General features: G+C 44.5%; 4 protein-coding genes across 4 annotated transcripts in view; 1 reads left to right on the forward strand and 3 right to left on the reverse strand.

The window, feature by feature from the left end:
- Positions 1 to 14,834: 14,834 nt before the first annotated feature.
- On the reverse strand, positions 14,835 to 82,033 carry LOC130130089 (protein-glutamine gamma-glutamyltransferase 5-like). Its single transcript, XM_056299821.1, has 20 exons — positions 81,920 to 82,033; positions 79,311 to 79,497; positions 79,001 to 79,156; positions 78,551 to 78,615; positions 68,220 to 68,453; positions 37,178 to 37,193; positions 36,312 to 36,506; positions 34,680 to 34,916; positions 32,338 to 32,456; positions 32,076 to 32,204; positions 25,979 to 26,156; positions 24,838 to 24,982; positions 24,039 to 24,142; positions 23,326 to 23,565; positions 22,595 to 22,654; positions 22,199 to 22,255; positions 20,711 to 20,917; positions 18,282 to 18,442; positions 17,829 to 17,968; positions 14,835 to 15,184 (listed from the first exon to the last, which is right to left on the reverse strand). Exons 1-20 carry the CDS (start codon positions 82,031 to 82,033, stop codon positions 15,028 to 15,030), a joined length of 2,901 nt encoding a protein of 966 aa, XP_056155796.1. The 3' UTR covers positions 14,835 to 15,027.
- Positions 82,034 to 87,213: 5,180 nt separating this feature from the next.
- Positions 87,214 to 96,111, reverse strand: e2f1 (E2F transcription factor 1). Its single transcript, XM_056275011.1, has 7 exons — positions 95,614 to 96,111; positions 95,219 to 95,321; positions 92,744 to 92,966; positions 92,119 to 92,271; positions 89,228 to 89,342; positions 88,760 to 89,042; positions 87,214 to 88,344 (listed from the first exon to the last, which is right to left on the reverse strand). Exons 1-7 carry the CDS (start codon positions 95,863 to 95,865, stop codon positions 88,103 to 88,105), a joined length of 1,371 nt encoding a protein of 456 aa, XP_056130986.1. The 5' UTR covers positions 95,866 to 96,111; the 3' UTR covers positions 87,214 to 88,102.
- Positions 96,112 to 98,585: 2,474 nt separating this feature from the next.
- znf341 (zinc finger protein 341) lies at positions 98,586 to 112,462 on the forward strand. Its single transcript, XM_056274688.1, has 15 exons — positions 98,586 to 98,694; positions 99,412 to 99,602; positions 100,126 to 100,287; positions 100,409 to 100,684; positions 101,275 to 101,458; positions 101,735 to 101,828; positions 101,947 to 102,037; positions 102,339 to 102,519; positions 104,447 to 104,691; positions 107,139 to 107,347; positions 107,887 to 107,983; positions 109,294 to 109,426; positions 110,050 to 110,161; positions 110,384 to 110,454; positions 110,990 to 112,462. Exons 1-15 carry the CDS (start codon positions 98,586 to 98,588, stop codon positions 111,586 to 111,588), a joined length of 2,754 nt encoding a protein of 917 aa, XP_056130663.1. The 3' UTR covers positions 111,589 to 112,462.
- Positions 112,463 to 113,542: 1,080 nt separating this feature from the next.
- Positions 113,543 to 144,179, reverse strand: part of itchb (itchy E3 ubiquitin protein ligase b) — a 43,808-nt gene continuing 13,171 nt past the window's right edge. The window contains exons 5-24 of the mRNA XM_056275425.1: positions 137,767 to 137,901; positions 135,917 to 135,962; positions 135,449 to 135,630; positions 133,767 to 134,010; positions 132,999 to 133,094; positions 132,351 to 132,525; positions 131,093 to 131,162; positions 130,319 to 130,403; positions 129,610 to 129,738; positions 123,676 to 123,748; positions 122,724 to 122,795; positions 121,560 to 121,648; positions 121,039 to 121,198; positions 120,583 to 120,716; positions 120,212 to 120,352; positions 119,181 to 119,301; positions 118,089 to 118,193; positions 117,313 to 117,409; positions 116,519 to 116,591; positions 113,543 to 116,384 (exon numbers count right to left, since the gene is read on the reverse strand). Of these exons, the coding sequence (XP_056131400.1) occupies positions 116,285 to 116,384; positions 116,519 to 116,591; positions 117,313 to 117,409; positions 118,089 to 118,193; positions 119,181 to 119,301; positions 120,212 to 120,352; positions 120,583 to 120,716; positions 121,039 to 121,198; positions 121,560 to 121,648; positions 122,724 to 122,795; positions 123,676 to 123,748; positions 129,610 to 129,738; positions 130,319 to 130,403; positions 131,093 to 131,162; positions 132,351 to 132,525; positions 132,999 to 133,094; positions 133,767 to 134,010; positions 135,449 to 135,630; positions 135,917 to 135,962; positions 137,767 to 137,901 (2,327 nt within the window). The 3' untranslated portion in view covers positions 113,543 to 116,284. The remainder of the gene's footprint in view (positions 116,385 to 116,518; positions 116,592 to 117,312; positions 117,410 to 118,088; positions 118,194 to 119,180; positions 119,302 to 120,211; positions 120,353 to 120,582; positions 120,717 to 121,038; positions 121,199 to 121,559; positions 121,649 to 122,723; positions 122,796 to 123,675; positions 123,749 to 129,609; positions 129,739 to 130,318; positions 130,404 to 131,092; positions 131,163 to 132,350; positions 132,526 to 132,998; positions 133,095 to 133,766; positions 134,011 to 135,448; positions 135,631 to 135,916; positions 135,963 to 137,766; positions 137,902 to 144,179) is intronic.

The following is a 144,179-nucleotide window of genomic DNA, read 5'->3' on the forward strand; positions in this document are numbered from 1 at the left end:
TAGGTGAACTGATGTGGGTCGAATGTGGGGGATAATGTTTTTGATGTGAGCCAGAACCAGTCTCTCAAAGCACTTCATGGCAATGGGGGTGAGTGCTATGGGTCGGTAGTCATTCAGACATGTGGATGGTGGTTTCTTGGGGACAGGAATGATAGAGGTGGTCTTAAAGCATGCCGGGACTATGGATTGGGACAGTGAGAGGTTAAATATAGTTGTGAAGACCTCCTCCAGCTGGTCGGTACATTCTCAGAGGACCCGACTCGGTATGCCGTCCAGTCCGGCAGCCTTCCATGTGTTCACTCTGCGCAGTGATTCTCTGACCTCTGCGACTGATAGAGTGAGCACCTGGTTTTCTGGGTGGCTGGGGATTTTTGTGACTGGGTCAGTATTAGTTTTTATTTTTATTTAGTCTCTCATGTTAGCTTTAGAGTACAGTTTAGTTTTAGTTGGTTTTGTGAGTGCATGAGAAGTTTTATTTTTAGTTTTTAGTTTTAGTGTTGGTTTTTCAGGTATTATGGGGTCATAATACCTGAAATACCAATCCATAATACCTGAAACACCATAATACCTAATACCAATCAAGGCTTTGTGATTTTCAGAAGCTGAGAAAAGTAGAAAGAAAGAATGCATAACATCAAATATGATTTACAAAACCATTGTTTATTAAAGACCCCATATTGTGCAAAGCCATTTTATTCTTGTACACCATGAACCATTAACATGCTCGACCCACAGCAGAGCTCAGTAATTAGCACCTGGAGTGAACTCAAAGACGAAACTTTAAATAGCCCACGATAAGAGACAGAATGAAGTTGCACCACACCAAAACAGTTTTAAAAGATGTGAAGCTCTGGGAACAAGGTAAAGCCTTTTTAAGTCACGTTTTCTTAGGATGAGCTTCATGGCAAAGATCCCACAAACGTGGGCGTCCGGGAAGCGTGGCGGTCTATTCCGTTGCCTACCAACACGGGGATTGCCAGTTCGAATCCCTGTTACCTCCAGCTTGGTCGGGCGTCCCTACAGACACAATTGGCTGGATGTGGGTATGTGTCCTGGTCACTGCACTAGCGCCTCCTCTGGTCAGTCGGGGCGCCTGTGGGGGTAACTGGGGAGAATAGCGTGATCCTCCCACGCTCTGCGTCCCCTGGTGAAACACCTCACTGTCAGGTGAAAAGAAGCGGCTGGCGACTGCACATGTATCGGAGGAGGCATGTGGTAGTCTGCAGCCCTCCCCAGATCGGCAGAGGGGGTGGAGCAGCGACCGGGACGGCATGGAAGAGTGGGGTTATTGACCGAGTACAACTGGGGAGGAAAAAAGAGGGGAAATCCACAAAAAAAAAATCCCACAAATGTTACCGTTGCTCTTGTGAGAGCAATTCCTATTTCAATATTTGCTTACTTTTAATTTTTGGCCGTATATAACCTCTCCCATATTTAACTTCTGAACAGAATAACAGTTCATATCAATCCTATTCTAAGACGCAACCAAAACAGCTTTCGCAAAAGCAGATCGATTACTACACCTCAGATCCTGGCTCTGAGAAGAATTATCGAAGAGTTTTAGAATATCCATGAGAAAAGCAACCATTATTTTTGTCGATTTTTTTCAACGCAGTGTAAACCGGAAAGTAATGCTGTACATTCTTCTAAACTATGGAATTCCATTCAGAAATCATTCATGCAATTGCCATTATGTATGAAAATGCTTCCAGCTACGTGCAAACTGCAGATGGTCCAACAAAAGAATTCCAGACTACTGTTGGAATATTGCAAGGGGACACTCTTGCATCTTACCTCTTTGTTGTAGTCATCAATTACATCCTGTGACAAACAGCTGATACAAAGAAGAGCAGCGGCCTGGATGTTCAGCCAAGTAAGACGGTCAGAAACCGAAGCAAATTTCTCACAGACCTCGACTATGCTGATGACATAGCTCTAACAGCATCACTTCTTCAAGGAGCCCAAGAGCTATTAACCTGTCTTGAAAAAGCTTCAGTTGGGGTTGGTCTCAGTATTAATTCCAAAAAGACTCAGTACATGTCAATAAATGAGGACACAATGCACCAACCAATCATGTCCAATAATGGAACACCGCTCAGCGAGGTCACTGACCCCAAATATCTTGGATCTTTTGTTGCCGACAAAGATTTTATGTCAAGGCAAGGACAAGCCTGGAATGCCTGTAATAAATTATATCATATATGGAAGTCTGACATCTCTGGCAAGACAAAACTAGCATTCTTCAGAGCACGTGTTGAAAGTATCCAACTTTATGGGTCGGAGACATGGACCATGAAAAAAGATCTTCAGGCAAGACTTGACGGAACATACACACGCCTCCTTATGAGAGTTAAGAACATCTCCTGGCGGGAGCACAAAACCAAAGCTGAAATCTACGGTGATACACCACCTATCTCAACCACGGTTGCACATAGGAGAGCACGTTCTGCAGGACATTGCTATAGAGCAAAAGATCAGATTATATCCGACGTTATCCGTATGCGTCTCCCATGTCCTAACAGAGGAAGGTGACCTTTCAGTTACATAGACTGTATTTCAAGGGACACTCAAATAAATGTTCAAGACCTATCAAATCAAATGGGAAACAGAGAATACTGGCATGATATTGTGACGGCATATTCGGCTGCGGTCGAAGGATGATGATGATGATGACGATGTTTAACTTTAGTCTATATTGTTTAGATAGATGCTTAAATGGGTGGCACAGTGGCCCAGTGGTTAGCGCTGTCTCACAGCAAGAAGGTTCTGGGTTCGAACCCCAGGGTTGTCCAACCTTGGGGGCCATCCCAGGTCATCCTCTGTGTGGCGTTTGCATGTTCTTCCCGTGTCTGCAGTGGGTTTTCTCTGGGTACTCCGGTTTCTCCCACCATCAAAAGAAAAATGCATGTTAGGGTTAAAACTCCTGTCTGTGCTCCTGACCAAGGCATGGCAAGAAGAAGTGGAGTTGGTCCCCGGGTGCAGCATGAAGGCGGCAGCCCACTGCTCCTAGCTACACAGATCACAGCCAAGATGGGTTAATTTGCAGTAACTGAATTTCCCCAAGGGGATTAATCTTAAAATCCATGTGTAACAGAACAAAGGTAGTGTTATAAAGTGTCTTCTCCATGTGAACAAATTAAGGCCTGTTGTTAACTGTTGTTTGACAGCAGAGGAATGTATGAGAAACTCACTGAATGTAGCAAGTCTGTACACAGTAATTGGAGAAATGGCCCTGGTGGGATGTGAGCTGGAAGACATGCGATAAGGAGGAGAAGAACAGAACTGCCCGATAAGAGAGACTGTACTGTACTGATCGGGGCACACTTGTGTCTCGACTTGTGCGTCTGTTCATGAACACATTGTAGCGACCGGGGGAGGCGGTCACTCCGACTGTTGGTTCTGGCCATTTAGTCCATGGGCCAGAGCCCAAAATGTCCTATTTCGGTAAACTCAAGGTGGCAAAACTTACTTATAATTTTTGAAAGGATCCATGTCTGTAGATGATATTTTGGTATGATAACCATTCCTGAGTGGCAGCTGTATCACAGTTATCAGCTCATGAAGTTAACCACCCCCTAAAGTAAATTGCATTTTAGACGCTGGTGCATATCCTGGTTTAGCCTCATGGTCAGGACATTTTTCAATGTTCTATAATATTGTCTTTGGTATCATTTTAAAGGGGACCTTCTTAGCTTTCATTCAAGCCCTGTTGTGGATATTTCTCACAAATATAGAGGTCACTTGAGCTCTTCAACCCGTCAATAACACACATCTTTCTGCAATGTTCGCCTAAACTATATACTTTCTTTTAGCCCTGTGGCATCTAGGAATATCATGGACACAAAACACAAAAACTGGAATACTCACAGGACTGTAAAGATTCAGGAAATGTATAATATACCCATACTATTTCATTGTGTGAGGTGATTGTGAACCTTAAATTAGAAGGGCATTATTACTAAGAAACTAACTAGACCAAAGCCAGTTAGTCCATGGGTCAGACCAGATATCGATATCACCCAAGGTGACACAACTTCACTGGTGCCATTTTATTTGGTACACTAACAGAAGTAAAATACTACATGATAACCTTTCCAAATGAGCAGCTATTTCATTTTTCTTTCAGGAAACCTGTTTCTGTGCCTCTCACGATTGTGTATTTGCCCAGATTTTTACAAATATAGCATTTCAACACCCCTGGTACTGATTAGCCTAGCTTAAACTCTGGGACAGTTCTTAGTTGGCCAACAACCAAGAATAACCAGTACTGTGTACTTCCATTCATTGTGCTAAGCTAGGCTAACGTGCAGCCAGATAGCTTTCTACTAAACACATATAGAGGAAACTGGTATCTATCTTCTTGTCTCACTCTGGAGAAGATTGTAAGCTAATTTCCCATAATGTTAGCATGTTCTTTTAATGTATATGTTAATATGATTAGCTAAAGTGGCTACGAGGAACTTTCATCTTGTGTTGATTTTAGCGGCCTCGTGTGGACAAAATACAGCTGTTGCATAGCAACTAGGTAATGTATCCATTTGTGGCTATGTAAGATAAATAATGGTAATGTGACGCTGGTGAAGCAAAGTAAACTTTGTTTTAGTAGTGTTCATACACCTAAGTTACATGTATTTGTTTGTATGTGGCAGGTGAAAACTGACTGAATATGGCCACTGGTGAACAAGCAAGTTTTTACCCAATACCAAAGCGCCCACGGGTGGAGTGCATTATCCACTGTTCTGATGATACAGATAAGCTGGTTTCACTACAAAGTGTCGACTCATGGAGAACTCTGCTCAGGGCAGCTCAGATACGAAATCATGCACCAGTTTTGAAACTGGCAAAAGACATTCCTGAGGGACAGATTCCAGCAATCTACTACCACAGAAAGTGTCGCAGTATCTTCACTATGAAGCAAATTCTTGATGGCCTCCTTGCAAAAGAAAAGAAAAGTTGTGTCTCTGCTGAAGAGAAACAATCTAAGAGAGTAGCTCGACATGCTCCAAGTACATCTAGGACTTATGATGCAGAGTGCGTATTTTGTCAGAAAAACAGCAAATATTCCAAGAGACAGAATACGAGAGAAGTACTGGTGCAGTGTCGAGAACTGCGAGCTGATGCAAAGATCAGGAGTGCAGCCACAAAGAAAAGGGACAGCAGAATCCTTGCCATTGTGAGTAGAGACCTTGTAGCAGCTGAAGGGCACTACCACAGGTCATGCTATAGACTTTACACCAAAGAAGAGGTTTCCAAAGGAGAGGTTGCCAGCAATGAAGATGATGATGCTGCAGCCCAGTATGAAGCTGCTGTGAATAAGGCATACAATGAGCTGTTCCTCTTCATCAGGATGGAGCTTTTTGGCAATCCTCAAGTGATGACAATGACTGATCTCTCTTCTAGACTGCTAGCTTCAATGAACTCCCAAGGCACTGCCCAAGTCAAGGAATCAACCAAGAAGCACATAAGGCGAAACCTGGAGATTGAGTTTGCTGGAGCCTTGCAGATATTCCCTGATGAGAAAGGAAAATTCCTCCTCTATCCCGATAACTTGTCCATGAGGGAACTTGCCAAAGAAAATCACTCTCTCAAAAGGGAGCTGCAGACCCTGAAAAGTGTCAGTGCACAAGATGTTATAGCCAAAGCAGCCATCAAATTGAGAGCAGACATTAAAAATCAAGATGTTCCTCAAACCTGGCCGCCTGAAGTCAAACCAGAAGCAGAATGTCCTACCATTCCAGAGTCGCTCATTATCTTCCTGTACTCTCTACTCACAGGCTCAAATGATCCTGATCATGCATCCCAGAGAGTGCAGTGCCTTCTGCAGTCATTTGGCCATGACATAGTATATGCAGTGACATGTGGAAATACCAAGCCTTCCAAGCACATTGTTCTGCCATTCAGTGTCAAATCGTTGACAGGAAATGTAGAGTTGATAAACATCCTCAACCGACTTGGTCACAGTGTGTCCTATTCACAGATGGAAGAGATCAACACTGCCCTGTGTCTCCAGAAACTCTCATCATCAGGGAGTGGCATTGCCCTTCCAGCTAACATCCATCCTGGCATATTCACAACTTTAGCCTGGGACAATATCGACCGTCTTGAAGAAACTGTCAGTGGTGAGGGAACATCTCACAGAGTCAATGGGATTGCTGTGCAAGCAAAGCCAGTCAACCCACTTCCTGTCCAACCCATGCCCACTGTTCCCAAAACAAAGAAGAGAAGCATTGATGGACCCCCACCAATGTTACCAACTTACAATGCTGGACAACGGGTAGGGCCACCACAAAGCAAAAAGTCAGATGCCGATACTGCAGCCAATACTAAGCTTGCCAGAGAGAAAAACCTTCTTTGGGTCCTAGCACGCATGTCACAACAAGAAGAACAGTCAGTCAGCAGCTGGACAGGCTTCAACATCCTGACTCGAGGAGAGATGACGGTCATCCCCGACAATATAGGCTATCTGCCTACCATCAATGCTCCAGCGACACAAATGTCTACTGTCAACGAGGTGCTTAACCAGTCACTGAGCATCATGCAGTGCTTAGGCCTGAGGAAGATTGTCTGTGTCTTTGACCAAGCCCTGTATGCGAAGGCTGTCGAGATCACATGGAAACACCATGACAAGTTCCATGATATCATCGTTAGGCTTGGGGTATTCCACACCATCTGCACACTGCTGGCAATAATAGGAAAGCGTTTCCAAGATGCTGGACTCAAAGACCTCTGCATTGAGTCTGGCATGATTGCAGAAGGCTCAATTGCTGGTGTTATGGATGGCCGCAAGTACAACAGGGCAGTGCGACTACACAAGCTCCTGTATGAGGCTCTCATGCGACTGACCTTGAATGGTTTCCTGTCCTGGTTGGAAGAAACTCACAGGAATGACATGGTTCACCTGAATGAGACACTGAAGACCATTGACAGCCTTGGGAAAGAAGTCTCACAACATGCTTTGAAGGAGGTCCTCGAGAACAGCTCTTGTACACGCATCATGGATCTATTTGAAGTCTACCGTGAGTTCCTTAGAGGTGGAAACGGCAGCCTCTCGAACTTCTGGATGTCCTATTTGGACATGGTTGAAATCTTGTTGGGGCTCATCCGAGCATCCAGAGAGGGAGACTGGATGCTACACTTGGCTAGCATTCGAGCAATGATCCCATGGTGCTTTGCTTATGACAGGATGAATTATGCACGCTACCTCCCCTACTACTACGCCCAGATGTCTGAGCTGCCCATCACACACCCAGATGTGTACACAGAATTCATGGAAGAAGGCTTCTCAGTCCAACTGGGCTCCACCAATCCCTTTGGCCGAATCCCTGTTGACCAAGCTATAGAAGAAACGGTGAACAAAGACACCCAAACAGCTGGAGGGACAAAGGGATTCAGCTTGAAGCCAGGAGCCAGAAGCCAGGAGCTGTGACCAAATATTATCTCACAGCTGAGTATAGAAGCATGTACCTCAGACATCTGAGAGACCTGACAGGTCAAGGCAGGTGCAAATGGTCTCATCCAGATCTACAGAGTCCAAGGATCAAGAGAGATGAAGCAGATGTCCAGTCTCTCATGGACCTTATGGAGAATAACTGGCTCAATCCTATGTCCCCTGATGAGATTGATTTGGTTAGCCTCTCCACTGGCAACATGGCTCCACCTGATGTGACCATAGATCTCTTGAGAGCTCTTGAGAAAGGAGAAGAGGCCTACCAAGCATTCCAGCAAACAAGGTTAGATGCAGACCCACCACCTGTGAAATTCCACGACAAGATGACCAAGCAAAGTCTGAAAACATTCTCCAATGTCAGCACAAAACAAGCTCATGGAAAGAAAGCACAGGATGTGGTTCTGAAGGCAGATAGAAACCTTTTCAGTCACGTGATCCTGGTGGCTGAAAGCAGGAAGGTGAATCTGAAGGATGTCCTTGCCTACCCATTGGGCCCACTACCATGGGCACTGGCAAATGCTGATGGGTCCTTACGAAAAACAAACAAGGCCGCACTTGCCAGAGAGCTTGAAAAGAATGTATCTCCTGCAGAAGACATCCCAATCCCATCTACTTCCATCATTGATGGGATGAGCCTGGTCCAAAAAATGAATGGCAACAACAAAACCTTTGCACAGGTGGCAGAGTCAACCTTGACCCAGGTCCTCCATGAGGGAGCACAGAGTGGGAGGATTGATGTTGTTTTTGATGTCTATCACCAGACTTCGATCAAAGATGCTGAACGACTGAACCGCGGTGGAGACATCACTCTCCAGTACAAGAATCTTGCAGGGGGACACCACGTCCGGCAGTGGAGAAAATTTCTGTGCAGTTCCTCCAACAAGACCAGTCTCATCAAGTTTCTGGTGGAAGAGTGGAAACTCCCACGATACAGAGCTATGCTGCATGGCAAGGTGTTGTACATGACCTGTGAGGAAACCTGCTACAAGTTGACAGAAGATGGGTGTGAGGAAGCAGCAGAACTGCACTCCACACATGAAGAAGCTGACACCCGTCTGCTCCTGCATGCATTGCATGCAGCAAATGCGGGCTCAAAGTCAGTTATCATCACAGCTGAGGACACTGATGTCATGGTGCTTTGTCTTGGCTTCCAGAAGGACATCACCTCTCCCATCTACCAGAAGTGTGGGACTCAGAACCGCACACGGTTTGTCGACATCACCAAACTGGCAAGTTCACTTGGAGACAGCATCTGTGACAGCCTAATTGGCTTACATGCCTTCACAGGCTGCGACACTGTCAGTGCATTCGCTGGTCGAGGGAAGCTGAATGCCCTGAAGATAGTGAGAAAGCACACTTCCTGCCAAGAGACTTTTAGTCAACTGGGACAGACATGGAATGTGAGTGATGAGCTGTTCCAGAAAATTGAGCAGTTCACCTGTCGGATGTATGTTGCTAATAGCAGCACTGCTGAGGTGAACAAACTGCGTTACCAGTTCTTCTGCACCAAAAGGGGAGAGGTTGAGTCCAGCCAGCTGCCACCATGTAGAGACTGTCTCTTTATGCATGTTCAACGAGCCAACTATCAGGCAGCAATATGGAAGTGCTGTCTGCAGGCTAACCCTGTGGTGCCAAGCCCTACTGAGTATGGATGGACAGACGATGAAGGCAAGCTGGCCATTTACTGGATGCGCTCCCCACCTGCACCAGATGTGGTCTTGGAAATGCTAACATGCAAGTGTGTGCATTCATGCAAAATGCCAAGCTGCATGTGCCTGTCAAATGGACTTCCATGCACAGACATGTGCAGGTTACAGACCTGCAGTAACCAAAAACAGCAGGATGGTCCAGAACTGGACTTTGAACTTGGGGAGTCAGATGATGAGAGAAACGAGCAGTTTGATGAATGACAGTGTGATGATTCTGATGGTATTACTGTGGTAGTAGTCTATTGATGCACAGGATGTTGATTCTGGACTTGGTTACCCAGAGCTTGATAACAATAATGTAACCATATTCACATATACCCATTACCCTACCCATTACCATTACATATACCCACTAATGATATGGGATTACATGTATCATTGACTAAGTATATGTAAATGTCAATGTTGATTAAAATATTAAAATAGTTCATTACCTCACTATGGTATTCCTTTTTATCATGTATTTTGATTGTGTATTTAAACAAATGTATAGAGACCAGTTTGTGACCTAACTGGCTTTGGTCTAGTTCTCATTTAAGGCTCACAATCACCTCACACAATGAAATAGTATGGGTATATTATACATTTTCTGAATCTTTACAGTCCTGTGAGTATTCCAGTTTTTGTGTTTTGTGTCCCTGATATTCCTAGATGCCACAGGGCTAAAAGAAAGTATATAGTTTAGGCGAAAATTGCAGAAAGATGTGTGTTATTGACGGGTTGAAGAGCTCAAGTGACCTCTATATTTGTGAGAAATATCCACAACAGGGCTTGAATGAAAGCTAAGAAGGTCCCCTTTAAAATGATACCAAAGACAATATTATAGAACATTGAAAAATGTCCTGACCATGAGGCTAAACCGGGATATGCACCAGCGTCTAAAATGCAATTTAGTTTAGCGGGTGGTTAACTTCATGAGCTGATAACTGTGATACAGCTGCCACTCAGGAATGGTTATCATACCAAAATATCATCTACAGACATGGATCCTTTCAAAAATTATAAGTAAGTTTTGCCACCTTGAGTGTACCGAAATATCGTCTGGCCCATGGACTAATTGTGTAAAATAAGAGTACTCCCGGGGTCATGTGATGTATGGGGCACGGGAGTTGTGATTAAAAAGATCTCTGCCTCTCGACTCATTCTTCCATGCCAGCTCACCACATTGTTGTCAGGAATGGGATTGAGCTGAAGAACGGAGAGGGTGATCCAGAGACTGGAGCGGGAGATCGAGAAGACCCATTGGCACTTGGAAAACCTGGCGTGGCAAAAGGCGGAGCCCACCAGAGATGGAGGTTTTCCAGCCCACCCTGATGGCTCCAGTGCACCGCAAGTCCATCGCCCCTTAGAGGCCAGAAGAACTAGCACCGGGGAATGCCTGCTACCCACCACCACTGAGTGCCCCCTAGAGTCCAGGAGGAGTACTGCACATAGAACATCAGCCAAGCTGCCCAAGTACAATGGGATGACACAGCTAGAGCGATACCTCTCGCAAGTCCAATTAGTGGCATGGCACAGCAGATGGAGCAATGAGGAAGCTGCCATTCACCTGGTTCTGGCGTTGGAGGAAAAGGCTTTGCAGGTGCTCCTCAAACTAGCCCCAGTGGAGCAGTGGGACCTCTAAGCCCTGACCATGGTGCTGGAGAGGTGATTCGAGCAGTGACCCTTCACTGACCAGAGCAGGGAGCAGCTAGCCAGCCGCTGCTGCCAAGAGGGAGAAAGCCTGGGCACCTTCACCGCAAATGTACAGCTGCAAGCCCGACATACACTACCGTTCAAAAGTTTGGGATCACATTGAAATGTCCATATTTTTGAAGGAAAAGCACTGTACTTTTCAATGAAGATAACTTTAAACTAGTCTTAACTTTAAAGAAATACACTCTATACATTGCTAATGTGGTAAATGACTATTCTAGCTGCAAATGTCTGGTTTTTGGTGCAATATCTACATAGGTGTATAGAGGCCCATTTCAAGCAACTATCACTCCAGTGTTCTAATGGTACAATGTGTTTGCTCATTGGCTCAGAAGGCTAATTGATGATTAGAAAACCCTTGTGCAATCATGTTCACACATCTGAAAACAGTTTAGCTCGTTACAGAAGCTACAAAACTGACCTTCCTTTGAGCAGATTGAGTTTCTGGAGCATCACATTTGTGGGGTCAATTAAACGCTCAAAATGGCCAGAAAAAGAGAACTTTCATCTGAAACTCGACAGTCTATTCTTGTTCTTAGAAATGAAGGCTATTCCATGCGAGAAATTGCTAAGAAATTGAAGATTTCCTACACCGGTGTGTACTACTCCCTTCAGAGGACAGCACAAACAGGCTCTAACCAGAGTAGAAAAAGAAGTGGGAGGCCGCGTTGCACAACTGAGCAAGAAGATAAGTACATTAGAGTCTCTAGTTTGAGAAACAGACGCCTCACAGGTCCCCAACTGGCATCTTCATTAAATAGTACCCGCAAAACACCAGTGTCAACATCTACAGTGAAGAGGCGGCTGCGGGATTCTGGGCTTCAGGGCAGAGTGGCAAAGAAAAAGCCATATCTGAGACTGACCAATAAAAGAAAAAGATTAAGATGGGCAAAAGAACACAGACATTGGACAGAGGAAGACTGGAAAAAAGTGTTGTGGACGGATGAATCCAAGTTTGAGGTGTTTGGATCACAAAGAAGAACGTTTGTGAGACGCAGAACAAATGAAAAGATGCTGGAAGAATGCCTGACGCCATCTGTTAAGCATGGTGGAGGTAATGTGATGGTCTGGGGTTGCTTTGGTGCTGGTAAGGTGGGAGATTTGTACAGGGTAAAAGGGATTCTGAATAAGGAAGGCTATCACTCCATTTTGCAACGCCATGCCATACCCAGTGGACAGCGCTTGATTGGAGCCAATTTCATCCTACAACAGGACAATGACCCTAAACACACCTCCAAATTGTGCAAGAACTATTTAGAGCAGAAGCAGGCAGCTGGTATTCTATCGGTAATGGAGTGGCCAGCGCAGTCACCAGATCTGAACCCCATTGAGCTGTTGTGGGAGCAGCTTGACCGTATGGTACGCAAGAAGTGCCCATCCAACCAATCCAACTTGTGGGAGCTGCTTCTGGAAGCGTGGGGTGCAATTTCTCCAGATTACCTCAACAAATTAACAGCTAGAATGCCAAAGGTCTGCAATGCTGTAATTGCTGCAAATGGAGGATTCTTTGACGAAAGCAAAGTTTGATGTAAAAAAAATCTTATTTCAAATACAAATCATTATTTCTAACCTTGTCAATGTCTTGACTCTATTTTCTATTCATTTCACAACATATGGTGGTGAATAAGTGTGACTTTTCATGGAAAACACAAAATTGTTTGGGTGATCCCAAACTTTTGAACGGTAGTGTAGTTACCCACAGTTCAACACACCTGCCCAAGAGGAACTGGCCCTCCAGGCTTTCTTGTGGGGCTCACGCTGGAGCGGTTGCAGCAGCATGTTTGCCTCGCCATGCCCCAGTCCCTCACCAAGAATCTCTGTGAAGCTGAATGGGCCAAGGTGGTACTCTTCACACAGCTTACCGAGCAGAAGACCCCCACTCTCTGACCGCACGTCAGGTTGGCCGACAACAATGAAGAGGTAGAGGTCTACAAGTTTGGCTTCCACCACAGCAGTCTTGGCGATGGCCTCCAACCTCCAGGCGACATCCGCCCCAGCCGACTGACAGCTGTTACTGGTGTAATAAGCCTGGTCACATAGCCCGCGACTGCCCAGCACTGGCACTGAAAGCGAGAGTCACCTGGCCGACAGGGAAACGATGGCAGAGTGGCCTAGTGAGGGGCCCACCACTCCAGTCTTCAGTCTCCCTTCAAGACCAATGCATGCTGGTTGGCCGCCTAGGTCACACAAAGGACTGTATTTGGACAGCCAACTTGGCGGTTGATCCTGCAGGGCCCTGGTAGACACGGGGTCTACCATTTCCCTGGTGTGACCTGGCATCCTTCCAGGCACCACCAGCCCCCCTCTCAGTGGGGTGGTCATCAACCAACACCTAGCTGCTGGCGGTGACAGGGGAGAAGGCTGGTATGAGATGGAAGAGGTCACTGCGAGTCCAGGCTGGAGACCAGGAGCTGACACATGAGTTCTAGCTCGCCAACATCCAGGACCCAAGCATCATCGGCCTAGACCTGCTGACCCACTGGGGAGCCTGTGTTAATGTGTCGGAGGCAACCATCACCCTCAGCATGAAGACCGTGGTGGTCTGGTCCAGCCAGGAAAGGAGGGGGTTCAGGGACCAGTGAGCCAGTCATGGAGCAGCCACCATTCAGCAGGCACAGAGCCCCGGTGTGGCATTGGAGGCGCTGCTACTGACAGCGGCAAGAGGAACGTGGCCAGATGACGCTGACAGTGGCAGCTGTCCAGACCGCCAGCAACAAGGAGAGGGGGTTCCCATTGACCACACAGCAACTGAGGCAGCAGCGGGAGGCAGATGTAGCCCTTGCACTGGCGATGGGCTGGCTGGAGACAGGGTGGCGCCCTGAGTGAACAGAAATGTCAGTGCTGGGGCCTGAGGTAAAGACCTACCATTCTCAATGGGGCAACTTCGAACTCCATGATGGGTTGGCGTACTGGAGGTGGCAAGCTCTTGGACGAGGCCTCCTGCAGCTATTGGTGCCCCATGTGCTGCATCCCCAGGTTCTCCAAATGGTCCATGGCTCAGTGGGGGTGGGGCACTACAGGAACACCAAGACCCTCCACCGCCTCAGGGGGCGGTTCTACTGGTCTGGCTGTCGACGAGACATGGAGCTGCATGTGCACTACTGCGACTCCTGCACTTACCGGGCCCGGGCTGGCTCCGAAGTGGGGCAGAAGAGGGCCTATGACACACAGTGCTTTGGGTGGTCTGTTCACCCGCGGCGACACCCTGGACTTTTGGGAGACTATGTATTGGGTGATGGGGTCATCGGGGACGATGGATCCCTCAGGTGGGGGCTATGGGAGGACCGGGGGAGGCGGTCACTCCGACTGTCGGTTCTGGCCATTGTGTTGTGCAGTGTATGGGGCACAGGAGTTGTGATTAAAAAGAGATTTCGGCTTTTCCACTCATTCTTCCACGCTGGCTCGCCACAATATTTAAGTTTGACGATACTGTAAGAGCTTTTTGTCTCGCTCCTGATTTAATGTCAGAGTGGAATTAAATAATCACAACGACACTCTTCATCATGACACATATACTTTTGTGTACTTCGGGGTCGTAGTAACCAAAATATTCCCATATAGGGCTGTGGCACTTCCTGGACTATTCCCATACAGGCGCTTCCTGGACTATTCCCATATAGGACTGTGGCACTTCCTGTTTGCAAGTTTAGCCATTTTAAGAAAACCTCATCTGCAGTGGTTTGGTGCTAGACTGGAACAGCCAGAGGGATGCTCTGCTGTGATTGGTTGTAGGGGCGTTTGCAGGAATAAATAGTAAGGTGGTTCGCACAACACCCACAGTGCAAATCATGGGGGGAAACAAAACGAAGCTGATTTTACCTGCATTTATATTTTGTTTTAGTTCACGCTGCATTGTTCATTGCAGTTTTTATTTAGTTTTGGTGTTTTTGAAAATTGTCATTTTTATTCTTATATCAGTTAACGAAATATTTTTTTCACTGCTAGTTTTATTTTTAGTCTTAACCTTGACACACACACACACACAAACGCGGTACTTTGCGATGGATGTTGCATTGAAAGTGTTGGATAGGTAAAATTTCAAAGTAAAAACTGAGACTTCTGTCAGAGTTTATCAATGTCTGACCTGAACAACAGCATTAAAAAAAAAAATAAAGAGTTCAGTTCATGTGTTGATGCTGGTGTGGCTGCCTGTTTGGGCTCTGTTTGTGTAAGTCTTCATGTGGCCATGGCAGAGACTCTGTGAAAGCTCCTCGTGATGGCGGCAGGGCAGCTGTTACGGAAGAGACTGGCTATGAGTAATTTAGTACCCGGGGACGGAGCTGTGATGGAGACGTCCTTCTTTATAGTCTGGCCTGGTTGCAACAGCAGAACCCTGGCAGAGAGAGAAGAGGGGAGGAATCCTCATTATGCACATATACATGGGCACTGATGATGGACACTGCAGATGTAAGAGAAGAGATTGAAACAAAAAAACAGAACATAATGCCACATGGGACCTGCTCACTATTGGGGGATGAGGTCAAGGGGTCTTGAAAGAAGAATGAAAGAAATATCCAAAACACCAAAATGAAAACAAGTGGGAGAAAAACATTTAGAGTTCATAAACAAATAGAGGCTGCACAAGTTAAGTTTCTTCTGTGACCTGTTTCTGTCTGTCTACCTATTACATTACATTACATATCCTCCAATATTACTATACTATACTATACTATACTATACTGCACTGTACTATGCTACACTATACTACGCTGTGCTATACTATACTATTCATACTTGCTTCGTGTGACCACCGATGATGATGATGAGTATAGTATATACACTATACTAAACTATATTATACTCATCATCATCATCGGCAGTCACTCGAAGCGAGTATGACTGTCCTCTCCATATACTATACTGTGCTGTGCTATACTATACGATACTACGCTGTACTATACTATACATACTTGATTTGTGTGACCACTGCTGATGATGATTAGTATATATACTATACTATACTGTGCTATACTATACTGTACAAATGACCCAGTCTGTACAAAGCTTATCATTTTGTCAACAAAGGGCTACAGTTCCCTAGGTTGCCTTGAACAATACTTGAATTTGTTTATTGTTTATTTTTCATTTTCATTTTGAGGTATCGGTGAAAAGTTTTCAAACGATGCATGTCACCATTTTGAATGTGTCTTTTCAATCTTATGAAAGTATAAACACAGTGACAGCAAACAGTGTTGGTGCTCTCGGTCTTGTATAGATCTGACTGTTTGTCCACCAGCTTTAAGTCTCAGTGGACTTTAAATGTTCCTAAACATTCTCTTAATGCTCCTTAACTTTCTTGGTCCTTTGATATATAAAGTATTGAAACAAAATATAACATTTGGCAGAATAAGTTCAATCGGGGAGCTCTCACTGACTGCTGACCTAGTATAACTATTCACCAATCACAACCTCCTCTGCTTAAGGGCCGGCTATTTAACAGTGGTGTTTCTGATGTACGCTGTGCTGCAGGTGTGGTAATGCTTGGTTTGCGCTACTTAACCACCTCCACCCTCCCTCCACCTGTTTTCATCTGCTCTATGTATATTTATATGTATGTAAGGGGGGGGGGGTGCTGCTGCAGGTTACTATTCGTTTTAATGCTCTCTACGGGCGGTCTGCGTACAGCAGATCCATTCATGGCCAAAGCTTAAATCCATATTGTCATTTTAATACATCCGTCCGTCCGTCCATCCATCCATCCATTAACCAAACCACTTATCCTGTTCTCAGGGTTGCAGGGATGCTGGAGCCTATCCCAGTAGTCACTGGGCAGCAGGTGGAGACACACCCTGGACAGGCTGCCAGTCCATCACAGGGCCGACACACACACACATTCACCCCTAGGGACAATTTAGTACGGCCGATTCACCTGACCTACATGTCTTTGGACTGTGGGAGGAAACCGGAGCACCCGGAAGAAACCCATGCAGACACGGGGAGAACATGCAAACTCCATACAAAGGACGACCCGGGATGACCCCAAAGGTTGGATTACCCCAGGGCTCAAACCCAGGGCCTTCTTGCTGTGAGGCAACCGTGCTAACCACTGCGCCACCACGCCGCCCCATTTTAATACAATAAAATAGATACTTCGAGTATGTGAGTTGTCCTAATTGTACATTGATTTTTGTTTATTGTGTTCTATGTCCCCTGTCAGCGAAAAACAAACCCTTCATGCAAGTGTAGTATCTTCAGACAACTGTATGTCTAAGCTGTTGTAAGCAAATTGTGAAAGGCAAGGCATTAATGTGGAAGAGAGAGAGAGAGAGAGAGACACACACACACACACACACACACACACACACACACACACACACACACACAGATATATAGAGAGAGAGAGACACAGAGAGAGAGTGAAAGAGAAAAACTAAAGGAAAGATAGAGGGATCCATTAACGTGTGTTTTGGGAAGAAGGGGGGGGTTCAGAAATAATAATAATGATAACTTTATCTATATAGCACTTTTCCAAATAGAGTCACAGAGTGCTGTACATTCATAAAATAATCAAAGAAAGTTGAATCAGACCATCTGGATACAATGTTTACTGACAGATACATTCCTTCACTCATCTAAGTGACCTCCTCAGTCTAAACTGATAAACTTGTGAAATAGAGTAAGATAATAAAAGACATGGGGAAAAGGACAAAGTGTGCGTTAGCAAGGCATGAATTACAGGGCCATTACAAATAAGAATATAAAAAAAGCAATGAATAAAACGGCCAAACTAGACAATGAATAATGGTGGGGGAGCAACATTCCAGCAGTAGTAAAGCCGAACACACCTGATGTCATTCCCAGGCCACATTCCCTAAATACTTAGAACAAAAGCATTCCAGTCTCGGTCATGAAGAGAACAAAAGAGTCTGACGCTGTTGGAATGTGGCCAGAGGACGCTCAGAACTGTCTCAGCGTCGCCAGAGAACAATAAGTACATAGTAGGTCTATAATTTATGTGGTTTATAGATATACAGTACCTGGTCTGGTCTCTGGCCTTTAACAAGCCATATCCCTCCAGAGTCAGCACGACGCCCTGCAGAGCCCCAGGAAACATGTTGGTGAAGGACACATGGACTGTGTGCTCCTTCCCCACCTGGATGCTGTCCCCTCCTTGGACCTGAGGGTTGGACATTTTAACATTTAACCCTGTAGTTAATCTGAAATGAGATAAGGATGAATCTCACTCCTGGCTAGAAGACGCATGTGTGGAGCTAGCGTGTATGAGTTAGCATCATATGATGAGGATATGATGATGAGTATACAGTGGATATAAAAAGTCTACACACCGCTGTTAAAATGCCAGGTTTTTGTGATGTGGAAAAATGAAACCATGATAAATCAGGTTAGAACTTCCTCCACCTTTAATGTGACATGGCAACCTATAAAATCCAAGTGAAAAACAAATTACGGCCCCATCGTACGGTATGTACCTCCATGCTGATTTGGGGTGGGCTGATGTTGAACTCCTCAGTAGCCAGAACTCTCTCCTGCGTCCTCACATCCTTTAGGACCACTGCCACGTTCACTATTTCCCCATCTGCCAGGACAGGCTGATAGTCCGAGGGAGAGATGGTGTGGTGCAGCGTCAAAACTGGAGGAGAGAAGAGAAAGGATTAGGGAGAGTTGGACGTGAGAATAGATGGGGTAAATTCTGCTGCAAACAATTTTTTACTGTTTGGTTTAACCCCCTTAGAATTCCAAATGAGGGGCGTCCAGGTGGCATGGCAGTCTATTCCTACCAACCCGGGGAACGCCGGTTTGAATCCCCGTGTTACCTCCGCCTTGGTCGGGCGTCCCTACAGACACAATTGGCCGTGTCTGCGGGTGGGAAGCCGGATGTGGGTATATGTGCTGGTCACTGAACTAGCACCTCCTCTGGTCAGTCGGGGTGCCTGTTTGGGAGGTTTGGGAAAGGAATAATGTGATCCTCCCATGCACTACGTCCCCCTGGCGAAACTCCTCACTGTCAGGTAAAAAGAAGCAATTGGCGACTCCACATGTATCGGAGGAGGCATGTGGTAGTCTGCAGCCCTCCCCGGATGGGCAGAGGGGGTGGAGCAGAGACCGGGACGGCTCGAAGAGTGGGATAATTGGCCGGATACAATTGGGGGGGGGGGGGGAATGCCAAACAGGTGGAGTCTGCCCCCACTGTTCACATAATGTGGCTGTTGTGTGATCTGTTGGCGAAAGGGAATATGCATAATTAACTTTGGCATAAATGGCATGAAATGTGTAAGATATACAAATATTTAGCTTAAGATGTTAAGACAGATGAAATGAAAATATTTCACCTATACATTAAAGAGCAACTAAATATCATACTACTAAATATCATACCACTGTGTAATGCTTAAAAAAACCCTATAGGCCCTGAGCTGATCTTGGGACCAGCAGGGTAAACACAGCGGCAGATAATATCCTTAATGATGGGTCTCTTTTATTTAGTTGTGGCAATGAGCCAGTATTGATAACAGTCAATGGCTGTTCCCGAATACCCATACTATGGCCGTAATGCAGATTATATCGTACCCATTTTTACTATACTAATAAAAATCTAATATACCTAAAATGCCAGGATGCTTACTGTCTTACAAAAAATTTAAAAAAAAACCTGATATCAATTGACTGGATGCTATTCCAGAGGAAAAGTGTGAGGTTGGTGTGGTTACTACTGAGATACAGGTTGCACGGGCTGTATCCAACTGCCATCACGTCTACTGATTGACTGAGGATAGTGTGATGCAACATACTAATGTATTTTGATGGAATAGAGCGTACTAAACAGTATGTATTATTGTCAGTATGCAGTATCTACTATGAGTATGTTGTACATAGCAGGGTATCCAGATACAGCCAGCATGACTCATTGCCACACCTAAATCAAACAGAGCCATCATTAATGTTATTATCTGCAGCTATGCTCATGCTGCTATGCTTACATCACAGAGTACCAAGATCAACCCAGGACTTATAATTTTTCAGCTGTAGATGGTGGCAAACTCACAAAACCAGTATATGGATTTAGTTCCATATTAAAGGTACAATCTGTAATGGCATGCATCACCACAGTTATGCAGAGTACCGTGACAACAACAATTGACAACAAGAAACCTGGGGGCGTGCGGGTAGTGTAGCGGTCTATTCCGTTGCCTACCAACACGGGGATTGCCGGTTTGAATCCCATGTTGCCTCCGGCTTGGTCAGGCGTCCCTACAGACACAATTAGCCGTGTCTGCGGGTGGGAAGCCGGATGTGGGTATGTGTCCTGGTCGCTGCACTAGTCCTTCCTCTGGTCAGTCGGGGCACCTTGTTGGGGGGGAGGGGGAACTGGGGGGAATAGCGTGATCCTCCCACGCGGTACGTCCCTCTGGTGAAACTCCTCACTGTCAGCTGAAAAGAAGCGGCTGGCTGGTGGCTCCACATGCATCGGAGGAGGCATGTGGTAGTCTGCAGCCCTCCCCGGATCGGCAGAGGGGATGGAGCAGCGACCAGGATGGCTCGGAGTGGGGTAATTGACCTGATACAATTGGGGGAAAAAAGGGGGGGAAAATCCAAAAGGGAAAAAAAAAGAAACATGACATATCTCACCATCGGGTCAACAATATTTGTCTGAGAAATGGAGACAACTGAAAGTCTCAAAAGGCAGTGAAAGTGATGCAGCATCGGCCGGTTTTCTCACAAGTAACCGAGCGAAAAACCTTTATGAAGTCTGACCAAACAACAGCAGAAGTGGCATCAATGGCCGCTGTGCGCAACGAATGCAGATGGGTATCTTAAAGGACATTTTGCTGCCTCTCCTACACATATACCGACTTCGAGGGTGACCTCGGTGTTACCTTGCAGCCGCGGCCCCCCTCACCTTCACCCGGTCGCATGTGCAGCTCTTGGTGCGTCTTCCAGAACGGCTCCCTGGCGCTGCTGTTGTACTCTTTGCGCTGAGCGTTGAGGTGCTCCATCAGGACCCTGTGGCAGCTGGCCTGGTTGGTGACAGTCACCCACAGACAGATGTTCTCCCCTGCCGACGGAGGCCTCTCTATCTTCAGAGACACCCCCAGGTTGGGGAGCACTCGTAGAGAAGGAGGGACAAAAATAAAAAGGATGTCGCCAGACAGAGATAACTAGATATACAACAGAGGAGCACTGTTTGATCAAAATTCCATTTGAAAGCAAAGTCGTTTCTCTTCCAATCTGTTTTACTTCATTACGTTGGTCATGCCAGTGATGTTAGTAATGTTCCACGTCCTCAGCGGCAAATGTTTTGAAATGGTGAAGGCCGATCTACAACTCAGGTAAAAAAAAAACATCACCAGCACTGGTATTGTGTCATCTTCTCTTTCTCTCTCTCAGTTATGTCTCTGTCTGCATCTTTTTATGTTTGCCTACCCGTAACGCCACATGGCCAAGCGTTGGGAAAGAGAGGAGAGGCATATGGAAACAAAAAGAAAGACATAAAGAGAGAAAGGGGGATAAAAACGACAGGTGGAGAGAAGGGAGTTAGACACAAAGAGAGAGAGAAACAGAAAGGGGGCGGGTGTACTAGAGACAAGGGAGACGAGAAGCCATTTTTTTCCTCATAATTTCCACTGAAATAAGAAAAAAGACACTTTGTATGTGCCTTGATTCATCCCAGAAAGTTGAATCAGTTCATCTGGACACATTTATTGACAGATATGTTTCATCACTCAACTAGTCTAAATTGACTGCAGGTATCCCCACCATTATAAACAATACAGTGGCATAACGACCGAAAACAAAGTTCGGTTTCATATGCAAATTATCATGACCATTAACTAGAGTTTCAATGGCCATGTGTACAATTCACTAACACTATACATTTTCCCCCAATTGTATCCGGCCAATTACCCCACTCTTCCGAGCCATCCCAGTCACTGCTCCACCCCCTCGGCCGATCCGGGGAGGGCTGCAGACTACCACATGCCTCCTCCGATACACGTGGAGTCACCAGCTGCTTCTTTTCAGCTGACAGTGAGGAGTTTCACCAGGGGGACATAGTGCATGGGAGGATCACACTATTACCCCCAGTTCCCTCTCGAACAGGCGCCCTGACCGAACAGAGGAGATGCTAGTGCAGCAACCACGACACATACCCACAACCAGCTTCCCACCTGCAGACACGGCCAATTGTGAGTTACAGAGCCCCATAGAGATAAACTGTTACTTTGCTCTGGCAGCAGCAAAGTGAAACACGTCCGACACCATTTGGAAAGTACCACCAAAAGCAAACCGGTGAAATGTGTTCGAGTCATACCGCTGCTAAGATGCTGCACCGAATCATGTGCTTTTACAACTTTGGATGTATTTGTATTAATGTATAATGTGGGCTTACTTGTTTCACCTGGCGAGGAGATGGAGGAAATGTTATGACGTGAGTTAGCTCCCATTGCTGTAATGAAAAAGTGGTTTTGTTGATCAAAAAATGGACATCGCATTAAGATGAGATAATAAAGACAGTCGTCAGCAAAGAGGCTGAGTTCTAGTGATGTTTAGATAGAGACAGCAAAAATTATAGCAAGCAAAATGACAGCAAACCAACCAGCCGTCAAAACGCCACCATGGTTTCTTATCATTCTTCCTCATGTCTTCTTTCCTTTCTTTTTTTTTTTTTTTTTACTATAGCTGCCACTCTTTCTCTGGCAACTGACTTGCAAAAATAACTCCAATCTAAACAGTTTGTGCCACATTTTTGTGAGTGGGTGCAAACTTGGGTGAAATGCTCTCTCACAAGAATACTGAGCTCTGCACGTCGCATGCTGCGGCACAACTGCGGTTGTGGCGGGAGCCTCTGGAAAGAAGGAAAAACAAAACATCACAGAACATGTCTGACATTTGCAGAATGTGTCATGGGTCATCATTTAGACTCCAACTCTCCATCTCTGACTCCATCTCTCTCTATGCCTGTCTCTTGTTCTCTCATTTAGACTCCAACTCTCTGTCTCTGACTCCGTCTCTCTCTATGCCTGTCTCTTGTTCTCTCCACACAGGTTTTACATTTTAGGCAGGAAGCTGAGCTGATGCTTCTGTTCAGAGGAACTTACAATGTGTGCAACAAGGTGACTAAGCCCACACAAATGCATAAAATATGTTTCTTCCTCCCTCTCTCTCTTTCTCTGTCTCTCTCACTCACTCACTCTCTGTCTCTCTCTGTCTCTCACTCACTCACTCTCTCTTTGTCTCACTCACTCACTCTGTCTCTCACTCACTCACTCACTTACTCACTGTCTCACTCACTCACTCTCTCTTTCTTTGTCTCTCTCACTCACTCACTCACTCTCTGTCTCACTCCCTCTCTCTCTCTCTTTGTCTCACTCACTCTCTCAAACTCACACACACACACACACACACACACACACACACACACACACACACACACACACACACAAACAAAACCTCTCTCTATTGCTCTGTGCTTCTATTTTGCGTCTAACTACATACAGACAGAGGAAGCCATCTTACGCTGAGTGCCCTTGTAAGCCTGTGTCAGGTTCTCGGGTTTATCCGACCCAACACTTTTCGTGTAAATCAGCTTCCCCACACACTCGGTGTCCACAGTCCTTCCTACCACCAGCCCATCACGGACAATCAGCCGGACGACGTCGGCGTCGATGGAAGCATAGATGAACCAGGTGTCGTATGGGAGGCTGAGGAAGTTTCTCTGGAGGGCTACCACCGGGCAAGGGCCGCAGCAAAATACCCCTGCAGACAGGGCAGGGGTGTAAGGGGGTCAGATACAGATGGTCCATTTGCCTTTAGAGAGCAATAAATAAGAAAGTAAATCGGTCATTTAATCTACACTCAATTTTTAATTATGTTAAGGGCCCCACTGGAGCAGATAGGTAGAGCAATGTTGACCCGGGTCACTGTTTTCATCTTTCAAATGTTCTGTGAGAAGCTGATGAGTTCTAATGACTGGACATGTAAAAATCAATCATATATAATCTGTTTATCATATGATTACATTGATCCTCCCACACTTGATTTGAATTATTTTCATACTGTAGGGTCAGGCTTGGTAGTTGAGAACCCATATGTCTGGTAATAGTCTACTGGAATATTTAGTACCAACAGGTGGATATGCAGCAAAAACTCACAACCTTACGAGTCTGTGATGACAATGATGCACAATGATAATGTTGCGCCGTCTATTTTGAGTGATCAGTGTTATCCACCTGCACTCTTTTCCTGAGGAGTGGGGTCCACTACCTGCCAGCCGTCGAACCCGGGACCAAGATCTGCTCTCCTCATCCAGCACTCCACCCACACATGGAAGTTCCTATGAGACCACACACAGACAGCTATTATATGGACACACACACACCACACGGCACACTGTACCCACACGCACACACCTGGCACATAGAAAAATGCACAGAAATGAGGATGTGTATTTTTGCCGACTGTTGTTTCAAAATGTTAAGGGATCCTATTCCGTTGCCTACCAACACAGGGATCGCCAGTTTGAATCCCTGTCTTACCTCCAGCTTGGGCGGGCGTCCCTACAGACACAATTGGCCGTGTCTGCGGGTGGGAAGCCGGATGTGGGTATGTGTGCTAGTCGCTGCACTAGCGCCTCCTCTGGTTGGTCGAGGCGCCTGTTCAGGGGCGAGGGGGAACTGGGGGGAATAGCGTGATCCTCCCAAGCGCTACGTCCCCCTGGTGAAACTACTCACTGTCAGGTGTAAAGAAGCAGCCGGTGACTCAACGTCTATCGGAGGAGGCACATGGTAGTCTGCAGCCCTCCCCGGCTTGGCAGAGGGGGTGGAGCAGCAACCGGGACGGCTCGGAAAATAGGGTAATCGGCCAATTACAATTGGGGGGAAAAAGGGGGGAAAACTCCAAAAAAAAAAAAAAAAGTTAAGGGATCAGGAATAATCTTACAAACTGTCCAAAGCGAGAGGGAAACCTCCCCACTGCCACCTTTGTGGTTTGAGGGGCAAACAGTGAAAGGTGCAAAGTGAAATCACCAACCAAATGCTGTCCTTTGACAGGTCCGGTTTCTCGAGTTTTTCTCCTCTGGTGGAGTAAATCTCTTCGATTTTCAGGTTCCCGTTGGTGTCATGGGCTGCGTTGAAAACTGTCACCACCCTTGACGGGATCCCCAGCGCTCTCATTACTGGGAGGAAAAAGAGGGTTTGAAATGGTGGGTTGCTGAAATCTGCGCTCACAGCCTGGGTCGACTTGAATGCATAACATCAGTACTTTTATCCCGAAGAATCCAAGAGAATCTTCTTAATGAAGGAAAATAAATGAACCGATAATTCAAGGGGATGCTGGTATATCTGGCATGTAAAAAAATTTTTTAAAAAACCTCTACGCAACTTGTTAATGAGCCAAAACACAGTAACTATTAGAACGTAATTATTATCAAATATATCAAACAAATATTTTTAACAGTTTCAGTTTTATGTGATGAATTACTGACTTCAGGCAAAATCGTGTGTGACATCTGAAATATTTGTCTCTTGGTCTTCTGAAACTTATTTATGGTTATTTACTTTCTTAATACTCAGTAAGATGATTTCACATCAACATTTCAAGTAATTTGTCTGTCATCATAGTCCATTGCTAGATAGATACTAGGTAGATAGATAGATGGGTGGATGATGGATGGATAGATAGATAGATAGATAGATAGATAGATAGATAGATAGATAGATAGATAGATAGATAGATAGATAGATAGATAGATAGATAGATAGATAGATAGATAGATAGATAGATAGATAGATAGATAGATAGATAGATAGATAGATTATTGTCCTCAGAGAAAGTCGTCTTCACAGTTGGTGCATGTACCACAATAACACATAGTACATATATATTGACAGACACATAACCCAACAAGTCAGACATGTCAATGTAATACAGTAACACATACAAACTAACAGAGACATAACACAGACAGCAAGGCATTACACAGTACATATATGACAAAGACATATTTACAGAGACACGAGGCTGTGTTGGGCTGGTATTGCTGGGGATCCTTGTTGAGCACATTAATAGGTGGGTCCTCCTGCACATGAGTACTCTGGATTATGTGTAATTATACGAGTGAATTGTGAGTTATTTTATGTATTATTATAAGTGGTCAGACTTTAGGGAGTACCTGTGCATAAAACTGAGGCGAATACCCAGCATTGCCCGTAGCGGACGGGGCTGAAGTTAGACGAGGCCCACTGGTTGAGGATTGCTGCGCTGCTGCTCCACTCAGTGGGTCTGGTGCCATCTCTGTAGCTCCCGCTCCACTTCCCCGCCACAACCCCAAGATCATCATTACAGTTCACCTTGGGAAAAGAGGAGACATGTTGCTGTACGATGCATTCATTATTCATTTTCTTTCTCTCTGTTGTGTGTGAGATAGAGGGGAAATTGAAAAAGAGACCAAGAAAGGGAACACAAATGACAGAAAGATTGCAAATGTGCACTGCCGTATGAAGCGCGCGCGCGCGCGTGCGTGTGTGTGTGTGTGTGTGTGTGTGTGTGTGAAGTCAAGTTAATTTTATTTGTATAGCTCAATATTACAAATTTGCATCAGGGGGCTTTAAGGTTAAGAAGAGAGGTGACGATTAGTGAGCAGCAGTATGGTTGCATGCCATGAAAGAGCACCACAGATGTGATGTTTGCTTTGAGAATATTGATGGAGAAGTATAGAGAAGACCAGAAAGAGTTGCATTGTGTCTTTGCGGATTTAGAGAAAGCATATGACAGGGTATTGTATGAGGAAGTCGGGAGTTGAAGAGAAGTATGTAGGAGTGGTGCAGGATATGTATGAGGGAAGTGTGACAATGATGAGGTGTGCAGTTGGAATGACAGATGGGTTCAAGGTGGAGGTGGAATAACATCAAGGATTGGCTCTGAGCCCTTTCTTTTTTGCTATGGTGATGGACTGGTTGGCGGACGAGATCAGGCAGGAGTCTCCGTGGACTATGATGTTTGTTTGCAGATGACATTGTGATCTGTAGCGAGAGTAGGGTGTAGGTTGAGGAGAGCCTGGAGAGAAGAGGAAGGATAGTCAGTAAGAGCAAGATGGAATACCTATGCGTGAATGAGAGGGAGGACAGTGGAATGGTGAGGATGCAAGGAGTAGAGGTGACGAAGGCATATGAGTTTAAATACTTGGGGTCAACTGTCCAAAGTAATGGGGAGTGCAGAAGAGAGGTGAAGAAGAGAGTGCAGGCAGGGTGGAGTGGGTGGAGAAGAGTGTCAGGAGTGATTTGTGACAGAAAGGTACCAGCAAGAGTTAAAGGGAAGGTTTACAAGATGGTAGTGAGACCAGCTATGTTGTATGATTTGTAGACAGTGGCACTGACAAAAAGACAGGAGGTGGACTCGGAGGTGGCAGAGTTGAAGATGGTAAGATTGTCATTGGGAGTGACAAAGAAGGACAGGATTAGGAACAATTATATTAGCGGGACAGCTAAGGTTAGACGGTCTGGAGACAAAGCAAGAGAGGCAAGATTGAGATGGCTTGGACATGTGTGGAGGAGAGATGCTGGGTATATTGGGAGAAGGATGCTGAATATGGAGCTGCCAGGGAAGAAGAAAAGAGGAAGGCCAAACAGGAGGTTTATGGATGTGGTTAGGGAAGACATGCAGGTGGCTGGTGTGACAGAGCAAGATGCAGAGGACAGGAAGAAATGGAAATGGATGATCCGCTGTGACGACCCCTAACGGGAGCAGCCAAAATAGTAGTAGTAGTAGCATCAGGGGGCTTTACAGAAATACAACATCCTGTCCTTTCCTTAGACCCTTGCATTGGATAAGGAACAACTCCCCCCCCCAAAAAAAAAAATTTTTTAATGGGGTGAAAAAATAGGAAGAAACCTCAGGGAGAGCAACAAAGGAGGGATCTCTCCCAAGACTTGCATCCTCAGTGGCTGGGTTGTGTGTACAGAATAAAACACACAATTTACAGGATACAACATTGAAAGAGGATAACAGAATTATAATGAAATTATAAGATATAATAATAATAACAATAATAACTTTAATTTATATAGCACTTTTCTAAAATGATGTAACAAAGTTCTTTACAAAGAAATAAAACCAGACAAGGCAAAAGAAGAATAAAAAATATAAGAATAAAAAAAATAAAAAAGACAAAATAAGTAGGAGTTAAATTAAAAACAGTATACATAAATAAAAACAAATATCAAACATTTGCAAAAGCTTTCACAAACAGAAAAGTTTTAAGAAGAGATTTAGTAAAAGACATTAGAGACTTAGTGTGGCTCAGTTCAATAGGAAGAGAGTCTTAGTGTGGGGGCTCTAACAGCAAAAGCCAATTATATTTGTGATGAACCTTGACTTGAGAATAACCAACAGGGCTCCACCTAGGGATCTTAATGGTCAAGGGGGCGTATACCAGGTCAATAAATCAGAAATGTATGTAGGAGCAAGACTGTTTAAGGCCTTAAAAGTGAGCAATAAAATTTTTAAATCAATACAAAATATAACAGGGAGCCAGTGTAGGGAGGCAAGCACAGGAGTGATATGGTCATGTCTCTTTGTCCCAGTATTGAGCCAAGCAGCGGCATTTTGTACCAACTGCAGATAGTGAAGGGAGCCCTTGCTGAGTAAAGTGCATTGCAATAATCAAGCCAAGAATCAATAAAAGCATGTACAACTTTTTGCAGTTTGGCAATTGATAAAAATGACCTAATTTTGGAGATTACCTAGAACTGGAGAAAGCATGTCTGAACAACATGTTTGATTTGATTATTAAAACCAAGGTTAGCATCGAATATTACCCCAAGATTCCTAGCAGCCTGCTTAAGACTACCTGACAGACCACCAAGACAAGTAACAAAAGGTTGATGGAATTTGGGGGACTGAACAGAATGACCTCAGATTTATCATCAGTTAATTTAAGAAAATTTTTGGACATCCAGGAATTAATGTCAGAGAGGCAAATTGTGAGATTTGCTAGGGTGCAAGGACCTGTGGGTTTTAGTTGCATGTACAACTGAGTGTCGTCAGCATAAAAATGGTAAAACACATTGTGATTTTGAATGACCTGGCCAAGGGGCAGCATGTATAAAGAAAATAGAAGGGGGCCAAGAACTGAGCCTTGAGAGACACCACAACTCAACTAAGTCATTAAGGAAGTAGTTACTCAGAACAACAGAAAAAGTTCTGTTGGTGTAAGAGCGTAATAAACTAAGAGCCAAGCCTTTGATGCCAACACAAGTCTCTAAGTGATGTAAGAGGATGCTGTGATCGACTGTGTCAGAGACAGCACTTAAGTCTAAAAGAACTAAAATCGAGCAGTCACCTCTGTCTGCAGTCGGCAATAGGTCATTAGTGACCTTAACTATAGCTGTCTCGGTACTATGAAGTAATCTAAAACCAGAATGAAAATTGTTAAAAAAAACTATTAGTGTTCATAAAAAAATCAATTAAGATGAAATTACTCTCTCCAGAACCTTAGATAAAAAAATACAATTTGGAGATTGGTCTGTAGTTAGTTAAGAACAGGGGCAGTAAATTAGGTTTCTTCAGCAATGGGTGAACAATGGCATGCTTAAAACTGTCTGGAAAAGAACCAGAGGCCAAAGTATTAAGAATTTGCAGAATAATGAGGCTAATGGTTGAAAATACCTCCTTGAGCAGCTTAGTGGGAATGATGTTCAAGATGCAGGAGGAGGAGTTCATATCGGAGACTGTACTCCCTAACACTGAAATTGTAATTGGTTGGAACTGAGTAAAAGAGACAGAATTGACATGGGGAATGGAACAAATGCAAGGGCCAGGCTGGACTTGGGACCTGATATTATCCACCTTATTTACAAAATGAGTGAGAAATTTTTCATACAACTCAACATCAGGTTAAAAAAAAAAAGTAGAAGGACCATTAACAATTGCCTTCAGGTAAAATAATATTTGATTTTTAAGGGTGTTATGTGCTAATTAAAATTTGTTGACCTTCCATTGTCATTCTGGTTTTCTATTGAGTCTTCTAAGGGCATGAGTGTGATCGTTAAGCCAGGGGAGGTTATTTGATTTTTGTTTCCTAGTTTTAAACGGTCCAATTTGGCCAAGGACGAATACGCACTAATCACTGAATTAATTTAACAGTGCATCTGGATTGAGGGGGGATATAGAGGGATTAAAGGATGATGAATCAAATGCATCACAGAATATAACTGCAGAGCCAGCATTGAGAATGCGAGAGCATGTTTCAGGATGGTGACTAGGAATAGCGAGCTGTAATGAAACTTTAAAAACAAAAGCTTTATGGTCAGTTACAAGCATATCCACCAGATTAAGATGCTCGAAAGAGAAACCAGACAAGAGTACAGGGTCTAAAATGTGACCTTCAGAATGTGTGGCCCCTTTAACAGATTGAATAAAGTCAAAAGAGTCTATGAGATCCAAAAAAGTAAAGTCAGGGAATGGGAAGGACAACACCTGGCCCGTATTAATGCAAGGGCTTACCGGGGCTCAAGCCCTGGGGCCCGACGACATGATGGGGCCCACGAGGCTTGGGGTCTTCTGTGTCTGTACGCCCGACTGATGTGGTGTGTGTGTGTGTATATGTGTGTGTTTGTGGTGGCCGCTGGCTGCCCTCGGGGACAGGGGGGGGGGTGTTTAATATCTGACAAATCACAATGTCAGACCCGTTGATTGACGGGTCTGACAGTGACAATAGGCTACCGCTTGTTGTGTTCTGAATGCTATTCCATTCCAAGCCTACAGGTTGCACTAGGTAACTGTTGTGATACAGTTTGATCCTATGGGGATATAGAGATGAAGGAGAAGAAGTAGTGTGTAATGAACTTGAGCTGATGCAGTAAAGTTACGTGAAAGTATTCTCTGTTCCGTGCTTCTTTCTGAATACCAATACACAACACCGATCACACGTATGATGTGCCTGTCAAGGCTGTCATTGTTGTCCAATGAAGGACTTGCTGTTTTTCAACTGTATACAACAATAACATTACCATTCAACTTGCTTGCTGCTTGAAACTTGCTGTCTGGGAAAAAAAAACATGTCTGGAAACAAGAAATTTGAAAGTGGAGCTCAAAAAAGGAAAAACCAAAGAGAGAAAGAGCAGCGGGAGTCACAGTTATTAAGAAAAATCCCCAAACTGACTGGATATGGAAAGGCTAGAAATAGCTTTGCTATGCAGTCTACGGAACATTGTGCTGGGATGTGTCCAGAAAACAAGCATCAAAACTCCAAGAAGTTGAGCTCGACCTCTCCAATGCAGTGGAATTGGTACACTCATTGAGGGATTTTATCGCAGATCTACGGGATCAATTTGACAGGTTTGAGTCTACAGCAAAGGAGCTGCCACCGAGTGTCGCAGAGACTTACAAGGCCGACACAGTCAGAGGGAGACGGTGTAAAAAACCACCAGATGAATCATCTGAGCCAGATGTTGGAATGACAATGACCGGCCGCCAAAAATTTGCAGTGGACGTTTTCACTGTGCTCGTTGATAAACTTGTGGCAGAACTAGACCGGAGGTATGAATCCTATAATGCACTGAATAGCAGCTTTGGATTTCTAAATACAATTCACATCATCTCATCTCAAGAACTTCGTTCAGCAGCTACACTGCTTCAGATGAAATACCATGCAGATTTACAGGAGGACTTTGTTGATGAAATAGAGCAGTTCAGAGAATTCATCAGAAACGAAGAAAATACAAGTGCACAGGCCTTGCTTCAATTAATAAGGAAGAGGAACCTGTCATCAGTTTTTCCAAACATGGATATAGCCTTCAGGATTTATTTAACTCTCCCTGTAACCAATGCCTCTGGAGAGCACTCCTTTTCAAAAACCTGGACTTGTCGAGAACAAACTGCGCTCTACAATGAGACAAGAAAGACTCAGCCACTTAACATTGTTGTCATTGGAAAGTGACATTGTTAGAGCCCTGGACTTCAGTGCTCCAATCAAAGCCTTTGCCACGCGTAAAACCAGGAGAAAGTCGTTTTGAGGGTAAGAACAGATTTAATACCTGCGGTTGTTATTGACTGAGTCGTGCAATATTCTTATGCTTGCACTACTTTTGAGTGGAGGTACACTGGACAGAAGGATGCATGCAGGCTTCACTTGCCAGTGTTGTATGAGTTTGTTTTTGGACATTGGACATTTTATTGTGGCCATTTAGATTGTATGGCACTTGAACTTACTAGGCAAAGCAAATGGCTTGCTTTCATCTGTGCGTGTGTGTGTGCGCGCGTTTACTCACCATTGCGCAGAGCACCCTACTGAGGTAGACAGGGTCTGCTCGTCGAATGTAGTCTCTGTCCTGGTCTCTGAGGTGCTGTGGGCTGACCTGTAGGAGGTTTAGGCATGCCTCCAGCACCCCCGGTTCATACTGTTCACACACACAATCACACATATACACAAATACACTCAGGGATACTGTAGTGAAGTATCATCCTCTGTTAGAGGTGCTTTGGTTGCACATCATCTTTGAGCAGCAGTTCCATCCATTCAGCCTGACCTACCTGTCCGAACGACCAAGGCTGCTGACTGACGTTCAGATATGTGCCCATGTACACCAACCCAATGTCGCTCTTGACGTATTCCTCTAGTTGAACATCTAGAGGCATGTATACCGGGTCATCTGAAATACATTGGCGTGGATGGAGAGGGACGTTGTACAAAAACGTTACTACCATCCAATAATTCATCACCGTTTAAAGGCAGAACGAGTAGGACTTCGAAGCGGTCTATTCGGTTGCCTACCAACACGGGGATCACCGGTTCGAATCCCCGCGTTACCTCCGGCTTGGACGTCACGGCATCGCTGTCGCTATGGACGCGTCACAGGAAGTCAGACTTGCGGAGCACGCTAGTCGGTACAGCACGGCTGTGTCTACAACACCAACTCCCGTGTGTGCTGCCGCATATCCGATATTAAATTACGCAAAAGAAAATAAAAATGGAGAAAATTACAACAAACTGCGTACTTCTAATGTAGTCTAGTGCGTCCGACTTCCGTTTGCTGCGAAGCTTCCGCTTCCGCTCGGGAAGGGCTAAAAATAGCTCATGGACGCTGCCCCATTGGCCGTGTCTGCAGGTGGGAAGCCAGATGTGGATGTGTGTCCTGGTCGTTGCACTAGCTCCTCCTCTGGTCGGTCAGAGCGCCTGTTCGGGGGGGGGGGGGGGACGCCACGTGGTAGTCTGCAGCCCTCCCTGGCTCGGCAGAGGGAGTGGAGCAGCGACCGGGACAGCTCGGAAGAGTGGGGTAATTAGCCAAGTACAATTAGGGAGAAAAAGTGAGGAACCCGGGAACCACCCCCCCCCAAAAAAACGTAGCGACCAGGTGCCAGATCGAGATCGTAAAGCACGCATCCAAGAGGAAGCTACGACAATGGCGGACACAGCGCCGAAAAGACGCAAATATCGCAAGGCGAAACGCCGGGTGGGCAAATCTCGTTCCAAAACGAGAGTGAATCTGGGGTTGGCTTTCACCCGCTGGCGAGCGCTGAGGGAGAGGATGGGGATGACGAGCGACGCGGGGTTAGCTCGTACGCCGGGATGTGTTCCGCCGAATGCGGCCAGGGGGCGTGTCCTTCTGGTGACGTTGAACCGGGGAGGAGGGGCCAACTTTGTTTCGTTTTGTTTGCAAACCGCAACCGACAAATCCCACTCGTTCTACCTTTTAAGTTTATCAAAATTCAAATTACTGGAAAAAGAAAACACAGGTGACTTGTTGGATGCTTAGAAATGTTAGTGTACTGTGAAATATTTTTATAATGAGATACTTAATTTTTACAAATCATTTTACATAGATGCAGTGGTGGATCTAGAGATTTTTTCCTGGGGTGGCAAAGGGGTGGCAAGACTGTGTCCCAGAGGTGGCAGCTGCCACCCCTTGCCACCCTGTAGATCCGCGCCTGTGATGGGGAGGGGGGATTCTAAATCGGCGACTTCTGTTTGAGATGAGTTTGGTGCGGGTCTCATTGACCTTCACCATGCATGTACATAAAATATACTTTAAAAACATATTATCTGATTTATAAATGGGGTGGCAACAGGGGTGGCAAGACTGTGTCCCAGAGGTGGCAGCTGCCACCCCTTGCCACCCTGTAGATCCGCCCCTGCATAGATGGAAAAAGTAAATGGCAGTAGATAGACACGATATACTGTAATGGAAATGTTTTCTTTAACTTCATGTTATATACATTTTGAGAGAAAATAATCTCAAAGTAACTCAAAAGTAATCAGGCAATATTATGGGTTTACAAAGATCCGGTGGTTTGCATTTCTTATTACGATAATAAAAGTAGATTTTTAAGGGTACAAAGACTCAGTTTGGAAATTCTCTTTCAGTAGACCCATATGTTAAGATTTACTTTTTCAAGTGAATCTGTTCTTTTCTGTGAGGGATACATATGTTTATAATTCCCATTTTTAAATATCAAATGTTAACACGACTGTCAAAGTGTCAAAGGAAAACCAAAGGTTTCTGTCACGATGTCTCCCAGTTCAGTTCAGTTCAGTCAGCTCATGGCTTTAGTCACTGTTTCCCATAGTCTCAGCCATTCCCCTAGTTCAGTCGATGTCTTTCCTGTTTTATTCTGAAGTAATCACCTGTCTTGTCGTTTCAGTTCCTGTCCCTGTTTTTGCTATTAGCTAACCCCTGAACTAGCACTATGCTCAATTTGCCTATTCACATTGTCTGAAAACACATTAGCAAACCTGCGTTGGTGATGGCAGTAGGCTTTCAGTTCCAAAGAGTCATCAGCTATTCTCATTCATTGATGATCACTGTACCTGCAGCCACAAGTGATTTAGTTTTAAACATGCCATCCCGGGTTAGCGTGCCACCACGTGGACCCACCCTTCAGCCAAGGGTTGCAGAGCAGCACAAAGCGGCCCACCGTGTAGCTCCGTTTGCTCTGTGGACCCTCTATGTGGACCAGCAGGTAATAGAGACCCACGGAGGAGAGCACAGGGGAACAGAGGTGGACGGTGACAGACTGTGAATGCATGTCTCCTGGGAAGATCTGGGCTGTCCACCTTGAGGAGTCCAACATTGACTTGGAGAAATGGACCGGGATCCTCTCTGACATACCCCCTGTATGTTGAGTAGAGGTAGGACCAGGTCATTGTTTGCCAAGTCACAAGTGAGGCTCATGTCTTGGCACATAGTAGTAATAATAATCATCATCACCATCATTATATTTATATAGCACTTTTCTAGACACCCAAAGCACTTCACATTGAAGGGGGTAACTCACTTCAACCACCACCAATGTGTAGCACCCACCTGGGTGATGCTAAGCAGCCATTTTATGCCAGAACGCTCACCACACATCAGCTTGAGGTGGAGAGAGGAATCATTGAGCCAATTACATAGGGGATGATTAGATGGCGAGAGCCAGGTTGGGAATTTTGTCAGGACACTGGGGAATCCCCCTACGTTTCGTGATAAGTGCCATGGGATCTTTAATGACCACAGTGAGTCAGGACCTTGGTTTAATGTCTCATCCGAAGGACGGCATCTCCTACAGCACAGTGTACCCGTCACTGCGCTGGGGCATTGGGATTTGATATTTGTTGTTTTTATCAGGACCAGAGGGAAGACTGTCCCCTACTGGCCCACCAACACCACTTCTGGCAGCAATTCACTTTTCTCAGAGGTCTTCCATCCAAGTACCAGCCAAGCCCATACCTGCTTAGCTTCCATCATTTGACAGAGTCAGGATATACGTATGTTGGTATGACTGCCAGCACTCATGCCAGGATATGAATAAGTCCCATAAGTCCCAAGTCAAAACAGGCAAGTCTCAAGTCTGGGTTTTACTTGGGACGCATCAGTCTTGACTTGAGACTTGCCTGTTTTGACTTGTCCCAAGTCCTAAACATTGAATTTTGAGTCCTAAACAAGTCAGCATGCGCTCTTCTTCAAATTAAATGCCATTTCAACATTTTAACAACAAAGCAATAGTTAATATGCTGATTTTATTCAAATCACAAATGCTTTTTAAACAATTTTATGTAAAACGGATGAATTCAGAGTGAATCTGTAATTATGGAAATGACCCATTAAGAAATCAAAAGGCTCAAGTGTAAGTGAAGTCGTGAGTTACTGGTGTTAAACTCAAAGTCGAATTGTGAGTCTTTTTCAGTTTTGCCAGGTCAAGTCTAAAGTTATCAAATTTGTGACTTGAGTCTGACTTGAGTCCAAGTCAAGTGACCCGAGTCCACACCTCTGATGTCGAAACAGTACATTGTCTATATCAAACCATGAAACCAGGCAAGGTCACAGAAAGTTTTTTTTTTTCTTCAATGCATGATTATTTGGGAAGGAGACTTGAATTCACATGAGCTGCAGCTCTGGTGAAGCAGTGTTAAGTAGGCTTAAATGTGTTTCGACTAGTACATCAACTTACATGGTCTTATCATGTATGTCAAGTGCAGATGTCCTCATCCTAAGCATTAAAACTCTGTCTCTGTGAAGTTTTCCTACCTAGCCAAACCTCGAAGTCCAAGTTCTCATGATATGGATTCCAAACTCGGCTGCGAAACAACAGAGTGAGTTTGAATGGTTTCCCGCGTCGTACCACCAGGTGTGGGCTGCTGAGCCCCAGTGTCTCATGGGAAGTGTGGTTTTCCTTGACTTCCAGGTTGACATACCTCAGCCGGCAGTCGTAATCACCTGAGCCTGGATAAAATGGGAGGCTTAAAAATCTGTGCACAAAAAAATCCAGCCTATTCAAACACAGGATCTGCCAAATGCCATCCATCTATCGGGCAGGAGGTGGCTGAAGAGAGGAGGAGGTGGGGAGTAGAAGAAATGACAAGTATAAATGAAAGAAAAGAGTTATGGAAGAGAACAGAGAACATTGGAAACTAACTGAAAGAGAAAGGAAATCCAGAGGTGTTGAAAGTATTTCAGAGGACAAGACATAGACAACTCTGATGAGGAACATAAAGAATAGAATCGACTAGAATCGACTAGAATAGAACAGAATATAGTGCTGTTGCCCACAAAAGATAAAAATCTGGATTTGGCATTACTCAAGATACAAATTATAGACCTAACAAAAATCAATACAGACAGCTTTCATAAACAGTGTGTATATAGTTGCCTATATATACTTGATATAAACGAACAGAAGTAGGCATCTTGAGCCTACGTTTAGTCCTTTACAAGAAATTAGGCATAGAATTCAAGTTCTCACTCCCACTTAAGGCAGATAAGGCCTGGTCCTCTCTGTAACATACTGTTCCATCACCACATTCTTTTTTCTTTTTTTTTTTAACAAGGCTACATACTGTGCAAACGTGTTATTCCTGGACCTGCGGGACCTGTCAATATAGATTTATTACTACCTTGCAGCACTGCTTTCTGTAGTAAAACAAGCAGGAATGCAGTGGGAAAAGAACCACGGTAAAGTTGCTTTTACATTAGACATTCGGATATTAGACTGAGAGCTCTCCTTAATGCAACCAAGACGACCCAAATGAATGATATATTTACGATCCACTGGCGACTGAGTGTGCGTATTCCCCCGAATATGGTCGGCAATTTACTGATCGCCATTAAAACCTAACTTCCCAGCATGGGAAGACTCGCAAGAGCAAGCCACTGGTCATGTGGCCTGGTCTGCAGTCACCTCTCCTGACTGCAAATCAGATTTCACCCATCACCAGCCCTGTTGGTAGTCATACTGGCCAGCGTGCCTCTCCCGCTCCTGTCGACAGAGTAAAGCAGCGCATGCTAGTGATAGGAGACTCCATTACCCGCAATATTAGAGTAGCTTTGCCAGCCTTGGTTCACTGTTTACCCGGGGTCAGAGTCTCCGACATAGAGGATAATCTTAGGGTGCTGGCATCACGGAGGGAGAATCAGGGAACCCAGGCACACAGCACCACTACTTTCAGCAACACTGTTATTCATGTTGGCAGCTAGCCTAGTCAGGACACTTGAGTTGGTGAGAAAGATGTCCATCCATCCATTATTCAAGCCGCTTATCCCAATCAGGGTCACAGGATGCTGGAGCCTATCCCAGCAGTCATTGGGCGGCAGGCAGGGAGACATCCTGGACAGGCCGCCAGGCCATCACAGGGCCGACACACACATTCACACATAGGGACAATCTAGTATGGCTGATTCACCTGACCTACATGTCTTTGGACTATGGGAGGAAACTGGTGCACCTGGAGGAAACCCACGCAGACACGGGGAGAACATGCAAACTCCACACAGAGGATGACCTGGGACAACCCCCAAGGTTGGATAAACCCAGGGTTCGAACCTAGGACCTTTTGCTGTGAGGCAACCGCGCAAACCACTGCGCCGCCATGCGAGAAAGATGCGTCAGCATCAATTAATTGTCTCTGGTCCATTACCCATGAGGGGTAATGATGAGATGTAAAATAACCTGTACAATGACAAAATAGAGTGGCTTTCTTCTTTCTTCTAGTTATTATGTCTAGTCAGGGAATTTCTAACAGTATAAATCCTACCACTGGTGGTAGGGCAATGAGCAACAAAGTACCTAATAACCTACAGAACCAAACAGCTAATGTTATCAAAAGTGGGACCACACATCGTTCAATGCGTAGGTCTTTAAAATTAGCGCGATCGCCTCACAGCAAGAAGGTCCAGGGTTTGAGCCCCGGGGTAGTCCTTGGTTGGTCATCCCGGGTCGTCCTCTGTGTGAAGTTTGCATGTTATCCCCGTGTCTGCGTGGATTTCCTCCAGGGGCTCCGGTTTTCTCCCACAGTCCAAAGACATGTAGGTCAGGTGAATTGGCTAAACTAAATTGTCCGAAGGAATGAATGTGTGTGTGTGTGTGTGTGTGTGTGTGTGTGTGTGAGAGCCCTGTGATAGTCTGGTGACCTGTCCAGGGTATCTCGCTGCCTGCCGCCCAATGACTGCTGGGATAGGCTGCAGCATCCCTGAGAGCAGGATAAGCGGTTAAGATAATGGGTGGATGGATGGATGGTTAATACAAGCTGTCTAATGCCAATTAGTATTTAATCTATTGGTAGCTCTAAAGTTCTGCCTACTAGTGATCATGTCAACAAGACGTTTGAATTTGGTTTCATAAATATCAGACATATCAGAAATATCACCAAAGCCTTATTAATAAATGATCTGATTCTTGAACATAGTGTTGATATGATTGGATAATGTGAAACATGGCTGAAAGCAAATGTTTTTCTTCCCTTAAATGAAGCTTCCAACAAGCGTGCTTCATGTGACGCGAAAGCAGCGTACTTCTCACTTAATGAATATTAATAAACATAATCCCAGATTATTGCCACTGTATCTAAACTTACTAAAAAGCAGCTGTGTAATTAGCCGCTTACCATTCATGGCCCATGAGTTTCTAGACTTTTTCTGCAATCAGGTTGATGAGATCATAAAATTAGTTCATCAACTCCAGCTGCTCCTGCAGATCCAGTCTTACCAAATTCATATCTGTAGTCACTGAAAGTCCATTATTACAGCTTTTGAGACTATCTCTCTTGATACTTTGACTAAGCTCAAGTCAGCTTCTAAACCAGCTACTTGCCTAATTGACCCTTCACCAGCCAAACTTTTGAAAGACCTCTGGCCTTTCCTGAGACCTACAATTCTAGACCAAAGAAAGGTGGATCAGTTCATCTGGACACAACGTTTATTGACAGAAACGTCTCATCACTCATCCAAGTGACCTAAGTGAGCATGCATAAAGACTACAAGGCTAGCCATTGTTAATTTATCACTGGCTCTGTTCCCAGCAGTTTTAAGACAGCTGTGGTTAAACCTCTACTTTAAAAACAACACCTCGATCCCAGGGTCTCTTAATAACTATCGACCAGACTCTAGTCTTCCATTCTCTTCTAAAGTACTAGAGAGAGTTGTATATTAACAACTTTCGACCCATATTGAAGAAAATCATCTATATGAACCTTTTCAATCGACTTCCAGGGCCTGTCACTCCACTGAAACTACTCTGACCAGAGTGGCGAACGATCTTCTACTAGCTAAGGACTCTGATCCACTTCTGTGCTTCTACTACTGGACCTCAGTGCAGCCTTTGACACCACTGATCGCTGTATACTATTAGACAGAATAAATTGCAAATTTGGTATTTCTGGCGTGGCTCTCTCTTGGCTCAAGTCCTGTTTATCTGGAACAACATCATGTATTCACAGTGTGTATATTGATCTTGCTAGACACGGACAACAATTTGATCAAGTAACAACAATTGACAACACTGTGATTTCGCAAAGTGTGGCAGCCAAAAATCTCGGTGTTAAAGAAATCACCAAGGCTCCCTTTATTTACTTATATAGCATAGCTAAAAGCCAGTCTTTTCTCTCCGTGGCGGACGCAGAGACTCTAACACATGCATTTGTTTCAGCCAGACTTGATTACTGTAATGTTCTGTTCTCAGGTGTGCCACATGCTAGTACTGCAAGTCTTCAGATGGTTCAGAATGCTGCTGCTAGAATCTTAACTAAATCTAGAAAATTTTACCATATTGCACCAATTCTTGCCTCCCTTCATTGGCTTCCTATCCATGTTAGATCCGACTTCAAGGTGCTTCTGCTGACTTATAAAATCCTAAATGGGCTTGCCCCATCTTACCTGTCTGATCTCCTTAAACCGTACAGTCCATCTCGAGCTCTCTGCTCTCAAAATACAGGGCTCCTGTGTGTACCCAAAGTTAAAGATAAGTCAGCTGGTGGCAGCAGGGCCTTTTCCTATCGGGCCCCGTTCTTGTGGAATAACCTGCCTGCTGCCGTCAGACAATCAGAGTCTGTTGAGTCCTTTAAATCCAAACTTAAAACTCATCTTTTTGCCTTAACCTACAATTAGTTGCCTTTAAGTTGAGAACTTCATTACCTGTACTCCATGGCGGGTTGGTTTCCGTCTCAATGAATTTACCAACCACTGTTCTGCCGGCGAGATTATAGTGTATAGATTATTGACTATTGAAAACTGTTCTGTTTTCTCTCACATCTTTTCCCTCTGAATGTTGTCTTCTCCCATCCTTTCTCCTTTGTATAGAATGGTGTGATATGAATCTCTCCCGTCTCCATGGTGATGGTGGTTGCCACCTGAATGCAGCTTGGCATCCTCCTCATCACACTCTTTATCTATCCATCCATCCATCCATTATCTGAACTGCTTATCGTGCTCTCAGGGTCGCGGGGATGCTGGAGCCTATCCAAGCAGTCATTGGGCGGCAGGCAGGGAGACACCCTGGACAGGCTGCCAGGCCATCACACAGGGCTGACACACACACACACATTCACACCTAGGGACAACTTAGTATGGCCGATTCACCTGACCTACATGTCTTTGGACTGTGGGAGGAAACCGAAGCCCCCGGAGGAAACCCACACAGACACGGGGAGAACATGCAAACGCCACACAGAGGACAACTCTGGGACGACCCCCAAGGTTGGACTACCACGGGGCTCGAACCCAGGACCTTCTTGCTGTGAGGCGACTTTGCTAACCACTGTTAACCAACCGTGCCATGTGCCACATCACACTCTTCATATATCTTATGAATCCATATAATATTGTTATCCTGTTTTGAAGTTATATCCTTCTCTCTCTCCGATGTGTGACTAACGTCTTTTCTTGTCTCTTCTCCCGTATATGTGAACGATGTGATGTGAGTCTCTCCTGTGTGCATGTGTAACCTGTCCTCCTGTCAGGTCTACATGGTGATGGTGGTCGCATGGTGATGGTGCTGGGCTGTTCTGGTGGTGTCTGGACACTGCTTGGCATCCTCCTCATCATATTCTTCATATATTTTATAATTCTATTATAATTCTGTTATCCCCTTTCTATGTTGTATTCTGTAAATTGTGTTTTATTCTGTACAGATAACATCCGTTTATGTCTGTGCGGCTTGGGAGAGAGATCCCTCCTCTGTTGCTCTCCCTGAGGTTTCTCCCTATTTTTTCCTCCCTGTTGAAGGTTTTTTTTTTTTTAGGCCGTTGTTCCTTATCCGATGTGAGGATCTAAGGACGGGATGTTGTATTGCTGTAAAGCCCCCTGAGGCAAATTTGAAATTTGTGATCCATCCATTATCCAAACCACTTACCCTGCTCTCAGGGTTGCAGGGATGCTGGAGCCTATCCCAGCAGTCATTGGGCGGCAGGCAGGGAGACACCTGCCCCCCCAGTGACTGCTGAGCTATAAAGAACAATGCATCTCAATGGTTCCATCAGGTATGCGACAAAATGCACGCCGCTCATGTAAAAATTTTCTCAAATGAAAATTGTGTCCTTCTATTATTGTTCGATTTTTGATTGCATTTCTAGTGAAGGTATGTGTGACGCCCACAATATGTGTGGTCACATGTAATGTATGTTGTTTATTTATTTTCTTTGGTTATATCATTATTATATTAATAATATGCCTATTATTCCACTGAGAGCCATTATGGCAATAATACTCCCTTTGCTATAATACAGGGACTGGTAAGGTTTCAGCCTCGCCAGGAGGTAGCAGTGTGGTGCTTTTGTCCCCCCCCCCCCCCCCCAGGACTGACGGACCTTCGCGGTTTCCTTCCTTCTAACAGGTACTATTTAATGAAGATGCCAGTTGGGGACCTGTGAGGCGTCTGTTTCTCAAACTAGAGACTCTAATGTACTTATCTTCTTGCTCAGTTGTGCAACGCGGCCTCCCACTTCTTTTTCTACTCTGGTTAGAGCCTGTTTGTGCTGTCCTCTGAAGGGAGTAGTACACACCGGTGTAGGAAATCTTCAATTTCTTAGCAATTTCTCGCATGGAATAGCCTTCATTTCTAAGAACAAGAATAGACTGTCGAGTTTCAGATGAAAGTTCTCTTTTTCTGGCCATTTTGAGCGTTTAATTGACCCCACAAATGTGATGCTCCAGAAACTCAATCTGCTCAAAGAAGTGCCCATCCAACCAATCCAACTTGTGGGAGCTGCTTCTGGAAGCGTGGGGTGCAATTTCTCCAGATTACCTCAACAAATTAACAGCTAGAATGCCAAAGGTCTGCAATGCTGTAATTGCTGCAAATGGAGGATTCTTTGACGAAAGCAAAGTTTGATGTAAAAAAAATCTTATTTCAAATACAAATCATTATTTCTAACCTTGTCAATGTCTTGACTCTATTTTCTATTCATTTCACAACATATGGTGGTGAATAAGTGTGACTTTTCATGGAAAACACAAAATTGTTTGGGTGATCCCAAACTTTTGAACGGTAGTGTATATATATATATATATATATATATATATATATATATATATATATATATATATAGTGAGGCACCTAATGAATAGTATTGCCAGATATGAGAAAAAGAGCCAAGGTATGCAACAATAACAGATACAGCCATGAAACAACTTTTGTATTACTCAGAATACTCCCTTCTCTTGGACATGGTCACTTTTTTTCTTAGTTTTTGCTTGTGTCATTATTATGAGTGTGTAATAGGCTATATAATAAATTGGGTGCCGTATACACATGTAATAATGGCACAAGAAAAAACTGAAAACTATTGACCGTGTCCAAGAGAGGAGGGCATTCTGAGCAATAAAAAGGTTGTTTCCTGGCTGTACCTGTTATTGTTGCGTACCTTTGTTCTTTTTCCTCATAATAGGCTATATAATTAATTGGATGCCTTATTGTATTTACTAACAAAGCAAGCCAAAACTGGGAAGAACACCGTTAGGTATTGGGTTTATGTGTGTAGGTGATGGCATTTCAATTTTCAAATTTCAATTTTGCCGTTTTGTCTTTCCTCTTTTTTTTTAATACGTTCCCTTTTTCTGTAGTTTACAGACGGTCCCTTAGCAACGGGGCAGCCAGACGTCTCCCCATCAACAACAATGAAAACCGCAAGTTAAACTTGTTTCATTTCCGGCCGAGTGGCGCGTCTCTACGGGAGCGTGTAGGGACCGTCGTAAAAGTGCTATTTACGTATATTCAACGTGCAATAACTTTTTATTTTATTCATCAAAACAACGCAGACCAATTATTCTACGATTAATGATTGTCCTATCGTTCATAACCATTGCATTGCCGCTACCCTATGTTTTATAGATTATATAATGGCCATTATATATTACAATTGGCTTTTGTAATCGCTGTCAGTTTTCAACATATCAGCCTCAAACAACGTCTTAACTATTTCACAGCTAGTTTATGAATTTTACTGGCTGTTAAGAAGCCTAAAATCCGACATCAGTTCAAAAGTCCCTAATTATGAATATTCCTTGTTTGTTTTCGTTTTCAATTATTATTATTCAATAGATATTCACATCACCTCTCGTGTTATTCAGGCCCTCTCACAATTTTTCACAGCTTTGAGTTTGTTAAAAAAAACAAAAAACCAAAGAAGCCTCTATTAATTGTCATAGGATCCCTCGGGACAGAGATCAGTCTTACCTGAAAACAACCGATCCCCTTTACATGATGCCATTGAGGTTGGAAGGGGATACGACCAGCGAATATGGACTATGAAACTAACTTCACCCCGGTGCAAAACCGGAGGAAACTATCGGGAGGGATGCAGAGACATCACTTGCAGAGCACTGGACATTTTGGGTTGCAACAAAAGAGAATAAAACTCATTTTGGGTCTTAAATCTCACTCAGACTTTCGCTGAATCCATAATATTGCTTTTTGTCTGTAGAGCAAAGTCAAACTTTAACACGATATCACCGCTGGACTTAATCTGCAAAACTACTCACTGATTGACAGCAGCTGTTGGTCATGACATAAATGATTGGAAAAAAAGTAATCCCCTCACACATCTACTACTACTACTACTACTACTACTACTACTACTAGTAGTAGTAGTAGTAGTAGTAGTAGTATCCTGCCCAGTCGGAGACGGTGAACACCCCTGATCCTTGGCACGAGGGGAGTCCCGTGGTGCCAGGCAGGTGATTTGTCAAGCGAGCAAACTCACCAGCGATGTGTCTCGTGTGCTGCACGGAGTCCATGGTCCGACAGCGAGTGCCAGTGAATATGTGCACGTATGAAATAACATGTGCTCGTGGAGCACGTTTTAGCACGCTCGCGACATACGACGCAAGTCACGGTGTGGCAAGTGGCTGGGGGAATGACAAGAGGCTCCTCCCACCCCTCCGGTCCGCTCATCCTGATGGTTATTGAACCGGTCAAGTTTATTAAAGAACACCCCTTTGTTGCCATTGTCTAGAAAGGAATGTGTAAAATGTGTGGAATCACGTTCAGCTCAGCAGCAACACGAGCATAACTAGTCTGTTTAGTTGACGACTCAACTGCTTTAGTTTGAGAAACAAAAGGAGAAAACATGAGCTCCAGGTCTTCAGGAACAAAGCATATGCAGACAGATGCTCATCGAGCGAGACAAGGAGCCAATAAGAAAAGCAGAAATAGCCCAAAAGACTATGATGCTCTAAACACTGCAAAAAAAGAGGAGGCCTTGATGTCAATGTAGGATTAAAAAGCCTTTATTTTGGTCTATAGACCGGATGAAGACCTTAAGCCATTAAAACAAAGGTCTTCATGCATACTCAATAGTCCAGGTTAAAAAAAAAATCAAAGAAAGTAGAATCAGGTCACCTTTCATCACTCATCTAAGTGGCCTCTCCAGTCTCAACTGACTGCAGGTACCCCACCCTCATACACAATACAGTGGCATACCGACCCAAACCAACAACCTGTTCATATGCAAATTGCCGTGACCATTAACTAGAGTTACAATGGCCATCTGTACTATTCAAAGAGGATTGGGGAATAGTGATGGTTACAGATGCACTCTTTTGCCTCCCATCAGTTCAGGGATGGTCGTTCCCTCTTCACATAGATGGCCTCTTTGGCTCCCTGTTCAAACCAGCGTCCCTCCCTATCAAAGATGTGCACATCCTCATCCTTGAAAGAGTGGCCACTGGCCTGTAGATGGGTGTAGACCGTGGAGTCCTGGCCTGACACGTTAGCTCTTCTCTTGACCAGCGTCTGTGTAGTTTCCCCAATGTCTCCATAATCTACACCCATCTACAGGCCAGCGGCCACTCTTTCAAGGATGAGGATGTGCACATCCTTGATAGGGAGGAACGCTGGTTTGAACAGACAGTCAAAGAGGCCATCTATGTGAAGAGGGAACGACCATCCCTGAACCATGGGAGGCATAAGAGTGCATCTGTCACCATCACTATTCCCCAATCCTCTGCTAATAGTGCACATGGCCAACGAAATTCTAGTTATTGGTCACACCCATTTCCATATGAAACTCATCGCTGGTTTGAGCCACTGTGCCACTGTATTGGTTATAAGGGTGGGGATACCTGCAGTCAATTTAGACTGAAGAGGTCACTTAGATGAGTGATGAAACGTATCTGTCAATAAAAGTTGTGTCCACATGGACTGATTCAGCTTTCTTTGATTAAAACAAGACTTTTTAGAAAGCTGAGTCAGGATCTGGACACTAAGTTTAGTGGGAGAACGTTTCATCCCTCATCTAAGTGATGAAGATAGAAGATTCTACAGATAGAAAGATCACATCTCCCTGAAGAACCGAGTGGCCGACCTCGAACAGTCCCCCCGGATAAATGATCTGATTATCACCAGTCTAAATACCACACATTGGACCCGGCGTCAGGGCACCACACCGCCCGGAGCGGGTCCGATGCCTCCCGGGCCGAGAAGGAATCGCTAGAACATCAGGTGGTTGGTTTCCTGGATAGCAAGGGCTTTTCTGTCGACGGCAGGGACATGGAGGCTTGTCGCACCCTTCCCAGCAAAAACAGAAGTGCAACGTCAGCTATAATTATCCGCTGCAACAAGAAGAACAAGCAAGAGCTTCTCAAATAAGGATGGAAATTAAAGGGGTCTGACGAGTATATAAATGAACACCTCACTGAGAAAAATGCAGACACTGCAAGAAGAGCACGCATACTAAAGAGACAGAGCAAGATCCAGACATGGACAGCAGGCTGCAAAATATTCATTAAGCTGAACGGATCAACACCAGAGGCCGCTGAAGTGCTTATCATACGGCACATAAATGAACTGGACAAGTTTGATGTATGAAAGCTGGGCGAGCAATCACAACAAGCTCACAGTATGAAAACGTGAAGATTAACATAACAAGGGAACTGAAATCGGTGGCACGGTGGCGCAGTGGTTAGCGCGGTCACCTCCCAGCAAGAAGGTCCTGGGTTCGAGCCCCGGGGTAGTCCAACCTTGGTGGGTCGTCCCAGGTCATCATCTGTGTGGAGTTTGCATGTTCTCCCTGCGTCTGCGTGGATTTCCTCCGGGGCTCCAGTTTCCTCCCAAAGACATGTAGGTCAGGTGAATAGGCTGTACTAAATTGTCCCTAGTGGGGTATGTATGTGTGTGTTTGTGTGTGTGTGGGCCCTGTGATGGCCTGGCGGCCTGTCCAGGGTGTCTCCGTGCCTGCCCCTGTGGTGGCCAGTGATACAGAGAAATTGCAAAAAAAGTCAACGAGATGAGGATCCTTCAAAATAAGACTTTCATTGATGTATCAACAAAGTCTGAGTCAGGTCTGCGGAGTGACTGAAAATCAGACAAAAGCCTCCCTTGTCTTTATACCATTTACAAATCTAGTGAACAATCTACTGGCATCAGTCAAGGTCCTGCTTTTAATCAGGGACCTTGTTGATCAGGACATGTTGGCGGAGCAGGAGCCTCTGTATCGATGCAAGGATGACGTTAGGATGTCTCCAGTCATCCCTCTGACAGTCTAATGGTTGTCTTGATATGCTACTACTACTGCTGCTACTGTTTCCTGCATAATAATGGTGACACTTACATGATGGAATGTCACTTATCCTACTTTTGGGCATAAACAAGTTTATCTTCTACTAAGGTTCTGTCCTGGTTATATGGCCTTGTGCTACTTGCCACAATTGTTTGTCACTCTAGTCGCATGAAATGACAGATACCCACATTTGCCCTTACGTACTACCATACCCCCCAGTGACTGCTGGGATAGGCTCCAGCATCGCCGCCACCCCGAGAGCAGGATAAGTGGTTCAGATAACGGACAGACGGATGGTAATTGCAGTCACTAAACACATCCATGTCAAGTTCAGACAGAAACCACCCATCCACAGAATATGAAAAACTGGAGGGGAAAACTTCCAAATGTACTGAATATAAATCACAAGACACTGAAAATGATGTAGACCCTGAGAACAATTTCCACAAGAACACATACAGACATTGTGAATATTACACAGGAGACCAGTTCAAAAGAAATGTAAATAGATGGAGAAATATCAATAATTTGCCTCAGTAGCAGCAGCCTTAGTTCCAACTTTACAAAAATAAATCAGTGCTTAAGAAAACTGCACAAGCAATTCACGAGAATCGCAATATCTGAGACTTGGTTTAGCGAAGAACAGACAGACATGGCCGAGATTGAGGGATTAATGTTGTCTTGGACAATATCATGGAATGCATTATAGTAGACGGATGCATTATAGTATAGGAGACGGAGAAATCAAAAAATCTATACTTTATAATGTCTCCTCTATAATCTATACACTATAACGTATACTCTATAATCTATGGTCTATAATGTATACTCCATAATCTATAGTCTATAATCTATACACTATAATCTGATCATTTGCTCAATGTTTGGTCAATCTAGTATTCTAATAAACTACGTATACAGAAAACCTGGATCTTGTATCGGCACACTTAAGGAAAAAAAACTACTGGAATTTTATAACAATATCAATAATGAAAAAATGGTCTTTGTCTGTGGGGACTTCAATATTGATCCGCTAAACCCACAATACAACCACAGAATTCATTAACTCAACGTACAGTACCAGCTTATATCCCTCAATCACAAGGCCAACTAGAATACCAACACAGTGCTAGACTAATTGATAATATATTAATTAATTTTATTGACAAGGAAGTAACAAGTGGATTATTAATAAACAACACGAGTGATCATCTGCCAGTCTTTGCAATCATAAAGATCTGTACTGGGACCAAGAATGACACTAAATCAGTCAAAACCACCCACCCATCCATCCATTATCTGAACCGCTCACCCTGCTCTCAGGGTCGTGGGGATGCTGGAGCCTATCCCAGCAGTCATTGGGCGGCAGGTGGGGAGACGCCCTGGACAGGCCGCCAGGCCATCACAGGGCCAACACACACACACACACACACCCATTCATACCTAGGGACAATTTAGTACGGCCGATTCACCTGACCTACATGTCTTTGGGAGGAAACCGGAGCACCCGGAGGAAACCCACGCAGACACGGGGAGAACATGCAAACTCCACACAGAGGACGACCCGGGATGACCCACCAAGGCCGGACTACTCCGGGGCTCGAACCCAGGACCTTCTTGCTGTGGGGCAACTGCACTAACCACTGCGCCACCGTGCCGCCACAGTCAAAACCATTAGATACAAACCAAAAGACACCAACAACTTCTTTAAAGAAGACCTAATGAAACAAAACTGGAATAATGTTTATGTGGAAGATGTAGATGTAGCCTACGACAGACACATTTCTGTCCATAACAGCTGCTCTCTATGAAAATAATTATCCTCTACTAGCGAAAGTAGTGGGACAAAAATCTGCTGAGAAACCATGGCTAGCTAAGGCAATATTAAATGCATGCGAGAGAAGAAAAATCTATCATATAAAGAATTCTTAAAGCAAAGAGCAGCAGAGGCTGAACACACATATAAGATATATAAAAACAAACTAGCACAAATTATGACAATCAGCAAAAAGGAATACGACAGTAAATTAGTGGAGGAAAACACGAACAACATTAAAAATACATGGAAAATATTGAGTGGCATGAAAATGGAACTGGGAAGGTAGGACACCCCAACCATTTCCTGACAAAAAAACAACACAACCACGACTGATATGGCCTCAGCTGCAGATGAGTTCAATATGTTTTTTGCCAGTGTCGGTCCTGGTTTGGCTGGGGAGACTGCAAAGACTGGTCGTAGCGATGGCGTAGAAAGTAAAGATATATATGTTAAAGAAAAACAATATTTATAAGAGCGACTGATGGAAAAACAAATTACTGACACTAAAACAAAAACTCAAGAGCAGGAAGTCCACAGACTGGAATGGTATGGATATAGCTACTGTTAAAAATATTATCAAATGTAAAGCAAAACCCCTGACACACATAACCGGTCTCTACAAACCGGTGTATTCCCAAGCAAAATGAAAACAGCTAGAGTCATACCAATATGTAAAGCTGGAGGCAGACATGTACTCTCAAACTACAGACCCGTTTCCCTGCTCCCACAGCTCTCTAACATACTGGAAAAAACATTTCATACAAGACTAGATGACTTTATCACAACACATAATGTACTGTATGAACAACAATATGGGTTTAGAGCCAACAGGATTACCTCATTTGCACTGATAGAGTTTGTAGAAGAAATTACGAAGGCAATAGAAAACAAAGAATATGCGATAGGGGTATTTCTGGACTTAACAAAGCATTTGGAACTGTAGATGGCGAGTTATTAACAAAACAATTGCAAAGATATGGTATCAGAGGGATAGCTGGATCCTAGTAATCCAGTTACCTACAGAATAGGTATCAATATGTCAAAATACAAAACCTGAAATCACAATTACTGAAGGCAAAGCTCTCAATTTACCAGTCAATCTTCGTTGCAGCCCTCACCTATGGTCATGAGCTTTGGGTAGTGACCGAAAGGGTGAGCTCGCGGATACAAGCGGCTGACATGAGTTTCCTCCATAGGGTGTCTGGGCTCAGCCTTAGAGATAGGGTGAGGAGCTCGGACATCCGGAGGGAGCTCGGAGTAGAGCCGCTGCTCCTTCACGTCAAAAGGAGCCAGTCGAGGTGGTTCGGGTGTCTGATTAGGATGTCTCCTGGGTGCCTTCCTTTGGAGGTTTTCCGGACACATTCAACAGGGAGGAGAGCCCTGGGCAGACCCAGAACTCACTGGAGGGACTGCATGTCCAATCTGGCCTGGGAATGCCTTGGGATCCCCCAGGAGGAGCTGGAGGGTATGGTGGGGAGAGGGACGTCTGGAGTGCCCTATTTAGCTTGCTGCCACCGCGACCCGCCCTCGGAGAAGTGGCTGATGATGAGATGAGATGAGATGAGATGAGATGAGAGACAACTGGGGAGAAAAGGGGGGGGTCCACAAAAAACACATGTTCAATAAAAATTGATTGATTGATAAGTGACTGTCAGTCCCAGCTGACTGCAGGTATCCCCAACCTTGTAAATAACACACAGTATAACAACCAAAACCAGAGATCTAATACAGGTTTCATATGCAAATTGCTGTGACCATTAACTAGAGTTTCAATGGCCATGTGTACTGTTCACAGAGGACTGGGGAATGTTTGCAATCACAGCATTGTAAGATGGCTACAAATGTACCTTCCCCCTTCACAGTTCAGGGATGGTCGTTCCCTCTTCACATAGATGTCCTCTTTGACTCCTGTTCAAAGCAGACAGACTATCATGAGAAAGTTATGACGTTACTTCATGACATGAATATTTATGAGCCCCGGAAACGAGATCCAGACAGTGGTTACAAGAAAAGGCTGGTAGATTGTCTGAAGCTGTTAGAACAGGACAATGCTATTGACAGAATGTTGTACCATAGATTATACTCAGGGGAAACTACACCTAGTCTGTATGGTTTACCTATGATACATAAACAGGATGTGCCATTATGGCCTTATAGTAAGTCGACTAAGACTTACACTTAAGATTTACTTACTCAAGACTTGCACTTTCCCTTCACAGACCCTCTATTTCCCACTAGTGGATAGCCTGCTTTACTACAGCTCCCCCCTCTTAAGTGCACAACCTACTTCCCATTCAAATTTTACTCCCCTAGTCACTTTAAGAAAATTGTAAACAACTCAAGGGTGCTTTAACTATTAACATAACAAGGTGCTTTAACTACTAACACATTACATGACAACAAGATAGATTTTTTTTCCAGTCCAACTCCTAGGGCCGGTTTCACAGACAGGGCTTAAATCAAGCCAGGATCAGTCCTTAATCCATACTAGTTAAACTAGGACAGTTAAGTAGCCTCCATGAACGTATCTTCAATTTGGTTTAGTTAGTCGAAGACTATGGAGTCCTGGAGTAAGATAAGTAAGTCTAAATGAGAGCACCTGGGTTAAACCTCATCAGTTTAAGTATGAGCACACGCTGTTGTCTCGTGGTGCTCATAAAAACCCGGAGTGGAGTCGAAAACACAATTTAATGGTATGAATCCTGAGACATAACAATGGCAGAGGCAAAAAGAATTCGTTCAATAAACTTTAGTGAGTATGAAAAAACGCCACTAAAACAAATTTTACCAAACCATCCAGTTATTGAAAGTAAAAACCATACTACTGCTACTGAGCAAAAGAAAAATAATGCTTGGGCCGCAATGTGCAGTGAATTCAATGCAAATGAAAATGTAACCACAAGAACAGTTCAACAACTTCAGGTGAGAAATCTACATTATTATTAGTATTCCACATTTATCATATTCATATTTTTGACATTACAATATTGAACGATATCTGCCTTTAGACTCTGTGGAAGAACATTAAACTGGCTTTAAAAAGAGAAAATGCAAAGACCAGAAGAGAGAGATTTAATACTGGTGGTGGACCACCGAAAAAAGACAAGGCTGATGAATTGAGTGACTTGCTGTCTGGAATTATTGAACCCCAGCATCCTCTGGATGGTATACCAGACGATGACCATTTGGATAGTTCAGATGAAGAACTGAGCACAAATGGTAAATATACCAAAGAAAGTAAATTGGTTACTTCCTTTAGTAAATGTATTACACTGACTGTGTCAATCTTTATTCTTCTTCCATTCTATGGACCATATGCGTTTATTTGTGCTTCTAACAGTGTTGTTTTTCCAGAGGAAAGGAATCTGAGCAGTGTGGTAGAGCCTGCAGTGTCCAGTGAGTGTGGGCCCTCTACACCTACTATAACATCCTTAAGAGAAGATGCTGCTGTCACCTCTCAACAGAGAACAAAAAAGATGACCATGCATGAAAAGTTAGCCGGAGAATTTCATGAGCATAAAATGAAATATCTGAAGGAAGAACATGAAATGAAAATGAGAATTCTACAGGTTGAATTGGATATGAAGTTGGAAGAGAGAGCTATCCAAAAAAGATACAGTAATGAGACAATTGTGATTGCCAGTCATGATGAACAATATACGTAAAAATAAATAAATGTTTTGTCATTTGCATATTCATGAGTTTGAGTATTTTGATCACCACAAACTACATTTTAAACCAGCTTTGGTTTAGTCACTCATTTAATTTGCTGCACACCATGCACAGAAAAACATTATCCAAGCAAAAATAGGCCATAATGAATACATTCCATGTTTAAATGCATCTCATCTAGCTGAAGTGCTGCAATGTGAAAGCAGCTCTGTATGCAAGTCCTCTTTGGTCATTCCCTGCCTCAGCCATGGGCACATCTGTTTGATCCTGGTCTTCCATTGGAGGATCAGGACAGCAATGCTGCCTCAGGTAGTTGTGGAGCACAGCTGTAGCAACTATCACCTTGCAGCATCTTCTTGGCTCAAAACGAAGTGTATTGCGTAAACACTGGAATCGATTTTTCCATACTCCAAACATACGTTCGACCAGCCCTCTAGCGTGGATATGAGTTCTGTTGTATCTTTGCTGCTCAGCTGTTGTGGGATTTATGTATGGGGTGAATAAAAAGTTACTCTGACCATATCCACTGTCACCAAGGAGTAGTCCACTATGTTGTCCTCTCTGAAACTGAGCACACAATGAAGAGTTGAGAAAAATCCTTGAATAGTGAGTTGCACCTTTCCAACGGGCAACAATGTTAGAAAACTCTAAATTAGGAGTGCATACACCCTGAACAGTGATGGAAAACCAGTTCTTGAGGTTCCTGTACTCCTCAGCATCAGGAGTTGATGGACACTTGATGGGAACATGACATCCATCTACACAGCCAATCACTCCTGGGAAGTGCCCATATTCATAGAATTGCACTTTATGTTGGCTTGGCCAGGAGCATCAGGAATTTGATGTAAATATTCCTCAGTTCACAAATGGCCCTACAGACATTGTGAACTATTCTACACACAGTTGCTTCACTGGCACCACATAAATCACCAGTTTCACGATGAAACATTCCAGAAGCCAGAAATCTCAAAGTGATCAGAACTTGGGGAGAACTGGGTAAAGGCCTTCCTCTTTGAGACAGAGAGGAAAGTCTAGGATCAAGCAAAGATATGATCTCCAGTGCATTTTCTTTATACATACGAAAGCGGTCTTGAAAAGTTATTTCATCAAAGTAATTTAATGGATTACTTCTATCCACAAGTACTCGTCTGGCTGGCCTCTGTATTGCATGTTGGTCTTCATTTAGATATTCCAAGTAGTCCATGCTCCCTCGCAAACTGCTAAGAAGAAATTAAACCTGCCTCTTTGAAGGATTAATTTAAGCTTCAATTTAGTCCTAGAGTAACTATGATCCTCCTTCTCGCAGTCGGTTTAGTTTAATCCAAAACAGGCTAAATCTAGGACTATTTTAAGATGTGTCTGTGCAAGTCACTTTGAGTTAAGACAACTCAAACAGACATTTTAGTCTGGGACTAGGCTTAAGCCTTGTCTGTGAAACCGGCCCCTAGTGTTTCAGATATGCTGGGTAACCTTCTAAGCCGTGTTGAGTGTCTCACCACTGTACTAGGTCTCTCAGTCTCTCTTTCCGAGTTTCCTTGGTTCTCAATTCTCTGAGGCCGTGTCTCCGACACAGTGCTCTGTCCCTGAAGTACCACAGGTTCTGAATCACCAGCCCCTGGTGGGGGTGCTGACAGAGCTGTGATCGGATTTGGTGAAGCATAGCCCCACAGCTCATCAACTGTGACCTCTTCAATCAACTCTGTCCACGAATGGATTTGATCCACATGCCTTCTGACCACTTTGCCGTCCACCAGCATCACTTGGTTCAGTCACCGACCGTATCTATCCAGGAATCCATTTTGGTCCATGACTGAAGTTCCTGGTGAGTACCAGATCACCAACTGCAAAACTCCATCCCTTTGCCTTCCTGTCATTGTTCTCTTTCAGTTTCCATTGTTTTGTTTTGGTTTTTTTTCTTTTTCTGGACTCTCTGTTTCAGGTCTGGATATAGCAGATCCAGGGTGCAGTGACGTTTCCAACCCAATAACATTTCTGCTTGTGACAGGCCTGCTGTGGTCTGAGGAGTTGATCTGTAGTTGAATAAGACCTTTGCCACTTTTGTTTTAAGTGATCCCTCTGGACATTTTTTAATAATTTCCTTAAAAGTTTGTACTGCCCGTTCAGCCAGGCCGTTGCTGGAGGCGTGATAGGGTGCAGAGGTGACATGAAGTATTCCATTTCTCCTCAAGAACTCCTCAAACTCCACACTCATAAACTAAACAAGTGCCATTATCCAAAATTAAAAGTTCTAGCAACCCATGGTTACTGAAACTAATGTGTAAGCACTCAATTGTGGTGGCTGATGTGGCTGAATGTACTGGATATCCCTTTGAGTGTGTGTCAATAAGAATGAAAAAAGAATTTCCCATGATAGGCCCAGCATAATCTACATGCAACCTTTGCCAGGGTCTGTCTGGCCAGTCCCAGGGATGAAGTGGAGCTACAGCTGGACTGTGTCTCTGCCCTGACATGTGCAGCAACATTTCACCATGTTCTCCACATCCTGGTCAAGCTTGGGCCACCACACAGTAACTCTGTGCTAAAGCCTTCATAATGGAAACCCCTGGATGACACTGATGCAACTGTTGTAGCACATCTTTTTGGCCTGGTCTGGGTACAAGAATAGAATAGAATATTCTTTATTAATCAGTTTCTACATACATACAAATGGAATTAACCCTCTGCATTTAACCCATCCTAGCTGTGTAGCTAGGAGCAATGGGCAGCCGCCGTGCAGAGCCCGGGGACCAACTCCAGTTATGTCCTCCCATTGCCTTGGTCACGGGCACATGTGAGGCTGCACCCTAGCAGCCTCAAATGTGAGGCCGCACCCTAGATGACAACACTATTTGGTGCTCTGTAGTGTCCCTTGGCAGGATTTTTTGTTGTTTGGTGGCACAGCGTAGCTGAGACGGCTGCAGAGGAATCCTGTTGCATTTTGCCAGAACTGCTGCCGAGTTGACAAACAGAGCTGCCGGGTGCTGGAACCGCTGCTGAGTTGTCTGAGCGGAGCCGCCATGGTTTACCCTTTCCGGGTACGGACAGCTGGGTAGACTGTGCCCGGGGATTTGAATTCAGAGTTACCTTCTCCTAGCCTTTGCCTAAAGAGGCATCAAACCACAAGGCAGCAGGTGGATTTGAAATCAGGGAACTGAAATCGGTGGCACAGTGGCGCAGTGGTTAGCGTGGTCACCTCCCAGCAAGAAGGTCTTGGGTTCGAGCCCCGGGGTAGTCCAATCTTGGTGGGTCATCCCAGGTCATCATCTGTGTGGAGTTTGCATGTTTTCCCTGCGTCTGCGTGGATTTCCTCCGGGGCTCCAGTTTCCTCCCAAAGTCCAAAGACATGTAGGTCAGGTGAATAGGCCGTACTAAATTGTTCCTAGGGGGGTATGTATGTGTGTGTGGGCCCTGTGATGGCCTGGCGGCCTGTCCAGGGTGTCTCCGCACCTACCCCTGTGGTGGCCAGTGATACAGAGAAATTGCAAAAAAAAAGTCAACGAGATGAGGATCCTTCAAAATAAGACTTTCATTGATGTATCAACAAAGTCTGAGTCAGGTCTGCAGAGTGACTGAAAATCAGACAAAAGCCTCCCTTGTCTTTATACCATTTACAAATCTAGTGAACAATCTACTGGCGTCAGTCAAGGTCCTGCTTTTAATCAGGGAGCTTGTTGATCAGGACATGTTGGCGGAGCAGGAGCCTCTGTATCGATGCAAGGATGACGTTAGGATGTCTCCAGTCATCCCTCTGACAGTCTAATGGTTGTCTTGATATGCTACTACTACTGCTGCTACTGTTTCCTGCATAATAATGGTGACACTTACATGATGGAATGTCACTTATCCTACTTTTGGGCATAAACAAGTTTATCTTCTACTAAGGTTCTGTCCTGGTTATATGGCCTTGTGCTACTTGCCGCAATTGCTTGTCACTCTAGTCACATGAAATGACAGATACCCACATTTGCCCTTACGTACTACCATACCCCCCAGTGACTGCTGGGATAGGCTCCAGCATCGCCACCACCCCGAGAGCAGGATAAGTGGTTCAGATAACGGACAGACGGATGGTAACGGAAGTCACTAAACACACCCATGTCAAGTTCAGACAGAAACCACCCATCCACAGAATATGAAAAACTGGAGGGGAAAACTTCCAAATGTACTGAATATAAATCACAAGACACTGAAAATGATGTAGACCCTGAGAACAATTTCCACAAGAACACATACAGACATTGTGAATATTACACAGGAGACCAGTTCAAAAGAAATGTAAATAGATGGAGAAATATCAATAATTTGCCTCAGTAGCAGCAGCCTTAGTTCCAACTTTACAAAAATAAATCAGTGCTTAAGAAAACTGGACAAGCAATTCACGGGAATAGCAATATCCGAGACTTGGTTTAGCGAAGAACAGACAGACATGGCCGAGATTGAGGGATTAATGTTGTCTTGGACAATATCATGGAATGCATTATAGTAGACGGATGCATAGGAGAAGGAGAAATAAAAAAATCTATACTTTATAATGTCTCCTCTATAATCTATACACTATAAAGTATACTCTATAATCTATTGTCTATAATCTATACTCTATAATGTATACTCCCTAATCTATAATCTATACTCTATAATGTATACTCCATAATCTATAGTCTATAATCTATACACTATAATCTGATCATTTGCTCAATGTTTGGTCAATCTAGTATTCTAATAAACTGCGTATACAGAAAACCTGGATCTTGTATCGGCACACTTAAGGAAGAAAAACTACTGGAATTTTATAACAATATCAATAATGAAAAAATGGTCTTTGTCTGTGGGGACTTCAATATTGATCCGCTAAACCCACAATACAACCACAGAATTCATTAACTCAACGTACAGTACCAGCTTATATCCCTCAATCACAAGGCCAACTAGAATACCAACACAGTGCTAGACTAATTGATAATATATTAATTTTATTGACAAGGAAGTAACAAGTGGATTATTAATAAACAACACGAGTGATCATCTACCAGTCTTTGCAATCATAAAGATCTGTACTGGGACCAAGAATGACACTAAATCAGTCAAAACCACCCACCCATCCATCCATTATCTGAACCGCTCACCCTGCTCTCAGGGTCGTGGGGATGCTGGAGCCTATCCCAGCAGTCATTGGGCGGCAGGCGGGGAGACGTCCTGGACAGGCCGCCAGGCCATCACAGGGCCAACACACACACACACCCATTCATATCTAGGGACAATTTAGTACGGCCGATTCACCTGACCTACATGTCTTTGGGAGGAAACCGGAGCACCCGGAGGAAACCCACGCAGACACGGAGAGAACATGCAAACTCCACACAGAGGACGACCCGGGATGACCCACCAAGGCCGGACTACTCCGGGGCTCGAACCCAGGACCTTCTTGCTGTGGGGCAACTGCACTAACCACTGCGCCACCGTGCCACCACAGTCAAAACAATTAGATACAAACCAAAAGACACCATCAACTTCTTTAAAGAAGACCTAATGAAACAAAACTGGAATAATGTTTATGTGGAAGATGTAGATGTAGCCTACGACAGACACATTTCTGTCCATAACAACTGCCCTCTATGAAAATAATTATCCTCTACTAGCGAAAGTAGTGGGACAAAAATCTGCTGAGAAACCATGGCTAGCTAAGGCAATATTAAATGCATGCGAGAGAAGAAAAATCTATCATATAAAGAATTCTTAAAGCAAAGAGCAGCAGAGGCCGAACACACATACACTCACCGGCCACTTTATTAGGCACACCTGTCCAACTGCTCGTTAACGCAAATTTCTAATCAGCCAATCACATGGCAGCAACTCAATGCATTTAAACATGTAGACATGGTCAAGACGATCTGCTGCAGTTCAAACCGAGCATCAGAATGGGGAAGAAAGGTGATTTAAGTGACTTTGAACGTGGCATGGTTGTTGGTGCCAGACGGGCTGGTCTGAGTATTTCAGAAACTGCTGATCTACTGGGATTTTCACGCACAACCATCTCTAGGGTTTACAGAGAATGGTCCGAAAAAGAGAAAATATCCAGTGAGTGTCAGTTCTGTGGGCGAAAATGCCTTGTTGATGCCAGAGGTCAGAGGAGAATGGCCAGACTGGTTCGAGCTGACAGAAAGGCAACAGTAACTCAAATAACCACTCATTACAATCGAGGTATGCAGAAGAGCATCTCTGAACGCACAACACGTCGAACCTTGAGGCAAATGGGCTACAGCAGCAGAAGACCACACCGGGTGCCACTCCTGTCAGCTAAGAACAGGAAACTGAGGCTACAATTCGCACAGGCTCACCAAAATTGGACAATAGAAGATTGGAAAAACGTTGCCTGGTCTGATGAGTCTCGATTTCTGCTGCGACATTCAGATGGTAGGGTCAGAATTTAGTCTCAACAACATGAAAGCATGGATCCAGCCTGCCTTGTATCAATGGTTCAGGCTGGTGGTGGTGGTGTAATGGTGTGGAGGATATTTTCTTGGCACACTTTGGGCCCCTTAGTACCAACTGAGCATCGTGTCAACGCCACAGCCTACCTGAGTATTGTTGCTGACCATGTCCATCCCTTTATGACCACAGTGTTCCCATCTTCTGATGGCTACTTCCAGCAGGATAACACGCCATGTCATAAAGCTCGAATCATCTCAGACTGGTTTCTTGAACATGACAATGAGTTCACTGTACTCAAATGGCCTCCACAGTCACCAGATCTCAATCCAATAGAGCACCTTTGGGATGTGGTGGACCGGGAGATTCGCATCATGGATGTGCAGCCGACAAATCTGCAGCAACTGCGTGATGCTATCATGTCAATATGGACCAAACTCTCTGAGGAATGTTTCCAGTACCTTGTTGAATCTATGCCACGAAGGATTAAGGCAGTTCTGGAGGCAAAAGGGGGTCCAACCCGGTACTAGCAAGGTGTACCTAATAAAGTGGCCAGTGAGTGTATAAGATATATAAAAACAAACTAGCACGAATTATGACAATCAGCAAAAAGGAATACGACAGTAAATTAGTGGAGGAAAACACGAACAACATTAAAAATACATGGAAAATATTGAGTGGCATAAAAATGGAACTGGGAAGGTAGGACACCCCAACGTTTTCCTGACAAAAAAACAACACAACCACGACTGATATGGCCTCAGCTGCAGATGAGTTCAATATGTTTTTTGCCAGTGTCGGTCCTGGTTTGGCTGGGGAGACTGCAAAGACTGGTCGTAGTGATGGCGTAGAAAGTAAAGATATATATGTTAAAGAAAAACAATATTTATAAGAGTGACTGATGGAAAAACAAATTACTGACACTAAAACAAAAACTCAAGAACAGGAAGTCCACAGACTGGAATGGTATGGACATAGCTACAGTTAAAAATATTATCAAATGTAAAGCAAAACCCCTGACACACATAACCAGTCTCTACAAACCGGTGTATTCCCAAGCAAAATGAAAACAGCTAGAGTCATACCAATATGTAAAGTTGGAGGCAAACATGTACTCTCAAACTACAGACCCGTTTCCCTGCTCCCACAGCTCTCTATAATACTGGGAAAAAACATTTCATACAAGACTAGATGACTTTATCACAAAACATAATGTACTGTATGAACAACAATATGGGTTTAGAGCCAACAGGATTACCTCGTTTGCACGGATAGAGTTTGTAGAAGAAATTATGAAGGCAATAGAAAACAAAGAATATGCGATAGGGGTATTTCTGGGCTTAAAAAAGCATTTGGAACTGTAGATGGCGAGTTATTAACAAAACAATTACAAAGATATGGTATCAGAGGGATAGCTGGATCCTGGTAATCCAGTTACCTGCACAATAGGTATTAATATGTCAAAATACAAAACCTGAAATCACAATTACTGAAGGCAAAGCTCTCAATTTACCAGTCAATCTTTGTTGCAGCCCTCACCTATGGTCATGAGCTTTGGGTAGTGACCGAAAGGGTGAGCTCGCGGATACAAGCAGCTGACATGAGTTTCCTCCATAGGGTGTCTGGGCTCAGCCTTAGAGATAGGGTGAGGAGCTCGGACATCCGGAGGGAGCTCGGAGTAGAGCCGCTGCTCCTTCACGTCAAAAGGAGCCAGTCGAGGTGGTTCGGGTGTCTGATTAGGATGTCTCCTGGGTGCCTTCCTTTGGAGGTTTTCCGGACACATCCAACAGGGAGGAGAGCCCTGGGCAGACCCAGAACTCACTTGAGGGACTGCATGTCCAATCTGGCCTGGGAATGCCTTGGGATCCCCCAGGAGGAGCTGGAGGGTATGGTGGGGAGAGGGACGTCTGGAGTGCCTTATTTAGCTTGCCGCCACCGCGACCCGCCCTCGGAGAAGCGGCTGATGATGAGATGAGATGAGATGAGAGACAACAGGGGAGAAAAGGGGTGGGGGGGTCCACAAAAAAAACATGTTCAATAAAAATTGATTGATTGATAAGTGACTGTCAGTCCCAGCTGACTGCAGGTATCCCCAACCTTATAAATAACACACAGTATAACAACCAAAACCGGAGATCTAATACAGGTTTCATATGCAAATTGCTGTGACCATTAACTAGAGTTTCAATGGCCATGTGTACTGTTCACAGAGGACTGGGGAATGTTTGCAATCACAGCATTGTAAGATGGCTACAAATGTACCCCCCCCCCTTCACAGTTCAGGGATGGTCGTTCCCTCTTCACATAGATGACCTCTTTGACTCCTGTTCAAAGCAGACAGACTATCATGAGAAAGTTATGACGTTACTTCATGACATGAATATTTATGAGCCCCGGAAACGAGATCCAGACAGTGGTTACAAGAAAAGGCTGGTAGATTGTCTGAAGCTGTTAGAACAGGACAATGCTATTGACAGAACTTTGTACCATAGATTATATTCAGGGGAAACTACACCTAGTCTGTATGGTTTACCTATGATACATAAACAGGATGTGCCATTATGGCCTTATAGTAAGTCGACTAAGACTTACACTTAAGATTTACTTACTCAAGGCTTACACTTTCCCTTCACAGGCCCTCTATTTCCCACTAGTGGATAGCCCGCTTTACTACAGCTCCCCCCTCTTAAGTGCACAACCTACTTCCCATTCAAATTTTACTCCCCTAGTCACTTTAAGAAAATTGTAAACAACTCAAGGGTGCTTTAACTATTAACATAACAAGGTGCTTTAACTACTAACACATTACATGACAACAAGATAGATTTTTTTTCCAGTCCAACTCCTAGGGCCGGTTTCACAGACAGGGCTTAAATCAAGCCAGGATCAGTCCTTAATCCATACTAGTTAAACTAGGACATTTAAGTAGCCTCCATGAACGTATCTTCAATTTGGTTTAGTTAGTCGAAGACTATGGAGTCCTGGAGTAAAATAAGTAAGTCTAAATTAGAGCACCTGGGTTAAACCTCACCAGGTTAAGTATGTGCACGCGCTGTTGTCTCATGGTGCTCATAAAAACCCGGAGTGGAGTCGAAAACACAATTTAATGGTATGAATCCTGAGACATAACAATGGCAGAGGCAAAAAGAATTCGTTCAATAAACTTTAGTGAGTATGAAAAAACGCCACTAAAACAAATTTTATCAAACCATCCACTTATTGAAAGTAAAAACCATACTACTGCTACTGAGCAAAAGAAAAATAATGCTTGGGCCGCAATGTGCAGTGAATTCAATGCAAATGAAAATGTAACCACAAGAACAGTACAACAACTTCAGGTGAGAAATCTACATTATTATCAGTATTCCACATTTATCATATTCATATTTTTGACATTACTAATATTGAATGATATCTGCCTTTAGACTCTGTGGAAGAACATTAGACTGGCTTTAAAAAGAGAAAATGCAAAGACCAGAAGAGAGAGATCTAATACTGGCGGTGGACCACCAAAAAAAGACAAGGCTGATGAATTGAGTGACTTGCTGTCTGGAATTATTGAACCCCAGCATCCTCTGGATGGTATACCAGACGATGACCATTTGGGTAGTTCAGATGAAGAACTGAGCACAAATGGTAAATATACCAAAGAAAGTAAATTGGTTACTTCCTTTAGTAAATTATTACACTGACTGTGTCAATCTTTATTCTTCTTCCATTCTATGGACCATATGCGTTTATTTGTGCTTCTAACAGTGTTGTTTTACCAGAGGAAAGGAATCTGAGCAGTGTGGAAGAGTCTGCAGTGTCCAGTGAGTGTGGGCCCTCTACACCTACTATAACATCCTTAAGAGAAGATGCTGCTGTCACCTCTCAACAGAGAACAAAAAAGATGACCATGCATGAAAAGTTAGCCGGAGAATTTCATGAGCATAAAATGAAATATCTGAAGGAAGAACATGAAATGAAAATGAGAATTCTACAGGTTGAATTGGATATGAAGTTGGAAGAGAGAGCTATCCAAAAAAGATACAGTAATGAGACAATTGTGATTGCCAGTCATGATGAACAATATACGTAAAAATAAATAAATGTTTTGTCATTTGCATATTCATGAGTTTGAGTATTTTGATCACCACAAACTACATTTTAAACCAGCTTTGGTTTAGTCACTCATTTAATTTGCTGCACACCATGTACAGAAAAACATTATCCAAGCAAAAATAGGCCATAATGAATACATTCCATGTTTAAATGCATCTCATCTAGCTGAAGTGCTGCAATGTGAAAGCAGCTCTGTATGCAAGTCCTCTTTGGTCATTCCCTGCCTCAGCCATGGGCACATCTGTTTGATCCTGGTCTTCCATTGGAGGATCAGGACAGCAATGCTGCCTCAGGTAGTTGTGGAGCACAGCTGTAGCAACTATCACCTTGCAGCATCTTCTTGGCTCAAAACGAAGTGTATTGCGTAAACACTGGAATCGATTTTTCCATACTCCAAACATACGTTCGACCAGCCCTCTAGCGTGGATATGAGTTCTGTTGTATCTTTGCTGCTCAGCTGTTGTGGGATTTATGTATGGGGTGAATAAAAAGTTACTCTGACCATATCCACTGTCACCAAGGAGTAGTCCACTATGTTGTCCTCTCTGAAACTGAGCACACAATGAAGAGTTGAGAAAAATCCTTGAATAGTGAGTTGCACCTTTCCAACGGGCAACAATGTTAGAAAACTCTAAATTAGGAGTGCATACACCCTGAACAGTGATGGAAAACCAGTTCTTGAGGTTCCTGTACTCCTCAGCATCAGGAGTTGATGGACACTTGATGGGAACATGACATCCATCTACACAGCCAATCACTCCTGGGAAGTGCCCATATTCATAGAATTGCACTTTATGTTGGCTTGGCCAGGAGCATCAGGAATTTGATGTAAATATTCCTCAGTTCACAAATGGCCCTACAGACATTGTGAACTATTCTACACACAGTTGCTTCACTGGCACCACATAAATCACCAGTTTCACGATGAAACATTCCAGAAGCCAGAAATCTCAAAGTGATCAGAACTTGGGGAGAACTGGGTAAAGGCCTTCCTCTTTGAGACAGAGAGGAAAGTCTAGGATCAAGCAAAGATATGATCTCCAGTGCATTTTCTTTATACATACGAAAGCGGTCTTGAAAAGTTATTTCATCAAAGTAATTTAATGGATTACTTCTATCCACAAGTACTCGTCTGGCTGGCCTCTGTATTGCATGTTGGTCTTCATTTAGATATTCCAAGTAGTCCATGCTCCCTCGCAAACTGCTAAGAAGAAATTAAACCTGCCTCTTTGAAGGATTAATTTAAGCTTCAATTTAGTCCTAGAGTAACTATGATCCTCCTTCTCGCAGTCGGTTTAGTTTAATCCAAAACAGGCTAAATCTAGGACTATTTTAAGATGTGTCTGTGCAAGTCACTTTGAGTTAAGACAACTCAAACAGACATTTTAGTCTGGGACTAGGCTTAAGCCTTGTCTGTGAAACCGGCCCCTAGTGTTTCAGATATGCTGGGTAACCTTCTAAGCCGTGTTGAGTGTCTCACCACTGTACTAGGTCTCTCAGTCTCTCTTTCCGAGTTTCCTTGGTTCTCAATTCTCTGAGGCCGTGTCTCCGACACAGTGCTCTGTCCCTGAAGTACCACAGGTTCTGAATCACCAGCCCCTGGTGGGGGTGCTGACAGAGCTGTGATCGGATTTGGTGAAGCATAGCCCCACAGCTCATCAACTGTGACCTCTTCAATCAACTCTGTCCACGAATGGATTTGATCCACATGCCTTCTGACCACTTTGCCGTCCACCAGCATCACTTGGTTCAGTCACCGACCGTATCTATCCAGGAATCCATTTTGGTCCATGACTGAAGTTCCTGGTGAGTACCAGATCACCAACTGCAAAACTCCATCCCTTTGCCTTCCTGTCATTGTTCTCTTTCAGTTTCCATTGTTTTGTTTTGGTTTTTTTTCTTTTTCTGGACTCTCTGTTTCAGGTCTGGATATAGCAGATCCAGGGTGCAGTGACGTTTCCAACCCAATAACATTTCTGCTTGTGACAGGCCTGCTGTGGTCTGAGGAGTTGATCTGTAGTTGAATAAGACCTTTGCCACTTTTGTTTTAAGTGATCCCTCTGGACATTTTTTAATAATTTCCTTAAAAGTTTGTACTGCCCGTTCAGCCAGGCCGTTGCTGGAGGCGTGATAGGGTGCAGAGGTGACATGAAGTATTCCATTTCTCCTCAAGAACTCCTCAAACTCCACACTCATAAACAAGTGCCATTATCCAAAATTAAAAGTTCTAGCAACCCATGGTTACTGAAACTAATGTGTAAGCACTCAATTGTGGTGGCTGATGTGGCTGAATGTACTGGATATACATCCATCCACTTTGAGTGTGTGTCAATAAGAATGAAAAAAAAAATTCCCATGAAAGGCCCAGCATAATCTACATGCAACCTTTGGCCAGTCCCAGGGATGAAGTGGAGCCACAGCTGGACTGTGTCTCTGCCCTGACATGTGCAGCAACATTTCACCATGTTCTCCACATCCTGTTCAAGCTTGGGCCACCACACATAGTAACTCTGTGCTAAAGCCTTCATAATGGAAACCCCTGGATGACACTGATGCAACTGTTGTAGCACATCTTTTTGTTCTGGTCTGGGTACAAGAATAGAATAGAATATTCTTTATTAATCAATTTCTACATACATACAAATGGAATTAACCCTCTGCATTTAACCCATCCTAGCTGTGTAGCTAGGAGCAATGGGCAGCCGCCGTGCAGAGCCTGGGGACCAACTCCAGTTATGTCCTCCCATTGCCTTGGTCACGGGCACATGTGAGGCTGCACCCTAGCAGCCTCAAATGTGAGGCCGCACCCTAGATGACAACACTATTTGGTGCTCTGTAGTGTCCCTTGGCAGGATTTTTTGTTGTTTGGTGGCACAGCGTAGCTGAGACGGCTGCAGAGGAATCCTGTTGCATTTTGCCAGAACTGCTGCCGAGTTGACAAACAGAGCTGCCGGGTGCTGGAACCGCTGCCGAGTTGACTGAGAGGAGCCGCCATGGTTTACCCTTTCCGGGTACGGACAGCTGGGTAGACTGTGCCCGGGGATTTGAATTCAGAGTTACCTTCTCCTAGCCTTTGCCTAAAGAGGCATCAAACCACAAGGCAGCAGGTGGATTTGAAATCAGAGTTCCCTTCTCCTATCCCAAGGTGTTGGCTGGACTGGGCACCATGGGAAGTACCATACAGGCATGCAGGAGGACCAGATCTATCAGTAGGGACATCTTCCTTAGCCAAAGGGCCCTTGCTAAGGTAAGGTGGTACCCCTCTACAGCCTGCGGTTGCAGTTTAGCGTCTTACCCAGGACAGTACACAATGACTTGTGGTCCCCATAGCATACTTACACAATGACTTGTGCTCCCCACAGCACACAGCCATTCTGCACACTAAATTCGTGCTTCCTTACATTGTATGGCCTAAACTCATTCCCCTCCAATTCTTGTGGCCACCCTTTCTGTACCATCTCTCTAACTCTAGCAAGCACTGAATCTCTGTTTGTCCATGATTGTACCTGCTCTGCTGTCACTAGCGTTATGTCAGAGTCTTCCAACATAAGCACTCTCTCCTCTGTCCCCTCCATTTTAGGTCCCTCAGGTAATGGCAGCTGACTAAGGGCATCAGCATTTCCATATGCTTTCCCAGCTTGTAAATGATGTCATATTCATTTGCCCGCAGTGTCACTGCCCACCTTTGGATTCGTGGAGAGGCCATCTGTGGCACTGCCTTCAATTCATTAAAAAATGACAAAAGAGGTTTGTGGTCCACTACAACCGTGACTCTGCAGCCATATACGTACTTGTGGAAACTCTGAACTCCAAATATTACTGCCAGGACCTCTTTGTCCAATTGTGAGTAATTTTGCTCTGCTTGACTTAGAGTACAGGACATGAACCCTATTGGTCTCTCTGTTCCATTTGGCATTTTGTGAGACAGTACATGTAGCTACACTGGTCCAATGAAATAACGGCCATGCATCATACAGGTGTCTTTTGAAGATTTATTTTATATCGCTCTCTCTCTATCGTCAGCAGACACCGTGAAAACTACAAGAAAATAAAAGACATAAAGTTTGAAATATACATCTCTCATTCCGTTTAAAGTCTCTCAAGCTAGTGTCCGTTGATCAACAGGCTCAAACGTTAGCACAAGAAAAATACGATGAATTCAAGTAAAATTGCTGAAAACATATCACACTGTCCATGTAAAGCCACATCAACAAACATGATACACAAATATAAAACAAATGAAGGACAAATACCGTGTGCGCCTCCTGAACCACGTGTAGCATAAAGTTGTTCTGGGGGCTGTATACGGAGATGTCTTTCCTCTGCATCTATGTTGGTTCTGACCCATAATGCAATGGCTATGCGCTTAATGAAACTTTGGTCATGCGAAACACTACACTCTAACGTCAAATAAACCTTGCATAAAGGGCACATTTTTTAACTAAACATTTTGTACCGTGTTATATTTCAAATACATTTTTTTATCAGTGTTACCCCTTTTAACCACTTACTTATTACATTTTTAATCGTTTTTTTTTACGGCAGAATGAACTCAATATAACTATCTGTGAGACAGTTACAGTACAGCTGCTACACCATATGATGAGGCATCACAAGAAAGAACAATCTCCTTCTCAGGGTCAAAATTACCTTTTCAGATATGGTATGCAGGCTGGTGTAGTCCACTTTGTGTCCCAGGAACACCACTTCCCTTCCCATGAAGGTGCACTTGCTTCTCTTGAATCGCAGCCCAGCCCTCTGCAGCTGCTGCAACACCACATCCAGCATCTCTAGATGCTCCTGGTCATTGTAGCCCGTCAGCAGGATGTCGTCCAGGACCATCACCATGTGTGGAACACCCTCCAGAACTCCCTCAATTGTGCACTGAAATATGGCAGGACTTGAAGAGATCCCAAAAGGCAAAACCTTGCCCTGTGTATGAAATGTGTTATATAAACAAAGTTTGACTTGACTCTTCATCTAAGGCAATTGGGTGATAGGCATGACTTATATCTAACTTTGTAAATTTCTCTCCCCCTGACAAGTTTGCAAAAAAGTCTTCGGTTCTGGGAGAGGGATATTGCTGTACCTTTGATACTTGATTTACCGTCAATTTATAATCCCCACACAGCCTCACGGAGTTATCTGGTTTGAGAAAGGTACTATCGGTGCAGCCCATTCTGCATATTTGACTGGCTCTATTACATCCTCTCTCAGCAAGCGGTCCAGTTCTGCTTCCACTTCTGCTCTCATAGCATATGGGACTGGTCTTGGTTTAAAAAATCTGGGTGTTGCTTATTTATCCACATAGATCTTTGCTGGTAGTCTATTCAGCTTACCCGGGTCTTCTTTAAACACTTCATCGTTTTGTCTAAGTACATCTTGCAAAGCCTGTACTTCTGTGCCCATCAGATGATTACTGAGCTCCATTCTAAACTCAGTTCTTTCATCCTGCCTCTCCCGAGCAGGTTTGGTCCGGTACCCAGCACTACCACTACAGGTAAGTATTTTACAGTGTTCTTGTACTTTACTGTAACTGCCATGGACCCCAATACCCCTACCCTTTGTCCTGTATGTGTTTTCAACTTTTTGGAGCATATCTTCAGCTCTGGCATAACCTCTCTATTCCACAGCTTTTTTTTAAAGTCTGAGTCATTCATTACTGTCACTCCACAGCCTGTGTCCACTTCAAACTGTGTCTCTGTCTCATTTACTGTCAACAACGTGGTGAGAGGTGGTTCTTTTGGAATCGCTGTGTCGTTTATGCTATGCATTACAAACATTTCCCTTTCCTCCTCAGAGTCATTGCCATCTCTCCCACTAACATGATGTGCTCTTTGGGCTTGCCACTTGATGCTTGTCCTCTGCTTATCCTCACCCTTTAACCGTGATGCCTCTAGGGATACTCGAGATTGGCATACTCTCTGAGTGTGTTCCGTCTTACCGCATTTATGGCATTTTTCAGTGATAAGCCGACACTCACAGGTAATGTGCTGCTCGCCCCCACACCTGTAGCATGTTCGGCACCGCCCCCCTCTCTTCTCTGGTCGTGTTGCAGTGATCTTGTGCACATCTTGGCTGCTAGCAGACAGAGAGGCCTCTGGAGAATTTGCTTGCAATTCCTGCACATCTTTCTGCTTCAATTGCTTGTGCTACTATGAGTGCCTCATCAAATGTCAGCTCAGGTTCTGATAATAAACGGCACTGGATCCTGTCATCTCCAATTCCACAAAGCGGCCTATCTCTCAGCATGTCATTTTGCATTGTCAAAACCTTCGAAAAATGTATCCTTATGTAAGCGGTTATTTTCTTGCACGGTGCGGGATTCGAAGCGGAGTGTACTGTACCACAAGGCGACATCCCTAACCGCTCGGCCAAAGGGTCAGACTCGTTATCTAAGGGCTAACGTGTCTCATTAGTACTTTACAATCGTCACCCTCCCCGGAAGCGTGCCCTCGCGCTGTTTTTATAATTTTACAGTTTTTATATTAAAATCATGAATTGACACGCTGGCCGCTGGCTGGCGGGTTTGACCCTGTAGTCGAGCGGTTAGCGATGTCTCCTGCGGTGCGGGCGATACGGGTTCGCTTCCCGGCCGCGGCAGTTCCTGTGGTTGCGTTGTCCCCCGAATTCGCTACAATACATTAGCAGGCAACTTAACGAACTTTACGCCTACTCCTTTAAGATCACCAGAATGGCTCAGAATCACGCTAATATTGCGATCTTATGGGCTTCGGCACGCCTTCGTTAAACTTTTATCAACCAAAAACGCTGCAAAGCAATTCATAATTAAACAACATTAAACAAAGAAATGACCAACCTTGTGCCCTTATCAGCCAGGTGCTAAACGTTTAAACTATGTCACAACTAGCAGACAACTCTGGTTTATGCAGACACGTGGCGATACGGAAACCGTTCCTTTGCGTCTTTTCCAACCTTTTACGGCACATTTAACCGGTTTTTGGCGCTGTGTGGCATTCACCTTTCAAAGTAAGAGCGTCGACCTTAACATAGTGTAACGTGAATGTATAAGAAGACACGCTGGCTGCTAGGTCTGACCCTATAGTCGAGCGGTTAGCGATGTCTCCTGCCGTGCGGGCGACATGGGTTCGCTTCCCGGCCGCGGCAGTTCTTGTGGTTGCATTGTCCCCGGAATTCGCTACATTGGTGTCAGAAGTGGGATGGGGTGATCGTAAGGCCATCGGAAGCGCATGCGCCCTGAGGCGTGAATGAGCTGATATGCTTAAGCGCGGGGACGCGCTTCCCGAAGGAGGGGGCCAACCACAGGAACCGCCCCAGCCGGGACGCGAACCCGCATCTCCCGCACCACGGGAGACATCGCTAACCGCTCGACCAAAGGGTTTGACCCGTTAGCCATGCATGGATGGATAAGCATGGATGGATAAGTATGTCTACTTATCCATCCATGCACGTTACATTATAAGCTAATGACATTATTAATGACTTAAATTTACAAAAACACTTACATACGAGTAAACATGAAATGTAATAGATACTGGGAGTATGCTGGGCTACATTAAAGGTCATTTACAGTCAGGGTTGTCAACTGTCCCATATTAGCCAGGATGTCCCTTATATTGGGCCAAACTGATTTGTCCCATACGGGGCCCGCTACTCTACTCTAGACCAGAAGACCTAAGATATTGTTTGATCTTCTAAGACCGAAAGAGTGAAAAGATTGACTCTTTTGGTCTTCGTAAGGACTCGAGCAGCAGCGTTCTGGATCAGCTGCAGCTGTTTGATCAGCTTTTTTAGAAAGCTCTGCAAAGACACCCTTACAGTAGTCAGTCGTGCATGGACAAGTTTTTCCAAATCCCGATGAGACATAAATCCGTTAATTCTTGATATATTCTTCAGGTGATAGTAGGCGGACTTTGTAATTGTCTTAATGTGGCTATCCAAATTCAGGTCTGAGTCCATGACTACACAAAGATTTCAGGTTTGGTTCATGGTTTTTAACATTACCGATTGAGTGCTGACTTTTCATCATTCTTCCTTGGTTCCAAAGATAATTAGTTCGGTTTTGTCTTTGCTGTTGAGATTACCTGGCTTCTCAAAATCCCAAGAGTGCTGGAATTTTTCCAGCTTCCATTTACGTTCATTGCTCCCTTTTTGCTCCTCTGGACAAAAAGTTATGGTTTGTTATATTATGTTATGTTATGTTATGTTACGTTATGTTATGATGTTTTTTTAAAACAATATATTTATTGGATTTTCTTATTTTTCCACAAGAACAGTAATAATAATAAGACAAACATTTTGCAAAAATTAAAAAAAAAACAGCTCAGATTAGCAAACATAAAGGAGGTTACCGGAAATAGCCTATATTACAGATAAATCACGGGTTACAAGAGTTCAGCTTCAAGAGACTCCTTGTAAAATAATGGAAGAAAAATTAGGTCTAAGATCATTCAGATAGGGTTGCCAGACTTTATAGAACTGATCTGTTTTGGTGTGTATAATTATAATTATTCTATATTATATATATGTATATATATACAGTTGCAATCAAAATTATTCAACCCCCATTGCATATTAGGTTTATTGGCAAAATGTACAATTTTTCAGCTGTTTGCAATAAGCAAATTACACAATAACAGTTTAAATAGTTCAATAAAACTAAAATTACAAGGGTTTTATCCAAATTCAACACAAAATGTTACTTTTAATGACTACCGCAGTCTCAAAATTGTTCAACCCCCTGAATAGAATCCCCCATAAGAGCACACATTGGCAAATCAGGTGTTGTCTCAAGCACATCTGATGCAACTAATCAAGGGCTTCATTAGTTGCATCAGGTGAGCTTGAGATACAACACAACAAATACCTGGACTGGCGAGGGGTTTGTTGACGGTGACGTTTGATTACATGTTAGAAATATGGCTAAGTCAAGAGAATTGTCCAAAAAGTTAAAAGAAGAGATCATTGCCTTGCACAAACAAGGAAAAGGATACAAAAAGATAGCAAAGGCACTGGCTGTTCCTAGACATACAGTTGGAAGCATAGTTTGCAAGTTCAAAGTTAAAGAAACAGTGGCTACATTACCTGGATGTGACAAAAGAGGAAGCTATCAACGGCTGCCACCAGATTCCTGAGGAGGCAGGTGGTCAAAAACCCTCGAGTGACTGCAAAAGACCTGCAGCAAGACTTGGTGGCAGCAGGCACCGAGGGAGGTTGCAGTTTGCACAGTAAGGCGCATACTAAACGCTGAAGGTCTCCATGCATGAACTCCAAAACATACACCACTACTGACCCAAAAGCACAAGAAAAGTCGGCTTCAATATGCTCAAAACCATATGAATAAGCCAAAGAGGTTTTGGGACTCTGTTCTGTGGAGCGATGAAACAAAACTGGACCTTTCCGGGCCTATTGATCAGCGGTATGTCTGGAGGAGGAAGAATGAAGCATACACCGAAAGGAACCCTCTACCTACAGTGAAGCATGGCGGTGGCTCGGTGAAGCTCTGGGGCTGCTCTGCTTCCTCTGGCACTGGAAACCTGCAGCGTGTGGAGGGCAAGATGGATTCAATCAAGTATCAGGAAATCCCAGGAGAAAACGTCATGCTGTCTGTGAGGAAGCTGAAGCTTGGGTGTCATTGGACCTTCCAACAGGACAATGATCCCAAACATACCTCAAAGTCCACCAAGGCTTGGTTTCAGAAGAAGTCCTGGAAGATTCTAGAGTGGCCGTCACAGCTGCCTAACTTGAACCCCATAAAAATCTCTGGTGATATTTGAATAAGGCGGTTGCAGCACGCAAACCCAAGAATATTAGTGAACTGGATGCCATTGCCCATGAGGAATGGGCTGAGATTCCTCAGGAACGCTGCCAGAAGCTGGTGTCTGGCTATGCATCACGTTTGCAGCAGGTCATAACAGCAAAAGGGTGCTCTACTAAGTACGAAAGACGCTTGTCATGAAGGGGTTGAATAATTTTGAGACTGCAGTAGTCATTAAAAGTGGTATTTTGTGTTGAATTTGGAGGAACCACTTGTAATATTAATTGTGTTGAGCTATTTAAATTGTTCTTGTTGATTTGTTTATTGCTAACAGCTGACAGTTTGTAAATTTTGCCAAGAAACCTAATTTGCAAGGGGGGTTGAATAATTTTGATTGCAAACTGTATATACATATACTACTACTACTACTACTACTTTCGGCTGCTCCCGTTAGGGGTCGCCACAGAGGATCATCCGTTTCCATTTCTTCCTGTCTTCTGCGTCTTCCTCTGTCACACCAGCCACCTACATGTCTTCCCTCACCACATCCATAAACCTCCTCTTTGGCCTTCCTCTTTTCCTCTTCCCTGGCAGCTCCATATTCAGCATCCTTCTCTCAATATACCCAGCATCTCTCCTCCACACATGTCCAAGCCATCTCAATCTTGCCTCTCTTGCTTTGTCTCCAAACTGTCCAACCTGAGCGGTCCCTCTAATATAATCATTCCTAATCCTGTCCTTCTTCGTTACTCCTAATGAAAATCTTAGCATCTTCAACTCTGCCACCTCCAGCTCCACCTCCTGTCTTTTCATCAGTGCCACTGTCTCCAAACCATACAACATAGCTGGTCTCACAACCATCTTGTTAATCCACTGAACTTCCTGATTCACTATCCCTACATCATCCAACCTTCTCTCTCTCTCTCATTTTCTTCATTCATCAGCCCCTCAAAGTACTCCTTCCACCTTCTTAGCACACTCTCCTCGCTTGTCAGCACATTTCCATCTCTATCCTTGATCGCCCTAACCTGCTGCACATCCTTTGCAGCTCGGCCCCTCTTGTCTAGCCAATCGGTACAAGTCCTTTTCTCCTTCCTTAGTGTCCAACCTCTCATACAACTCACCATATGCCTTTTCCTTTGCCACCTCTCTTTGCTTTACGCTGCATCTCCTTGTACTCCTGTCTACTTTCTTCATCTCTCTTACTATCCCACTTCTTCTTTGCCAACCTCTTCCTCTGTATACTTTGCTGTACTTCCTCATTCCACCACCAAGTCTCCTTGTCTTCCTTCCTCTGTCCTGATGACACACCAAGTACCTTCCTAGCTGTCTCCCTCACTATTTCTGCAGTGGTTGTCCAGCCATCTGGAAACTCTTCACTACCACCCAGTGCCTGTCTTAACTCCTGCCTAAACTCCACACAACAGTCTTCCTTCTTCAACTTCCACCATTTGATCCTTAGCTCTGTCTTCACTCGCTTCCTCTTCTTGGTATCCAAAGTCATCCTACACCATCTGATGCTGCCTAGCTACGTTCTCCTCCGTCACCACCTTGCAGTCTCAATCCCTTTCAGATCGCATCTCCTACATAAGATATAGTCCACCTGTGTGCACTTTCCTCCACTCTTGTACATCACCGTGTTCCTCCGTCTTCTTGAAATATGTATTCACCACAACTATTTCCATCCTTTTCGCAAAATCGACCACCATCTGTCCTTCTACATTTCTCTCCTTGACTCCATACCTTCCCATCACCTCCTCATCACCTCTGTTCCCTTCACCAACATGTCCATTGAAGTCCGCTCCAATCACCACTCTCTCCTCCTTGGGTACCCTCTCCACCACATCGTCCAACTCACTCACTCCTGAATTCTTCTTTTTCGTCCATCTCACACCCAACTTGCGGGGCATATGCGCTGATAACATTCAGCAATACACCTTCAATTTCCAGCCACATACTCATCACTCTGTCTGACACTCTCTTCACCTCCGGCACGCTCTTGACATACTCTTCCTTCAGAATTACCCCTACCCCATTTCTCCTCCCATTCACACCATGGTAGAAGAGTTTGAACCCACCTCCGATACTCCTGGCCTTACTCCCCTTCCACCTGGTCTCTTGCACACACAGTATGCCTACCTTTCTTCTTTCCATCATGTCAGCCAGCTCTCTCCCTTTACCAGTCATAGTGCCAACATTCAAAGTTCCAACTCTCACCTCCACATGCCTACCCTTCCTCCTCTCTAGCTGCCTCTGGACATGCCTTCTCCCTCTCCTTCTCCTTCGCCCAACAGTAGCATAGTTTCCACCGGCACCCTGCTGGTTAACAGTACCAGTGGCGGTCGTTGGTAACCCGGGCCTCGACCGATCCGGTATGGAAATCTTATTTATGATCTGCATATTTGATTTGGCAAAGATTTTACGCCGGATGCCCTTCCTGACGCAACCCTCCCCATTTGTCCGGGCTTGGGACCGGCACTAAGGATGCACTGGCTTGTGCATCCTCAGTGGCTGGGTTAACTGTATATACATACACACACACACACACACACACACACACACACACACACATATATATATATATATATATATACACACTCACTCACTCACACACACACACACACACACAACGCTTATTATCATCTGGACCAACCACCTTTCCACTCTTCATCCTCTTCACAGCTGCCCTCACTTCCTCCTTGCTAATCGACCGCACGGGGGCTTATCGAGGATATCAGGGACTGTGGCTCCAGGAAACAATGAGCGGTTGCGTTAAAGTAGAATGACCAAGGCAGTAATTTTGACGGTTTTGGATTTTCAAAGTTTAATAACTTTGCGGAAGAAAAAAAAGATACAGACCTGCCGCTCTGTGAATGCTCCTAAAATTACATATATTTGCATTAAAACGAGTTTTAGATCAATTGCACACAAAAAAGTTATGGTAAGCTCTACCTAAAACAACCCTGAGTGGTCAAAATGACAGCTCATAATTTGTGCGTGATCGTGCGCATCATGTCACTATGTATGATGTTTTGGTTGCATCAAAATAAAAAAAAAGAGGCATTGCTGCCACATCCTTCCTGTTGCAGAGCCGCTGCCACCACAGCTCCACACAAGAGGACCCAGGCGCCCAGAACGCCATCCCCTCCACCATTAACAGTGCACCACCCACACTACATACACCAGAGTCAAATACCATGCAATCACGACACACAGCCCCTTCCTGACCAACGCCCATGGCACCCTGCCCCACTGAGAACAGCAATGCACCCTAGACAACATGTTCAGGCTGCATCTGCAGACCAAACCCAAAATATATGCAATAAAGAAAAAAACAAAAACTTTTCCTGTGCGTAATAAGGTTCAAGTTATAGCAACCGGTGGTGGGTAGAGTAAACAAAAACGGTACTCAAGCAAAAGTATTGTTACTTTATGATTATATTTACTCAAGTAAACGTAAGAGTACTTGAAAAAATAACTACTTGAGCAAAAGTAAAAAAGTACCACATAAGAAAAAAACTACTCAAGTAGTGAGATGCGATTTAGGACATCAATTATATTCAAACAGGGCCTATACGGGTCATAACAAATGTAGTTTATTGTAAACGTTATTTGTCATATCCAGAAGCAGACACGTGACAAAACAAGTGCTCTTAAGCACTGCTTAATGTCTTCAACAACTGGAAAAAAAATTTGTGTCACTGAATCCTAAAAGAAGAGGCTTGGATGCAATCTGCATCGTGTGTGTGTGTGTGTATACACATGCATTCAGTGTATGTGTCTTAACACATAAAACTCACTCAACCCTCAAACAGCATGAGAGGCTTGGTCAGTCCGTGTTTTTGTGTATATTTGTCCATTTGTCAGTGTCTTGTGTGTGTGTGTGTGTGTGTGTGTGTGTGTGTGTGTGTGTGTGTGTGTTTGTGTGTATCCACATGCATTCAGTGCATGTGTCTTAACACATAAAACTCACTCAACCCTCAAACAGCATGAGAGGCTTGGTCAGTCTGTGTTTTTGTGTATATTTGTCCATTTGTCAATGTCTTGTGTGTGTGTGTGTGCGTGTGCATGCATTCAGTGCATGTGTCTTAACACATAAAACTCACTCAACCCTCAAACAGCATGAGAGGCTTGGTCAGTCCGTGTTTTTGTGTATATTTGTCCATTTGTCAGTGTCTTGTGTGTGTGTGTGTGTGTGTGTGTGTGTGTGTGTGTGTGTGTGTGTGTGTGTGTGTGTGTATAAACATGCATTCAGTGCATGTGTCTTAACACATAAAACTCACTCAACCCTCAAACAGCATGAGAGGCTTGGTCAGTCCGCGTTTTTGTGTATATTTGTCCATTTGTCAGTGTCGTGTGTGTGTGTGTGTGTGTGTGTGTGTGTGTGTGTGTGTGTGTGTGTGTGTGTGTGTGTATCCACATGCATTCAGTGCATGTGTCTTAACACATAAAACTCACTCAACCCTCAAACAGCATGAGAGGCTTGGTCAGTCCGTGTTTTTGTGTATATTTGTCCATTTGTCAATGTCTTGTGTGTGTGTGTGTGTGTGTACATGCATTCAGTGCATGTGTCTTAACACATAAAACTCACTCAACCCTCAAACAGCATGAGAGGCTTGGTCAGTCCGTGTTTTTGTGTATATTTGTCCATTTGTCAATATCTTGTGTGTGTGTGTGTGTGTGTGTGTGTGTGTGTGTGTGTGTGTGTGTGTGTGTGTGTGTGTGTGTCTTCGTGACTGTTTGAGGAGGTTCATGTTCATCCTGTCTCGAACAGCCACTCGGGAAGGTGACTGTAACTGCCGCTGGTTCTCGAAAGCAGACGCGGAGAGTCTCGACAGGTGCTCGACGGGGTGTTTATTCTTCCTCTCTCCCTCCCGCTCTCCTTCACCGTCTCGTAACACCGTGAAAACTAGACAGATACACAAGCTGGCATCAATAGACCGTCCTATCCAGCTTCACAAAACAAGAAATACAGAGGGAACATAACACGTTTCCACATGACAGCAGACAGCGTAAAGTAGCTAGCTAGCTAGCGTTGCTAGCCGGAGCCTGAACACGAAACGAGGCGAACTAGCCATTTACCTTATTCCGCAGGCCAAGGGTGTTGAACGAAAAGCAAATCCGCCGCTTTCTTCGTGAAAGAAGGTAAGTTAAAACATTCACGCTTGCAATAAACTTAGGCGAGTCTCTTTTTTAAAAAACATAAAGGAAAAGTTTGTCTTTTCTTTCTAGGTTTCGTTACCTGACGTGTAGCGTCTCCTAGCCTCCACGCGCCGCCAAGCTCTGACTCGATGACACACTTCCGCTCTACAGGATCAACAACGAGGGAAAGATCGCCCTCACGTGGATATCACAGGTAAGTACACGAAATAAGTCAATGTATATATTGTGCCAACAGGTAAATCGATAACAGCTAAGTGAAAATGGTAAACCACCGTAAATGCAAATCTGTATATTGAAACATAAATATGGCACCAACAAATGGCAGATCAATAGTTGCCATTTACAATGTTGAGCTTCAAAAGGAGTTGGCTCTCCAGATTCTTGGGCTCAAGTCGTGGTCTTCTGGCAGTGAAGACAGCACCCACTCGCATGACTAAAAGGTCTCTCACACGCTGCAGACGCTGGGAGACGTGTTGATTTTTGAGTGACAACTTCTTTAGTTGAGGAAAGGAATGTAAAAGACCCATACCTGCTGTGACTGGACGTGCAAGGTACTTCTCAAGCTCTCCAACCTCTGGGGTTCCTGTCTCCATGGAGAAGAAGTCCAACTCATCAGATGGGCTGTCGTTTAAGGGAGCATCGTCATCCATGCTGATGGTGAGGTGACCTTTGATGTTGTCAAGCTCTGTGGAAAAATAAATATTTTAAATAGCTTTAGTGTTGACATCCTTCTATAAGTCACTCCTGACAATACAAGCCGTGAAGTCTAACCTATACATAGATTAGTAGTCTAAATTAGATCAAAATGATCCCCTCTTGAATTAATGAAGATACATTACCGGCTTTTAAGATGCTCTCCTCTGTTGTCCAGTATGCCCTGAACTTTGGCAGGAGAATGGCGGCGGCAATAAGCTCTGGGTCCTTAATGACATCCCCAAAACACTTCTGGACGCCATGTTGCAGGGCTGCAAGGAGTGGTCCACACACTTTGCAGGTTGGTTGCAGCCACCTGAACTTGTCCTGCAGCTGGTAGAGAGTCGGCAGCAGGAAGCACAAGTGGACAGATGATTCCTCTTGGAGGATATCCAGGGCCTTAGTAACTGGTCTCGTGACTGCAGCATATTATATTTCACCAAAAAGCCAATTTCAGCTGCATTTAACCTTCAAACTGGGATGAGACTTAGCACCTCCAAGTCTGAGGCCATGGTTCTCTATCGGAAAATGGTGGATTGCTCCCTCTGGGTTAGGGATGAGTGGTTGCCTCAAGTGAAGGAGTTCAAGTGTCTCTGGGTCTTATTCGTGAGTGAGGGTAGGATGGAGCGGGAGATTGACAGGCGGATTGACAGGTGGTGCAGCATCAGCAGTAATGCGGACATTGTACCGGACCGTTGTGGTGAAGAGGGAGCTGAGCTGGGAGGCAAAGCTCTCAATTTATCAGTCAGTCTTCGTTCCAGCCCTCACCTATGGTCATGAGCTTTGGGTGGTGACCGAAAAGGTGAGATCGTGGATCCAAGCGGCTGAAATGAGTTTCCTCTGTAGGGTGTCTGGGCTCAGCCTTAGAGATAGGGTGAGGAGCTTGGACATCCGGAGGGAGCTCGGAGTAGAGTCGCTGCTCCTTCGCATTGAAAGGAGCCAGTTGAGATGGTTCGGGCATCTGATTAGGATGCCTCCTGGGCGCCTTGCTTTGGAGGTTTACCGGGCACGGCCAACTGGGAGGAGACTCCGGGGTAGACCCAGAACTCGCTGGAGGGACTACATGTCCAATCTGGCATGGGAACGCCTTGGGATCCCCCAGGAGGAGCTGAAGGGCGTTGCTGGGGAGAGGGACATCTGGAGTGCCCTACTTAGCTTGCTGCCAGCGCGACCCGACCTCGGAGAAGCGGCTGATGATGAGATGAAATGAGAAATAAAACTTGGCTCTGCCTTTCTCAGCCCTGTTTTGGGGTAGAGGTGCCACCTAGAGGCAGATTTCTTTTTGGATAGTTGTGAAGTCCCACTAAAAAGTCCATCCATCCATCTATTACCCTAACCACTTATCCTGCTCTCAGGGTCACAGGGATGCTGGAGCCTATCCCAACAGTCATTGGGTGGTAGGCGGGAGCCACCCTGGACAGGCCGCCAGGCCAACACACACACACACACACACACACTCACACACTCTCACACACACACACACACACACACACACACACACACACGCACACACACATTCACACCTAGGGACAATTTAGTACGGCCGGTTCACCTGACCTGCATGTCTTTGGACTGTGGGAGGAAACCGGAGCCCCCGGAGGAAACCCACGCAGACATGGGGAGAACATGCAAACTCCAAACAGAGGACGACCCCCAAGGTTGGACTACCCCGGGGCTCGAACCCAGGACCTTCTTGCTGTGAGGCAACTCCACTAAAAAGTCATGGTACATAAATCAAGTTGCCTTTTCTGGTGTAAACCTGTCATGAGGTAATAGTGGTTTAAAGGAAGAAAGAAAACATACGCCAAAGATGGATCAAATCAAAATAGTTGCTTTATTTGTCAAAAGAAATTTGATACAAAAAGGACACATAATGGAATTCATATAGGGTTCATTTAGTACAAATCCTTTTCATTTAGCCAGTATGTTACGTCAAAAATAAAGTCTGTAAAAATGGTGGAGAAAAAAAAAAGGAAAGCGTTTAAACATTGTGATTGGTTGTTTAGTAACTGGACAAGCCCTATAGTTTCCCTTAAAAGCACTTTGAACGCTGCTCCTGGACCAGGGCCACCCTCGAGTCACTTCCAGTTGTGTTAAATTACGGTATGTTGGCCTTGCGGAGGAAAAAAAACGACCTTTTGTTACCAATTATGTCATCAAACTTAACGTGCAGAAGAACTGTGTGTTGAATTTTTGTGTGGAATTTAACAGCTTTTTCTTCTCTGAGAGAAATGACCGGTAAAGCACACGCAACCTCGGTCAAACTCCTGAAGAAAAGCGTCCAACTGGAGGCAACGTGAGCACGGCCCCGCTGAGAAGGTCATTTCCCATCAGAAACACACAGTGAAACAAGGGGGGGTCAGCTGTTCTGAGGAACAAAAGCTGACCCCCGACAACAACACACGGACCCCCTGAACCACCTCGCTCCACCCACCGTGACCAAATAACAATAACCCTGATTCGATTACCGACAGAAAATAAACGTCCTCCCATTTAAGGCACTGCATTTGTCCTGCAGAAAATGAAAACAAGAAACGACAACCCCCCCCCCCAAAAAAGAGCTGTGACACAGATTTCATGATATGAACGAAATGAGACAGCTCGCATTCGGCAAAGCACGCAGGTATCGATTAGTTCAGCTGCCATTGAAAGTCAAACAAAAGGCCAGGACCCCCCCCTTCCCAAAAAAAGAGCAAATGTTATGCATTTCATGAAGGGTTACATGGGTTATAGAAGAAGCCTGACATGTATGTACCTCGCAACACTGCTGTCTGTTGAAAACCTTGCATCTCTTCAGATGGATGACCTCGTCCATCATCCAGACCCATTCCACCATTCCACTGGATGAGCCGAGGTCATCCAGACCCATTGACCACAGGGTCGTGACCCTTAACTCAGAAGATAAAGGTTACAATGCAAGTGTTCTAGTACAGCAAAGAAACGGAGAAACTGTGCAAGGTTTTCATCTGGACACCCTAACGCTGGAACGTCACACATGGGCAAATGTCTATGGGCAACGTCACCTGTGACACGGACGAGGTTCGACGAACCGTCGACCGACGTCCATGTCACTAACCTGGGCCAGTCTGTGCTTACAAATGTAACCGGTTATTTTCTTGCCCGGTGCGGGATTCGATATAGGGTGTACTGCACCACAAGGCGACGTCACTAACCGCCCGTATCGAATCCCGCACCGGGCAAGAAAGTAACCGGTTACATATAGGTTACACAAACAAGGTTCGAAATGTCAACTTCTCGTGAAATCGAGACGGTCACGAAATGTGAAGGGGACACATTTGTCAGTGACAACTTCCTGTTGAAAAGGTGTTCGTTGGCAAGATTGTCGGGCCCCAAGTTTCGCACATGTATGACACAGGAGGGAAAAATATACTCTCGCCGCACGAGGCCAAAAACAACAACGAACACGCCAAAATTAAATGTGTTACACAAGTAATGGGAAAGGGTCATTTACAAAAAGAGACATCCGGTTAAACTTACACCCCTCATATAAACTATTGCATAATTTCTTTGGATCTATTAGTATACCAGAAACGGGCCACGTTTACACGCCTCCGTGTTAAATTCTCGCTCGACTAAACCAATGGCTGACTCTTTTTTTCTCGGTACCTTTCTTTTTTTATTTTCTATTAATTAATCTAGCTTTTCTTTCTAAAACCCTATTTAATAAATAAGTTCAACAATACAAAACGTCTTGCACACGCGCACACACACACACACACACACACAAATAAATGCGCACACACACACGAAAATCCAATACTTGGGGAATGCAAAAACACATTAGCTTAATTTAATTCTGGATAACGAGGACATTAAGACGCAGACCTTTAAACTACTTGAAGTGGGGGGGGGGGTGGCAAACTGATGTTACAGAACAGCTTCTCGTCTTACATTGAGAACACACGACGGCAAAGCGCGCGCGAAGCCGCTCCGGTCGCTGCCGCCCGCGCGAGCGGAAGGCTAAGCGGCTGCGTCGGCGACATCAGCGGAAACACGGGCAGACGGCACGCGCTTTGCACGAGCTCGTCACGAAAACGCGAAACGACGAGCCGCGAGCGGGGGCCCGACTCCCTCGGGTTCCGGTACGACAAGCCTACGTGATCAGGTTTTACGCGCTGCGGCAGGAAGTCGTCGGTTTAAGGCAGGAAGTGCAACCTCTCCGCACCAATGACAGCGCGCCCCCTGCGGCGAAGACGTCCCCGTGTCCGTCGGCTTTCGCATTGCGCGCCCTGAACGCGTGGTCGCTCGACGCTGATTAAACTGGAAATAAAATAAAGAAGCAAGTGTAATTTGGCTTCGATGATTCGCCCGCCGCAGTCGAGTCAGAAGACGAGACGTTAAAGGCTTTAGGATCCGTCTACGTTCCCCCAAACCCACGTGGCAGCACGCAAATAGCGCCTATTGTTAAATTCTCCACCACGTGAAAACCGCGGACTCTCGGTTTCCGGAGGGCCCCCGCTTCCAAAATAAAAGGCACCCTAACTCGAACCCTCGTTCAGATACCCGGTGGAAAACGCCCAACGGAAATCCGGTTCACAGGTGTCTCCTGAACCCATCGCTGACCCCACACGCTGACCCACAGTTTACGCTCACATCTGTTTAAATCCGTCTGCGTCACAAACGACGATTAAAAGACATGTCTTCGGCCCCACACACCTGAGACTATATGGCTAAACGCCTAGCTAACTAATATGGAACAAGTTACTCAGTATTAGTCCAAAGTACTGGGACAACTCCAGTACTCCATTGTTCCCTGGTTCCCCGGAGATCAGTCAAAAGGGATATCTTGGCCTTTTTAAATTTTAGTCACTTATTTTCTTTTTTCTCTCTTCACAACCGCAAACTTGTCACATCGCTAGGGAGGGTTATCGTTTATCAATTACTTTCCCTAAAATGGACTACTCAGCGTAAGGAAGCCAGAACTAAGCTTGCATAAAAACATAAAACACCGTAAGCTTCTCCCCCCCCCACAATGTGAAAAGTGACTTGTCAAGAAAAATAACTAACATTCAAAATGTCAAGGCGTCCCTTCATGTAGTTTTTACATAGAGACTTCAGTTGACAAGGGTTCGGTTACCCAGAAGCAGTGGTGTAGTGGAGGGTATACCCAGGTATACAGAGAACAGCCACCTACTTCTTCTGTCAGCTGACAGTATAATTGCCTATCAGCCAAAAAAACATTGAAATATATAGGAGTACACCCACTTTCTCCTCAGTGATCTACCCATCTAGGTCGCAGCACGTATACCTCCTCAACGACCACTACACCACTGCCCAAAAGCATCTTAGTATTCATCTTGCTGTGTTGTCTGCGCCGCCAGCAACCACGGAAACCGCCGTAGAATTTAGCATGGACAGATGGGCAATAAAACGTCAATTTAATGAGACTGTGTTGATGGACAGTGGAGTTATAGTCCATTTTACTGAGCACGATATAGTTTTACTCATCTACAACCGTTTTCTTGGGTCGCTTGTGTCTTTGGACACCTGATTATAAGTCAACAGCTTTTTTGTTTGCAGTTCAGAATCTCTTTCCTGGCATTGACTGAATACATGTGTTGAATTTGGATACACCTTGAGGGAAATGCCTGGCAAAGACAGCGGCATCTACTCATTTCTTTGAGCAATAGCTTATGATTCAAAATTTAGGGTGAACTGGGGCGTCCGGGTAGCATAGCGGTCTATTCCATTGCCTACAAACACGGGGATCGGTGGTTCAAATCCCCATGTTCCCGCCGGCTTGGTCGAGCATCCCTACAGACAGTATTGGCCGTGTCTGCGGGTGGGAAGCCGGATGTGGGTATGTGTCCTGGTCGCTTCACTAGCGCCTCCTCTGGTCGCTTGGGGCACCTTTTCGGGGGAAAGGGGACCTGGGGTAATAGCGTGATCCTCCCATGCGCTACGTCCCCCTGGCGAAACTCCTTATTGTCAGGTGAAAAGAAACGGCTGGTGACTCCACATGTATTGGAGGAGACGTGGTAGTCGGCAGCCGTCCCCGGATCGGCAGAGGGGGTGGAGCAGCGACCGGGACAGCTCGGAAGAGTGGGGTAATTGCCCAAGTACAATTGGGGAGAATCTTGTTACAGGTGGCATGGTGGCGCAGTGGTTAGGACGGTCGCCTCACAGCAAGGAGGTTCTGGGTTCAAGCCCCGGGGTAGTCCAACTTTGAGGGTCGTCCCGGGTCATCCTCTGTGTGGAGTTTGCATGTTCTCCCCGTGTCTGCGTGGGTTTCCTCCAGGTGCTCCGGTTTCCTCCCACAGTCCAAAGACATGTAGATCAGGTGAATCGGCCGTACTAAATTGCCCCTGGGTATGAATGAGTGTGTTTGTGTGTGTATGTCGGTCCTGTGTGATGGCCTGTTCAGGGTGTCTCCCTGCCTGCTGCCCAGTGACTGCTGGTATAGGCTTCAGTATCCCATCGACCCTGAGAACAGGATAAGCGGTTCGGATAATGGATGGATGGATGGATGTATCCTGTTACCACCCCGTGGACCCACCACACATGGGGATGAGCATGGGGGTAGGGTGCAATGCAAGCCAGGTGGCAGGCAAAGGCGGGGACCGGAGCGTGCCGACTTCTGGCATTGCAGACTAGTCCTCGGGACCCGGAATGTCACCTCTCTGGCAGAGAAGGAGCCTGAGCTGGTGTGGGAGGTGGAGCGGTACCAACTAGATATAGTTGGGTTCACCTCCACACATAGCATAGGCTCTGGTACCAAATTCTTGGAGAGGGGCTGGACTCTTTACTTTCCCGGAGTTGGCCAAAGTGACAGGCGCCAGGTGGGTGTGGGGATACTCATGAGTCCCAGGTTGAGTGCTGCTGTGTTGGAGTTCTCCCCGGGGAATGAGAGGGTCATCTCTATACGACTGCAAGTCGCTGGGGGGAAGGCTCTGACTGTTGTGTGTGCTTATGCGCCGAATAGCAGTTTGGAGTATCCGGCCTTCTTTTGAGTCTCTGGGTCGTGTCCTGGATAGGGTTCCGCCTAGGGACTCTATAGTTCTGCTGGGAGACTTCAACGCTCGCGTGGGCAACAATGGAGAAACCTGGAGGGGCGTGATTGGGAGAAATGGCCTGTGTCCTTGCAGATGATGTGGTTTTGTTGGCTTCATCAGAATGCGCACTGAGGTGGCTTGCAGCTGAGTGTGAAATGGCCGGGATGAGCGTCAGCATCTCCGAGTCTGAGGCCATGGTTCTCTACTGGAAAATGGTGGATTGCTGCCTCCGGGTTGGGGATGAGTTGTTGCCTCAAGTGAAGGAGTTCAAGTGTCTTGGGGTCGTGTTCACAAGTGAGGGTAGGATGGAGCGAGAGATTGACAGGCGGATTGGTGCAGCATCAGCAGTAAAGCGGACGTTGTACCGGGCCATTGTGGTGAACAGGGAGCTGAGCCAAAAGGCAAAGCTCTCAATTTACCAGTCAATCTTCGTTCCAACCCTCACCTATGGTCATGAGCTTTGGGTAGTGACCGAAAGGTTGAGATCGCGGATACAAGCGGCTGAAATTAGTTTCCTCCGTAGGGTGTCTGGGCTCAGCCTTAGAGATAGGGTGAGGAGCTTGGACATCCGACTCAGAGTAGAGCCGCTGCTCCTTTGCGTCAAAAGGAGCTAGTTGAAGTGGTTTGGGCATTTGATTAAGATGCCTCCTGGGTGCCTTCCTTTGGAGTTTTTCCAGACACATCCAACCAGGAGGAGACCCTGATTGGATATCCAATCTGGCCTGGGAAAGTCTTGGGATCCCTCAGGAGGAGCTGGAAGGTATTGCTGGGGAGAGGGTTGTTTGGAGTGCCCTACTTAGCTTGCTGCCACTGCGACCCGACCCCATAGAAGCAGCTGATGATGAGATGAGATGTATCTTGTTACTGTCTAAAGCCACCATAATATTCAGAAACGAGGATGCACTGATGTAAGGTAATGGATGTCAATTACATTCTCATGTAATCATGGTTTTATAGGTGTCTGCAAAATAGCAGTGAATGTTAATGCCAGGGCATACCCTTTCCAGGCTTAAATAATATTGAGGGATGTGGCTTTCCAGTCTTTTATTGTTCCACATTTTTGACACTATCTAAATCGGAATTGACAATTGGGATTTTTCTGCTTTTATTTCCTGTGTTTTTGTGTCCCTGAGCATAACCTCAAAACCATCTGGTTTTCTCTGGAGAAAAGGACAAGCCCCCCCCCCTCTCTTTTTTTATCTTTAGAAATTAAACTCTAAGATGCTTTTGGGATGTCTCTCCCAGAAATCTCTTTTAGGAATTAAGCCAACGGTTGGTTTCATAGACACAACTTGAGCCCATTACTACACTGAGGTCATCTCTTACTGACAAAATGATGATCTTAGTTTAATGGTGGGCATATCTATGAAACCATTCCTAAGAGGTCAAGACTACAATTAGTCTGTGTTAAGGAAACCAGCCCTACAAGTCCATAGCCCACAAACAAACGCACATCTGCACAAACCACTTGGATAAAATGACATGAGTGAAAAGGAAACCTCGCTCAGTACAAAATATGAAACATCATTTATATAAATAAATTAAATAGCTATACTAAAGCTAAACTCTCTTCCTAAAATTCTTGAGCGGCCGAAGTGCTAGTACTTTGCTGCACGACCAAAATTTTTGAGATTCTATTTGGGGCTTTTTTCTCTTGCGGTTGGGAAGCGGAGTCATATTGTTCAGCTCATTGTGCAGATAGGCTGATAATAATTCTGGGCCCCTTCGAACATTTTCCCCACACCTATTCCAAACATTTGAAATACAAAGTTGGGATCCTTGATGACATCCATGTCCTAAAATGTCCCTTTCCAACATTCCCTTCAGACTTCTGGGGAATTGGGGGAAAGATCCTAAATCTCCCCATTCACACAATCCACGTACAGGAATCCATCGATGTAGTCCTTTCACCATCTTCTCCTGACCTAACTCTCCTCCAAAACCTGCGTTAGGTCACCAAAGTCACAATCAAATAGTTCGCTGATGCCCTCGTGGTCCTCCAATCCATAATGATAGTCGTGGCTGTAGGGTGGGGACAGGTTGATGAAGCCATCCAATGAGAGAGCGAGACCCTCCCCATTAAGGAAATCGGAAGAGGAGAGGGGTGAAAAGTCGAAGTCGGGTATCTCTCCCAGGTTGGAGAAAGGGTCACCTCCTAAAAATGATTCTGTTTGAGACAAGTTATGAAAAAGGAGTTAAAGGAGCTATGCGATGACTCGCACCATCCTAGAAGGATAACAGCAGAAAGAAGTGAGGAAACCTGCATGATTGCAGTGGATCAAGATTTAATTTGCTGTTAATTTATTTACCTCCAATCTTCTGGCTTCACTATGAATTTAAAACAGTCTTACACTAATAATTCTCAACTTATCACTACTCAAGATGACAAACTTAGATGAGGTAATAGACAATTTTTTTTTTATTTTGAAAGGCAAAAAGAAATGTTAAGCGACGCTACGTATCAAAATTTGTGTCCTCGTTCACAGCTAGTGGGCATTGGAGCATTTAAAAAAAAAGGCAGCTGAATGCTTTACTTTTAACAACTATTGACATTTTTTTGGTTGAAGAATTTGAAAACGTACCTGTCTCACCACCTAGTGTGAGAGAGGAAGGGTCCTGTTGGGAGGCTGTGGTTATTGTCGACGATGTTGACGCTGGTGATGATATCCCCAATTCCTGGGTGGACGCAGCAGTTCTGGGTTGTAACTGGTCAGTGGGTTGTGTTAGGGGCGGTGCCAAAGTGGGGTCAGTGTCTGGTTTAGAGGGACTACTTCCTGTCACGGGGCTGCAGACTCCAGAACTGTCTTCAGGGCACAGGAACACATCGATGGGGCCAAGTGTACTCTTGAGAAACACCTGGTAGCCCTGAGAGAACAGACGACAAAGGAAGAATGCCCAAAGTAAATGAAAAGAAAGAAAACAGCAAGACAAGCAGTGCACATGCAATTTATAACAACACTTAAGACCAGATACATCAGACAGAAGACACAGATCAGTCAAATGCTAAGAAACTAGTAAGTAAAAAAGAATTTAAGTGAAAAGTTTCATACTTCACTGGGTTCAGACACCTGCATCTGGGTCTCTGGTGGGGCTCTGATAACCATGACCAGTTGGTCTGGGGAATCAAAGGACTTCTTCAGATCCTGGCAGCGCACATATCCCAGCGTGACAGCAATCAGGATTAAGGATTGAAACAGAAATAATTGGGCGTGATATAAGAGAGAAGGCACTGCATTTCAAGAAGGGGCAAGTCAATTCCACATTGACGGAATTTACAATCTTGTACTGTACTATTTTTTGTGAAAACACCTGGGGGATAACACACATTTTAAAGCCCACTATTTCCATATTCAATTTAGAAAAATCAACCACCATGTAGGGATGTGAAGATGAAGATTTAAATGTGTGATCACAAACACCCCCCCCATACAACAGCATACCCCCAACCACTGAAAGAGCTGTGGAAATAACATTAAAACATTAGTGCAATAATACTCATTCTGACATATTTTTGCAACTCAGAAAGTATTCAACCACTTGAACTTTTTCCACATTTCTTTCTTTATACTATTATGCCTCCAAACTAATTTTTTTTCTTGCTTCACTAAAAATATATTTACATTTTTGAAGCAATAAATATACTTTTGGCTGGACCGGACGAGCCCTACAAATGCAAATGTCTGAGTGACCGCTGTGGTCGATCATGCGTACTGAGCGGTCACGTTACACAATTGGGTTAATTGATCAGGAAACCAACAATGTCACTGAAGTTACACGATTAGTCGGCCGACCAATGACTTCACTGGTAAACACGGAAGTGTGAGTTTCCCCTTCGGCTGTTGCGCTTTCAAAATGAATGGGCGCAGCGGTTCCAGCTCATTCCACGTTTATCGCATGCTAACGAACGGAGTATACTGCTGCTTGGGGATACTACTAAAAGGCTAAGAACGGAATATTTTGCTGCTCTTTCCACATCTGGTTAGGCACTGTAACAATCCAGCATAGAGCAGAGTAGGAGAGAAAACAGCTGTCCCTCATGCCAAGAGGCATGAGGGACAGCGCACAGATAAAGCACCCCAAGTAACAATCACTCTGACAAAACACCTAATACAGTGACTCTTAGAAAAATGAGACATCCGTGATAGGAACCGATGAAAGAGGGGGCGTTAACAGATAATTAGAATAGTTTTAATTACAATTAAATTAAGTAATCCTTCAAATCAAGCATCCCAAGATATGAGGAGAAAGTATTGTTCTTGCAACTGCATTTATAACTGTAGCTACTTCAGTACACTTCAACAACAAATATTACTGAGACCACTACAGAAAATTGCAGATGAACATTTAATATCCAGGAATTCACATTACAGACACTACCATTGACTATCCCTGTAACAAATTGGCCACAATTTCAAACATTGACCATACATGGTCCAGCCATATACTAGGGTTTGACCTAGTCTTGTTTGATTCAAGAACATTTCTTCTTCTTTCGGCTCGTTCCCCGTTTCCCAGGGGTCGCCACAGCAGATTTGATAGTTTCCATCGGTACCCTGTGAGGGCACAGCACCGATGGCGGTCTTGTCAATCTGCATAATGATTTGGCAAAATTCTATGTCAGATGCCCTTCCTGACACAACCACTAACCCTATGGACAGGGGCACAGGTAAAGCGCTGGATGCCATCCCAGTATTCATGGACTTATGCCCATGCCTGTCTCCATTATATTCAAGAACATTAATTTTTCAAATATGAAAGACCTACATTTTAACATGTAGAAAATATCCCTTCCTATGCTTTTGGGTCACACCACACATTTCCAGTGGGATTTAAGTCTGAGCCATTCCAGAATATTAACCTTTTCTCAAAGCCATACTTCAGTAATTTTCACGGAGCGCTTGTGTCTTTTTCCCTGCTGAAACATTAAGCCGTGCCCTACATGCAGATCTCTTGCTGACTGAAACAGGCTCCATCCATCTTGCCCTTGATGACAAGTTTTCCAGACGGTCCTGCTGAAAAGTAGACTAATCCAATAGCACTGCTATGCTGTTTGGTTGGGACACATATGGCACTTCGTTTTCTGGCCAAAAAGCTTATTTAGATTTCATCAGACCACTACATCTTTTGTCACATGGACTCTAGCAAACTCGAATCTTGACTTAATGTTGGCCTTGCCTCAGAGGTGGCTTCCCTGTAACCTGTAAAATGCTGATGAGATCGTTGATCTCTGGATGAGCTCTGCAACTCTGTGAGCGTTGCAGCCGTTCTCTTGGTCACTTCTCTGACAAATCTGATCTTGGTAGTGGGATATTTTCCATTCCGTTACAATGGACTTCACCGTGCCCCTAGGAAGGTTCACAGGCTTGCCCATTTCTTCTTAAGCAAAAAGCTGACTTGCAAATTGGAATCCACGGGCAGCTCCTTGGTCTTGATTACAGCAGGACTGATCTCATCTGCTGTTTCAATTGTCAGGCCTCACAAATTAAGTGTACTTATTATGCTATCATACAACTCAATACCAGCGGATTCAATAATCAACATCGGTGGACCTTGTTACCATATTTAGAGTTATTTCCCAGGATAAACAAATGGACTGGGCTCAATTTAAGTTGAAACAAAGGGGATTTGAAAACATGTAATTGTTTTACGTTGACATTATAGACAATTACTACTATAGGGGTGGACAAGAACTCCCATTTGAATGTGTTTCAATTTGACTTTGCAACACAGCAAAGGGGTGAATACTTTCTGAGGCCACTGTACAATACTACATGTACACCAACAGTGCCAATAACAGCCAAGCACAAGTGCACATTACATATGCACATCATCTGGTGGAGGCAGTTTTTTCCCCCTAACAACCTCTAGTGGTCACATACAAACATCAATATATCCTTATTTCCAATCAACCTAGAAGAAAGAAAGAAAAAGAAAAGGATATTTTTTATTCTGCGGGTCCTCTGTGAGTAGCCTGAGCTGGAGGTTACATTTTGCGACGAGCTCATCCAGCCTCTCCTCTGCCTCCGTCAGGTCACACACCTCCTTCTGTAGCTCCTTAAGGCGGGCAACCGATGCCCCGTCTATCCGGTTACCACTAGAGAAGAGGATTGTTCAGTCATGTGTACATTATTAATTTAACCAAGCAGAAAAGAGTGGTCGAGGGGTGCCTTACGCATATCCGAGGTCGCTAATAAGACAGTAAAAGGTATTTTAGAATTAGAATTAAACCTTCGGACAGCATCTGCCAAGTGGCTGGTAAAGCAGACCAGATCAATGAACAGATGTAATTTACCACAATGTGCAATGAATCTGTTTTGGGGGCACTCGGGTTTGGGGCAGCTGACTAATACACTAATGTCCAAAGCCAAGATTCACAGTTTGAATAATCTTGCTTCTGCCATTAACCGGTGTAATATCCAATGTATTTAAAACAGTTACACTAAAATGGGGAGCATTTAAACATCAGTAACGACAGTGTGCACTGGTTACTACTACAACCAGCAAGAGTAATACAACATCTCAATATTTGTTTTCTCATTTCATCCATTTATCCCTCTTATACTTACAGCCACTGGATGTGGTTCTTGGATTTCTTGGAGATGAGCTGAATTCCCTCTAAGACATTGGTTATGTCATAGATGCGTCTCTTCTGGACCTCCAGGACCTGTGAGGCCCAGTTCAGGTCCACCACACCGTCAGGGGACTGAGACAGCAGGTCCAGGAAGCGCTTGGTGGTCAGATTAAGGGACGTGTCATACCGAGACTTCTCTGTCGTCGTTGTTCGGGGGACTGCAAATGGAGGACATGGCAAAGGAAATTGTTTTTGGATCCAGGAACATGTCAAAATGAGACTTCACCATTGATGGTCTGGGGAATATCCAGAGCGTTGGTGGTGGCGGGGAGGCTTTCAGTTATATTAATGACCTAAAAGATACACAATTTTCATTTACAAAAAAGGCACTCTTTCTTCCTTGTGTTTTCACTTTTCATTTTTAATAAAGTTGCCACAGCCAGATTTCTGTAATGTCACTCCAGGCACTTGAAAAGTAACAATACAGTATTTATGACTGCTGTTTTTATTGCGACTTTTTTCTTAACATTTACCAGCTGACAAAGAACGAAACAACTTCTACTAGGTTATGCTCTCCATTTATCTATGAAGGTGTACCTTTGTCTCGATTTATTGCTGTAGTATCATCTACTATGATCCATTGTCCTACTTCTCTGTGCTTATCTAGATGCTGCCTCTGCGATAAACAAATTTCCCCTGAAGGTATCAGTTGGCCGCACATTTTATCTATTGATTTATTTGTCAAGGATAATGCCAAAATCGTTGTAAGCGGTTACAATAACATGATACAGATGTGTTGTATACAGGATTTCTAACCAAGGCCAATTTGTGACCTTTGTCCCTGGTTAGGCTTTTCTACTTAAAAATGGTCATATCATCATTACCAAAAGTGCATTAGTTAAATTGAGCACATAGTAGTGACATTCTCATACATGTGACTTGATCATACAAAAATTACAATATTTACATCACATTACAATCATTTTACATGTGTAAGTGTATGTGTGTATGTTCCCTAAGTCATGGCAATATATGTATATGTGCATAATGTGTAGAGGTGTGTGTCTGTGTGCATGTATTGCACATAATCTTTACGAGTATTATGTATGTATGTATGTATGTATGTATGTATGTATGTATGTATGTATGTATGTATGTATGTATGTATGTTTGTCTATATGTGTCTGTTCCTCTGTCTGTGTGTACATGTCCATGTGCGTGTGTACATGCACAAGTGTATGATCAGTGATCAATGATAGCAGGTTTGGTTTTGTTGCAGCCAGTATTCCACCTTTTCATTTAACATTTTGACATGATCTGATGATGAGAATTAAATACTGAGGGGATTAAATATTGGTCAGATTTACCACAGATATTGAAATAAGATACGTAGGTGTCTTTATGCACGCTCAATAATCCAGGTAAGGACATCACAGATAACGTTATGTTCAGATGAACTGATTCACCTATCTGTGATTTACTAATAACGGTTTTCCAAATTTGTGATTTTATTCCCATTTAAAGATAGAACAAGTAAGATTTTCCTAAAAATCAATGTATAGACTCAAAAATAATACAAAAAACAATCGCTCTCAATCATTTCTTATGACCCACTAGACGTGTGTGGCGGTGTCCGTATCCGCAGAGACCCTGTCCTCTGACTGTATTTTCTTATTTTGCTGTGTACGGGACGTTTCTTGGCGTTAACTTTTGGGCAGCTGGACTCTATAAAAATGTAGTGACCAGGTGCCAGATCGAGACTGTAAGCACGCATCCAAGAGGAAGCTACGACAATGGTGGACACAGTGCCAAAAAGACGCAAATATGGTGAGGCAAGGCGCCAAGTGGACAAACTCGTTCTAAAACGAGTGAATCTGGGGTTGGATTTCACCCGCTGGTCAGCACTGAAGGAGCGGATGGGGTTGAAGAGCAATGCGGAGTTGGCCTGTACACTGGGATGTGTTCTGGCAACTGCGGTCAGGGGGCACGCGCTTTTGGTGACATTGAGCCGGGGAAGAGGGGCCAATTTTGAATGTTGTGTTAACAAACCATGACCGAAAAATCATACTAATCCTAAGACTGCCTTCATATTCTCATGCTTAGACATACTCCTACACACAGGAGTCTTTCATATTTTCATTTCCTCATCTTGAAATTTTTGAGATCCACCGCAACTGATGTTGGGGTGGTTGAACATTGCTGTCTTGTTGTATTCAAGTATCTTCTTGTGACTGTGCCCTTGTATTCTTTTACTGCATTCCATTACTCTATTCAAGTCATTCAAAAAGATTTCCACATCAACTCATGCTCTCAGGCTACAGCACCATGGTGCTGTAGCCTGTGTTTCTGTTATGTGGGACAAAATATTTGAGTGACCTTAATTTCTATTTTACGAAATAAGAAAATCGAGCTGTATTCCTGTGTGTGTGTGTGTGTGTGTGTGTGTGTGTGTGTGTGTTTGTCTCTTTACCCCTGGGGGGTGCAGGTGTAGAGGGTGGTGCCCGGCCGAGGTACGAGGGTCGGGTAGTGCTGACATACTGGTGGTCACTGTCCAAGTCCAACTTCCTCTTCACCTAAAGAAATCGAAAGACAACGACAGAAGGGGAGAGTTAGTTAGCAGAAAAAAATAAATGTAATCATTCACTCTAAACATAATGAAAGAAATGGTTAAAGAATGAATTGAAGCAACAGGTGGTTGACACCACTGTCCTTTTATACATATCCTGAGGATGATGTACACGTAGACATCCCAACACAATAAGGGAAGTATAACTTCTTAGTCAACAACTATTCAGTCTCACTTCTTCTCTCTCCTACATCCCCCCCCCCCACCTTCCCTTCTCCCCCAACCACCACACCCCTCACCGGAGGTCTTCCCAGAACCGGCCGTCTCTTGTCCTCGATGCCCACATCGGCAGGCCCCTGCGGGGTGGCGAAAAGCAAGATCTCCCCTGTGCTGGTGGGTGCGACGGCTGGGTGGAGTCCCACATTACCGGGGCTGGAGATGATCACTATCTGGTGGTCTTCGCTTAGGTCAATGCTCCCAGCATTCAGTAGAGTCTCGAAGTCAGCCAACAGATCCTCCGACGTCTGGCCCGTTATCAGAGTCTCTGACATGGCAGTCCCCTTTCACAGCGCGGCCCTTGACTCGACTTTAAGGGTGGGTGTGGGGGTCACAAAGCGTTACGCCGAGGAACGATTGCGTGTCGACTCCTACCGGCATTTGATGCGCTCGGCCACGGGGGAGAAACGGCGCAGGCGTTGCGAAAAAGTTACGCGCAAGGCAGCCGACGCCGGAGGCGGTTGAACATCGCTGTCTTTGTCTGCTTACAGTCAAACAAGCTTCACAAAGCGGTTTTCCCCCAACGTGCAGATGTTTTATCTTGAGCGCTGCAAACTTTTTCTCCCCATGTTTCCCCTTCGAACAGCGGGCACTTGTAAAATCAACGCCACGCTGAAGCAGCACGACGACACAACTTATTAACGAGTCGCGAACGTATTAGCAAGCCGGGAGCTAAGACGACGTGGAAACGACGGCGGCTGATCGGCAAAGCCAAGAACCACACAACGGCAGACACGAAAATGCCGCCGAGACCTCAACCTGCCGTCTGCGCAGATAAACTTAATATTCTGTAACTACTGGATGCATAGGGTACCAAACAGCCCCGGCGTTGGTGTTTGACTTGACACCTAGTCAGCTAGCAATACGGCTAGCTGATCTTTTGTTTTCATCTTCTTCTTCTTCTCCCCCCCCCCCTTGTCAATACTGAAATGCGGCGAGGCCTGGCCACGCTCTGCGCTTTGCACAGCTACGAACCCTCGCAGCTAGTTAGCTATGCTACCGCCACAGATACGACGCGGTTAGCAAACAATCGGCCATCGCCCGCGAAGTTGACGCTCGAGAATAGAGGTTTGCTCTTCGGAGGACTGTGTGGGTCGGCTGAATGAAGCCGGGCTGCGGCAGATTAAAACTTTACGACGGCTGCCCGAAAAGCTATCGAACTAAATAACACACGATCCACTACCGAACCGTCGCCGTCCGAGGGCATCGCCGGCTGAAGCAACGGCTACCCAAGGGCTGAGATTTCAAAACCACTAAACAGAAAATGTAGGGCAAAGTTAGCATGCTAGCAAATTATTAGCCGCCGTCGGGAACTCAGTCCGCAGTCCTTCAACCCCCTCGTTTTGTCGGGGCACGCAGGAAGCGGCGCAAGAAAACACGAGTAAAGGGATCAATCGGCGAAACGCGAGTGGGTCCTTCGGAAACCGTTATAAGTCCTTTGGGGGGCTTACGCCGACCGCGGTCCGCAGATAAAAGCGCTGCCCTGACCCCGCAATCGGCTGTTATTGTTGTTATTGTCCCAGCTGATCAAAACAAGGGTTGGGGTTTTCGCGCGAAATCCTTTTTGCCGCGAAACTAGCACGTGTATAGGTTCAGACAATCCCATTGGCTGGGACAGGGCGTCTCCCAAACACAGGGACGTCTGCAAGTCATTGGCCCAGCGAGCTGTCATTTCGTCAGACCCGACTAATCGATCTAAGAGCAATAACACCAAAAAACACTACCCACGATTGGTGTTCGCAGGAAATGACCGGAATTTTTTTTTATTGCGCTTTGAATATTCTTATGGGCTACACTTCTGTCCTCAAAGTTTGTCTCCCTCCCGGACAACGCAATGCATTCATCATTTTTACCCTTTAACACTGAGTCATTTGAAGCAAAGAGACATACTTGGCACGGCGTTACCCCGTGGCACTCCTCCAGCCCCGTATAATCAAACGCCTACCCTGTTGAGGAAGAACTACAAAATGGCGCAGGCGATATTCGAAGTGCTGGAAGGTACGGACAATTTTGCTTATTATCACGCAACTACGGCAGATGAGACGTAAAGGTCTGACCACAAGCGAGACAAATACGCCAGACTCTTGCGGCGGTGGTAAAACGTCAGCGGGGTTTGCTGCAAACACGTATAGATGCTCGTTATTAGCTGACCATGTCAGCTGAGTGGGGTTGTAAATAAACAAATTCAGCACTGTCCCCACGATGCATGCACATTTACAGAGGTCTTAGTGGAAACTGCAAGGTGCTGAATGGGCGTGATCCGATCTGATCACATTCCAGTCTGTTGATGAAATAAACAATTTATGTATGTTTCAGAATGGCTTTTTTTTTGCTACACCTCCTCCCCAAACACACACCAGTGCCTCTGCAAGGCGAGGCGTGCAGCAGCCGAGCATCACTGAAGCGCCCGCAACCCTGATTAGACTCTTTAAATCAGCGAGTCATTCATTAAGCCCGAGTCATGTGGCGCTGCGCTGGTTGGAAATACCCACCAAACAACGCAGCCGCTTTGCGTCTATACATCACGTTAATCTGCCACCTTCATTCAGACAGGGTAAGTAAGCGTATGGGAATGCTCAGAAGATCATGTAAGGCAGAGTAGGCCCAATTAGTAGGGCGCTTGTCGCGCAAGAGCTGGTTTCAAAGCCCTTCTGGCTGCAAGTTTCAGTATGACTGAGATGCCTTTAGAGAAGAAAAAAACCCCTCTAGGGTCTAGGGTTGCCGTTTGCCCTCCGAAAGCACCAGTCTCAGCTCATCACTGAAATTAATATTAAAATGAACTTTACATGGCATAGGTCAAACTGGAATGTGCACACTAGGGGATTTAATCTTCTGAATGTGTTTTAAAGGGGGTCTCACCCATTTTTCATGAACCCAGACTTGTGCTCCACTATCAGAACTGGGCAACAGTGGCACAGAATGCATTACATATCGGATATTTTCATTTATGACCTCATCTTAAATGTTTGCCCCTGCTCCATATTGTGTTATAGGCATGGACAACCAGACAGTGTTGGCGGTCCAGTCTCTACTGGATGGCCAAGGAGGAGTTCCTGACCCAAACAACCAGAATGTCTCTGGGACACCTACCATTCAGTCAATGGGTATGTTAATAGATTAAAGACACATAGCTCATTACAATATATATATATATATAAACATGCTTTAAACATGCTTAAAAGAAATCTTTTCATTTTAGTTATTGATTTAATTAATTATGTTTGCATTCCATTCAGTGGTCTCTTTTTATGTGTCTGACATCAGAAAATGATCGCTTTATGCTATCACAGATAAAACTGCATTACACACTTAACATAATATACCTCGAAGTCCATTGGGTATGCAGACCTAATGAAAACATGGTCATGTTACTAAAACTGTTGATCCGGGACGATATGGTGTAAACTCAAAACCAAATTAAAATACCCCTGCTTTCCCATATCTATTGAAACCCTTTCAAGAGGCAAATCAGATCAGACATTGTTAACATCATTTTTGCCATCTGTGGCTTTTGGCTTTTGGCTTTTGGAGCCAGGTTGCAGGAAGGTGTTGAACATGGCAGTGCATACCATGGCCTTGACTATTTGTTACAATGAAGTTACTCAGAAAAACTCCAGCCATGAAAAATCAAACAAAACTGTGATACACAATGCAGAGTCAGGATTTGTGCACAAACCTTTTTTTCCCCGTGTACTCTGAACCTCATTGTTTGATTTATTGGACAACAAAAACTGGTGACGTGAGTTATTCTTTTCTCCATCATACTCTGCAACAGCTGCACAGCCATCATCTAAAAAACTCTACCTTTCTTTCTTCAACAGACGACGAGGATGTCTTCCTCTGTGGGAAGTGTAAGAAACAGTTCAACTCTCTGCCGGCCTTCATGACTCATAAAAGGGAACAGTGTCAGTCCAATGCTCCTTCCTTGTCCACTGTTTCTTTAGCCTCCACCAATTCCTACACACACGTCCCCTCCATCAGCTCAGGGCAACAGACACCCGCCAACAGACAGGTGAGCACAGAATATGTTTATTATGTGATTGTTTGATAGTTTAAATGTGTGTGGATGAATGATCCACCCCCTTCCTAGAGACAGGTAAGGATAGTTTTTTTTTTTACATAGACATAAATAGGGTGCGAAGGGATTTGTATGAAAGTTTTTGCTGACTGAACACAAAGATAAAGAAGTACTTGTTCAGAGGTCTGGTTATGTTAGTTGGTTTAAAAATTGATTCACTGATCTGACTTAATGAAAGAATTACTGACGCTTGTACATGGACGAGCTTAAAAACCCATAACCCACCACAACTCATAATATTCACCTTTTGTGCACAATGCAAGCATTTTTTTTAAATTATTAGTATCGGTCTGACAAACCAATGCAACTGCAAACAAGCAGATTAAGTTTTAGCAAAGTTGATAAATTTTAGCTTTTAGCAAAGTTCATGATCAATATTTTGTATTTTCATACTTAATGCGATCCAACTTATCTTTTGCGCTTGTGTGTTTTGCATTATTCTCATGCAAAACAACAGGTGTCCACCTACATCACAGTGCCTCCATCCCCTCTGACACACACGCTGGTCCAAGGCAATGTGCTGGTGAGCGATGACGTTCTGATGTCAGCCATTTCTGCTTTCACCTCCATTGATCAGCCCATGGCCACCATGCAGACACCCATACAGGTAAGACAGCAGGTGACAAAACTGCATCTATAACGTTTCCAATATACTACGTCCCAGCTAGAGAATAATTCCTTTTGATTGTATTCCTTAAATTAATCTATCTTTCCTCTATTTTCAATCTATTCTTTCTCAGAGCAACCTGAACATGCACACAGCTGGTGTATCTTACCTCCAGCACCATCATCATCACCATCATCACCAACAGCAGCCCTCCCATTCCCTTCCATCTGGCCAGACACCAGCCCACCCACTTCCATCAGGACAGCCGTCCCAGCAGCCCCTCTCCTCCCAGGTCCCTGCCAGTCACAGCAACTCAGTGGTTCAGGTCTACAGCACACTGCCCCCTATGGCTGGGGGTAGTAGTGCAGAGATCCACACTTTGGGCCTGCAAACTTTCCAACCAGTACAGGTAAATAGGGCAGAGTATAAGGATCTTTGGAACTGGTCAGAAAGGACTAGTGTTTCTGTAAAACCTCTTTCCTCAGGAACTGCCAGGGACTACATCTTCTGCCTGTTATAATCCTATGTGCTATTCTACTTTTAGAAGGCTGTAAGCTGTTTATAACACATGAAACATGTCTATGTAGATTAATTTCAGTCATCCAGGTTGTAAAATATCCAGGAGAGGTTTAAATCTATTCACTGGGTGTTAGTTTTCAGTTTGAAGACATTTCACATTTTGAAGAGATCCTCTCCTGGATAAGCATCAGAAACAGTGTAATATTTTGGGACTTTATCATATTGTTACAGCAGTATTTGAACTACCCTGAATTATCGGAGAGTGAAATTAATCATTTACAAGCTGACAGGCAGGAATGCTGTTTACCCCCATATGTTGTGTTGTGGGCTCTGAATTTGCTGATGTAGCTGATGATGATCCTTGCCACAGTAACATGAGCAGATAAAATGTTAGGAAGACGTGGACAACAACATTAAATGCTATAAAAATTTGAATTCTTAGGTACGCTGAACTCAACTGACTTGGTGTATCTTCCTCAGGTGCCTAGTCAGTGTGTGGAGAGCCAGTCGTTCACCACCCCTCCTGTGTACAGCCCTGGAAAACAGGGCACCAAAACCAAGACCTGCAGCATCACAACCAACCTGTCGGAGCTGGGGGACTTTGAGAGGGTCATCATCCCCAAACGACCGAGGAACAGCAAGAAAAGTTCTGACAGAGCCACAGGTCTGTTAGTGAAGAGACTGAGAGATAATGGCACTGTTTCGGACATCTAGATACTGTGGTTGTATAAATATTGCAATGAATGAGAGACGTTACTGAGCAGTTCAAGGTACTCTTGTTAAGGTAAAATTGATATGTGAGACTTTCCAAAATTTGCAGTTGTCCCCATAAGCACTAATTACCTGGTTTGCTGAGTCCCATCAGGAAACTTCATGACCAACTACTGTTTGATTGGAAAACATTTCATAGTAATCAGTGGGATCGATTTTCACTCCTCAGAAGAACCACTGAAAGGAAAAGGTCCAAAGCTGAAGTGTAATTTCTGTGAAAAAATCTTCTCCAAAAACTTTGATCTTCAGCAACACATCAGAAGGTGAGTCACCTGTCAGTGTCCTATATGTGCTATGGCTTTCGTAGTTTTACCCATCTGCTGGGCTGTACCCATGTGCTGTATTCGCAACACTAATATAATTTGATATTTCATTTTACAGTCACACGGGGGAGAAGCCCTTCCAGTGTATCGTATGTGGTCGAGCCTTTGCCCAGAAGTCAAACGTCAAGAAGCACATGCAGACCCACAAGGTTCCCAAATAGCTTCCAACATAGAGTACTTGTCTAAACATGAATCCACTCTATGTGACCATAAATCCAGAGCAGCTAATTTGTATGAAAACAAAGGCAGAAACCAAAAAGTAGCATTTTATATTATTTTGTAAGAATCAGTGTGTCATGCAAACATGTTCACTGCAGACTTTCAGGGGAAAAGTAAGAATGAAAGGACAAATTTACTTGCCCATCATGGTCTTTGGTTCAGAATTTAGCTCTTATCACCGCCATTAATTACAGCAACAACCTACTGACAACATCTATCTTTATGCTGAAGGTTTGGCCTCTTGGTGTGTCCAGCACGGTGCCAAGGTTACCAATCACAGTAAAGGTGGTGCCGGTGTTACCCAGTGAGGAAGAGGGTGCCAAAGAACAGCAGCAACAAGCGGAACAGGAAGTGGAGGTGCCGCAGCAGCAGATAAGCCAGTCACAGACAGAAGAAGAGGCAGAGCATACAGGTAACATTTACCCATCATGCCGTTGTCCAGATATAGCAGGTGCAGATGGATGACCAAACAAGACGCATAATGACATAAAAATAAACATCCGCAAAGGATGTCCAAGCGCAACACAAATTTTCCGTCCAAGTGCAACTGCCGTTTGCGTTTTGCATGCAAGGAAACTGTGTTACATAAAATGTGGCTTGCAAAGGTTGTGTGAAGTGTGGCCTTGTAGTCGTATACTGAGAGTATGAAAAGCAGAGGACAGCAGACAGTCAAGCCATGTACATCTATGCACACTGTTCTTTAAGACTACATTAGCACCGCGTGGCGGTGGTATTCAACCATGTGTCACAGAGGACCATGGGTATTCAGGTGTTCCTTCCAGCCCGACACTACAGCTGACTTCAATTATTTACACACCTTCAGCCAGACATGAGAGGACTAACCAGTGAAATTAGTTAGTGCAGGGTTGGGTTAAAGAAAACCTGGTTGAATACGGTTGGTCTACAGTGTGAAATACACTCAAGCTTCAGAAAAATTAAACTGAAAATCAAATTAACGACATTGTGATTACATTATTAGGTGAAACTGGATACGAGAGGTGTAAAAGATGTAGGGCAGTTGTTAATGTTCGAGGGGCATAGTGGGATGTCTGCCTTGATCTGAGGTTACAACTAGTGCAAGATCAGGATCTTTACATAATCTCCTCCCAAACGCTCCATTCCAGAGAAAGAGACATTTTCATTATTTCATGCGATCTTGTTTTACTGACTGTACAAGCAGAGGCAAATATATTTCCTTTTTGGTGATGATGTAAAAATATTTTTTTCAAACAAGGTAAAATAACAAGGTCCGGGTAGCGTGGCGGTCTATTCCGTTGTCTACCAACATGGGAATCGCCAGTTCGAATCCCCATGTTACCTCTGGCTTGGTTGGGCGTCTCTACAGACACAATTGGCTGTGTCTGTGGATGGGAAGTCGGATGTGGGTATGTGTCCCGGTCGCTGAAGTAGCGCCTCCTCTGATCGGTCAGGGCGCCTATTCAGGGGAGAGGAGGAACTGGGGGGAACAGCGTGATCCTCCCACGCGCTACGTCCCCCGGGCGAAACTCCTCACTGTCAGGTGAAAAGAAGCGGCTGGCGACTCCACATGTATCGGAGGAGGCATGTGGTAGTCTGCAGCACCTCCCCGGATCGAATGAGTGGGTGGAGCAGCGACTGGGACGGCTCAGACGCGTGGGGTGATTGGCTGGATACAATTGGGGCAAAAAAAGGGGGAAAGATCCCCCCCCCCCAAAAAAGAATAGATTGGTGGGACAAGCACTTGGACTTATTTTGCACGTTGTCTTAATTCCAGGCCATCGTCACCATCATCACCATCATCACCAGCAGGGAGATCCGAGTGTAGAATTAGTTTTAGAATTAGTTTATGATCAAATTCCATAGCAATTTATTACTATTCATATGATATGTCTATGTAAACTAAGTTAAGACAAGCTAAAATAAGATAAGACAAGAAAAAAATACTTAGTTAATCCTGTCCACAGTTGGGCTCATAAACATGTTTAGATCTGATGCACATCTTCCCTTTGTACAGTGTAGGATTTTGCTTTTCCAATTATGTAGGTCTTGTACTTAACTATACAACTGTACAGTAAATAATACAATACTATTATACAATAATATAATGCCATGTCTCTTTTACACTTAGTCAGCAGCGGTGACCCTCAACAGCAGACAAACTTGTTCACAGAAAGAAAATAAAACGACTATGGGGCAATTATTGTGAAAATATTCTCGCTGTCATGCTGCTGCAGTTTCTAAATGAGACCCGATTTCAGTGCACAGTTGCAAATTAAATTATTGTTCACTTTATGTCTATGACTGAACTCGTAAGAGTAAAGTACTGTGTCCTCACATTATCTGGATTGTTTGGATTGCAGAGGGTCCACGGGAGCCGGTGGAGAGGGGCAGCGTTCCTCAGGATGATCTGGAGGGCGGCCAAAGGGATGACATGCAGAACGGACATGCCCAACCTCAGGTCCCGTCCATCCAGAAGCAGCAGAACCAGGGCCAGACCAAACAGATTGTCATAATAGACAGCTCCTACCAGTGCCAGTTCTGCGCCAGCAAGTTCAGCACCTACTTCCAGCTCAAGTCCCACATGACCCAGCACAAGGGGGAACAGGTGAGGAGAGCCATTTACGAGTTTAACGTGACGGGCATTTTTATGTCAGGGTTTCCCTACATGTTTTACTAATCAGAGTTCACAGATGGATTCTTAGTGAGAGTTTCAGAGGGCAGGTATAGTTGATAAAAAAAAGACAGGTAACAGACAGGTAACTTGCTCTCTATGGGCCCAGACACACCAAACCGACATCAGAGAACTAGCGGTGACGAAGGCCGACTGTTGCGTCGCCTCACGTCGCCTGCGTCTGGGCCAAAAGGTAGCACTTGAACACACCGCAAAGACTACAGCCGACGGCCAGCTAGCATGTACGTTCTGCGCCTGCGTGAGAGGAACACTTCTTGAAATGTTCAGGTGAGATGGAAGACGAAAGATGAGAAGAGCCCTCTGTGTGGCCTCTTGACTTAGTCGTTTGCTTGCTTTCGTAACTTCCGTTTCTCTTCTCGTGCACCGATTTGCTAAGCTGAACAGCCAATCAGAATGATCTCTCTCACCAATGGGCTCTGCCGCCGATTCAACAAGCTGAATCAGACGAAAAGTTTCCGACAGAGGTCCGACTAGTACCAACGGTGTGGGACACACCACAAAAACTAGGGCCATAGACACTCACCGACAGCCGTCGGCCTGGTGTGTCACGGCCTTAGAAAAGTTGTGTCCAGATAAACTGGTTCAACTTTCTGAGACAATCAGATAAATAAAAAAGAGAGAAGAATGGCACAGCATCAGTCTTAGGCTAAACATAGTTTAGTCATGGATGTATACATCGATCAGTTCTGTGAAGGTCAAACTCTGCAGTAGCAAGTGAAGTTATGTAGCAGTAGGTTTGTCTAGAAACAGGACAGTGTTTTTTAGGTTAGTGTTAATCTGTTGCTGAATCAGTAACCATTTGTCTGGGATTCTGGTGAGTTTCAAAGGGCCACAACTAACCCGCAGTGTGTCGGCTGCAACACTGCATGTGTACACACAAGTTGAATGGAATGAATGAATGGTGTGAATCAAACAAGCCGAGCCTCACTGTCCAGCAGGATGTCTCAGTGTAAAGACGTGTGTAATGTTTATCCCTTCCATGACTACTGAATGGTTTATATCAGTTTTCATTACTGTGAGCATCTTGGTTGAAATGATGCTGTTGTCAGTAAGTGGATTTGAGTGGTCAAGACCCTCTCTTCTATAAAGCGGTAGTAAACTGTTGTGATGAATAGACTCCCCAGCCCTTGGCTAAAGGGTCGGAGCCTTTAGTCGACTGGTTAGCGCAGTCGCCCATGATGCGGGCAACCCGGGCTCGCATCTCGGCTGCAGCGAATTCCCAGCTGCCCCCTGAATTCACTACATTGGTATCAGAAGTGGGATGGTGAGACTGTGAGGCCATCAGAAGCACGTGCGCCCAGAGGCGTGAGGGAGAATGTCACTGAAGCGCGGGGACGTGCTTCCCAAAGGGGGGTAGTGTAACGATCATGGATGAATAGACTCGCTAACCCTTGGCTAACGGGTCGGACCCTTTAGTCGACTGGTTAGAGCAACCAGGTTCATGTCTTGGCTGCGGCGGATTCTCGGCTGTCCCCAGAATTTGCTACACTTTTTTTTTTTTTTTTTTAGCTGAAAATGTGTTCGTATGAACCAAGGATGGAAGAACTAATGGCCCCCTAGGATAAATTTAACAAAAAATGAGAAGCATCACATGATGCTTTGGGGGAGAAAATCTATGCTGTTCCTCAAAAAACACGCATTTCTATAACCCCCCTCCAATCTGCCTGCTTAATATGAGGGCATCAAAGACCCATGTGACCCCTTTTTGTCCTTTTATACATCTATACCCCTTTATATCCTTTATCCATGGACACCTCCGTCACTGTTCTCTACATCTACAGCCCTTTATACTTTATATCCTTTATACATGGACACCACCATCACTGTCCTCTACATATTTTGACAAGGTGGAGACATGTTAAAAACTATTGCTTTTTTTACGCTTTAAAGGTATTTACCGAAGCTCAACCAGCAGACAAATTAAGTCATAACTGAAACAGTATAACACATTTCAATGAGTTTTCCAGTTGTTATGCGACAAACGTTATTTTCCATAACTTTATCAGGCTAGGGAAAAAAACAAAAAAACAAACAAAACAAAAAAAACTGCATGATTGTTTCATGACCGTAGGAACCCTGGCATGTCTTGTTGTGTGTGTCTGAATTTCAGCCACCTGCAAATGTTAAGTGTGAAACAGGAGTTTCCCCTCAGGATCAGTGAAGTGTTTAAAGATGTAAATGTTGTGTACAAATGCGTGTCTGTGTGTACATGTGTGTGGGTTAGATAAAGAGAGGGTGGTCAGCAGGAGATAACAATAGCAGTGAGCCGCAACTTTTTCTGTGCATGATAAAACGAAGTCACAACTGCCATCAAAGCCCCCCCCCACCCTCACCCCTCTTCTGATTCGCTAACCTTCCAGGTCTACAAGTGCGTGCTCAAGTCCTGCTCCCAGACATTCCAGAAGCTGGACCAGTTCCTGGAGCACATCAGGACACACCAGGAGCAGCTGACCTACCGCTGCCACCTGTGTAGCAAGGTGTTCCCCTCGCTGTTCGAACTGGGGGTCCACCAGTACTCCCACTGCTTCTGCCCCCAGCAGAGCACACGCAAAGAAACCGCCGTCTTCAGGTCAGCGCCAAACACTGACGCGAACAAGAAGCCTCTTGTACAGATGAATCACTCGTTGCATGCGGTTGCAAAACATGTCCCTCGTAGGTGCACACAGGGAATGCAGGGAGAAAAAACAGGTGAATACACGTTAGCCAAAACACAAAAAGGATGCTATCTATACTTTGGGCTTTTGGGTAATGTTTGCATCCAGCGTGTCCAGTGTAAATACTCTGAGGAAATGAGAAACCCTTAGCTTCTTGGTAATATAATAGTGTCTTTATCAGTTTAAACAAAGCTAAAAGCCAAGCAAATAATAAAATAACTTTCCAAGCAGAAAAATCCTCGATGGCGAAGCTGCTTCATGTTTCGAAAACAAGTCTCGAATACGGTTGCTGTTTGCAACGATTCATCCGTGCAGAGGCTCGTGTGATAGTCAAACTTGTGTTGGTGTATTTGGCCATGCACTTCCTGTTTTGTTGACGATAACTCTATCGTCATGTTCTCTGTGAAATGGGTGTTTGCTGTGATTTGGAGCCTTTCCTCTTCTTTCCTGACAGGTGTATGAAATGCCAAAGCAAGTACTCTACCCAGGAGGCCCTGGAACAGCATCTGCTGACGGCCTCACACAACTTCCCCTGCCCACACTGTCAAAAGGTGGAGCGCGCACGCACACACACACGCACACACACACACACACACACGAGAGATCAGTTTTCTAGAAAAACCTAGCTCAGGGATCGCCGGTTCGAATCCCCGTGTTACCTCCGACTTGGTCGGACATCCCTACAGGTAAAACTGGCCGTGTCTGCGGGCGGGAAGGCGGGTGTGGGTATGTGTCCTGGTTGCTGCACTAGCGCCTCCTCTGGTCGGTCGGGGCGCCTGTACGGGGGGGAGGGGGAACTGGGGGGAATAGCGTGATCCTTCCACGCGCTACGTGAAACTCCTCACTGTCAGGTGAAAAGAAGCGGCTGGCAATGCCACATGTATCGGAGGAGGCGTGTGGTAGTCTGCAACCCTTCCCGGATCGGCAGAGGGGGGTGGAGCAGCGACCGGGACGGCTCGGAAGAGTGGGGTGATTGGCTGGATACAACTGGGAAGAAAAAGGGGGGGGCTAGCTCATGTGTGTTCAGAATTGCCCGTCGTTTCCTATGTGATGCACCATATTTACCTTCCTCCATTTTGTCTGAATTTTTTTCTTTCAATTTAGTGGCCAATCGATCCCTATTTTAGTTGAAACTCCCACCCTCGTACTGCATGCGTTCAACATCTGCATCTCTCCGGCCGGCAGTCTCAAAGGAGACGCCTCCCCACTTTTGTGACAAGGCAACTCCAGGCCGAACCACTGCTTTTTCCGACACACCCAGAGACGCATTCATGTGACGAACACAAGCCAATTCCGCCCCCCCCTCCCGAAGACAGCGTTGCCAATAATTGCTGCTTCATCGAGTCCGGCCATAGTCGGATCTGACGAGACTGATGCGCGAACCCTGGTCCCCAGTTTTGTCTGAATTCTAACTGGAAAACACATTCACTATATAGTGCCCTCAAAAATCCCCACAATGCAACTGAAAATGTGGTGTCCAATGCAAGTACACAACTTTATATGCTACAAATATTATAATGCAGTGCTTCGCCTCGTCACTGTCTGCTTGTGAACTCGTCTCACTGTTAAACGCCGCATGACAGGACAAGAAGATGCAAAACAACAATTCAGTGATGTCCAAAATCTTCATTGTTCACTACAGAGGACACTATCGAGTTTCATGGGTAGGGAATAGTGAATGAGTGAATGAGGGAACGATTCCCGACACAGCTATGGTGGTATGTGTGCATATAGTAGGCGATCCCTTTGACCCATGAGCACTTATTCGGGGATTAGTAGTTCAGTACTCCCGCCCGTGTATGTTATGTATTATCAGAACTGGGTGCACTTTCCCTTGCTATTTCTTTCCTTTGCCCATCAGGTGTTCCCGTGCGAGAGGTACTTCAGGCGCCACCTCCCCACGCATGGTGTCGGAGGAAGGTTCAAGTGCCAAATTTGCAAGAAGGCATTCAAGACGGAGCACTACCTTAAACTTCACACACGCATCCACTCAGGTGAAGAAGACTCACCTCTTCCTGATGCATTTGAAATAGATGTCTGGTGCTTATAGTCTGTACTTCAAAACGTGAATATTTGGGGGCGTCCGGGTGACATAGCGGTCTATTGCGTTGCCAACCAACACAGGGATCACTGGTTCGAATCCCCGTGTTACCTCCGGCTTGGTCGGGCGTCCCTACAGACACAATTGGCCGTGTCTGCAGGTGGGAAGCCAGATGTAGGTATGTGTCTTGGTTGCTGGACTAGTGCCTCCTCTGGTCGGTTGGGGCACCTGTTCTGGGGGGGGGGGGTGGTATCGTGATCCTCCCATGCGCTACATCCCTCTGGTGCAACTCTTCACTGTCAGGTGAAAAGAAGTGGCTGGCGACTCCACATGTATCGGAGGAGGCATGTGGTAGTCTGCAGCACCTCCCCGGATCGGCAGAGGGGGTGGAGCAGTGACCGGGACAGCTCGGAAGAGTGGGGTAATTGGCTGGATACAATTGGGAAGAAAAAGGGGGGGGGTGGTTCAGTGTCATAGGAATGAGACATGTCAGCCATGATCTTACAGTAGTTATCCTAAGTTGCATGAGACAGCTTGAAACAGGAAGTTTTTGCCAATGCGGCCGCTGTTTTGCAGGTGAGAAGCCATATAAATGTTCCCTCTGTGAGGCGACGTTCAACAGGAAGGACAAAGTGAAGAGGCACATGCTCATTCATGAACCTTTTAAGAAGTACAAGTGTCCTTTCAGGTGAGACGATATGAAATGTACGACACCCATCAGCTGAAATCACTGAGTAGTACAACTCGGCGCAGTAGCACAAAACAAGACGAGGGGAAAAAATAACTCATCTGCTATAGTTATCTACTCACTCGTCTATTAATATGTATGTATATCTGTAAGTATGTCTGCATTATGAGTTATCTGTTCAGTGTTTCGTGTTAATTATTCACCATGTGGTTTTGTCCTCAGGACACATGTCGGCTGCACGAAAGAGTTCAACAGGCCAGACAAACTCAAGGCGCACATTTTGTCCCATTCTGGTGAGCGGTTAAAACCAAACCTGGTCACAGTCACGTTGCCCTCTCTGCCCCCCCCCCCCATTATGTCACTCATGTTCACGTTTTTGGTTATTTCAACATAGGTTTAGCAACTACTCACAAAAAAAAAGAACACATCCGCCACTAATTTCTGAACTCAGTGTGTGGGGGGGGGGGAACTGGGGGGAATAGCGTGATCCTCCCACGCACTAAATCCCCCAGGTGAAACTCCTCGCTGTCAGGTGAAAAGAAGCAGCTGGCGACTCCACATGTATTGGAGGAGGCATGTGGTAGTTTGCAGCCCTCCCTGGATCGGCAGAAGGGGTGGAGCAGCGACCGGGAAAGCTCAGAAGAGTGGGGTAATTGGCCGGATACAATTGGGGAGAAAAAAAGGGGGGGGATCCATATTCCAGTTCTTGGTGGGGTGTGAGCACAAATGACTCCCCTGTTTTCAGTAATAATTGCCCATTAACCTTGCCCAGAGTTAGAGGAAAGAAATGCAACTTGTCCTTCCTCTCCATCTCTCTCTCCTTTCCAGGTATCAAACCCTACAAGTGTCTGTTCTGTCAGAAGGCGTTCAGCCGCAGGGCCCACATGCTGGAGCACCAGCAGTCACACACCGACAACTACCGGTTCCGCTGCTCTGCCTGCAACAAGGGCTTTACCAGACACAACTACTACAGAGACCACAAGTGCCCCACGGCCGGGGCCAGCATGGGTTCCCGGCCTGGGTCCGAGGGGGAGGAGATGTTGGGAGGGCCAATGGGAAAAGAGCAGAACAGAACAGGGGAGAGGAGGAGGACGACAGTGACGGGGAAGGGGGGAAGCCTAAGGACTGCCGGGCGAGACGACAGTGGGGAAAACGAGGCGTCGAAAGGAGATGCCGATCAGGGGTCGGAGCTGGAACAGGACGGGGAGGATGACGATGGAGCAGAAGAAGAAGAGGAGGAAGAGGAGGAGGAGGGGGGAGGGCAGGTCACCAGTGAGGAGCCTCAAGCTGTGATGTCCATCATCACCAGTGAAGGACGAGCAGAGGGAAGAGAGGAAGAGGTCGGTGAAGGTCTGGAGGGCGACGGCAAGACGATGGAGCAGGTTCAGAGTAATGATAGAGACCGTTTACGGCAGCCATGTTTGTAATTCTGGATTCCATCCGTGTACATTTATTTTATTTCCTGGACCTGGAAAAAATTAACAAAACTAAGCCATTCATTGTGAAGAACAAGTGATATCTGTGTCTTGGGAATGAGCCACCTTGCTCACTTTGTTTTAAATTAAAACAGTATTTAAAATATACCTTATCACTTTATCAGTAAATAAGTGATTTTGTTCGATGAGGTCAGGAAACACAAGGGCCACACTTTTTTTTAAAGCACAGATTTTTGTGCCTATGAACAAATGTAAAGCAGGTTCATGTTTGACAGAACTGACCATAAAAACACATCCCAAGCCTAAAAGTCAACAGACCAGTCGAATGTTTTCATACATGGGGCGCCTGGGTGGCGTGGCGGTCTATTCCGTTGCCTACCAACACGGGGATCGGCGGTTCAAATCCCCGCGTTACCTCCGGCTTGGTCGGGCATCCCTACAGACACAACTGGCCGTGTCTGCGGGTGAGAAGCCGGATGTGGGTGTGTGTCCTGGTCGCTGCACTAGCGCCTCCTCTGGTCGGTCGAGGCGTCTGTTCGGGGGGGGGGGTAGCGTGATCCTCCTACGCGCTACGTCCCCCTGGTGCAACTCCTCTGTCAGGCGAAAAGACGGGGCTGGCGACTCCACATGTATCGGAGGAGACAAAAGTTCTCATACATGTGGGACGTCGGGGGGGGGGGGGGTGTGTGACTGAAACACAGCAAGCACTGGAATGGTCAGTGGCAATGAGAACCATCACACCTCCAGACAGAAGACCGGTGCTGATGACCGCATCACCACAAGCATCTGCCCCGCTGCTTGGTGAGGCACAGACCCGCTACCAGCCCCAACTACCATCCCTGGTTAAGGCAAAATGAGACCGTCCCTATAGGGATCCCTTATGTACTATGATTTGCGTTCAGACCATTAATGAATCTTTCCTGGCATCGGTTAAATAAATAATAAATTTTAAAAAATCCATCGACATCATGAATGATACTTCACCCGCTGGTACGTGTTCTGCTGTCATGCTGCTAAAACTCGGGACATTTTAAAACGTAAAATATATTGTAGCGAATTAGGGGGGACAACGCAACCACAGGAACTGCCACGGCCGGGACGCGAACCCGTATCGCCCGCACCGCAGGAGGGATCGCTAACCGCTCGACTGATGGGTCAGATCCGCGAGCCAGCGGCCAGCATGTCTTCTTATCCATGCACGTTACAATATCCTGTGCAATTTTGCTACGGCTTCAGTGGGCGAAGACAGCAAGTGAGTGTTTGTCTTAAAGCGGTTATTCTCTACAGTGTGTCTAATAAAATCATGTGTTTTATCCTCGATATTCCAGTCTGCCGTCGCTCTGCTACACGCCGTACAAACGAAACCACACATGAACGGGACTTTGGCTCGCACCTTTGATGCACAATACCTTCATAATGTTAATCGTGGTGTGATCTGTGAACGCAAATCAAGTCAAAAGTCCTTGATCAGGGGGGCATCCGGGTGGCGTAGCGGCCTATTCCGTTGCCTACCACCACAGGGATCGCCGGTTCGAATCCCCGTGTCACCTCCGGCTTGGTCAGGCGTCCCTACAGACACAATTGGCCGTGTCTGCGGGTGGGAAGCCGGATGTGGGTATGTGTCCTGGTCGCTTCACTAGCGCCTCCTCTGGTCGGTTGGGGCGCCTGTTTGGGGGACCCTCCCACGCGCTATGTCCCCCTGGCGAAACTCCTCACTGTCAGGTGAAAAGAAGCGGCTGGCGACTCCATGTGTATTGGTGATGATCATGTGATCAGTCATGACGATCAGTCTGCAGCCCTGCCCAGATCGGCGGAGCAGCAACCGGGACGGCTCAGCAGAGTGGGGTAATTGACCAGATTACAACTGGGGTGAAAAAGGGTGGGGGGAGACTAAAACAAAAATTCAGATTCAGATAAACATACACTGGCTCATCCAAGTCGCACACAGTCAGATCTGCAGATTTAATTTATTAAGCTGAAGAGCTTCTATATTACACATCCTTCATGTACATCATAAATCAGACAGGTGAAAGAAAATATAGTGTTACTTCTTATTATTAAAACCTTGCTTTCTTTATAAAAGAAAATCAATTTGTTATTGACACCATTTACAACTTATTTTCATGTACAGGAGGGTGAGAGAGGAGGTTTCATTGTACATGTTTTCCAGAGACCAAAAAATAGAAAGGAGTGGAGATTTTATTTGCGATGCAACATAAATTATCGTATTTACACGTCTGCTAACCAGCTACGTCCCTGGGATTTTAAATGATGATCTCCATGACAACACCATGATAAACAACATGTTCTCCTCCAGGTGGGAGCCAGTCCGCGGGCTTGGTAGATGAGCTACCTAGCCATCAGTTGAAGCCCATTACCACGTCTGCCTTGCGTCAAGTCATTCTCCATCCCGACTGAGGGCAAAATTTCAAATACCCGATGCCCGCTAAGAATGCCCCCATGTTATTATCTTTAAAATCGTGGCTTTTTCACAACGCTGAGGTTCAAAACGCTTAGCTGGCCATGGCGGCTTGGGCCCCTTTCGCTACACCTGCACAAAAACGTACTGAATGTGACTTTTCTGCAAGCCTGCTGACTGACCCAAGTTGCCTGGCATGTAGGGGAGTCAGGCCGGCTGGCAGGACGACCGGCGTTACGGTCAAATTCTGACCAACATGGCTCGTCCGTCATCGTTAATCAGACACAAACATGTTGTCAGCCTGAACAGACCCACACCGAGCCAGTGTTCTGCAGATTCATGGAAAGGACATCCGTGTAGGAAGTGGCATTTTGACAAGGTTAGGTTAAGTTCACTTCTTCCGTGCACACATACAGCGCCACTTCTTGGCACATCAACAATCAACGACATTAGGAAAAAAAAGGAGATTTTAGCATACAAACGAGGTAAATTCAACCCGATGAGGTCATCTGACTCTGGTTCCTATGCAGTACTTTTCAAGGGGTTAATACTACCTGTCTGCCATTACTGACATTGCAATAAAAGGTTAATTCCTAACGGGGGGGGGGGGGCACAGCTGATGCTGAGTGAAGCTAACGTTGGCCATTGAGACCGCTCTGTGACTTCAAATGAAGGAGTGAATGCAAAAAAATGTAGGTTCATATCAGTGTCCAATATTCCTGCAGAAAGACAGGAAAGAAAAATCGGAATGGAAACTACTCCACGCTTCCAACAGGGATTAATTAATTGGTCTCATTAAATTTTTGTGCAAGAACCCTACTTATGAAAGACATGATTTATCATTAAAAACAATGAATTCAGTTACAGGGTCTCGTACACAAAGAAAATTGTAACCAAAACGTCGGTCAACGTTTGAAATAACTAAAACATCCGATTTGGTTCAACTTGCGACTGACAGGGTTTTTTTTTCTTACTTTTGTGTTGTTAAATCGGGTGTACGTCTTACACTCCTCTAACATCAGACGTTATTTCAAATACTTAAAATTCTCCAGTCGATTTCCTTAGGCAGCGTCTACTGCCCTGCACACTTCACGGTTAGCCGTTTCTCTTGAAACCACCACGGCAAGGCTCAAAAGCTGTCAGATTCTCTGCTATCATTGAACACGATCCCTTAACGCTACGTGGGTACCTAAGAAGCTAAGACGTTCCATTCAGCGTCCTTGCCTTAAGACCGGCCCTATAAAACTAGGGTCAATTTAAGTCACATCCGCGTCCTCCGGGTTTCTTCCCATCATAAATAACAGGGGTCAGTAGATCCTCACAATCTTTTTAATCATTCACAGATTAAATAGTCGGGAGCTGAAGCATAGAGTTCACTCTGTTTATGGGTATGTCTCCTCAATTTCGCTGAAGCACCAAAGATTGTCTATCGTTTTAAGGGTCGTCAATGGCAAAACTAGAAAATGTTCAATCCACATATTTTCAGGATACAGTCACTAGGTGAACGCTACCGTTGATCACAGCTGACTCCCCAGATAAAACCGACTCCAGTCATGAACGGAAGATGAAGATGAAGAGACGGATTAGATAAAGCCTTAAGAGGAAAACGCGTCGAGACAATCCTAATGTGAACTGTCAAAATGGTGCAACTCGCTGTAGTACACTAAAGAAACAAAAAAATAAAATCCTATCTTAATACAACACTTTTTTTTCTTTTTCTTTTTTTTTTGGGTGAAACTTTACCCTGCTCTGAAACAAGTGCACTTTCTCAACCACAACCATGTTGATGATCAGCCTAAAAGGCTGTCATTTCCCCAAAGAAAGGTTTTTTTGGACAAATGTGTCGGGCAAAGGATGAAGGTAAAAATCCTGCCGCCCTCATATGATGTCATACAGGATGAGTATGCAGGTTCCCATGCATAAAGTGAAGGACATTCTGGAGACAGGAGAAGCTTCCTGTGTTTTGGTTTGGATTTTTTTTTAAAAATACTCACATACCCATAAGGCTTCGAGAAGCCTAGCACTGTCAATCTCAACAAAGGTGAGCGAGGCAGAACCCAGCTCCAAAATATCAGCTCCTTTTAAACAACATGCACGCAGCACTCACTTGTCCACACCACCAAATATGTGCGTCAAACACATATTCATGCAGTAGCATGCGCACGTGTGCGAGTGATCTAGCTCCTATTTCCGAGAGGCTCCCTGAATTGAACACTGGTCATCTTTCCTTCAGACTCCCTCCGCACTTCCCTTTTCGTCTGTCTTCTCTCACTCCTGTCCGAAGCCTTCTGTCTCTTCAATGGCAAACATCAGCTTCTCCTTAAGCTGCTCATAGCTCTTGTAGGGAGGCAAGTCCAGTCGGTTGAAGCTGGAAAAGAACATGGCATCTTTTAGCTGATCAACCTATTCAACAGCCACTCATATCTGCGACTGATAGACACATATCAAAAGTTTAGTTCTGTTAACTGTAAAATATGGATTGGTTTGAATCGGCATACACACCATGTGTGACTTCTGGGCAGCCAGTTCTCTTTTCCCACCTTCTCGATACAGAACTTCTGGGGACCGTTGCTCCCTACAAAGTCAATACTTGTCAATAAGTTTTTAAGCCCCAGGATAGTACTTACCAAGTAGGAGCTAGAATATCAAATATGACTGAACAATAGTGTGGTACTCTTCGAAACAAAAAACACCTCTGTTTTCTTCAGAAAAAAAGACAAAATAATGGAGTGATAGAAATGTTCATCAGAATAAACAAAAGCTATAGAGAGTTGCCAAAGAATTGGCAAATTATGTCGTTTCACCACTTATCTAGACTAAGGTGTATGGCTTTTCTATCTGCTTGGGTATTATCCAGCCAATTACTCCACTCTTCCGAGCTGTCCCAGTTGCTGCTCCACCCCCTCTGCCGATCCGGGGAAGGCTGCAGACTACCACATGCCTCCTCCGATACATGTGGAGTCGCCAGCCGCTTCTTTTCACCTGACAGTGAGGAGTTTCGCCAGGGGGACGTAGCGAGTGGGAGGATCACGCTATTTCCCCCCAGTCCCCCCCGAACAGGTGCCCCAACTGACCAGAGGAGGTGCTAGTGCAGCGACCAGGACACATACGCATCCACCCGCAGACATGGCCAATTGTGTCTGTAGGGACCTACCAAGCCAGAGGTAACACAGGGATTCGAACCGGAGATCCCCGTGTTGGTATGCAACGGAATAGACCGCTATGCTACCCGGATGCCCTCTGCTTGAGTATTTCAATTCAAGGTTTAAATTAATCCATTACAGCAGCCTTCTTACCCATAAGGTCAGCGAAGCCTCCCACTGGTAGTCGACAGGTGCCAGTGACAAACTGCAGCAGCCTCATCCTCTTCTCGTTGTCCATCTCTTTTATCAGCTGAAGAAAGAAGGACATGCAGCTTTAACAAAAAAATCTTTGTCCTGAGCAAAGTAATTTGTACTAGCAGAGATTCACAGGACATACCACATATCTTAAAATCTTGACTGAATAAACTAAAGTAAAAGCTAATTCCACAGCACAAGCATATAAAAGTAAAAGCTGTGCAGTGGTAAAGGAATTTCAGATACAGAAATATTATTTTATTTATCTAAAATGTAACATAACCTCAGGACCAAAAGCTTTGCCCTGTTATGTTGCAATACTATTTCATGTAACGCGGTACAAGCACAACTCTAAAGTGTTCATGTGTTCACAAAACACCACTTTCTTTGGCCACTTAAATTGGCAGTACTGCCATTATGTATAGTGGTTGGGATGTGGAAAGGTAGACAACAGGAAAAGTAAATATAGATTACTATACATCATAACTGTAAGCAAAATAGTCCTATCGCGGTAACTTAAATTGGTGCCCGAGTATTATGCCTCCACGAGTGGTGACATGCTGCAATTTTACTTTGGTGAAGGTGGACAATGCTGCCAGATGGGCACAACAAAACAGAACCACAAAGTCAAAAGTCAACATTTTTGGAGCACCAATGATGCAGAGCACATGCCTTGTGCAACGTTACCCCTCAGAACCGGCCAGACGGTTGCTGCGCCTCACAGTACTTCTCACCTGCCAAAACCAAATGATCTGCTTGCTGCTTCGAGCATAGTGTCTGTAGATGGTGTTTCTCTGCCAGTCTCCCAGGTCGATCTCCTGCATGCCGCAAAGCATCACCTACAACGAGACGGCTCCCATTTCAATACCCAATATTCACAATACTTAACTCATTTTGTCTTGAGCCACGTACCTAGAAAAAGCTGTTTCAGACATTTTCAACAAAGCCCTGATAATACCTAAATTAAATATTGTGATTTATCTTGGAGAGAAACCCATCCCAGATTATACAGCAGAGTCCTTCCCTAGCACGGATTAAAAGATTATCTCTTATTTAGCCGGAAAACCACCTACCAGCTGAAATTAAGCAAAATGCAGCTGCTAGGATCCTCACCAGATCCCAGCCAGAGGGAACCACCTTATGGTTTCCATCTCCTTTCTTGCAATCAATGTGTGTTTTCAATCAACGGTTTCATTAATATCTTGATTTTTGTTTCATTTTACACATCAAATTTTAAATGTGAATAATTTCATTCAGCCCAATTTCTGTTTTAATTTGTTCACTCATATTTTGCTTTTTATCATGTTAAAGCACTTTATAATTTTTCCTCAGTACTATTCAAATACATTTTATTATTAGTGCTATTATAATTATTATCATTTTATTATGTGATGAACAAATTAAAACAGAAATCGAAATAATCTAATATTAGCTACAAATAATTTTATTAACGACTACTAAAACGGTATGGACCTGCCCAGTGGCTAACCGCATTTCCTTTAATGCATGCTCAGTGGCATGGGCTCCATATGGGCCTCCAAGATGGCTGCCGTGTATCCCCGACTACAACCAGCAGCACTGTACGGGCCTACATGGTGCTTAAATGCTTAACATGCAAATGCTTTACAACAAATTTCTACAAGTAAAATAAAGTCACTTACGGGTTAAAAAAGTCCAGTACCCAAAACACTTGCTGCACGGCATAGGCCCACATGGGATGAAGTATGCCGTTCCGACACAAATTATAAATTGTGCAACCTTAGTTTGACAGACAACGTCACAGCCGACACAAACGATAATGAAACGCTACACGCTCTCATCCATACCTCCAGCTCTTTAGCATCAAAATACTGCAGGTACTGCTGAGGGAGAACCTCGTTGAAGCCTTCAAAGAAAGCCTGCGTCTGTTCCTCCACTCCTCTGGATAGCCTCCACTCCGCTACTAGCCTACAGGGTCACAACACAAACACACACACACACATACACACAAACTGTAAGAGTGAAATGACAAAAATGCAAATAGTTTCAATTAACTGCTGGTGTATTTAAGGCAAGAGATAATCCATGACTCTCCAAGTCATGAAGCCATTGCAGTTGCTATGGTTACTTTTGAGTATTTTGGCTTGTTCTGGACATGTTCTAGCAAGCGAATTTTCCCTGTTGCCATCAGGGCATTGTTATGTTTTACCTGCTTGTAAAACTAACCGTTTTTCTAAATCATTCATACCTGTTCCAACTCGATTATTAAATGCTCCACAGTGTTTTTTCTATCAGTTTGATTGTCTTTATCAAGTTTATCTTCTGTTTCTTATGGTATACTTTTATAGATTTTATTCCACATTTAGCTCCCTGGGGTGCCATTATTTATTGTTTGTGTTGTTTGTTTGCATGTTACTGCATTTTGTGTTCACAAGCTTCTCCAAACAAATTGCCCCTAGTGGGATTAATAAAGCTGCTTGTATGGTATTGTAAAATGATTTGGCAAATGCGGCATGGCATTTCACATCTTCACCACAGCAGCCAAATATGAAAGAATAAGGTGGATAGTGGCAAGTCTTTAGAGGATGTGAAGTTGTGGCCAACAAGCAGATATGACAGAGCGTTAAGTCATAGACAACCTTGACTAACAGTTACCACAACAGAAACACCTAAAACCCAGGTTTATTCATGGGTTTTGGTTTGCCGGTTGGAAAGCCTTCCGACACACAACAGCACTGGCAACTCCATTTCACTCTGGATGGATCTCTGCAATTTGAATTCTCGTTTGAATTGCTTAAATACCACCTATCACCACAGACAACTCCCCCATCAGACGTGGACCTCTGAACGAAGATGGCAACTTGACCGTGTAACCCACCTGATGTATTCCTCCTTGTTCTCCTCAGTGACCTGGATGTCTCCTCCTCCAGGTTTCAGCTCGTGGGTGGTGATCTCCCCCAAGATCTCTTTGTCCACTGAGAAGAACATTTCCAAACCACACTCTTCAATGTTGTTATCCCTACAAAGCAAATAGGAAGTAAACGGGAAATCACAATTGGCTACAAGAATTATTGCTCATGAAAAAATAAAACATTATTCCAGCGTAATCTAGTGCTAGTAATTCTATCTATCTTCGACAATTTTAGATTTACTGAAATTGTTATAGTATTTAATTCTATTTCACTGAAAAAGTGAGGCCAATCATCGCAATCTCCCTTTCTGAGCCACTGTGAGGTTGTGTGGACTCACTTGATCCAGATGAGGGAGTTGTAGAATTCAGGGTCTATTGACTCCAGGTCTTTAAGGGCCCATGGCTTGTTCAGGATGCGCTTATAGAACGGCAGCGAGAAACCCGTGTCAATAAACTTGCCGTGGAATAGGGCCTTAGGGACAGAGACACAAACATATCAATGACCAATCAATCAATCAATCAATACATACATACATTCACACATACATATCAATACAGTGATGACTCAGATTCTGAGAAAAAGTATGGGGTAAGGTTCAAAACTATACACTGTAAAGCCAAACCTCGTCTCTATTTGAATTTATTTCATTGTGTGACAATGCCCCAACTACTGCAGAGACAGATCGATCCTCTCTGCACTGCAAGGCTAAAACTGTACTGACAACACTTGCTGTGTTAACACTATTACTTAACAAAAAAATACCAAAAGTTTAACACAAGCTCGACTGACTGACCATGGCAATGAAGCGTCCTATAAACTTGAAGTACTTGAGGTGATCTGGGTTGATATAGGAGGCTGGGTTGATCTGTAGACAGTAGTTGTCTTTGCCAGCGTACTCAAACAAGCAGTACATGGGGTTCAGCACCTCATGGGACAAAAGAAAGAACCACTCCCTGGAGGAGAGGAAAAGAGCAGCCGTAAGAAATGAATACACCATTGAAAAATTCAACATTGGCCCAACAGACAGAGCTCCTCTCTGGTAGCAGAATCTCAAGGGGACAATAGCACACTGAAATAATAAAACCGAAAACTGAAGATCACCTGCAGTGATTTCCTCTCAAACATTTTCAAAAGCAGACTTCTGCAGCCAAGTCAATAGGGGACGATTTGTTTTGTATTTAACATGGAATTAAGAGTGTAATTCAGAGGTAATTATTTGAGCACTCAAGATATTTGATGAATGTCTTGGAAAAGCTATGTTCGGGGAACTGTCTTGGAAAAGCTGTGTTCGGGGAAGGCCGTATTATAACTTGCCTGGCGACCCCTCCATAGTCGAGGCCTTCTTCTCCAGGGAAGATGATCCACAGTCTCCTGCGGAGATCCTGAGCGTTGAAGCTCATGATCTAAAATAGACAGATGGTTTATGATAAATTGGTGATGGAGACAATGTTGAGAGACTGCACCCTGTAAACCACTCAGGCAGAGACTACACCCAGTAAGCAACCTTGTAGCAGGGCTATTATATTTTTTACTAGGCCAGCAGGGCTTAGGTCAATTCGCTTTCAAAATTCTATGTGTGGTTACAATTAATGGATGACTTTTAATTTTTGATAACTTTTTTTTATCCCCCCCCCCCCTTTTTTTTTCCTTCTCCCCAATTGTACCTGGCCAATCACCCCGCTCTATGAGCCGTCCCAGTCACTGCTCCACCCCCTCTGCCGATCCGGGGAGGGCTACAGACTACCACGCCTCCTCTGATACATGTGGAGTCGCCAGTCGCTTCTTTTCACCTGACAGTGAGGAGTTTCGCCAGGGGGACATAGCGCATGCGAGGATCACGTTATTCCCCCCAGTTCCCCCTCCCTCTCGAAAAGGCGCCCCGGCCAACCAGAGGAGGTGCTAGTGAAGCGACCAGGACACATACCCACATCCGGCTTCCCACCCGCAGACACGACCAATTGTGTCTGTAGGGACGCCCAACTAAGCCAAAGGTAACACGGGGATTTGAACTGGCGATCCCTGTGTTGGTAGCCAACAGAATAGACCGTCACACCACCCAGATGCCTTTCATAACTTCTTTAGGTGATGCTTAAACCATTGTCTCAGTAACCACGACTTTAGCTTGTGTGTAGTTATTAATTATTACATACTGCTATCTGTACATTGCCGTGACAAGTCTCTCAGTCTCTTACTGTAGAACATCATTTATTTTTAAATCTAATTATAATGTTAAAAAAGCAACAACTTAGAAACAGGTATTTATTTTATTCAAGGAGTAATTTTCCCATCTGCATTCCATTAGAAAACTGTTGGTATGCTGAGTTGGGATGACATTGCAACAAACATATTAATCTTAATGAATGAATAAAATTATGCTAATAATCTAGTCAATCATTACCCATACTCTCTGAAAAAAGAACAGGGCAACAAGTACCGTAGTCTCTCCATTTGATGCACTGCTCAAGCTAGCTGACGTACCTGCTGAAAGGAATCCTCAAACAGGGTTTTTCTGGTGACGGTGATCTTGATGTGTTGAGGCAGGGACAGTTGCTGGAGAACAGAAACATGTCACAAGTAGTTCATCAGTTGTGTGCTTCCATCCATGACACCAAACCAGCCCAAGGGACCATTAGTATTACTCTGATGTGCACTTTCATTTGTCAAACGTAAAGTTAGATTGGTCAAAGTTGTTGTACACATAATCCCAGCTTTATTTTGTTAACATAATTTCAATCAGCGGTATGACATGTTATTTAGTCATGTTAGTAATGCTATGAATGAATTAAGATATACTGTGATAATGTGAAGGGGCTGCTGGTGGGTATTCTAAAGCTAGACCATACAGTAGTACACTGATTTTGTGGAAACTCTGGAGAATGTTCCATCCATCCATTATCCAAACCGCTCATCGTGGTCTCAGGGTTGCGGGAGCCTATCCCAGCAGTCATGGGGCGGCAGGCGGGGAGACACCCTGGACAGGCCGCCAGGCCATCACAGGGCGCGTGCACACACACACACACACACACACACACACACACACACACACACACACACACACACACACACACACACACACACACACACACACACACACACACACACATACCTAGGGAAAATTTAGTATGCCCGATTCACCTGACCTACATGTCTTTGGACTGTGGGAGGAAACCGGAGCACCCGGAGGAAACCCATGCAGACACGGGGAGAACATGCAAATTCCACACAGAGGACGAACTGGGACGACCCCCCCCAAGGTTGGACTACCCCGGGGCCCGAACCCAGGACCTTCTTCCTGTGAGGCGACCGCGCTAACCACTGCGCCACCCTGGAGAATGTTCATTATGACACATAGTTAGGGGAGAAGGAAGGGAAGTTTTGCCATGACTAACCAGTCGTGCTAGATTTTGTACCAAGATATTATGACACCTACCTGGCACCAGAATCTGAAATACTGCACTTTGGCTTTGAAATCCCGAACATAAGTAATCTGAGGTCCGTTTTCACTGTAAGTGAGGGAGAGGGAGAAAGGGAGGGAGAGGGATAGCAAGGAAATGTACAGACAGGTACAGAGACAGGGAAGAGTCAACAAAACATATTGTTTATAGATCTTTCAGAATGTATTTTCATCTATCTATTTGTGGCTAACATAAATGAAACCTACTCTATTTGACCAGTTTATGGTTCTTTAGCCAATCAGCCCTTGTGTTTAAATTAATGGAGTACTTTGGACAAAAAGGAATCCTTTGCTTGTGTTATAAAATTCCATAAAGAATCAAATTTAGAGCAAAGTCTCACTGAAAACCTAGAGATGATCTTATTGCTTTGAGATGCTCAAACAGGTAGAGAAGTTTCTTAACACGGTTACAACATAAAGCTGACTAAATCCTTAGCGGGCTGTTACCCTAACAATGACACAGATTTAGTTTTTATCCAAAATGGGGCAACTACCGATAAAAACTGTATTCATATTATCCACTTGCTGTCTTTTGTTCCTCCCCCTTGGGTGTTTTTGCAAAACTAATATGTACCTTGAATAAGGTACTGAATTGATAGTTATGTTCCTGTCCTTGTTCACTCAACAGGTTTTTCTAGCACTGGAACGAAGACTGGGTAAGGTCACAGTCATTCTCATGCAACAGTACATTCACAAGTCATTTCCATGAGTCAACCTGGGCGTTATCTCCGTCTTCGAGAACGACAGAAGTAATGTACAAGAAACCAGCAACCATTAGTCAGAGCTGGAGTCGTGTGTTTTGAGAATAAAGGCTTATCATCAGAACACTGATGGGTATCAGCACAAAACTGTGGTAAACTTAACAAGATCCCCTTGGCTACCTTTTAATTTGCTGTCTGGTTTAAAATAATCTGATGGCCAAATATAGAAAAGATACTCTGACAGGAAAAAACACATTCAGTGCTTTAATTCAATGCATTTCCGTGTTCAAGTGAAGTAAATCTGAGAACACAGCCCAAAACAAAAAAAAAATCCCTGGTGGTCTCTGCCTGCACTGCGCTCTCATAGATCACCGATTCTTCAGATAAGGGACAAAACCCGTCCTACATCGAAAAGTGTTCTTCACATTAAAAATCAAGAAATTAATAATAATAAAAATACTTTAAAATTTGAATCTGAAAGATATCTGTATACTTATGAAATTAGTTTCCTATATTTTTAAACAACTTCATCAGAATTTGTCAAAATGCAGGCGAAAGTACATGTGACTGAACCTGTCCTCAGCAACAAGTCAAATGTCAAACTGCCAAAAACTGTTTAAAAATGCTACAAATGCATAAATATAAATGTAAAATGAAATGAATGGTTAGATAAGATATCACATAATACATAGTGAACTTTAAATTATTTTTCATTTAAAGTTCTGATTTTTCATAAAAAGATTTTTCATAGTGTTTTAATAAAAAACCTGTTCCCTTACATGGTTTGTTAGCTTAGACCTTTGTCTATAATATATTCATTTCAAATTAATGTAGTATTTAAAAAAAAAAGACAGAAGACTTAAAACATGTTTTGTCCCTTATCTCAAGAATCAGTGAGATCAATGCAGTGATCTAATGACTCGCAGCTCCCTCGGCACACCTGCCAAATCTCACATATTCTCATAAAACTCACGATTTCAGCCACGACCAGAATCTCAGTTTCACCATGTATTAACTAGGGCAAATCTACTCCTGCATTTTCACAATGTGTGTCTGGTGTGTGGTGTGTGTCTGTGTGAGAGTCTATAAACGGCCAAACTAAAGCACTTGGGGCCTTGATTCTTTTTTCGAGGTTATTGGGGATGATCAGGGGGCACCTATAGAAAATAGCAGAAAATTAAAATATAATTATAATAATTATGCATAATTATGCAAAATATGAATTTTTCTAAAAATGGCTAAAAACCACTTTTCTCGTCATTTCAGACGATTCTGAGCATCTTTGATTTTTTCACCTATAAAAAAATTTTTTCTGGGACTTAGAAATGTTTTGGCATTATGCAAAATATATGCATTTTTGCAAAAATGCACTTATGATCCTCATTTTTTTGGAGTTGGTAGGTATTGTTCCAGAGAGGACCAGAAAAATAGCAGAACATTAAAATATAATTATAATAATTACGCATAATTATGGAAAATACGCATTTTCTAAAAATGGCTAAAAACCCCTTTTCTCGGCATTTCAGATGATTCTGAGCATTTGGGGGGAGGGAGTTGGAGTGGGGGGGGGGTTTAGGGGCAGGGGGAAGGCGGTTAGCTGGCAGGATGAAGAGGAGGGAGATTTAGACGGGTGGATAACCAAACCGCTACATTGTAGCGGGGTTCTTCTAGTCCACATCATACAACAACAACTTGTTCTTGGTTGCCAGTCGGTCTGCTAATCAGCTTGTGCCAATGTGATGTATCAACTTCCCTCATTTCAAAAGTGTTTGAAAGACGGTTACAAAATATCCTGGATTGTTACTTTATGACCATTGGCCAATTTTTAAAGAGATACTTGCGTCAAAATCCAACTTTTCCTGTTGTTAATCAATGTAAGGAGTGCGGATGTGATCGATGAGACAAATGGCAGCCCTAAAAATCACACTTATGGCCAGACGAGCGATATCGAGCAACTGATTTCCAGTGGGCGAAAATGTGGCAACTTGCCGCATCACGAATTACCGTTAGTACAGAGGGCGTGTCCGCGGCGGGACGCTCTAAAAGCGGAGACGCACCCTTTTCTCCCCCCCCCCCCCGCTTCCTTGCTAGTTCGAGATGAAGTTGGTTTTACTGAGACGTTATTATCGATACTGCTAGCCATATTGCTATCCATACAACCAGCCATGTTCAATATAGTGTAACGTACACGAATAAGTAGACCCGTTAGCCCAGGTGCGCGTGCGCCCAGAGGCATGAGGGAGCCGATATGCTGAATAGGCGCCTCCCGATGGGGGAGGGGGCAGCGTAACGTACACGAATGTAAGCAGACACGTTAGGCCTTGGCTAACGGGTCGAGTCCTTTAGTCCAGTGGTTCTCAACCGGGGGTCCGCGGACCCCTAGTGGTCCGTGGTGTAATTGCAAGGGGTCCGTGAAAATAAAATATCTTTAAAAAAAGATCCTATTAAATTTATAGAAATATGATTATTTTACTCAAATGGACTGAGACCTTTATCTAGCTAAACTATAAAGGGTAACAGGATTTTTTTCTCTAATTACATCTGTTTCACAAGTGTAATTTATTGTATTTTAATAAGAGATCTCGCTCCCGTTTGCATTGTTAAAAGTTACTGCATAAAAATTCTGTTGTTACATATATCTGAAAGTTACTGAATACATATTCTGTTTTGTTACATATATCTGAATGTTACTGAATACATATTCTGTTTTGTTACATATATCTGAATGTTACTGCATAAGAATTCTGTTTTGTTAACTATATCTAAGTTACAACTGAAAGCTCTTATTTTTGCCCCAAAGAGTGAATAAATGCTGTAATGCAATTTAAAATGCAGTTTCTACTGTTTCTATCAAATTGCAACCCCCCTCCCCCAAGATCAGGTGGAGGGGTCCTCAGGGTAGACCAAAAATACGCAGGGGGTCCAAGACCCCAAAAAGGTTGAGAACCACTGCTTTAGTCGACTGGTTAACGTTGTCGCCCTCGGTGTAGAAGATACAGGTTCGCGTCCCGACTGTGGCCGAAATCGCCGCAATACTGTTGTGTGCCTGGGGTTTTGTTGTGTATTTGAACGTATTCAATAGTAACGTCACTTTAGACAGACAAACAAGCTAACTTAGCTTGGTAACGTTAGGCTTTACCGTTCGGTTGCATCTCCGGTCCTCTCCTCGCGAACAAGTTGCTCAACCAATCCAGCCGGGGCTACTTCTGCGGCTGCGTCCAGTGGCTCGAAGGAATACGGCTGTATTGGCGGAGCAACATGTTCGTGAGGCGAGTAGTCAACTGAGAAAGAGTCGTCTTCCATTTACACATGCTTGGCCCCAACCTCAAAGCTGCCGTCGGAGGGCTCGTCGCTCGCCTTTTTTTTTTTTTTTGTAAAGTGACGACAGAGCAGGAAGGGGGCTGTCACCAGCGAATTTCTCGTTTTTCTACAGCGAGCGGTTTAGCCCACCCAGCCACACCCACACGACCACCCTGGATTTCAGTAGCCAATAGCTATGAAATCATAAAATCACACCTACCTTTCGGTTGTAATTCAAACCACCCATGTTAAAAATGTGCTCAGAAACAGCATGAAAGTATCTCTTTAAAATCACCTCCTCAGCCTTCTGCATCTTTTTTTTTTTTACTTTTCCTCCCTTTTCCTCCCCAATTGACCTTTCGCAAAGTCCCGCCCCCCCTTACTTACTGTTGCTATGCCCGTCAATCATTTCAGAACTATCCAGGAAGTAGCCGGAAAACACCAAAACATGAAGGAAGAAATCAGCGCATTGTGTGGGTAAAAGTAACAGTAATAATACGTTAGCTGTATTAGCTATCAATAATTGCTAGTAGCAAGCTTAGCTTGGAGCAGACAAGGTATTTTTGTTGATTTTGGATGGATTAAGCTGGCCATGGGGTCTGATATACTGCGAAATCTATTGCCGACATTGCGCTTCTTGCGTTCTGGGTTTCAGGAAGGGAAAGAAAATGACACCCCCTCCAAACTTTTCAGATATCTAGTATCCGATTTGCAGATCCCATAGGCAAACCGTTTCAGAATTTTGTTGTGTGTTTGAAAGCTTGACGGACCGTTGCTAAGGTAGGATTGGACAAGCACCGTTCTGGGGCGGTACTTTGCGAAAGGTCAATTGTATCCGGCCAATTACCCCGCTCTTCCGAGCCGTCCCGGTCGCTGCTCCACCCCTGCCGATCTGGGGAGGGCTGCAGACTACCACATGCCTCCTCCAATACATGTGGAGTTGCCAGCCGCTTCTTTTCACCTGACAGTGAGGAGTTTCGCCAGGAGGACGTAGCGTGTGGGAGGATCATGCTATTCCCTCCGGTTCCCCCTCCCCTCCAAACAGGCGCCCCGACCGACCAGAGGAGGTGCTAGTGCAGCGACTAGGACACATACCCACATCCAGCTTCCCACCCGCAGACACGGCCAATTGTGTCTGTAGGGATGCCCGACCAAGCCGCAGTAAACACGGGGATTCGATTCGGCAATCCCCGTGTTGGTAAGCAAAGGAATAGACCGCCACACCACCCGGACACCCAGCCTTCTCCATCTTGAAAGTGGTTGCATCCATTTATAGCCAGGAAATTTTGACTATTGTGTCGTTCAATCACTGACATAGTCTTATCAATATGTGTGTAATTGAGCTGAACAACAAATCTAAATGCTAGGAAGCAATTATTATTACCCTTAATGGAGGTGGAGCGCAAGTGCAAGAAGGTCATTTTAACAATCAAAAACTATTTTTTTAATCAAATGTTTGTGGCATGTTTGCAATCAGTTTAGTTTAAATTTCTTTTCCTTGCATTTTGTTCTCCAGCATTAATCATTTAGGCATTATTCTACTGAATAATTTGTCTGTGAGAGCAGACAGCCCCACATCTCAAGAATCTTCCTGGTCTGGTCCCTGTAGAGTTGTTGGTAGGTGTGTCTCAAATCTTTAAAAGATTCATGCAGGATTCTTGAGAGAAACACCCACCACCACTTGCCAAGGGTGGTGTCTGAAAGCCAAAATTAGGTTAAGGGATATTAGATGGGACAATTGTCTCCAAGAGGCTAAGGAATCGGTTCATGTCACAGTCACTTCAATACAACACACTGAAAAGCTGACTGTCTTACTGTGTGGATTTTACTTATATTTGATCCTCTCACTATCAGATCTGATGAGAAGGTAGACTGTTATGCTCTGTCCCTATGCTTATGGTAGACATACAGTGATGATTTTCCAGTGCGGGGGTCAATGTAGGTGGTGGTTCTTCTGTTGTGGTCTACGAAGTAGGGTATACCATCTACAGTGAACCTCATCTCCCAGCCCTCTGGCAGAGGCTTCTCGTTCAGCAGCCTGATCAGAGGACAGGGAAACAATGCAGTCAATACAAAAAAAATTGTCATACAACATTATATGTACTGACAGTGCTACTGTTGAGAATGAATGTGAGCAATCATGCAAGCTCTAAAGTAGCGCTGGGCGATATGGACAAAATAAAATGTGATATTTTTGACCGAATACCTCGACATCGATATTTTGATAATATTATAGAGATAACTATTTGTGCTCTCACAAAATATTTACACAGTGACATTTTTGATAAACACTCATTAGTAAAGTGGATATGATGTCCAAACAGGTAGACAAATAACATAACAGCTAGAACAGTAATACGTTCAGAAAACTGCATCTCTTTACTGTCATGCAGCCTTTAAAATCAGGAAAAGACAACACTTTTATCATATCACGATATCCAAAATCCCAGATTATATCTAGTCTTATATCCCGATATCAATATAATATGGATGTATTGCCCAGCCATACTCCAAAGTTTAAACTTCAAAACAACCTGTTCAGTTTGTTGCTCACTATTTATTTATCTAACCCAGACCCTACTGTGCACAGAAGACACAGACAGACAAAACAAACTGACCCCTGTGTTCGCGGGTCCTCCCACTGTGTGGTTCGCGTAGGGTGATGGACAAAGTACACTCTGCCGTTGGCGTCCGTTCTCTTCTCTAAAAGCACAGAGTCATCAGTCTATGGCTTAAGTCAGGTCCAGAAGGTTAAAGAGATGCAAATCAAGGTCTAACAAAAAAAGATTCTTCTTTCATTTTTATAGAATATTCAGGTTTTGTTTTTTTTGAGCATTCAACTGTGACACTTATGGAGGTTATGGGAAGATTTTACATCCACCGGATGACAAGCACTAAATGGCAAACAATGCAGTATAACCCCTCTGATGGGCTGTGGGTGCAGAAGTGTAGAAATGAACTGTCCCCTAAAATGGTAAAAATCCACTGGTTTCAGAGGTACACATTCTGTTTGACTGGAGTCAAATATGACCCCATGATGACTAAAAGATCATGTTTTTTCCACTAAGTCAATTACATTTGTGTTCATTATGTTTTTGTATCTCAATTGTGTTGATACACCCTTGTGACTATTTACATAATATCTAGGAAGTTCTACTTAAGTACTTATGGGGATTAACTGTGCACTTAAAATACCTCCCCACAGGTTATTACCCATGCTGAAACACGTGGTAAATTGGGTGGTAAATTGAAGGGCTGATGAATCTGACTGCAATTTATTTCTGTAGGGCATTTTATGCATCACAAGGTTAAGTGGCATTTGAAAGCCTGTCCATCCCACCAAGACAAATTCCTCGTTATAATATCTCCCTAAGAGACTTAGAAAAACTTACCCCATCCATGTGGCAAGGGCCCCAGAGGATCAAACTCCTTATTCTGTGCTGCTGGGACCTGGTCTTGGAGCTACAGTAAAGAGTACAATTACAGTAACTTTAACTAACTGCAATTCAAAATTAACACACTAGAATTTGGTTTTGTGGTACTGGTGCAGAGACAGTAAATTGAAGAGTTTCACAGGATATAAAGGCACATGTGGTACAATGACAAAGCTCCAAAACAGTACAGAGACATAAACATAAATATTCTATTTCAGCCAGCTGATTATACATAGATCAGTATTTCTGGTCAAACTCACCAGTAAAATTAAAGCAATTCATTTACAGTACAGAATCAAACCAATCAATTTATATCAGAACATTATTATATGAAACACCAAACTTATACATGTTTATGTCAACTTTTTACATTACTGTCTATAAATGTTTGTATTCAGTCTTTGAATTACCATGAGCAACACCTCAAGTTAAATTTCTGATATATAAAACAGATTCTGATTGTTATATTTTTATGATTATTACCCAAATACAGAGCGCTCTGCATCATGGGTTAGGACCAGAACAGGTCAGTGACCTAGCCATTAGCCTCTTTATTGCCAGCAGCCATACCAACATGTACCCTGGTTCTGCTGCATGACAGAAGCTAAGCTAGTGTGGGCTTGGCTAGTGCTTGGATGGGAGACCTCCCAGGAAAACTGGGTTGTTGCTGGAAGTGGTGTTAGTGGGCCAGTAGAAAAAAATCCCAATGCCCCAGTGCAGTGACGGGGACACTGCGCTGTAGGAAATGCCAGCTTTTGGATGAGACGTTAAAGCCAAGGTCCTGACTCACTGTGGTCATTAAAGAGCCCATGGTACTTACTGTAAAGAGTAAGCCCCCCCTCCCCCGGTGTCCTGGCAAAATCCCCAACCTGGCTCTCTCCATCTGGCCACCTAATCATCCCTCCATGTAACTGGCTCAATGAATTTTCCCTCTTCACTGCAAGTCGATGTGTGGTGAGCGTCCTGACACAAAATGGCTGCAGTGCATCACCCAGGTGGGTGCTACCCATTGGTTGAGGTGAGTTTCCCCCATTCACTGTGAAACACTTTGGGTGTCTAGATAAAGCGCTATATAAATGTAATCCATCATTATTAATGTTATTGTAGATCCACAAAAGACACGAGTATGAGTTTACATCAATGAACTAAGTTCTTGCAGTTAAAAAGTTGTTTTAGTATAGTACTACAGGAACACTGTTAAAACAGGGACACTTACCCCAAATATGAACCTCTGGTTAAACTGTTGCATGGCTCCCTGCAGCTGGCTACGCTGATGCTGCCACTGTTCATAGTTACGCACAGTTTCCATGGTGGGGCGCTGCCACGTTGTGGTCCGCGTGATGTGGTCTACAAAATACACACGGCCCATCGGATCCACACGACGTTCCCAACTAGAAAAAATAGACAAGGATAGACAGTTAGGGATGGACAATTTGATAGAGGAAGCATGGATGTGTTGATGCCGCAGACCATCCCACAAGACACTCCCGGCTCAAACCGGGAGCTGAACAGGGAAACAGCTCGGTGCACAGAAAAAACTGTCAGATAATATGTAATGACCCATCTTAATATTTCAAAAAAGTTCCATGTAGGACTAAACTCTACAAAGACCACAAAAAAGAAGAAACAGGAAAAGTTATTTATATGGTCCCGACAATTCTGTCATGTATCGCCATAACAGAGTTTGTTTTAATGATGGCATGAGCTCACCCTGGCTACTGTGAATGGAACAGTTTAGTGTCTCGGTTAACATCAGGACGGAAGAGACTGACCTGATGTGAAACACCTTGAACCAAACCTGCAAGTGGAGCAGACAGAATGAGACGAACAACAACACAGCAGAGGGGCAAGAAGAGCTTTTTACCCTGGAGGCAGTGCCTCGGGGCGCTCCCACGTTGTTCTCTTCTCCACGTGGTCAACAAAATACATCCTGCCATTCTGATCCACTCTCTGCTCCCAGCTAGACCGTCAAAAACGATGAAAGCGTTACATTAAACACTTGACACCTGCCAAATGGGTATTCATAGATCACAAAACAGCGATTAAAACATGACTCATCCTACAACAAAAACAGAAAACATTCAGAGGACAATAGCTTTTCATTGAAGATGACAAGACGATGAAATTGAAAAGGAATATTTATGGAATTACAGTGAGCGAGATGGAGGCCAAAGGTAGTGTGAACAATACGGAGTGATGGCATTGATGAGACAATGGCAGTTTAAAGGCGGTCATTACTTAAGGATCAATGCAACATTCCCAAAGGGACTAAATCACAAGAGCTTACATTTATATAAACTTTGAGGATGGAGACATTTTCTTTGTGGAAGACCAACTTGAAGCACATTTCCTTTTCTTACCATACTACAAAGCCTAAGAACTAAACGATTCTTCTTCTGCCTACACTGTTAAAAGCTCTGTGTTTTAACCTTCTCACATACTTCATGGTGGGTATGAGCTGAGACCATTTGTTAACATATGGATGCAAACAAACAAACGTCACCTTTCATTATAGCGCGGCAAGTATTTGGTATTTCTGTTCAACCTTGTGTAGAAATTATCCTGATTAGCAGTCACTACTACAATTGTTCATGAACTAATAACGTTAGGTTATAAAGATAACGAAACTAACCCAGGAGGCAGCGGTCCTGTGTTGACTGCAGGGACCCTGGGAGGGACAGTTGGGGTGACGCTGCTGGCCGGCTGTCTTGCTGCTGTTGCTGCTGCCCCAGACACCGTGTTGACGCCGGGGTCTGCGACAGAAGAAGAACTGGAGTCTGCTACTGGTGAGGCTCCAGAAGTCGGAACTCGCACTGGTGTGTCTGAGCCTGACTGACCATCTCTGTTGTCAGCTGGTGCAGAGCCATTAGCGGAGGCTGAGGGAAAAGTGTCAGAGTGAAAGCTCTTTGAGAGTCAAACTTAAAAGACACATAGATTACACAAATACACAATCTATGTACGCCATGCAAGTAGGCTGAATTTGCAGTACTACAGAGAAATACACGTGCCTGTGGCAACATTCCTGCCAAAAATCCCAAGCACTGCACAGGTAGTGATGGGTTTTCTGTCACCCAGCGGTTGATTCACAAGAGAGGATAGGTGGGACAAACACTCTGTGGTGCCGTGTCACGGCAGACAAGTGAGTTAGTGGTTTCAAAATTACCCTGGGGAGGTGCACGCCAAAAAAGAACACAAGTAGAATCTTCTAGATTGCCACATTAATAGGCTGGCCTGAGTACAACTACTGAAGACCAGATCTGGAAAGTAATTACAAGGTGTAAAACAGTTAGGAATTAAGAGCTTTGTTAAAAGACAAAATAGCTTTGAACTCTCGGTGGCTATAGAGGGGAGGTAGAGCGCAAGTCACTCACTCGACCCTAACCTACTTTCTGAAACAGTCCAGGAATTTAAACTGGTAAACTGATCATTTGGGTTTCTTAAAGGATAATTTCAGCTATTTTAAAACCTGGGTTTGATTTTTTGTAGTTTTTGCCATTGTGCATATTGGTTATATAATTTTTACTCATCAGCATCATTGATGAGATCTCGGGCACCACCACTGGACTCAGTTTTACAACGGCGTCTTCCAGGGCTGTGGGATTTTTAACAAGTCTGATTTAGCATAATTATAAGCCACATATTTGGACATGTACACAAAAATAAAAAGTTTTGCATTCAAAATGTCTAATATTATCAACAATGTTAAATCACATTACCGAGCCACTTCTCTGTTAAATTTGCAGTAATGACCAGCCTATACTTAACATCATAACCATCAATAAGCACAACTGAGAAGTCATCGATAATGGGAAATAATGTACAAAGCCAAAGTAAGGCACAAGGTTTTTTGTTTTTTTTCTTGGTTGAAAAGACAGGCTTAAGGATTGTATGGCCCCAAAGGACAATATTATAAAGCTGAGTCCAGTGGTTGTCCTGTGTCCAAAATCACAATACCAGAGTAAAATTGTATAACTGATTTGCACAATGGCAAAAACTATGAAAAACCGTAATTATCCTTTAAGTTCATAGCAACAACCACTACCACTATCCATCCATCCATTATCCAAACCGCTTATCCTGCTCTCAGGGTCACGGGATGCTGGAGCCTATCCCAGCAGTCACAGGGTGGCAGGCGGGGAGACACCCCGGACAGGCCGCCTAGTAAAGTTTAATAAACTGACCTAGGTGTGGTTGATGATGAGTCATCTTAGTTTTGTTTTGTTTTTTTTCATCTCCTTAACAAGTAATTAAGGGGTTTTTAAATGGAGTGGGCAGATATTTTTCCCATTTTTATCACCAGGTATAGCCTCTGACCTGGTGAGGAGGAGGGTCTGCGTGGGGTGGGGGGAGGAGGTCTGGAGGGCCTGGGGGGTCGGAGGGGCCGCGAACCCCCTGATGTAACAGAGGGAGACTTTGTACCGTTCACTGCCCTCCGACCACCAGGGGACGACCGGTGTTCCACGCCGTCTACCGCTGGAGAGCTGTCTCTGCTCGGTCTGGAAGAGGTGAAAAAAGAGAGAGGGAGGGGTCCGAGAACAAAGTAAGGTTTATTCAGAGATCGACTCTTATCCCTGTTTTAACAAACCGTCTTGGATAGATAGCAGGAGCTTTACAGGAGCTTTCCACTAAATTAACTTTTTGCAGTTTGTCAAAGTTCCAATGAATGACAGCAAGATAAATGGTTAAATTACCAACTAATATGTAAGAGAACTGCAGAGGGCTGATACTGTCTGATGCTATCTGGAACGGAGTTTATATTAACAGAAGAATTAAGTACTGTACTTTGTACCACGATCCCCAGTGGGTTGCGACTCCCCATTTGATGTACCTGAGGCAAACAAAAAAAAACAAAAAACAAACACATCAGGCAAAAAAAAAAAAGAAGTCCTACATTTTGTCAATGTAAAAGCTTCTTCCATCAAAAGTGAAACTAACACCCATTTTGTGGTGGAATGCAACAAAAGTATAAACAAAAGAAATACTTGCATTCCCTGCAGGCAAGACAATGACACCAAGAATGATCGCTAATGGGATTTGCCTGCATTCAGTACGCCAACTTGTTGGAATTTCACACAGCAGTTAAAGGACTGACGTCAAAAGTACACACAGAGAAAGCAGTAGAGATAGACAGTACCACTAAATGTTTTTACTACCTGTTACTGCAAGCAGAAATCTAAATGTATTTCTGATGGTTGATGCTCATTCAAAATGTATGCAATATTAAGTGTCTGTGACTTGCCATGCTTAAGCGCTATATAAATTAATTATTATCATTATTATTGAAGTACTCCAATGATTGGTCCCCACAGCAAAAAAAAAAAAAAGCAAAAAAAAAACAGCTGATTAAAAATGCTGAAATTTAACCAATATAGAACAAATACATAAAAACACTGTTTGAGCCTATATGCCTGGTTTACAATATTTTTTCATGGCAGCATAAAAATGGTAAACCAATCAAACCTGTTTAAAAATATCTGATTACTTTGAGCAAGTGTAAATCCTGCAAGCCAGTGAAAAGACTGTCTTGCAGGATATGATCCATTTTTCATAACGTAAGCCCTGTAACAAGATTTTCTGTTTTTCAAACATTATAAGCATGATGTTGTATGAACAAGATTAGCATGTGAGATACTAATAGGTGTGCACATTTGTATATTTTCATCATCTTGTGTGTGAGTCTTGCTTTTTTGGGGGGGGGGGGGCTGGCATTTTGTTCTGCCACCCCCTGTCTCTGGACCGCCCTCCTGGACCCACCTGAGGGCTCCCCAGACTCTGGCTTCCTTTAAAACATGCTATAAACAGAGGTGGACACCCCAGCTTCAGAAAGTAAATGTCCTGCCACGTATTTGTTCCACCCATGCACTACACCAGCTGGATTTAATTAGCACAACTCTTCAGCCGAGTGAATGGCTAGAACAAATACATGGTAGCACTTTTACTTTCTGAAGCCGGGGCGTCCACCTCTGGCTATAAGACACTTTTATTCAGAAAATCTTTTTATTTGACCAAGCTATATTTTTGTTGTTGTCCGTTTTTATTTTTTTAATGCACTGTCAAGCACTTTGAGATCATCTCTGATGATGAAAGGTGCTATACAACAAAAATTTTGGGTTTATTTTTTTGCCCCCTTTTCTCCCCAATTTATCCGGCCAAATACCCCACTCTTCCGAGCCATCCCGGTCCCTGCTCCAGACCCCCTCTGCCGATCTGGGGAGGGCTGCAGACTACCACACGCCTCCTCCAATACATGTGGAGTCACCAGCCGCTTCTTTTCACCTGGCAGTGAGGAGTTTCACCAGGGGGGACGTAGTGCGTGGGAGGATCATGCTATTCCCCCCAGTTCCCCCTCCCCCCTGAACAGGCACCCTGACCGACCAGAGGAGGCACTAGTGCAGCGACCAAGACACATACCCAGACCCGGCTTCCCACCTGCAGACATTGCCAATTGTGTCTGTAGGGACGCCCAACCAAGCCAGAGGTAACACGGGGATTCGAACTGCCAAGCCCCATGTTGGCAGGCAACGGAATAGACCGCCACGCCACTCGGATACCCTTGCTTTTTTGTTTTGATCTTTATGGTCTCAATGTAAACTCCTGAGCTCTCAGTAACCCATGAGTGACCCCTGACGTACTCTGATGATTAGCCTCAGCTGTGGCAAACATCTCAGGGTCCACAGTCATGCCATCCAGGCAGATGGAAAGATCGCCCACCATGTCTGACAGGTCTTTGTCTGTGCTCAGCTGTAAGGTTTGCACCACCTCAGAGACTAGAATGAAGAGGGGAAAAAAAGGGATGAAAATTTCATATTAAGAACAAAGCGAAAAGAAGAATTGCAATTTTGTACTGGGGGGAAAAACATTTTCAGAACATTTTTTTACATAGATATACAGTTAACAACCACAGCCGATGAAACCAACAGTGTTGTATTGCAAAGTGACTTGTGACGCTGGAGAGAAAATTTGATATGGGTCACACTTATGGGTGTCGCGATATACCGATATTGACGATAACCGTGATAGTATTTAAAAAATATATATTTATATCATGTTAATAACACGCAGATAATATCATGTAAATAATCCATCTCATCTCATCATCAGCCACTTCTCTGGGGTTGGGTCACGGTGGCAGCAAGCTAAGTAGGGCACTTCAGACGTCCCTCTCCAGCAACGCCCTCCAGCTCCTCCTCGGGGATCCCAAGTTGTTCCCAGGCCAGATTGGACATGTAGTCCCTCCAGCGAGTTCTGGGTCTACCCTGGGGTCTCCTCCCAGTTGGACGTGCCCGGAAACCCTTCAAAGGAAGGCGCCCAGGGGGCATCCTAATCAGATGCCCGACCCACCTCAACTGGGTCCTTTCGACGCGAAGGAGCAGCGGCTTGGAGTAGAGCCCATATCTCCCTAAATAATCCAGAACCTCTCAAATCATTTCCACTTCTTTCTGTTCTCACTTTGTCTCCCTCTCCCGTGATGCAGTAACTAGTGGGGCGACCACCCAAATTATGTCAGAAATATGTTTCCGGCTATCAGTCTGTTTTCACTCACCTCCACACACCCACCAGTCCTGTTGGCCAGTGAAGTGATATGGATCTGATTTACCCACTTTCGGTAGGAACGGCCCCTTACGTTCCTTTATGATGAGTTGCACAACTCAGTATGGCAACTGACACCAGCTAGTAAAGAGCAGGGAGAAGTTAGACCTCCACTTCATCAGCCTACCCAGGCCTTGGCACCTTGTTAAGTCTTTATTTGTTATGTATTTGCATGAGTGTCCCCGTGAAAAATCATCTCCTGTCATCATCTCAAGTAATCCATCAAGGACCGACAGCTAAACATCTCCAGAGCCTCGACAACAACTTAATAATCAGTCACCATGGTAACCGTGAGTTGGCAAAAGCTGGGTGAGCATGTCTTTTTTTTTTTGCCTTTTTTCCTCTTGACTAAAGCTTTGGGGATTTGGGGATTTTTGTGAGTTAACTGAACTGCACTGCGGTTGGGAATACTTTTCTTGAGTTTTGTTAGTTGGATAATGGAAATCCAGAAGTGGAGTATTTTTGTTGAGTGAACTGAACTGAACTGATAGTGATAACCAGGAAATCCCGAAGTGGAGTATATTTACTTTGCAAACCGAACTGAATTATATGGAACGTTTTTCTTTGTCTTTTGCTCTAATATATCCATCCATCCATCCATCTATCCATTATCCAAACCGCTTATCCTGCTCTCAGGGCCACGGGGATGGTGCAGCCTATCCCAGCAGTCATTGGGTAGTAGGCAGGGAGACACCCTGGACAGGCCACCAGGCCATCACAGGGCCGACACACACACATATTCACAACCTATGGACAATTTAGTACGGCCGATTCACCTGACCTACGTGTCTTTGGACTGTGGTAGGAAACCAGAGCACCCAGAGGAAACCCACGCAGACACGGGCAGAACATGCAAACTCCACACAGACGACGTTGCGGGACGACCCCCAAGGTTGGACTACCCCGGGGCTCGAACCCAGGACCTTCTTGCTGTGAGGCGACCACACTAACCACTGCGTCGCCGTGCCGCCCTGCTCTAATATAACCTTTGAAAATTGACTGATGGTGTGGTTGTGTTTATTTAAATTGAGTGTTTTATTCCCCTGCCTTGAAAGTAATTATAAATTCATTTGTGTTGTAAGAAAATAACCAAGGGTCATGTGTATTCTGAATACAGTATCCTTTGTGGGGTTTGACATTGGTCAAATGCTACACTAGCTAGTTACTACCACAGTGTGTAGATACTACCGCCGCGCAAAATCATGTCATCAAAAATAAAAAGAGGAAAAACTTATGCAAGGACATGGTCAGTCGACATTAAATCACAGTATATCACAGTGGTTAGTTGTCAGCCTGTGGTCTCACAAACAAACTCTGTCCCCTGCTCCCAAAAGTGATTTTGTTTCAGTTGACATTGTATTGACGGCAGATGTTAGGCCTTGTGGATCTTTTGTTTATCAGTTCATCTTGTTGCCTTTTCACTATCTATTAAAATGTGATTGGGTTTTTTTGTATGCTTTTGTAGTTATGGTTACAGAGTCTCACTCTACCTCTCTACACGTATTCTGAGTGTAATTCATTTGTCAAAAAAAGAGACAAAACACACAAAAAGAAGAACACCCCCCCTTTTTTTCTCCCCAATTGAATTTGGCCAACTACCCCACTCCTCCGAGCTCTCGCCGGTTGCTGCTCCACCCCCTCTGCTGGTCCGGGGAGGGCTGCAGACTACTACATGCCTCCTCTGATACATTCAGGAGTTGCCAGCCGCTTCTTTTCACCTGACAGTGAGGAGTTTCACCAGGGGCACGTAGCGCATGGGAGGATCACGCTATTCCTCCCAGTTCCCCCTCCCCCCTGAACAGGCACCCTGACCAACCAGATGAGGCACTAGTGCAGCGACCAGGACACATACCCACATCCGGCTTCCCACCCGCAGACACGGCCAATTGTATCGGTAGGAACGCCCGACCAACCCAGAGGTAACACGGGGATTCAAACTGATACGATCGACTTCTCGTTTACTTTCAAGAATCATACCTGAATGCATAATATTTTGACACTGTTGACTCAGATCGGGCAGCAACTGGGGGCACCGTTGGTCGAGCAAGCTAGAAAGTGAATGCAGAGAGGGGAGCGGCGGTAGCGAGAACAAACGTCTTGAATCACCGCAACCACAACAGCTTCTTGATCATACAGTCATAACTGTGCACAAACAAGACTAGGTTAAAACCTCGTATATGGCTGGACCACGACTACATTTCAAAAGCGTCTGTTTTTGCGTGACTACATTTAAAAAGCGGCTGTTTTGATGTCGGTTCCCTGAACAGCGGCTGTACTGGACGGCAGTTTTCAAACCTTGAATATTTATTCAGTTAAATAGCGCCAATTTCTTTTCTTTTTTTTTAATAATTGCCTGGCTCCAATCACTGCTGCCATGACCACTGGAAAATCTGGGCGTGACATGCTTTATAAATGCGCTTCAGTTACCACCAACTCTCTGAAGACGCCACTAATTTCTAACTGCGTGTGGCTGTTAGCGCTGGTGTTTGTGAATTGGGCTTTTTTTGTCGTGAGGCATTTCAGTAGTATCCACGAGCAGCAATGTATTACGTTCATTAGCGTGGGAACCACTGCACTGATTCACGGCCAGTAGGGAAACTCCCACTTTTGTGTTTACCAACGCCATTTTTGGTCGGCCGACCAATCATGTAACTTCAGTCGGAACTCGGCTGTCAAACCAGTGATGGTCATCATTCAATTATGGTCCATCACTCAACAACTATGTGTGTAGGGCTGGCCCCACTGTTGCAGCCCAGTCAAAAATATTAGGCTGATAAGCTCAGTAGCATGCAAGATTAGTTGCGGACAGACACAGACCCAGACACGGACACACACGCGCACATGTGCGCGACCAAACGCAGTACCCCCTCCACAACAGGAACGACTACACTTTTAGCAACAAACAAAGTAATGAACACAGCATCATCCATCCATTATCCAAACCGCTTATCCTGCTCTCAGGGTCACGGGGACGCTGGAGCCTATCCCAGCAGTCATTGGGCGGCAGGCGGGGAGACACCCTGGACAGGCAGCCAGGCCATCACAGGGCCGGCGCACACACATTCACACCTTGGGACATTTTAGTACAGCCGATTCACCTGACCTACATGTCTTTGGACTGTGGGAGGAAACTAGAGCACCCGGAGGAAACCCATGCAGACACGGGAAGAATATGCAAACTCCACACAGAGGACGAACCCCCAAGGTTGGATTACCCCGGGGCTCGAACCCAGGACCTCCTTGCTGTGAGGTGACCATGCTAACCACTGTGCCACCGTGCCGCCAGTTGGCGGCATCATTAACATATAAAAACATATAAAAACATATAAAAACATCTTAAAACACAACATCATTAACATATAAAGAAGTTACCTACTAACAAAGTCAATTCTTAAGTCCAATTTGGGTGTACAGTTATATATTTATAACAACTTATTATGACTTTTATTCAATTCCAACTGTTCGTAGTGCTCACAATCCTCAGAACCATTGGCTCTGCTCTGTAAATCAGCATTTTGAAATTTTATTTTCCAAATAGCAGCCCCCAGAGCTTTTTCTCAGTGCAACCAATCAGGCTCTACAGAGACCATTTGTAAAATGTACAGGAGGTAACTATTTCCCTTTTTTTTATCTTACTTTAAACGGATTTTTTTAACATTCCTAAAGAAATTTTTGTTAAGAGTTATAGTTATTGCAGGTTACCAACACATTCAGTCCAGCTTCTCGTATGTTTAAATTTAAAAAGACAGATTTGGAACAGCAATTGACAAAGTGCTATTACATAACAAATGGCAGCCGATTACTTCTCTTTTTCATAGGAAAATGAAAAAGGGGAAATGTAGTGGTTTAAATAGAAAAACATGATGGATAACAAACATCACATAATAGCAAGTCTATAAAAATTGGTTCTGGGAGGTTTATTAAAAGAATGGTTCTGCTAGCGTAAGCTCCACAAGCAGGAAATAACCTGAACAAATTATAGAGCCTCTGGACACTGACGACCAAATCCTAAACTGCGTCCAGAATCGTTCCCTCCTTCTCATTCACTATTCCCTACATATGTTACACTCAGTTGGGTCCTCTTTAATGGATAATAAAATGGAGATTTTGGACACTGCTAAATCATCGTTTTGCAGCTTCTTCTCATCCCATCACGTGGCATTCAACTGTGAAAAGAGTGCACGAGCAGAACGGAGAGGAAGCAAAGCATTGCATTATTATATTTTTAGCATAAAGTGGTGTACATGCGCTGGACACTACATTTCCAGTCGCAATGTGGGAACTGTTCAGGGCACAATATAGTGAAATATATTTTACAGTTAGAATTTGGGCACTCAGCCAAAATGGGTGACAGTGAACACAGTGCACTATATTACAAATAGGGAACAATGTCGGACACAGCTCTGGTCATCTTTGGCCTATAAACTTAACTTCAGAGCTCCTCTAAGAGCTACGGCTGCTGGTCACAAAGCAAACAGGGGTTCTTTCCATTGCTGAATGTTGTATGACATACATAGGCATGTACATATGACATGCCTGCAATATAGTTAAAATCAGCTGATAAAATCAGCAAAACAGATGGCAGGAAAAAGACCAGACAGGGAACAGGACACTTATATTTGTTTCAAACAATTTGGTTCTTGAAGGAAAAATACTGGGCTCATCTATAAAAGGTAAAAAAAAAAAAAACAGACTAATTATTATCTATAAATGATTTTAAGAGGTTTGTAGGGATCATAAGCCCTTAATCACTGTCTGAACATGACGATTAGTAACATGGAACTTTTTGTATCTAGAACATTTAAGAACCCGTGTAAGTACTAACTCTGGTAGGCCAGAGTTCCGTTTTGCTTCCTTTGTAATTCAAGAACCATGATGCTTGGGAAATATGACACAAATCGTGACAGTGACACTGCCAACATCATTTGTCATGTGATGTTGTGCACCGAAAACAACGGTTTTTGTCCCGTTTTTTAAATAAGGTGGTTGTGGCTGGGCCGTGGTGGTGATGGCGTGAAGACGCATTATTTAACAAATCGTGATCAATGGCGCTGTTCACTCCGCCTGAATGTTCGCGGTACTGAGATTTACTATTACCTCCTGAGCAGGGCTGGTATTAAGTTCCAGGAGCTATTTCCAAAACTGGGCCATCACCAATGTAAACCAAATCAGAACCCGAAACTCAATTAGCCCCAAAATTCTGACAGTGGGTGAGGACTATACGTCTGTTTCTCAGGGAGCTACAGTCATGCTCTTGACATGTGACTCTTCCACTGAGTTCTCCGTTATTAGCGCTGCTGGACAGCTCGATGCATACAAATGGCCAAGGCAGGGGACTGAATGGAGTCTTTGAGGACAAAGACAGGGTGCAATGACACATCAAATCTAGCAGGAGAAAAGGAACTAAAGGCTCTAGCTTAAGCCCCCGTGAAATTTAAACCTCTAAATGAATTAA

This window comes from Lampris incognitus, chromosome 2 (assembly GCF_029633865.1).
Source record: "Lampris incognitus isolate fLamInc1 chromosome 2, fLamInc1.hap2, whole genome shotgun sequence".
NCBI classification, from domain to species: Eukaryota; Metazoa; Chordata; class Actinopteri; order Lampriformes; family Lampridae; genus Lampris; species Lampris incognitus.

What these genes read in the sequence shown, in the direction of transcription:
- LOC130130089 (XM_056299821.1), bottom strand. Translation starts at nt 82,033, where the DNA reads ATGGGTCTGGATGACCTCGGCTCATCCAGTGGAATGGTGGAATGGGTC. An exon ending in AGCCTTGGTCGTTCGGACAG is followed by an intron (nt 32,205 to 32,337) that starts GTAGGTCAGGCT and finishes GTGTGTGAACAG; the next exon opens with TATGAACCGGGGGTGCTGGA. An exon ending in GGCTTACAAGGGCACTCAGC is followed by an intron (nt 22,655 to 23,325) that starts GTAAGATGGCTT and finishes CCTTCTTTCCAG; the next exon opens with AGGCTCCCGCCACAACCGCA.
- e2f1 (XM_056275011.1), bottom strand. Translation starts at nt 95,865, where the DNA reads ATGTCAGAGACTCTGATAACGGGCCAGACGTCGGAGGATCTGTTGGCT. An exon ending in AAGAACCACATCCAGTGGCT is followed by an intron (nt 92,272 to 92,743) that starts GTAAGTATAAGA and finishes CCTCTTCTCTAG; the next exon opens with TGGTAACCGGATAGACGGGG. An exon ending in GAGGACCCGCAGAATAAAAA is followed by an intron (nt 89,343 to 92,118) that starts ATATCCTTTTCT and finishes GATTGCTGTCAC; the next exon opens with GCTGGGATATGTGCGCTGCC.
- znf341 (XM_056274688.1), top strand. Translation starts at nt 98,586, where the DNA reads ATGGACAACCAGACAGTGTTGGCGGTCCAGTCTCTACTGGATGGCCAA. An exon ending in ACCTACCATTCAGTCAATGG is followed by an intron (nt 98,695 to 99,411) that starts GTATGTTAATAG and finishes TTTCTTCAACAG; the next exon opens with ACGACGAGGATGTCTTCCTC. An exon ending in AGACACCCGCCAACAGACAG is followed by an intron (nt 99,603 to 100,125) that starts GTGAGCACAGAA and finishes GCAAAACAACAG; the next exon opens with GTGTCCACCTACATCACAGT.